The 144179-nt window shown below is 43.2% G+C and overlaps 2 protein-coding genes and 1 long non-coding RNA gene across 3 annotated transcripts; 1 reads left to right on the top strand and 2 right to left on the bottom strand.

The window, feature by feature from the left end:
- Positions 1-23146: 23146 nt before the first annotated feature.
- Positions 23147-142762, bottom strand: NDUFS4 (NADH:ubiquinone oxidoreductase subunit S4). The gene is made up of 5 exons (XM_083153738.1): positions 142606-142762; positions 114916-114994; positions 32474-32646; positions 25366-25439; positions 23147-23365 (listed from the first exon to the last, which is right to left on the bottom strand). The coding sequence occupies exons 1-5, from the start codon at positions 142683-142685 to the stop codon at positions 23262-23264; spliced, it is 510 nt and encodes a 169-aa protein (XP_083009864.1). The 5' UTR covers positions 142686-142762; the 3' UTR covers positions 23147-23261.
- Positions 82882-85372, top strand: LOC146020543 (uncharacterized). Its single transcript, XR_014450806.1, has 3 exons — positions 82882-84731; positions 84869-85006; positions 85087-85372. It is a non-coding gene; the product is annotated as an uncharacterized LOC146020543 (long non-coding RNA).
- LOC146020527 (uncharacterized) lies at positions 89365-92564 on the bottom strand. Its single transcript, XM_083153727.1, has 6 exons — positions 92312-92564; positions 91964-92128; positions 91220-91883; positions 90583-90837; positions 90336-90458; positions 89365-90242 (listed from the first exon to the last, which is right to left on the bottom strand). The coding sequence occupies exons 1-6, from the start codon at positions 92465-92467 to the stop codon at positions 89560-89562; spliced, it is 2046 nt and encodes a 681-aa protein (XP_083009853.1). The 5' UTR covers positions 92468-92564; the 3' UTR covers positions 89365-89559.
- Positions 142763-144179: the final 1417 nt, after the last annotated feature.

Below are 144179 nucleotides of genomic sequence, written 5' to 3'. Positions count from 1 at the left end.
TATACGGTATAGTAAATGGTACCATTAAAAAGTACAACTTGTCCCGCAAAAAAAAAAGCCCTCATGTGTCTATATAGCCGGAAAATTAAAAAAGTTACGCTTATTTGAACGCGAGGAGGAAAAAAAAAAAAAAAGTTAAGAAAAAACGCCCTGTCGGGAAGGGGTTAATCGAAAAATGCCCTTTACATATTATGCCACACACTATAATGCCCATGACACATTATGCCACATACCGCAATGCCCCAGACACAATATGCCACACACTGCAATGTCCAATATGCTGCATACATACCTCCCAACACTGGAGGCAGAGAAGGGACATCTGTATGTACCGAAGGCATGTGCCCGAAATAAGAGGGCACAATCTACTATTGTGGCACTCCTGCGAGGCCACATCACCCATTTTTCTGCTATAGGGCCATGGCTAGCGCTCTTAGAGCTGATGGCCATGCCCCCAGCCTCTCTGAATAGACGCTGTGCCATATATATAGATGCCACCAGCAGTGTCAGTTACACAATGCCCCCAATACCCACAGTAATGCCCCCCAGCACTGCCAGATAAACAATGCCTGCCCAATTGTGGTGCCATTCTAAATAAATACTCTGGCGGTACATGCCACATGGGGTGCAGCCAATAAAAATGGGGGTGTAATACACATATGCCTCAAATACTGCAGTGGCAGATACACATATGCCCCCAATAGTAACAGATACACATATGCCCCCAATATTGCCAGATACACATATACTCCCATGGTGCCAGGTATGCCCCTATAAGGCTGGGTATGCCCTCACAGTTCCAGTTACCCAGCATTAGCACACTCACCATTGTTGCTGCTGCCGGGGAGAGGACAGCCCGGTGTCACCCTGCAGTGCTGTGTCGCCACCGCTGCTTCCCTTCTCAGGGGCGGAGAGCACAGCACATCGTGCGTCTCTCCTTCCCCTCACTTCCTTGTGACTGGGCCTTCCGGCAATCAAACTCTGATTGGTGGATGGCCCAGTCACAGGGATGCACAGTGAGGGGTAGGAGAGACACACAATGCGCTCTCCACCCCTCAGAGGGAGAAGGGAAGCGGCGGGTATGACGGGCGGCTGCAGAGTGGTCGAGTCACCCGGATCGCTGCCGCAAGCTACCAGTAGCTCGTGAGCGTCGGGATGGCGACCATCCCAGTCTCCGTTTCCCCTCGCATGTGCCCGCAGCAGGAGAAATCATTCAATGGTTGGCATTCCCATTGGCTACACCCGAGGCCACCGCCACACGCCCCGCGCTGCTTTGTGCGAAAGGCCCGTCTGCATTGTATATCACTGTGGACATTTGCAGTCAGGGTTTGCGCCTGTGCAGAAATGTGCAAGTGACAACCCTGACCATCGGGGCACGGTATGAATTCGGTTCACTCTGAGTGAACCAGAATCATCCCCTAAGTCTTGTATCATTGTATCAAGCTTCCATCATTTTTCAAACACAGCCTGTGATGTGGCAGTTAAGACTAGTTATGTAGTACCGTATCTCTTTCCACTCTATCACTCTCCAAGGTACATCTCCCCAATAGCCTGTAACATGCAGGAGCTTATTGGCTGGTACTGTATCTCTCTCAAGACCTTTTTAGGGGACCCCAAGAAGGAGGCGGCACTCACTCGGCTGAGCTTTTATAGCATATTTATGGTGCAGATAAAAAACATCGGTGGAATATCGTCACAACATCGTCAACGTTTCAAGACTGCATTAGTCTTTTCATCAGGACGCATGAAGAAGGTGCAATGGTGCTGTGCAAAAGAAGAAAAACAGAGCTGTATGCTCTCCTACCTTATAACAAGCAGCCTGTGTCTGTGTCTCCCCCTCCAGGCGCTGGGACCGGCAGCCGGACTTTCGGGTTCAGTGCTACGCCCATGTGTCACATGGCGGTTGCCAGGATACTTGAGGGTAAGAAACAGTTGTTGCTCATAGACACTCACGCTGGTTGGTCCGAGGCTGATTAGTTACACAAGTAATTTCCACAAGAGAGATGATGACATTGATGTATTGGTGGAACTTAGCTACAATTAAAGAATTGCAAGCTATACCAGATTCAGGAGTGTCTTCTGTCTTTAATAGAAACTCACATCAATCAGAAAAACTTCCACCAGTAAGCACCATCATCATATCTGGCACAGTACCAAAACCCAAAGTTTCAGTAATTTGAGCAACTTACCCAACTTATTCATCTCCTTCCCTGTTACTAGACTTTGCCCTTATGCTATGTCATGTTCTAGAAGGGGAGTTTCAGATGTGTGTCCTGCATGAGCTCATGGGAGTCGGACTTCACAAGTGCTGTTGGAAGGGGCCATTGCTTATGTTAACTTGTAACTGTACCCAATATGAATTAACCGTGTTTTGTATTAATCCATTAACTGCCGCCCAGATGTTCAAGCACGATCCAATGGCTTTTTAAAATCTCATTTGCATACATGCTAATTATGTTTTGGCTTTGTGTACAGAATAATTGGGATAGTTTTCTATCGCTGATTTTCAATCAAGCATCTTACAATAAGGTAGGTGGTATGGAAAACCGGGCGCTTCCACTTTTTTTGGACAACAATCAAATAGAAATATTCTTCCCTTCGATTCTTTTTGTCCGGCTTTTTTCTAAGTATTTTAGTTTTTGATTTTTCTCACATGAAAAGGAAAAAAAATATAGGATGGCAATGTGCAGTATTGTCAGAAGAAGAATACACTGGAAAGAACAATGGAGGATGGTAGCGTACCAAACTCACACAATTAGATGTTTAAATAAGCATGACCCAAGGTATAGAACAGACAGATTCCCCTGTGAAGCGCTTAGTTACTCTTCAGTAACTAAAAAACTCGTATCTCCCAATTAAGCATGATTGCGATGCAAAAATCACACTGAGGCCATGAACTTCTGCAATTTACCTCCACAGAACAGCACAACCAAATTCTTTTTCTTTTTTTGTGGTGTGCAAATGGAATTAGATTTCTGAAATAGAATTTAAAATCAGGTCAAGGTGTAAGAACTGTTAGGTGAATATTTGAGAAGGTTATAAAACGATCGTTAAACATACATATGATCCAAGAAAATAAAAAATTGGATAGGGAACATGGAGGCTTATTACAGGAAGGTGATGTGGATATGTTAATGCCTCCTAGTGTAGTTGGGAGGCTTTAGTTAAGTAGTCCGGAAAAGCAGAGGCGAGAGGAGAAAAGATATTTCAGGTGCCAAAGATGTGTTGAAAAAAGCAAGTTGTCTTTCAGTGCCAGAAAAATCAGATTTATTCTGGTTCAGGGTGTACATTTAATTAAAGTCTGAACCTGAACCACACACATGGAATTATTGCCAAAGCCTGTAACCTGTAGCAACACTGAACAGACATGACACATCTCTTAAGGAGATATATTTCTTGTCTCGGAAAGGAAGGGAAAAATCTAGGAAATGGCATCTTTAATTTCAATGCAAGAGTATCATATGAATGTCCAAATCGCAATAGTTTGCTTCCTATATGTAATACTTACTGCGTGAACTATCAACAGTCTTGGACAAAGTGAAGCCATGAACTCTCAATGGTTTCTTCATGTTGGATCATATGCTGAAAGTCAACATTTAAAGTCAATTCTAGACCACCCTTGAGTTACAGTAACATTTTGAATGCAAACCCCTTGCTCTAACAAATGTAATACAGCAATTATCACGTGGTGCTGCGATTCATATGAAAGTTCTAGAATGGAGGTGTCGATGATGTATTTTCGGATGCCCCTTGTCCACACACATCTGAATCACTTCAACACTTTAGATTAAAAATTAAACAATATATTATAGGAAGTGTATGCTGATCTACTAACCTGGCTGGCACTGGCCAGCACTGCGGATTTATCTTTCTCCACTGGCTAAACTCTTGCCCCATCTGCTTCTTTGTACTGGGAGCTATTGGAGGCACATGCTCCCACTGCACATAATGGGGACATGGGGATATGTATATAAACAAAAATTGTAGCCCCAGTGTCAGTGGGACAGGGATGGGCTGCTGTCAGCGGGTACAGGCTGCTGTCAGCGAGGCGGGGATGGGCTGCTGTCAGCGAGGCGGGGATGGACTGCTGTCAGCGAGGGAGTATTGTGCTACTGTCAGGGTGGCAGGATTAGGCTACCGCCAGCAAGGTGGAGATGGGCTGCTGTCAGTGAGGGCTTGGTGAATCTGGATTATTATAAAAAAAATGGATATACATGTCACTGCCCTGACGTACACGCTATCAGAACCATATAACATGTCACTGCCCTGACGTACACGCTATCAGAACCATATAACATGTCACTGCCCTAACTTTCACGCTATCAGGTCCATATAACATGTCACTGCCCTGACGTACACGCTATCAGAACCATATAAACATGTCACTGCCCTGACATACACGCTATCAGAACCATATAAACATGTCACTGCCCTGACGTACACGCTATCAGAACCATATAACATGTCACTGCCCTGACGTACACGCTATCAGAACCATATAACATGTCACTGCCCTGACTTACACACGATCAGGTCCATATAACATGTCACTGCCCTGACGTACACACTATCAGAACCATATAACATGTCACTACCCTGACGTACACGCTATCAGAACCATATAACATGTCACTGCCCTGACTTACACGCTATCAGGTCCATATAACATGTCACTGCCCTGACGTACACGCTATCAGAACCATATAACATGTCACTACCCTGACTTACACGCTATCAGAACCATATAACATGTCACTGCCCTGACTTACACGCTATCAGGTCCATATAACATGTCACTGCCCTGACGTACACGCTATCAGAACCATATAACATGTCACTGCCCTGACTTACACGCTATCAGAACCATATAAACATGTCACTGCCCTGACTTACACGCTATCAGAACCATATAACATGTCACTGCCCTGACTTACACGCTATCAGAACCATATAACATGTCACTGCCCTGACTTACACGCTATCAGGTCCATATAACATGTCACTGCCCTGACGTACACGCTATCAGAACCATATAACATGTCACTGCCCTGACTTACACGCGATCAGGTCCATATAACATGTCACTGCCCTGACGTACACGCTATCAGAACCATATAACATGTCACTGCCCTGACTTACACGCTATCAGGTCCATATAACATGTCACTGCCCTGACGTACACGCTATCAGAACCATATAACATGTCACTGCCCTGACTTACACGCGATCAGGTCCATATAACATGTCACTGCCCTGACGTACACGCTATCAGAACCATATAACATGTCACTGCCCTGACTTACACGCTATCAGAACCATATAACATGTCACTGCCCTGACTTACACGCTATCAGAACCATATAACATGTCACTGCCCTGACTTCCACGCTATCAGAACCATATAGCATGTCACTGCCCTGACTTACACGCTATCAGAACCTTATAACATGTCACTGCCCTGACTTACACGCTATCAGAACCATATAACATGTCACTGCCCTGACTTACACGCTATCAGAACCATATAACATGTCACTGCCCTGACTTACACGCTATCAGAACCATATAACATGTCACTGCCCTGACTTACACGCTATCAGAACCATATAACATGTCACTGCCCTGACTTACACGCTATCAGGTCCATAAAACATGTCACTGCCCTGACGTACACACTATCAGAACCATATAACATGTCACTACCCTGACTTACACGCTATCAGAACCATATAACATGTCACTGCCCTGACTTAGACGCTATCAGGTCCATATAACATGTCACTGCCCTGACGTACACGCTATCAGAACCATATAACATGTCACTGCCCTGACTTACACGCTATCAGAACCATATAACATGTCACTACCCTGACTTACACGCTATCAGAACCATATAACATGTCACTGCCCTGACTTACATGCTATCAGAACCATACAACATGTCACTGCCCTGACTTACACGCTATCAGAACCATATAACATGTCACTGCCCTGACTTACACGCTATCAGAACCATATAACATGTCACTGCCCTGACTTACACGCTATCAGAACCATATAACATGTCACTGCCCTGACTTACACGCTATCAGAACCATATAACATGTCACTGCCCTGACTTACACGCTATCAGAACCATATAACATGTCACTGCCCTGACTTACACGCTATCAGGTCCATATAACATGTCACTGCCCTGACGTACACGCTATCAGGTCCATATAACATGTCACTGCCCTGACGTACATGCTATCAGAACCATATAACATGTCACTGCCCTGACTTACACGCTATCAGGTCCATATAACATGTCACTGCCCTGACGTACACGCTATCAGAACCATATAACATGTCACTACCCTGACGTACACGCTATCAGAACCATATAACATGTCAATGGCCTGACTTACACGCTATCAGAACCATATAACATGTCACTACCCTGACGTACATGCTATCAGAACCATATAAACATGACACTGCCCTGACGTACACGCTATCAGAACCATATAAACATGTCATGCCACGACTAACACGATATCAGAACCATATAAACATGACACTGCCCTGACTTACACGCTATCAGAACCATATAACATGTCACTGCCCTGACTTACACGCTATCAGAACCATATAAACATGACACTGCCCTGACATACACGCTATCAGAACCATATAAACGTGTCACGCCACGACTAACACGCTATCAGATCCATATAAACATGTTATGCCACGACTAAAATGCTATCAGATCCATATAAATGTGTCATGCCACGACTAGCACGCTATCAGATCCATATAAACGTGACATGCCACGACTAACACGCTATCAGATCCATATAAACGTGTCATGCCACGACTAACACGCTATCAGATCCATATAAACGTGACATGCCACGACTAACACGCTATCAGATCCATATAAACCTGTCATGCCATGACTAACATGCTATCAGATCCATATAAACGTGTCATGCCACGACTAACATGCTATCAGATCCATATAAACGTGTCATGCCACGACTAACATGCTATCAGATCCATATAAACGTAAAAAAATGGATATTTTTCCTACTAAGGGAGGACTCTTGCATCACATGTACATTGTTCCTGCTGAGAGGTGTTTGCAAATTATATTTTTATTTTTAGCATACAGTATGTATTATCAGCATTAGTGTGCGCATGTTGCATTTGTATTTAAGTAATCATTTTATGGGGGGGTCAAAGCATTAGCTCTCTTTTTGGTACTTATGTAATATCTGGACTCCCGTTTTTCTTATGAGACCGCGTCCCCTCGCGGGGCTCGCTGCGCTCACCACGCTTCGGGCACGGTGGCTCGCTGCGCTCGCCACACTATATAAAATCAACTCCATGCGTAGTTGGATAGTAGGGGTATGAAAAAATGGGGTGCATTTAACATGGGAGTCCAGATAATACATAAGTACCCTCTTTTTTAGTGAGCGAATGCAGTGCAGGTTTTCATATATCTTCATTTGCCTCTGCTGGTGTGCCGGACACTTCTCACTTCCGCTGTAGTAGGACATGAAGATATGAGGTTTGCACACATGCCCACACCTTTCCTGACTACATACAGTCCTTTTTTCTCCATTATTTAGCATTATCTTGAATCGGTTTATTGAACTTTGCCACTTGTATCTATACGGAATTGTACGTTCTGTCCTGTGGAGTTGATTCATTTCTAAAGAATTATGCAATAATTTCAAAATAAAGGAAGGTTACAAGTGGCTGCCTTTTCCTTCAAGGTGATTTTTCTGCCCGTGTCCTTAAAACATTTTCAACAAAAAAATAGTTTGCCTTTCAGTCAGCTATGTACCTGCATTAGCTGGGACATGTACAGCCTTTGTAGAACTTATTATTATGAGAGATGAGGCACTTTCCTTCAGCCTGAACGAAGGTTTTAAGTCAACATGTATTTTTGGCAAAAAATTTGTAGCGACATGAATCAATATTTGCTTTGCGTTTGCCAGACACAGCCTAATGATTTGTTAGCATAGGAAGTGCTGTGAACTGTCTGCACACATTATATTGTGCAATCCTGATAACGCTCTTTGAGGATCACCTTGCAAGGTGTATAGATTGTTCACGGTCTGAAAAGAGGTCAGCGGTAGTTTTAGGAGTCATTTCATCATGTGACATCACGTTCATTACACTTCCCATTATCAATACTATCACAAAGTTTCCTTTTGAATACAGCACAATCCACTTAATGAATATTAAGTCTGAATGAAGTCAGCTAAATTACCAATAGAACTAAAAACCCATCATTCTGTGCAACGGTCAACCTCCCATCTGTAAAAGGGGTCTTTGGAACATAGAAATAATTTGTCGGGTGCATTGTGTTAATGCGGTTAAGGATTGTTGTTTTTTTTTTTTTTTAAATAGAAGTTTAGGAATTGCACAAGTTAGCTAATTTTCACATTCTTGGCTAGCAACCCAAACACACCCCATTCGTTTTGGTGTATATTTCACTTCAGTCGCAATAATAGTCTATTTCATTAAATACAAGTTACTGTAGTATTAATGTTTAAGCCAGTTAAAACTTTCTGGGAAATGTTTGTTAGGATTCTATCAAGCAACCTTTTGGATAGGTGGAATGTACTCAGTAACAGTAGCGGAACACCGCTGTCAACTACTCTCCCCCTTGGTACATGTGCGACATTTTGTTGAATAGTTGAAACTCAATAAAACGTTGAAAAAGTTTTCACTATTTTATTTTAAAATTGGTGCAGATTGACAAAAAGTTTTCAAAGACGGATTCCAATTCAACATAACAAACCTAAAGTAACTATCCCCTCTCCAAATTGTGCCCCTTTAAAAAAAGGAAATGTAAGGGGTCACCCTGGACTTGCTAGTTTTAGTACCCAGCCCTATTGGGGCTGTGAACAAAGGTCTGCCAGTTTGGAGATCCCTTAAACTAGAAACAATTTGAATTTGCCCCTAATTGGCAAACTGATTGATCCCACACACACACAAAGGTAGCCTTCTTTCAAATGATGCAATACACGAGAAACACCAGAGATCACTCATGCACTTCAGAAATCTTTATAAAACCTGGGAAAGAGGGGGGTGGAGTTATTTCCTATCTTGACATCAATAACTGTGAGATCACCCTTATTTAAAAGAGTAGTAGTTGCTCTTTCAAATTATGTGGCCCGTTAAGGGGGGTATCCAATCCCTTCAGATATTTCCGAAAGTCTAAATATACTGTATCTGCAGTTTTTGTCTATAATAGACCGAATTCACATTGAAACTTTGCTATGTTTTTCTATTTTTTCCAACTTTCGGAAACATTACAAAATTTGGTCAAGACATGGATCTGCAAACCTACAAAGAGGTGGAACTGCAAATCCACATCTTTTTAGGTGGAAACGGAAAATCTGCTTTTCAAAGACCAGAAACTGCTGGGATTGAATATGGTATTTTTAACTATCAAAAATATTGGCCAGGATAAAATGCCACTCTAAGCGGTAACGTGCTGGTGTTCTAGACCATACCAATCTACCAATTTTGTTTAAAACTTGCAAACCGCACTTTCAACAATATTAGGGCAATGAATTTCTCCCCTTCGATATGTACAAAAAGCTACATTATTTTTCTTTAGAGAAAAAAAATATATAATCTTACATGAAGGACCATTCAAATTGTAGCAGGCAGAGCTCTCTCATCATATATATACACATATATATATATATATATATATATATATATATATATATATAGATAGATATATCTATATATATGGTACTTGTTTTCTAGCACCGCGCCCATCGCATCGCATACCATAAGCCATACGATGCGATGTTACGCGATGGCAGCCGATGTTATACAATTTTAAATCTTATACCATCGCATTGTATGCCATTGTATGCCATATACAATGGTATACGATTTAAAATTGTATAAGCACCCTAATGGGTGTTTTCAATGTTAAATGGGCCCCCTATAAGATGATTTATTGTATAAGCACCGTAATGGGTGCTTACAATGTTAAAAGCACCCCCACTATCAACGTCAACCCGAAGCGTGGCGAGCCCGCGAGGGGGGGGGGGGGGAGGCGCTACGCGTCCTCCGACCTTTTCATACCCCCACTATCCACGTCGGCGTGGAGTTGATTTTAGATAGTGTGGCGAGCGCAGCGAGCCCGAAGCGCGGCGAGCCCCGCGGAATACATGTAAAGCAATACGCGTGCGCTCGCCATGCTTCCTGCTCGCCACACTATATAGAATCAACTCCACGCCGACGTGGATAGTGGGGGTATGAAAAGGTCGGAAGACGCGTACCGCCACACCTCGCGGGCTTGCTGCGCACACCACGCTTCGGGTTGGCGTTGATAGTGGGGGTGGCGTGGGGGTGCATTTAACATTGTAAGCTCCCATTAGGGTGCTTGTACAATTAAAAATCATATAGGGGGCCATTTACCATTGAAAAAACACATTAGGGTGCTTATACAATTTAAAATCGCATCGCATGCGGGTATTTGACATGCGATGCGATACAATGCATAAGATGCCATACGACTGAATATTGTGGGCACCATGCTAGGAAACAAGTACCATATATATATATATATATAGGGACGTGCAGTCAGGGGAGGCAGGGGAGGCAGTGCCTCCCCTGTCATAAATGATAAAAAAAAAATTACAAAAATATTTATAACACATATACTGTGCTATAAATATCTTATTAATTCTTTTTATTATTTATGAGGTAGGACAATGTGAGAGTGTAGGAGGCAATGGGAGCTGTGCCTCCCGCTGACAATTGAAAAATGTCAGCAGCGGGGGGCGGGGCTAAGCCAAGGGGAGAAAAGCATCTGAAAAGCCCATTAAAAATCAATGTGAAAGCGGCATCTACACATCTGCCTCAGTGACAGGGATGCATGACCCTGTCACTGAGGCAGATGTGATAGGACAGCGGTTCAGGCTGTCATGCACTGACAGCCTATGTCCGCTGTCATGCTAAGCTGTGGTGGCTGCACTGTCACCCGAGACCCCACTAGAAGGCCTGGCTCCCGTTCCTCCTCCCGCCATTAGTGGAGCCCCGGCAGTGGCATTTCAGGGAGGCCTGACTCACCTCCTCCCGCTGCCGCGGACCTGCTGGGTGGCCTGGCTCCCCTTCCTCCTCCCACCGCTGCTGGGGCCCCGGCTTACGCATGTCAGACTCACCTTCATCCTCCGCTCCACCCGCTGTCCTGCGCCCAGCTCCCCTCCCTCCTCTTGCTGCTGCTGGAGCCCCGGCATTTCAGTATGGCCCGGCTCCCTTCCTCCTCCAACTGCAGCTCCGCCGGGTGACCTAGCTTTCCACTAAATCGCTGGTGCCCAGGCATCAGTGGGGACAGTGACAGCAGGCGACGGCTTATCCCCCACCCGGCTCTCCACTCTCCAAAACATGAGCGACAGCTTTCCACTAGGCCGCTGGTGCCCAGGCATCAGTGCGGATAGTGACAGCGGGCGACGGCTGTATCCCCCACCCGGCTCTCCACTCTCCAAAACATGAGCGACAGGACACAGGTACAGGGAACTGGGACTCTCTTTGATTATACTATATATATATATATATATATATATATATATATATATATATATATATATGTGTGTGCATTTGACACATGCCTACCCTATTTTTTTTTTTATGCCTCACCTGACACTAACCTCACCGCACGTCACTGATATATATATATATGTATATATACCTAGTGTACGTTTGTGTGTCTCCTAAACATTGCTATCTGTGGCAGCGAGTGAAACTACATCTTTCGCTCACTCACATGCACAAATACAGAGGCAATCACATGGTAGAAGGCGATATTTGGAAGCTTTTGCTGCGAGCGGGTTTACTAGTTTGTTTATAAAAAATCTCTACCAGATTTATATCTAAAATACCTGAATTTTATTATGCTCTCTCTCATTGTAGCAATTAAACATCGTATATATAATTTTCCTGATTAGTTTATTTCTATTTTATAAATGACCACAATAATTTTTACTCTTACAACTTTTCCCCCTTGGGTCTACTTGGGTGGCCAACCAATCAAATAATTTCATATAATTGTTAGAATATGTCCAAATGTGTAAATAACCTGTTTAAGTGTCTGATATTTTTATCTTCACTTTCGCAGCGAGTAATGATACAATACAGCACATTTTCACTGCTAGCACATGGCTTTTTGTTTTCCCGGGTTCACATTAGTGCTGGAAAACACCTGTTCAAGCCGGCCTTTTTTTAGTTTGCCTTACCAAAAGAAAAAACATATATTATACTGTACATACAATAATGTATTTAAGGCACGCGCCTGTTACTTTCCATAACGAGGGGGCTTTATACCCCTTGTTAAATCCTATTTATTAAGTAAACCAATGGATAATAAGTCAGTTGCACAGTTTGCGTAATGCTACACCAAACTGTTACCCTTTATTCCTAACTACGGGCGTAACTAAGCATAGCGCCGCGTAGCGTACCTTATCAGCGTCCATGATGCTCTCATTATATCCTTATGGTGGTATTTAGTTAACAGCAATTCACACACTCAAACCTTAATTAAATATATATATATATACAGATGGAGCGGGACTTACCTATCCAGGGGATGGCGACGCCAGCCGCCATCCCCTGCCCCGCTCCATCTGTATGCCGGAAGGGGACGCGCGCGTCCCCTTCCGACGGTGCTGCCGGCGGTCGTCCGGTGTCTACACCGGGTCCCCGCACCCCCCTAAAGCCCCTTGAAGCGGGAGGCGGACAGGATTGCGTCCGCCTCGCCACCCGGATACTGAGACGCGCGTGCGTGGGGGACGCACGCGCGTCTCAGTCAGATGGAGCGCCGTGTTGCTGGCGGATCGCCAGCAACATGCTGCTGGCGATTCGCCACCAACAATAAGACCCGCTCCATCTGTATATATATAAATGCAAACAGGTTTTTGGAAATGAAGCGCTGACACCTGCTTGTAGTTAGCCCTATTCAGGGCTTCCTGCTCTCCAGATAGCAGGTTCCTACACATAAGAACTTGTCCTCTCTTTTGGACCGCTGCTACCCACTGTCAGTTGGTGCCATATCCAAGGCACCCAGAGATTTCTACAAAAGAAGAGAGGGACAGGGGGGCGCCCAATAGTGCAATATCGTTTTTTTATTTTTTAAAAACTCATATAAAACAAGGACGCTCTATTTTTAGAACTCGTACCGAGTTAGTCATCTGGAGTGGACTGGGTACCACTAGATTCAAAACAATCCTCTCTGGCAATACAGCATACACAAGGTGTTTTTTGGTCACCGCTACAGTGTGGTTGAAAACTCATGGGACCTCTTCAGCTGGGCAGGACGGGAAGTGCCGGCGTCTCTCCGATCACTGCAGGTCAGGCTGTCAGCGTGTACTGGATGCCAGGAGCTTGAGACACGTTACGTTAGCCACGCCCCTACGCGTTTCGTCAGAGACTTCGTCAGTGGGGCCATATATATATATATATATATATATATATATATATATATATATATATGTATATATTTATTATCAGGGAGCATATCTCTTACAGTTCTGAGGGACAGATGGATAAGTTTAGATTAAGGGGGAAATTTACTAAAGGAAATTTGTAAAAAAATAGGTGTATTTGTATCCAGAAATACACTTATTTTTGACATTTACTATCCCGAAAATACGGCAATTCGTAGTCGTATTGATGTGCTATCAATACGAATAGCCGTATTTTCGGGATAGTAAATGTCAAAAATAAGTGTATTTCTGGATACAAATACACCTATTTTTTTTTACAAATTTCCTTTAGTAAATTTCCCCCTAAAGGTCCAAACCAATAATCATATGTATTCAGTCCAGGGGTAACAATGTAACACAATAGTAACACAGTATAAATCAAAGATACAATATTACAATAACAACTAACCGGTGAACACAAATGTAAGTACAATCAGTAATTATACAACTACTCCAATACAAATGTAACAGTTACCGTCTGCTAACGCAGCGCGTCCTGGACCAGGAGACTGTTGTCAGGATTGATCACAGCATAAGGAGCTCCTAGCCCAGTGAACAGAAATTTAAAAGGGAAAAACCAATAGGCTTCAGCAGGTTTTTCATTGGCCAGGGGGTCAGCTTTCACCTCTTCTGATTGGCTTTGTCCAGATACACAGTTGTGTCTTTGTTCCATGCTCGTCACCTTGCCCTAGGGGTCCCACCATGAAGATGGTTCAAACTGGCTATTGTTTGTCTCCTTTCCATGTGGCAGTACATTCATTGTTATTACTATGGTTCATAACCTGCGAATAATACATGCTATTTCCCTTCATGAGGCACTGATACCAAAACATGAGGAAAAAGGAATATGTTTTAACATTAAACTATGTGAGTGCATTTTTAAGCTAAATGACTATATTGTATTATTATGAGAGTATAAGACTATGTGTAACATTATAACTGCCATTAACAAGGGCATATTTTCTCGCTCTTAAGTGCGCAATTTGTGTAAATACACAAATGCAAATGGAGGCCATAAAGTGTGTGTAGATGCAATTTAACTTCGACACCCATTTACCGATGATATCTAAATCGTTACTGCACGTGAATGCACATCAGTCTGGGATTCTGCTCAGTGGAAAAGGGTCCACCCAGGTACAGTGGTTATCTGACCCGGGACACACTCACAGCATTGCCAGCACTGCACTCAAACGCCAGCACTGCACCGACCTAGGAATAACCAGGAGTGGTGCCATGGTGGTAAAGGGCCTGAACCCGTTTAGAATGATTAAATCCCAAAAGAGGTACTATTTGCACCTTTATAAAATGTCAACTAATAATGTTGGCTGTTCGTTTCTATTGTGAAAAGGGATGTAGTACGTCTTTGTTTATATTTTCAATGTTTCAGTTTTTTTACCTTGTGTACTTTCCTACTTTTCCTAACAGCATGTTTGAATTGTTCTACTATCTTAGCCTCTACCACCTCTGATGGGAGGGCATTCCACTTATCCACTACCCTTTCTGTGAAGTGATTTTTCCTCAAATTTCCCCTAATCCCCATCCTCAAACAGTCAAACGATGAAAGAAAACTTGTCAAACTTTGGTAGGTATTTGCTTCTGCAGAAAATGCTGACATATTATTAATGAAGTCCACCAATAAACCAAACTAAAAATGTATTGATAATAATTTAAACCGGTAAAGATTAATAAATGAAAAGCTATTAAATAATACATTAAAAAATTATATCATATCTTTTCAATCAGCTTTTATAGGGAATTATTTCTAAACATAGACCATAGATTAGTCCACATAATAGTTTTATAATGGGCTTTCCCCATAGTCATGCCCGTCATAGGTGTTTGGAAGACCATGCAGATCTTTTCCACTGCTTTTGGGCTTGCCCAAAAGTTAGGCCCTTTTGAATCAAAATATACAAATACTAGTCTTAAGACACATCTGACGGACAGGCAAAGTCTATGCTTATGCAATTCTCAAAAGTTTTTCATCTTTTTCATTTAATGGACCCTTATAGGCCTTTAACCCCTTCGGTGGTATGGCCGGACATTTTGCGGTCTGAGCCGAGCTGCAGGAGTGGGCTCTCCCAAGAAATATCCGTGAATGCCACTGTAAAGAAAGGGTGCGCCAGTGGTGACTCCAACTGTGGATCACCACCATCCCCTCCTGATGCTTACCCCACCCCCCTTCATGGATCCTCCCCGTTGCTGCTTGAGGAGATTCAGGACAGCTCGGGGAGGTTCGGCCGTCCAAACACAGGAACGCATGAACAGACGAGCGGCTGAGTGCCCGAACACCTGAGTTCTCCCAAGGTTCCCATTCAGTCCTGAACTTCTCCAAGCGGCCACAAACAGCTGAAGCCAGCAGCCCCAGCGGAGCAGGAGCTGCTGCAGAAGGCAGCGGCTGCCCCTTCTGTGGTGATATACTCAATTAAAGAGAGCACATGTACAGTACATCAACTTCATAAAAATTTATTAAAATTATCCTTTATATCAAATTAATAAAAAATCTTCAGTATATTCATACTTGCCTACTTTTGAAAAGTAGTTTCACGGAGATTGTAGAGGTCACCAGAATCTGTCACGCAAAGCACACCATTGAGTGGGCATGTCATGTCCTGGCTAATGGGCAGATCTATTTCCACTCAGGGGTGTGTGGTAGTGGCAGCTATAAATGGGAGGGGGGGATGTGGGCAATGCACCATGGCTCTCTCTAGCAATATCCTCCATCATCCTTCATGTACAGATGATGGAGACAGGCATCACTAACAACCCGCAGCAGCGTGCATCATTAAAGATATCATGCGTACACACTTGCTGATACTGGACGCAACAAGCGGTGGCAGAATGGAGCAGAGGCCATGCATGTAACTCGCTTGCAATATACTCCGATGTCCTGCATGTATAGACTAAGATGATGGAGGATGTCACCGATGAGACACGCATCATCAGTGACAGTGGGCATAATGCAGAAAGCAACTTAAGATGCTTGCTGCCTCTCTCCGCATGCACTACTGCGTCTATTAACTCCTTATACATGAAGAATTTGGCAAAGGGCGGCTCTTGTGTCCCGTGACATAATAGGACTTCTTGGTTTGGACCCGAACACACGATGCCCACATGAATAGCACCACTTACGCACACAATGTCCACAAGAGTAGCGCCGCTTATGCACTCAATGCCCACAGGGCAATCGCTGCCTACGCCCACAGGCAGTGGTGGAACTACCAAGGGTGCAGCTTCTATGGGGCCAGGCGCCTGGGGGGGCCCGTTGACAGCAAGCAGTCCCCTGCACCCACGGTAGTTTTTTTATTAAAAGCCGCCGCGCCCGCCTGCTTCAGCGGTTGGTGCTGTGCACTGCGTGCGGACGGAGCCGGAAGGGGGGTGGTGCCGTCACCATGTGAGAGAAGCCTGAACATGGAGAGTAGAAGGAGTGATTGTGCGCACTGAGCCTGCTGGTGCCCGCCCTGCATTCTGCTTGGCAGACTGGCCCGTGCTGCCAGCTCAGTGTGTGGCCGGGAGAGAAAGTACTGGAGACGTCCTGCTGGCTGCTGCTGGTGAGATGGGCTACTGCATGTTGCAGCAGCACCATTTTAAAATGTTTTACCTACTTTTTATTTTTAATGTGTTTATCTGCATTTATGTTTTTTTTTTTCTTAAAGAGGTTTATTAGGCTGTGACTATTGGCATAGTTTGTAATGGGCATTACAGTGTGCTGCATAATGTGTATAGGGCTTTGTAGTGTGTCGCATAATGTGTAAGGGTATTACAGTGTGTCACATATTGTGTAAGGGGCATTGCGTGTGTTGCATATTGTTTAATGGCTATTGCGGTGTGTTGCATAATGTGTAAGGGGCATTGCGGTGTGTTGTATATTGTGTAATGGCCCTTGCGGTGTGTTGCATAAGGTGTAAGGGTGTTACAATGCATTGCATATTGTGTAAGGGTATTGCGGTGTGTCACATTTTGTGTAAGGGGCATTGCGGTGTGTTGCTTAATGTGTATGGGGCCTTGCGTTGTGTTGCATTTTGTGTAAGGGTAGTATGGTGTGTAGCATATTCTGCAAGGGGCATTACAGTGTGTCGCATAATGTGTAATGGGCATTGCCGGGGGGCCCCCCCATTATAAATTTTGCTATGGAGCCAACAAAGTTCTAGCTATGCCTCTGCCCACAGGACTAGCGCCGCTTACGCACAGAATTCCCACAGAAGTAGCACTGCCTATGCACACAATGCCCACATGAATAGCACTGCTTGCGTCCACAGTGACCACATTAATAGCACCGCTTACGCACAGAATGCCCACAGGACTAGCGCTGCCTACGCACACAATGCCAACATGAATAGCACCGTTTGCGCACACAATGACTACATTAATAGCACCGCTTACGCACACAATGCCCACAGGACTAGCGACACCTATGCACACAATGCCCACGTGAATAGCCCCACTTACGCACACAATGCCCACAAGACTAGCGCCTCTACGCACACAATGTCCACAAGACTAGCGCTGCTTATGCACACAATGCTCACAGGACTGGCGCCGCCTACGCCCACAGGAAAAGCACCGCAATGCACATAATGCCCGCAGTACTAGTGCTGCTTACATACGCAATACCCACATGGATAGCGCCGCTGCGCACACATTGCCCACAGGACTAGCGCTGCTTAGATACACAATTCCTACATGGATAGCGCCACTGCGCACACAATGTCCACAGGACTAGCGCTGCTACATACACAGTGCCCATAGGACTAGCGCTGCTTAAGCACACAATGCACCGCTTACACCCGCAATGGCCACTAACATTCACAGTGCCCACAGGACTAGTGATGCTATGCACAATAGCACCGCTTACACCCGCAATGCCCACATGGGTAGCGCCACTAGTGATGCTATGCACAATGCCCACAAAAAATAGTATTACCTATTAAAACAAATAAATATTAGTGCACCTTGCACACATAATGCCCACTTTAGGAGAAAGGCACAGATAGGTACAAGGACTCGAGAAGGGGGAGATAAGATAAGCTTTTAATAAGAATGGGAAGCTTTCCTTAACTTACCCTGTGCTGTGGGGCCGAGGGCTGCTATAGGGGCGGGGCCTGTGGGAGGGGGCAGGGCCATGTCAAACAGATGGCTTCTTTAGCAGAACATCTCAGCACTGGGGATCCGCCAGTGTGGTCACTGTTACACTGCTACTGCCTGTCAGTGTGACAGGTAGTGCAGCAGCAGTGGACACTGAAGAAGTAGGGAGTCCGGCGGCTCCATGGGCTGCTATGCAGAGCAGGCTCAGTACATTATGCAGGCTCTGGATACCTCTCCCAGCCAGCACTTGTATTGCAGCAGAAGTGCAGAATGGCCACCGCAGCTCAAAACCCTGTGGTGGAAAAAAAAGGGTGTTGGGAAACACTATGGCGCTTCGCTTAAGGCAGCTGCCTCACTATACTATAGGTAGGATCCCAAACCCGTAATGTTGCCTTGATAGAGGGAACTTTGATTCCCGAAACGCGTTGGGTAGAGGGGACCACATTGGAAAAGAGAGGTTCTTCTTGTCATCACAGCATCCTGGAGGAAAAGGCAACACACTATTGGAAAACATTGGTACATTTCACGGCCGGACTGACCAGGTTTGTGGTTACCAGCCCCTCCCGGATAACTGATCTCTTGGATTTTTATGTAAAACTGCTTTTTACATAAAAAAAAACCTTTTAACAAAAACATCGGACTCTATTATCCACCTCAAAGATACCTTGATGTTAGGAGTCTAACATGAACAACAGTGAGTACTGGTACGCCCATATTTGAATCCATCTGTAAAGAAACCTTGATATGTCTGGAAACACCTAACCTGACGTGAGTTAGGTGCGCTACAGAAAAATTATATCACTAATCTTAGATCTTGTCGATATATCCTGCAACGTGTTCTTATCTCGTGTTTAAACTTATACACATTAAATCCCTTTTTTTCATAACCAATGCATTGGGAACGGGAGAACCGACGAGAAAGAAACTTTTAAGCTAAGTATCCCCCACAGATATATCTCGATGACATAGGCAAAGCGCCACTACACTATACACCCTTTTCTCTTAAAACCCTGCAGTGGCCGGCTTTGAAATAGAGTAACATCTCGCCCACCGAACCTCCAGGCTTGCGCATGTGCAGTCTGGATTACCGGATACCGAGCAAAAACTGGGAGGATAAGCTGGTTTAGTGGGACAGCGGGAGGCTGGGGTAAAAACTGGGAGCCTCCTGTTGAATGCGGGAGGGTCGGTAACTCTGAGTAGATTACATTTATTTCATACATATAAACGATATTTGTAAGCATAGTCTTTGTGCACCAAACTCTGTTGTTTAATTATACTCACAGGCAGCGTTTTTAACTTTCTTTTTCAGTTGAAACAATTTAAGTCTCTTTATATGGTATATTGATTCATTTGTGTCCAATTATGGTGGATGTAACACTTTATAAAATAAACTCCATCTCAAGTGTAGTAAACTTGCAGTCCAATAATAGGTATAAAGGGCATTAATGTACCTGTAATTCCACAACATTATTGTCCCTCTGCTGGCCTTTCAGATGCTATGTAGTGAATCGGAGCAGTTGTCAATGTAGTCTGCGGATCAGGTACACATACCTACACAGTCGATACCCGTGGGACTGTTACCAGCAAACACCGCTAACTGCCACATTTGACTTGCGGTGAGTCCCCTGTGTAGCGGCAATTATAGCTCCAGCCGCCCTGCAGATTACTATCTGGACGGTCATTGGCTATACTTGGGCCCTGCAGCTTTGACGGATACCCGCCATGCAATTTACGGCGGGCAGTGGAGCTGCATTATCCTATGTGGGAAACCACGGCGCATACAGCTGCGCTCCAGGAGTCTCCTAAATTGCCCAGCTGCCTTTAAGATCTGGCAGAAAGGAGTGTCATTGAAAGCCGCATCCCCATGCTTCTGGTGCCCCGTGGTGTTTAAACCCACCTAAAGGAACACCCATCTTTACCCCATGTGTGTGAGTAACAGCTGATTTATACCTATCCATCAAGTGGCCATTCGCACTCCAGTTTATGGAGTAAAACATATCTCCATGCGGAACTGCTTATAGTGAATTAGACCAATTGGCCTGCAGTTACCCTCGGGTGGTATATCAATTTTTGTCATCCAAATTTTTTAAACTATATATGCAGATAGATTATATCTTTTAATTCTAATAGTTGTTTTATGTATTGTCCTGTCATTTGTGATTTGTTCTTAATAACTTTTATTTTTTATTAAATTGTTTCCTCATATATGCACTAAGCGCCCAACGGTATTGTTCCTTTTCTTTACTATGTGAAGGGCGGCATCCCTCCACCGTAGTGGCTGCTGGTGTATATTACACACGGCAAGTATCCCATGCGCTCTAGAAACCTTGTTGATATTTAAAATCAGGAGTTCCTCCTCTTTTGCCCCCTTTCTTATTCACTTATTGTTAGATAGTCATTATTTTGTTAGGAAGTTTGTTTTTCCTAATTGTTTCTAATTTCACTCATACAGTCCATGATTTTGTTTATTTTCTTATTTATTTGTATACAATAAAAAACCTTTCTGATTTAAAAAAAATAAATAAAATGCATTAAGCCCATTTACCAACCTCAAAGGTGTAAGGACAACGGCACAAATGCTTGTGATGTCATGTGAGTTAATGTTATAGGAAATTATATGGATACGAGGGCATCTACGGGGGAAGGGAGGGGGAGTTGTCTATAAAGGGAAGTCGTAGGTGCATCAGGCATTATTTGCATATACAAATTAATCCTGACTAGTTGTGTACTTAAATGACATTTAATTTGTGCAATATTTTTCTCATATAACATCAGAAATATGGATGTATTTAAGAATTTAACTGTTTCTGTTTTAGGAAGGGGCACACAGATCCATAACTGGTAAGTTTAACTCTCCACCCCATGTAAATTTACAGAAATCCATTATTATCGAATAATAAAATCGGTAGAAGGTGCATTTTTAGTCAATGTTTGAAGCTTTTGACATTAGTGGAAAGCCTGACTTGGCAATGACGTTTCAGAAGAGGGGTTCAGAATGGGAGAGTTGGGGTGTACGCAGAAAATGTATTTATTTACTTAGTTTCTTATAAAGCGCCCACATATTCTGCAGCGCTTTTACAGAGAATATTTGAACATACATATCACCAGCGGAGCTTACAATCTATATTCCCTACCACATGTACACGCACACACAGACATTCTAGGGTTAATTTGTTGGGAGCCAATTAACCTACCAGTATATTTTTTGGATTGTGGGAGGAAACCAATACAAGTACGGGGAGAATATACAAACTCCGCACAGTTAGAGCCATGGTGGGGATAGAACCCATGACCTCAGTGCTGTGAGGCGGTGATGCTAACCATTACACCGTCGATACTTCACTTAGAGTGAAGTGGAGATATACAGATGGAGCCACGTCCAACTATACCTCTCTCGGCGCGCGATTCAGTGTGCCGCTGCGCACACGCTATTCGCAGCAGAAACGGCACACCGAGGTGGAAAGATATGGCCGACCAGCAGAATGAATGAAATGATCTCCAACTGTATTAAGATTTGGAGAGTGGCAAAGTGGAAAGATAAAGTTCCAGCTCCTAACTGACATGGTACAAGCGGTGTTTGACTGGCGTGGATTGGTTAGTAGCTTGTCAGGAAAAGTCAGAGTGGTAAACGCAACAATATCTTGGTTCTTGTTTAGTTTCACGGCGGCAGCATGGCCGGCCGCTACTTCTGGGTCCGGCGCTCGGAAAACTATCTAAAATAAAGTCTATGCCAACGTGAATGGTTCATACCCCCACTATCCACGTTGGCATGGAGTTGATTTTAGATAGCATGGCGAGCGTAGCGAGCCACCGATCCCGTAGCGTGGGACTAAAACGCTGCTGCCGTGAAACTAAACAAGTACCATATCTCCATAACTCCATTATCACTACCAAGGTGTGAAAAGAAAATTATTATACTGGTAACGCCCTCCATCTTCCCTCACCCCTGCATTTAAGTAACTTCAGCATGACAATCAACACCCAAAATGCACCTTGGGATATTACCAACAAGCATCTCTCTCCGAGTCCACCTTAGTTTCGACCTGCCCCCTTGCATAGCACCTCGCCAGAGAAACACTAAAACACACACAAAAATCTCTATAGTCAACTACTCCTACAGTATATTGCCAGCAAGGAGGGCATTATCTCATATATTGCCCAATGGAGTAGCCGATTTATAGGCATTCTTCATTGCTTTAAGTGATTTTGGAGTATACCATCACTTAAAAATGAACCTGGACCGAGGTGACAATGAAAACGATAAAAGCATATCGATATTGACTGTAAAGAGCGAGGAAGGAAACATAAGAGGACCCACTGCTGAGTACAGGAGGTAGAACAAAGCAAGAATGTCTCTTGATGGATTACTGGATGTCTATGAAAATACTGTCACATTACTGAATGCTGCAGCTGATTTGGACTCGATCTATTACCGGACTTGGCGTTCAACAGTTTCCTAGAGCTATGAACTCCCCTAAATCGCCTCTATATATAGATAAATTTATCAAAGGCTCAATTTGAAACATCAAAAACATTTTAAATAGACACCACAAGATGTGTTTGTAGTTTAAAGGTCATATTTATTAGGAGATTAAGAGTTGTATTATACTTGTTCTATAAATACAGGACAGCTGACTTCGCTCATAGTCAGACTTACGGACGGCCAATAACAATTCATTTTGTGGATACCCTCGTCCGCTTGTTCCAAGAAAAGTTTGCTCCATAAGACTTGGATTTTGGTTTTGGAATCCTCCTCTCGTCAAGCTCGTAACTCCATCCTATAAAAAAAAAAATAAAAAATTAAATATACTGTAGTTCGGGCATATGTAAACAGAGGGAGAGTATAAGCTAAACATAGAAAACGTTCGGTATGTTATATTTCTGTAAATTAGCTGCTAGTTACGTTCGTTCATGTGGATCTGCGGCTCAAAGGAACAATTTATATATAATGAATATGTAAACATTCCCGCTGCACGGAGAGAACTGCAGCATAAAAATAGTTTTATGATGATTTTAATTAGCGAAGGGTCACAACTACAGAGAAGCAGCACACATAGTGACGTATGAGAGGCCCATATATAAAACCATAAGAAAGGTTCGATGCTAAGGTGAACATTACATGTAACTTGCCAGCCTTCAGACCCTTCCTCCTCCCCATACAATACAATTACTTTGCATGATGTCATTCGATTAGGACCTTTCGGGCCGATAGATCGTTTGTAAAGTACCAAGTCGGATGTGTTTTCCATCCAATCCGATGTTCAGTGAGTGTTGGTTCGGAGCACCTAGATTGCTCATACTGGATCACTGATTTATCGGAATCGCATGGCGTTGGATGGAAAAAGGAGTGCTTTTTGTGCATGCAATATATCGCAGGAAGTTTAACTGGCATTTCCAATCCCCCTAATCCAGCCCTACAATTGTACCATATCTTATGGTACAATTGTAGAACAGAAGATATATCTCATGCTATTTAGCTGGGCTTGATCAATCACATGAGATATATCGGTACTTATGTAGTATCTGGGCGTCCGATTTAGAAATCGCATCGCATGCGACCAAATCGTATGCGATGCGATTGTCAAGATTTTTCCATAGGATTCAATGTTGAAATGGTCTGAGTCCATTTTAACATAGAATTCAATGGGAAAAAGGGGTCCTTTTCCTTTCCCCACTATCCAAGTGGGCATGGAGTTGGATATAAACCTGTGGCGAGCGTAGCGAGCCACCGAGCCCGAAGCGTGGCGAGCCCCGCGAGGGGACACAGAATACTTTTTAAGAAATATGCGTTCGCTCGCCACGCTTCGGGCTCGGTGGCTCGCCACACTATATAAAATCAACTCTATGCCCACTTGGATAGTGGGGAAATGAACAGGACCTTCTTAACATTGGATCCTATGCAAAATTGCATCGCATCTGATTGTACGCCTTAAGGTAAGGCATACAATCACAAAATCGGCAGCCCAGATACTACATAAGTACCGATATATCTTATGCAAAAATGACAACAAAGTACAAAATCGGAAGGAATCGTTCCCAGGAAGGTCCAGGGGGAGTTCAAGGGAAATTGTATCCAACTTCAGGGTCAGACATATCATTGTAGTGTACGGGGCCTGTAGTAGTTGTCTCAGATGCAGAAACTAGAAACTTAGCACATAATCCTCATTCTGCAAGGTTTCCAGGCTTATTACGTACACAACATAAGTGGATAATTCATGTTTCTTTCCTAACAAAATCTGGGCAACCAGGTCACTAACTAATGATAAACTTTGTCCCCCTCCCCCCCCCCCCCCCGCCCCCGCCCCCCAAAAAAAGCACTAATACAAAAATGATTGGATTACCGTTAAACATCTTCGGAAACTGCTTATTTAATGCAGAACCATTTCCATCATTTTATGGGCGTTAAATGAGAGTTACGTGTAGCGTCTGGAACTTTCTTTAATGCAAGAGTAGGGCCACTGCAGTCTGACAATCATTTAGAAGTTGTTTACTAACACTGCCAAATCTCCTTCAAAGACTATCCCACATTTCTAGTCAGGCCTGGCAGCTTTAGAATAAATTGCTGCCAAAAGGGGGAAACCAAGTAATGTAATGATGTAACAATGGTACTGTAGCTAATTCAAAATAAGTTTGGTAAAACTTTGTTACCTGTAATTTACGCTCTATGCCTGGTGCTACTCTTCTAACCACTGCTAAGCCAATAAGATATACTGTAGGCAGGAGCATAGACATAGCGAACGGACAGTGCCCCAAACTATAGCTCACTCACATCACTTACCATTTTTTGCAGCAAAGGCGACTGCATCTTCTTTAGAAGTGAAGCTCAGAACCATATTAGATAACGGATCGGCACTGCGGCAGACAAGATAAATCAATTAGGAAAAAAGTTTGTAAGAAACCTATGTTCTTACACAGTGTGGTGCACATGGGCAGACCCCGCACTCACCCTAATGTAGGGTAAACACCAAAACGATCATGAGCAGATCGTGAGACGATCATACGATGGTCGCACGATCGGTTGGAACACACAATCTGCTCACGATCTGCATACGATCTGATCACGATTTGTACCCAGTTGAAGGGATCGTTTTCAAATCCTGACTGCAGCAGGTAGGATCTGCAAAACGACCAGCGGGGATGATGCGTATTGGATCGGAATCAGATCTAAAAAACATGCCCAATTTACATACAATCTGTCAAGATTTTATTGAAATTGGGGGAATTACAATGGAGCACTCAGATCTGTTGCCAATATGTTGCATATTTAGGTGATAGCGCAGATGGTTAGGTTTGATTGGTAGTCAGGCTAAATGGGGTCAAATCGCTTAAGGGCAAAACTTAAAATGTTACTGCTTAAATGCGCTGCTATAATAGTCGTGTACAAGGGATGAAGGTAAACGCTAAATCCGATCGATATTTTCATATTGAAGTGGTGGAACTTCAATATGGTATTGATATAATAAAGGGGTTAAATCGTCCACCCAGGCATGTCTAGTTGCCCCTGCTCTGGGTGGATGTTGATGAGATCTAGACCGCTCAGACAGGCGGATCACAGATATTAGATGTTGATCACATATCAATAGTAACATCATAATATAATGGCAGAGCTAGTCTTCTCTAACACAGTTGTTTCACCAACAACATTTCCATATGCTGCAAATTTTGTTTCCGTATACACAACAGAATCTAAAAATAGGCAAATGCTTCCCAGAGAGGACTTCTAAGCCAGGTGTATGCTGTCCGTGCAAAGTAACATACTGATTACGCACAACACATATTCAGCCAAATTGGGTACAGATAAGACGCATAGGATGTGGTATGGATTAGGGGAATCATGTGCTAGACAGATACATACAAAGGCGAGTCGTTATGTTTCACTTAAAAAAAAACTATACCTCTATAGAAACTCCCACTAGATAAAACTATGAAAGGTTCCAGTTCTGGGATTTACTTGTCTTTTAATGTGAACCACTGCCGGTAAATGGCCCCAGACATTAGCTGCATATCTTCTGCATTATGCTAAACCATTTGTTCTAGCAAGCTTTGCTTTTGACTATTAATCATTTTGTATTTGTTTTGCCCTACTGTTGCTAATGAGAAGGTTGAGACCTGCACAGCAGCAATATAATAACGCAATAAGAAGGACGGCTCTGTGACCTGTAGCTAGGGAAATGCGCATTCACTTCTGTCAACAACAATCATTAAGTAACATTTTGGAAAATAGGATTTTAATACCTACCGGTAAATCCTTTTCTCTGAGTTCTTATGGGATACAGGGAATTCGTTCATAACGATTGGGGTAAAGAGGGTTTCCGTAGGAGACAGGCACCTATAAACTTTTACACTGGGTGTACTGGCTCCTCCCCTCTGCTCCCCTCCTTCTAGTTACTAGAAAACTGTGCCGAAGGAGAAGAACAATATCAGAGGAATATGTGTAATATTTAACGTGGTGAGATTCATCCAGCACACCCAGACATAACTTTCAACATACAGAGATCACTGTAGCGACCACAGAGCACGTGGAAGCCTCAGAGCCTTATGAATATGTCAACTATTGACAACATTTTGAAAACTTTTGTGTCCCAACTGGGACAGCTTGATAAGAAATGTCACCTAAATGACAACATACACTCGTGAACAATTGAGATACACGCGGTGAATGATAAAGGTTACCTTGGTAACCTCCACCCTTGTGACCACTAAGGAACACAGGGTAATGGAAGGACCCAGTAGTGGTCCACGGCTCACCAGAGTGAGTAAGGCAAAACTCCGCACAGAGGCGGGCGCCCTGTATCTCATAAGAACTCAGAGAAAAGGATTTACCGGTAGGTATTAAAATCCTATTTTCTCTTACATTCTTATGGGATACAGGGAATTCGTTCATAACGATTGGGATATACCAAAGACATCAGAACGGGCTGGATTGTGCGGAGATTGCCGCAGCACCGCTTTCCCCAACTGAGTATCTTCAGTGGCCAAAGCATCAATTTTTGTAAAACTTGACAAAGGTGTGTTGACCTGACCATGTAACGGTCCTACACAATTGTAAGGCCGACACTCCTCGGGCAGCCGCCCAGGAGGTCCCCACAGAACGAGTAGAGTGGGCTTTCATGCCAGCAGGCATAGGAAGCTTCGCCACCACATAAGCCTGTTTAATGGTTGCACAGATCCAGCGTGCAATAGACTGCTTAGAAGCAGGACGCCCGACTTTTTGGGCATCATATAAGACAAAAAGCCCTACAGTCTAACTAATTTTGCTGTTCTCCGGACATATACCCAGAGAACCCGAACCACACCCAAAGATGTCGGCACCTCAAACTGAGGGCCACTAGTAGGAACCACAATTGGCTGGTTCAAGTGGAATGCTGGCACCACCTTAGGAAGAAAATGCAGATTAGTGCGTAAATTCCGCCCTCTCTTCATAGAAGATCAAATAAGGGCTCTTGCAGGTTAACGCCCCTAGCTAAGAGACCCGCCTAGCCGAGGCTAAGGCTACTAAGACCACCGTCTTCCACGTAAGAGGTTTCAAATCTATTTCCTCCAGTGGTTCGAACCAGGAGGATCGCAGGAACGTCAGAACGACATCCCAGTCCCATGGTGGAGTAGGGGCTACAAAAGGATGTTGTATGTGCAAGATGCCTTGAAGAACTTCTGCACGTCAGGGATATTAGCCAGCTTCTTTTGTAAAAAGACAGACAGTGCAGATACATGCACCTTCAAAGAGCCTAAACGTAGGCCCAGATCCAAGCCAGATTGAAGAAATCTGAGGAATCTTTCAAGCTTGAACTCCGCTGGAGCAAACTTTCCTTGTTCACACCATCCTACATATCTCCTCCAGATATGATGGTAATGTGCTGCCGTCACCGGCTTCCTAGCACTTGATGACAGATGTGTGAAATACTTTCTCTGTTAGGATCTGCCGCTCAACCTCCAGGCCGTCAAACGAAGCTGCTCTAAGGCCTGGAAGACGCACGGACCTTGCATGAGCAGGTCTCTTTGCAGAGGGAGACGCCACGAGTCCCTTCAGAGACTTAGAAGATCTGGATACCATGTTCTTCTTGGCCAGTCTGGAGCCACTAGAATGACCTCGGCTCCGTCTCTCCTTATCTTCCTTAGTACCCGAGCCACAAGGGGGATCAGTGGGAAGATGTAAATCAGGCTGAACGTCCACGGTATTGAGAGGGCGTCCACCCCCTCCCCCTGTGGGTCTCTCACCCTGGAGAAGTATCTGGACACCTTCCAATTGTGTCTCGATGCCATCATGTCTACTAGTGGGGTCCCCCACCAAGCCACCAGAGCACTGAATACCTGGTGGTGTAGACTCCATTACCCGGGGTGAAGCTCGTGGCGACTGAGAAAGTCGGTTTCCCAGTTGTCTACCCCGGGTATGAAAATGGCAGACAGAGCCCGACAGTGACTTCCTGCCCAGGACAGGATCTTTGTTGCTTCCTGCATGCAGGACCTGTTGTTGGTTCCGCCCAGTGTTCCCTCTAAGCTGTGCGCGTGCACACAACTCGACAAGTGTGCGCACAGACATTACAACAGAGCGCGCAAAGCAGCAGTGATCCCTTTTTGCAGTTTTGGACTCAATTAATGTGTGTTTCACCCATTAACTACATTGTCTGCTGTGTTTTGAATGTTTAAATGTTTAATATCATTTTGAAGTGAAGTTAACACAAATTCTGAACGTCATTTTCCAGTTATATATAAGTGATGCACAAAAATTTAAATTTCCTTCCAAAGTTGCACAGCCAAAATCTTTTGCCGCACACAGCCTTCGTAAAATTAGAGGGAACATTGGTTCCGCCCTGTCTGTTCAGACACGCCACAGTAGTGGCATTGTCTGATTGGATGCGGACCGCATGCCTGCTGAGGAGAGGGGCCGCCTCCAGAAGTGCATAATACACAGCATGTAACTCCAAGTTGTTTATATGGAGACGTGTTTCCCAGAGGGTCCATTTGCCCTGAAAGGACTGACCCATGGTCACCGCACCCCATCCCAGGAGGCTTGCATCCGTGGTGACTAAGACCCAATTTTGGATGCCAATCCTTCGTCCTGCCAGAAAGTTGGGCGTGTGGAGCCACCACTGGAGTGACAGTCTCGTCCGAGACGACAACACAATCTTCCGATGCGTCTGAAGATGTGAACCGGACCACTTGCTCAGGAGATCGAGCAGGAAAATCCTGCTGTGAAACCTCCCGAATTGGAGGGCATCGAAGGAGGCCACCATCTTTCCTAAAAGAACAATGCACTGGTGCACTGACACCTGGGGGGTTTTCAACAAGTCTGTGACCAGCTGTTGAATGGCCACAATATTTTCTTTGGCAGGAACACTCTCATGAGAGCCGTGTCCAACACCATCCCCAGGAACTGGAGTCTCTGCGAAGGGATCAGAGAGGACTTTGCTAAATTCAGGAGCCAACCGTGACCCGACAGGGTCTGTATGGTAATCTGTAAGGCTGCCTGCAGCTCCTCCGACGACCGCGCCTTTACAAGCAGGTCGTCCAAGTATGGTATGACACAGATTCCTTGCTTCCTGAGAACCACCATCATCTCCGTCATCACCTTGGTGAATATGCGCGGGGCTGAGGACAGGCCGAACGGCAGTGCGCGGAACTGATAGTGATCGTTCAGCAGCGCAAACCTCAGATATTTTTGATGAGGTGGCCAAATTGGGATGTGAAGGTAGGCATCCTTCACATCCAAAGATGCCAAGAACTCCCCTTCCTCCAGTGCCGCTATCACGGCCCGCAAGGACTCCATCTTGAACTTGGTTACAGTCAAGAATGGGTTCAGGGATTTTAGGTTCAGTATTGGGCGAACCGACCCGTCCGGTTTTGGGACCACAAATAAATTTGAATAACCCTGCCCCCTTTCCAGGGGAGGGACCGGGGTTATTACTCTGGCCTGTACCAGTTTTTGGATTGCGTGCTGCAAAACCATTTGGTCCACTGGAAGGCCTGATTTGAAAAACCTGTGAGGTGGTTGTATTGCAAACTCCAGCTTGTAGCCGTGCAAAATAAGAGCCCGTACCCAAGAATTGAGCTTTTTTTTTTTACACAACATTTTTTATTTGAATTTATATAACAAATGTGAGCGACTGACAATTTTTGCAGATATTTTGCGCATCTCTCACAGAGATGTTGGCACTCAAAAAGTTAAGCAGTACAAGGTCAAAATACCGACATATAGAATGTACAGGTGAAACTGTCAACATGACTTTGGGTCGACAGGTCGACATGGGTTTGTTCACTGTTTTTTGACCCGAATGTTCGCAATGTTTCGGGCGCGGTGCCTCGCTGCGCTCGGCACACTATTTTATTCTCCCGCCACGCCCTAGTGGATGGTAGGGCATGAAATACCGCCTGTCAGCACATGTCAGGTCAAAAAACAGTGAAAATACCCATGTCGACCTCGCGACCTGTCAACACAGTCATGTTGACTGTTTCACCTGTACATTATATATGTCGGTATTTTGACCTTGTACTGCTTAACTTTTTGAGTGCCAACCTCTCTGTGAGAGATGCGCAAAATATCTGCAAAAATTGCCAGTCGCTCACATTTGTTATATAAATTCAAATAAAAAATGTTGTGTAAAAAAAAAAAAAGCTTATTTTCCAATATATGGTAAACATTACAGGTCATTATGATGAATTGAAATGTTTGCTGGGCCATTCTCACACTTATTTTGACAAACCCACCTGGCACTCAAGGGGATAAGCCAAGTAGACTGAATGTTGTGTTCCCTATCGGACTCATCATTGCTGGTGCAAAGAGGGGGCTCATTTTCTGTGTAGGAGAGGTGGCATTCAACAGCAGTGGGAAGGGGACTGGGGAGTATTCAATGCCTTATGCTGGTCACATTTCTCTTGCCCACATTGATTTGACGTTCAACTGTTCTCCTGAGACTTGCACGTTAATGTATCTTACAATTTATGGAATTGTTCCTTGCTACAGAACTTGTGGCGTATTATAAACAAGTTTTGATGATGAACCAAAAAGTACATTAGTGTTATTTCAGCATAGATAAATCCCCTATGTGTGGATATTGCAAAATTTAACGGTGGATTAACCTTAACGCATAATAAAGAAATTGTTAGACTGTGGTTGTTTTTGGGGTACTTGTGGATTATCACGGCTCCCATCGCATGCCATATATAGTGGCATGCGATGCGATTTTTACAGTTTTTTTTGCCAAAATCGCATGCGATCGCATACGATTTTTCACTGAAAAGCATCCAAATGCATTGGAATTAGTATGAAACATGTTCAATGGCCCCCAAATGGCATTTTTGAGGCTGTACCACCCCCACTATCAACGCGAACCTGAAGCGTGGCGAGCGCAGCGAACCCGCGAGGGGCAGCGGTACGCGTCCCACGACCTTTTCATACCCCCACTATCCACGTCGGCGTGGAGTTGAGAATAGAAAGTGTGGCGAGCGCAGCGAGCCACCGAGCCCGAAGCGTGGCGAGCGCAGCAACGGGACGCGGACACCTGTGAAGCCCGTGAGGGGACGCGTATACCTGTGAAGGTATCCGTGTCCCCTCGCGGGGCTCGCCACACTTTCTATTCTCAACTCCACGCCGACGTGGATAGTGGGGGTATGAAAAGGTCGTAGGACGCGTACCGCCGCCGCTCGCCACGCTTCGGGTTCGCGTTGATAGTGGGGGTGGTACAGCCTCAAAAATGCCATTTGGGGGCCATTGAACATGTTTCATACTAATTCCAATGCATTTGGATGCTTTTCAGTGAAAAATCGTATGCGATGCGATTTTTTCGCATACGATGGCCATCGTGGGAGCCGTGATAATCCACAAGTACCGTTTTTGGTGTGTAGTTTTATATCCTCATACAAATCTTAGGTGGTTTTGCCAAGACACTTACGTTGATGCCCAGCCCATTAGGGGATTTTCCCAGCGCTCCCGAGTATCAAAATCCAGTCTCCATTTCTTCGTGTTCTGGACTCCAGACTGCATGGTATTCCTGGCGGGGACGTAAATTCTGACTTTTCTAATTTTCAGTTGCTCCTCTGGAACTCCAGTTACTGTGCTAATATCCTGACAAAACACAAAAGCAAAACATTTATTAGCACAAGGTTTCTGCTCACTGCAGAAGGAAGCAATCCATTACCTATTTCTATAGAATTAAGCTTCGTCTCTCTCTCATACAGCGTGTCATCTGAAGAAGCAGGTGTAAAATGTAAAAATGAAGCGCCTTTAATTGATGATCTGAATGGCTTGTTTCAGTAGAGAAAGCACTTAGGAGTTTAATATTTAACTCTGGTGTCTCTAGATCCCAATTTAACAGTTGACACATTCCCAGCCCAATAGCTAACTTCAGAGGCAAGCTGATTATTCATCGGAAAAGTGAAAGTGATTAACATTACTAAACACTTTTGTCTCCGCTGTGCCTTAATTAACTAAAACCTGCCAGCACCCCACCCAGCGTCTACAGATTTTTTTTTCCTACGGGAAAAAAACATTTCTATAGGGCATACCTTATAGAAATGCAGATCGCAGGGACACAACCATCATAATCAATGCAATACTGTTCTCCTGTCCGTCAGGATGAAAAGAAGAATTGGAACTTATGCAGGCCGCTTTGGAAAAATGATCAAGTCTGTTCATTAAGCGGTTTGGAACAGTATATCCCCCCCATATAAACCGTATACATACATATATTTACTGCTGACTTACCCACACCAATATCACACCTAGAACATAAGTGCCGTAGTATCGCTTAAGATATAATGTAAGGAAGAACTTAAGGTTCCTCTGAATAAAATGTTTCACCTTTCAATTGCATTAGTCCAATGTGTGTGATTGTTTACGCATAGCTTTGCATAATTCAATCAATTTAAAGGTCTGCTGACAAAATCTTGCAAGAAACCCCCGGGGCCGTAAAGCTGCTAGTTTTTTGGTAAGAACTCCCAGAGAAAATGTAATGTCATATACGATATGAGGTGGAGAGAAGCTTGTCTGGAGAAACCTTATGTAACCCTGAGAAACCACAATACAGTTTTTCTGCACTTAATGCATACGTTTGTTTTATAAAAATGTGGTCTCTAGATTATTAGATCTCTTCGCTGTTCTCTTTAAGTGAAGAGAACTCTCTAAAGCATTGCTAACACCATTTTCCTGTGGTTTCAGACCAAACATCCTAACCCTGCATAAGCTAACGATTTCTTATTTTATTCTTTTATTTTAGACATATTGAACTTTTATGGACAAATATTTTTATTAGTGAGAGTCGTAAAAAAAATGCCAGGCCTTCTCTGCCTCCTAAAACACATTTTATTACCGATGCGGTGAGAACGCTGCGTCAGACAAGTCAATCTGTTCTGCAACGGTTTGTGCTGGCAGGGTCGAGATATTGCAAATACTTTAATATTGTAATTTCACAGAGCCCACAGCCATTTTTTTGGGGGTCTTTAAAAGTTCCAACGAGCAATTTGTTCAAATCATTTTCCTTCTTTAATAGTATTTCCTATTTTCATTAAATATTCACACGTAAATATATAGGCAATACGTTGTTAATTAAGGGCTCAGCAGGGCATTATAAGGTATTTTAATAGGTATGAAATCATTCATTCCATCCAGCCATTACTGTAATCATTGTAACATTTTTTACAATAGCACCAGTTGATCGAGTTGGTCTGTTTGAAAATAAAGACATCTGCTCCAGGTGCACGAAGATTTATTTTATTTTTACACTCTTAAATATATATATATATGTGAATTTGTTCAGTAACTTGGTCAGGCAGAACCGTGCAATGGATTCAAAAGGAGGACCAAAAAAAAAAAAGGCAAAAACAAACAAAAGTAAAAATAAAAAAACAATACAGACCGCAACAGCAATTACATGCGGGATCAGTAATAATAATCCATGCAACAGGACACAAACGCAAAAAATAAAAACTAATTGTGGATAAGTGGATTTATTTTGGTATATTTACGAACATATTAACCTTTTCTATCAAACTACCAATATGTTTAAATGTGTACAACAAGTAAACACTATATGTACAAGTCTTAAAATCATATGAAAATTGGACCTGAAGGTTTTCTCGTATGCAATTGAACAGCAAATACAATAAAAATAATAAAAAAAAAAAAAAAAAAATTTTTATATATATATATATATATATATATATATATATATATATATATATATATATATATATATATATATATATATATATATATATATATATATATATATATATATATATATATATATATATATATATATGTGTTTTGGAGATGGCACCACTATTAAAAATTAAGGACACCAGAGACATGGATAATTCCCAAGATTTCAAATTTGTCTTCTGCACCCTGATAAAGAAGCCACACCGGCTTTGAACCATTTGAGTGCCGCCGTGTATTTCCTGTTAGGTGGCATCCAATTTGGAGATGCCATGTGCATACAACAATTCCATGGGACAAGTATCAGCAGGACATTGAGCGTATAAACCGTTATACATGTGATGTGGCTGATACAGGCGCTACGGAATTGACTTTTCACTTAAGAACACTGGACAGTATTACAGGAGGTAAGAAACTAATTAAGAGTTTTCAGCACCAATGTCATTCTGGAACCCAATATGCACCACAGCGTTTCATGGTCTCAAAAAAATATGGCCTATATGTTATTTAACTCACTAATTTAGGATATAGGACAAAGACTTAAAAATAAGGCAAAGTTTAATATGCAATAAAAAAAAAAAGGCAATTTCTCATCTTTGTGGCTGCAGCTTATTTACACCAGTTACGTTAGCCACTTTCAAAATAGCATCGTTCAATCACCACTCTTCGCTTGCCACTACTAGAGGTAATAGATGGTGGGGTGGACACAGGAGGGTGGCATGGACACAGGGTGGTGCAAGTATACGCAAGTTCTGTAGTGTAAGCTGTGGCTGCAAAGATGAGGAAGTACCAAAAATAATTAATCAATTATGAAATGAAACTGGAATAAATAATTTTTAGTAAATAAAAAATACCGATCAATGCTCCATCTTTCTTTTATTCGCTAGTTCTGATATACTGTAGGCATAATGCATAGGTTCTCTTTCATGTCATATTTTAACCCCTTCCCGACATTTGACGTACATTTACGTCATGGTCGGGAAGTACTTCCCGACACATGGCGTAAATGTACGTCATGGCTTGTAACTGTCACCGCGTCTATAGACGCGGTGACAGTTTCAACATGTCTGCTGTCCCTGACAGCAGACATGTCCCTGCATGCCCAGGGGGGGCTGCGATGCCGCCCCCCCGTCGGCGATCGCTGTGATTGGCTGTTCAGTGTGAACAGCCATTCACAGCGTTTTCTGTGTCACCGGCGAATAACGTTCGCCGGTGACACGCGATCGGAGGTGATTGGTGCTGTAAAGTACAGCACCAATCACCGCGGGGTGTAAGGGTGACACTGGTGTCACCCCGCCCGCCCCCAAAGGCCGTGATTGGTTCGTCGGACCGACGGACCAATCACAGCCAAGGAGGGGGATTTAAACTAACGGTGATTGCACTGCAGACGCCATTCCGGTCTGGAATAGCGTGCAGTGCGGTCACCGTGCCCAGCTGCCGCCATTTACTGACCTGAACCGAGCAAAATACTTACCTGATCACTGCTTCATCACTGCTTGTAGTGTGCTGGATGCTTCCTGGATCCTGTTACTACTTGTGACTTCCTGTGTTGTGAACTTGTGCTGCTGCAGTGTATTAGCGTTAGGATAGAGAGATAGATAGATAGAGAGAGATAGAGAGATAGAGAGAGATAGTGTCAGAGAGTGCTATATTTTGTGCTGCTGCAGTGTGCTATAGTTATAGATAGAGAGATAGGGAGATAGAGAGAGAGATAGAGAGAGATAGAGAGATAGTGACAGATTGTGCTATATATTTTTTATATAACTGACTGCTGCCCCCCCTTTTGTGCTGATCAGTATAAATTAACTGATCAGCAACTTTTTGGGGGTGCAGGTTTTTTTTTATATATATATATATATATATATATACCTGCTGCAGTGTCATAGAGTGATAGATAGTGAGAGATAGAGAGATAGTGACAGAGAGTGATAGAGACTGCTATATTTTGTGTCTGCTGCCCCCCTTTTGTGCACCCCCAGCAACTTTTTGGGGGTGCAGGGGTTATTTTTCATATATATAACTGGCAGTGCTGCTGCTGCAGTGTCATAGAGTGATAGATAGTGAGAGATAGAGAGATAGAGAGAGATAGTGACAGAGTGATAGAGAGTGCTAAATTTTGTGTCTGCTGCCCCCGCCTTTTGTGCTGATCACTATATCTGAGGTGATCAGCAACTTTTTGGGGGTGCAGAGGTTTTTTTTTTTTTTATATATACCTGTCAGTTGCTGCCAGTTGCACCAAAGGTTGTGCACCTGCTGCCCCTCACTGGTAATCAGTGTCGCATCACTGATCACCTTTTTTTTTTTGTGGGTGCTGTGGGGTCTTTTTTAAATTTTTTTTTTTACACACACTGTGATTTTGTGGGTGTCCTGTGGCCACTGTGCGCTGATCAGTGACGTACATCACTGATCAGCTTTTTCGGCACAGGGTTGATCTATTTTTTTTTTTTTTTGATCAAATTCCTGTTGCCTTTGAGCGCTGTTCAGTGACGGACGATACTGACCAACATCTGTGCTCAATTTTTGGCGCAGGACCTTTTTTTTTTTTTTTTTTAACCCCTTCAATTTTTTTTTTTTTTAACCCCTTCAATTTTTTTTTTTTTTGTATAAAGTATTTTTTTTTTCTGCACTACATACACACTACACACTACATACCCCCCGGGTTGAAATAAAGTTTGTACCCCCCCTACACTATACACGTGTTGAAACATTTCACTACCAGTAACACAAAAATAAAAATGGCATCCCAAATGTCATCCCAGTCATCCAGAAGAATGTATTCAGCAGAGGAGGCATATGCCATGCTTGCTTCTGACTCTGACACAGCCAGTGATGCAAGCGGGGAATTTGAAGGATTCGCCTTAAGCTCCTCTTCCTCCTCTGGTGATGAGGGACCCCCTCAAAGACGCCCCCGTAGAGCAGCTGAGACCCCCCCCCAATAATTGATCTCGTATGGACCCCACCACCAGACAATTTTGAGCCCCAGGTTCCTGAGTTTTTGGCCATGCCAGGAATCCAATTTGATTCCACAGGTCTCAGAGAAATTGACTTTTTCAAATTATTTTTCTCTGATGATATTATAAATTTAATGGTGGACCAAACTAATTTATATGCCCAGCAGTTTATTGCTCAAAACCCCACGTCATCATTTGCTAGGTGGACCCCTGTAGATGCAGTAGAGATGATGACGTTTTGGGGTCTGGTGTTTCATATGGGCATAGTAAAAAAGCCAGAAATTAGGCAATATTGGAGTACAGATGTTCTGTACAGCACCCCATTTTACCGTATGGCCATGCCCCGGGCTCGATTTGAGACGATCCTTAAATTTTTGCATTACAACGATAATGCACAGTGCCCACCCAGAGATGATCCCACCTTTGACCGGCTATTTAAAGTCAGGCCGGTCATTGATCATTTCAGTGCCAAATTTGAAGAGATGTACATCCCAGATAAATTCATTTGCATAGACGAGTCCCTTATACATTTTAAAGGAAGGGTTAAATTCCGCCAGTACCTTCCCAGTAAGAGGGCAAGGTATGGCATAAAAATGTATAAGCTGTGTGAAAGCACCTCAGGGTACACCCACAGGTTTAGGGTATATGAAGGGAAGGATTCAAGAATTGAACCGCCAGAATGCCCCCCCTCCCTCGTAGGTGTTAGTGGAAAAATTGTCTGGGATTTAGTGCACCCCTTCCTGGATAAAGGTTATCACCTCTATGTGGATAACTTTTACACCAGCATCCCCCTGTTTAAGGCCCTTGGTTCAAGAGGTACAGCAGCTTGCGGTACTGTGCGCAAGAACCAAAGAGGCCTCCCAAAAACGCACATTGCCCAAGTAATGAGAAGGGGTGAAAGCAGGGGAATATGCACCGAAAATATGTTGTTGGTCAAATATAAGGACAAGAGGGATGTCCTTATACTGACAACAATTCACGGAGACAGTACCACCTCCGTCCCTGTACGAGGTACCAGTACCCACACCTCAAAACCTAATTGTATCCTGGATTACAATAGGTACATGGGCGGAGTGGATCTTTCAGATCAGGTACTGAAGCCGTACAGTGCCCTGCGGAAAACAAAAATCTGGTACAAGAAGCTGGCCGTGTATATCATCCAGATGGCACTGTATAACGCTTACGTGCTATTCCGTTCTACCGGCCAGAGGGGAACATTTATGCACTTTCAAGAGGAAGTCATAAAGGGCCTAATATTTGGGAACCAGCAGGCAGAGGGCCCCAGTACTTCTAGTACTGGCCCCCGTATTGTACCAGGGCAGCATTTTCCTGATGAAATCCCCTCCACTGGAAAAAAGGGCAGGACACAAAAAAGGTGCAAAGTTTGCTATAAAAAGGGAATAAGAAAGCAAACTATTTTCCAGTGTGACACTTGCCCCGACAAACCCGGCCTATGTATAAAGGAGTGTTTTAAATTATACCACACATCTATGGATTATTAGGTTCATAATTTCACCGTGCTTCGGGGGTCTTGCTAATGCCACATAGCACCCACCATTCATTCCACCAGAATCTGAGCCGCAAAATCCAAAAATCACTCCTTCCCTTCTGAGTCCTGCCATGCACCCAACTGGTATTTTTTGGTCACATGTGAGGCATTGCCGTACTCGGGAAAAATTGGGGCACAGATTTTGGGGTGCTTTTTCTCCTTCATACCTTCTGAAAATGAAAAATTTTGAGCCAGAACTGCATTTTTGTGTAAAAAAATGTAATTTTTCATTTTCACTGCCCAGTTGTTTCAAAATTGGTGAAACCCCTGGGGGTTTGAAATGTACACTATACCCCTAGATGAATTCCCTGAGGGGTGTAGTTTGCAAAATGGGGTCACTTGTGGGGGGGTTCCACTGTATTGGTGCTTTGGGGGTCTTGCTAATGCGACATAGCACCCACCAACATTCCACCAGAATTTGTGCTGCAAAATCCAAATATCACTCCTTCCCTTCTGAGTCCTGCCACTTTTTGGTCACACATGAGGCATTGCCGTACTCGGGAGAAATTGGGGCACAGATTTTGGGGTGCTTTTTCTCCTTCATACCTTCTGAAAATGAAAAATTTTGAGCCAGAACTGCATTTTTGTGTAAAAAAAATGTAATTTTTCATTTTCACTGCCCAGTTGTATCAAAATTGGTGAAACCCCTGGGGGTTTGAAATGTACACTATACCCCTAGATGAATTCCCTGAGGGGTGTAGTTTGCAAAATGGGGTCACTTGTGGGGGGGTTCCACTGTATTGGTGCTTTGGGGGTCTTGTTATTGCGACATAGCACCCACCAACATTCCACCACCAAAAATCACTTCTTCCCTTCTGAGTCCTGCCATGCACCCAACTGGTATTTTTTGGTCACATATGAGGCATTGCCATACTCGGGAGAAATTGGGGCACAGATTTTGGGGTGCTTTTTCTCCTTCATACCTTATGAAAATGAAAATTTTTGAGCCAGAACTGCATTTTTGTGTAAAAAAATGTAATTTTGCATTAGCACAGCCCAGTTGTATCAAAATTGGTGAAACCCCTGGGGGTTTGAAATGTACACTATACCCCTAGATGAATTCCCTGAGGGGTGTAGTTTGCAAAATGGGGTCACTTGTGGGGGGGTTCCACTGTATTGGTGCTTGGGGGGTCTTGGTAATGCGACATAGCACCCACCAAAATTCCACCAGAATCTGAGCTGCAAAATCCAAAAATCACTCCTTCCCTTCTGAGTCCTGAAATGCACCCAACTGGTATTTTTTGGTCACATGTGAGGCATTGCCGTACTCGGGAGAAATTGGGGCACAGATTTTGGGGTGCTTTATCTCCTTCATACCTTCTGAAAATGAAAAATTTTGAGCCAGAACTGCATTTTTGTGTAAAAAAAATGTAATTTTTAATTTTCACTGCCCAGTTGTATCAAAATTGGTGAAACCCCTGGGGGTTTGAAATGTACACTATACCCCTAGATGAATTCCCTGAGGGGTGTAGTTTGCAAAATGGGGTCACTTGTGGGGGGGTTCCACTGTATTGGTGCTTGGGGGGTCTTGGTAATGCGACATAGCACCCACCAAAATTCCACCAGAATCTGAGCTGCAAAATCCAAAAATCACTCCTTCCCTTCTGAGTCCTGCCATGCACCCAACTGGTATTTTTTGGTCACATGTTAGGCATTGCCGTACTTGGGAGAAATTGGGGCACAGATTTTGGGGTGCTTTTTCTCCTTCATTCCTTGTTAAAATGACACATTTTGAGCCAGAACTGCATTTTTGTGTAAAAAAATGTAATTTTTCATTTTCACTGCCCAGTTGTATCAAAATTGGTGAAACCCCTGGGGGTTTGAAATGTACACTATACCCCTAGATGAATTCCCTGAGGGGTGTAGTTTGCAAAATGGGGTCACTTGTGGGGGGGTTCCACTGTATTGGTGCTTTGGGGGTCTTGCTAATGCGACATAGCACCCACCAACATTCCACCACCAAAAATCACTTCTTCCCTTCTGAGTCCTGCCATGCACCCAACTGGTATTTTTTGGTCACATATGAGGCATTGCCATACTCGGGAGAAATTGGGGCACAGATTTTGGGGTGCTTTTTCTCCTTCATACCTTATGAAAATGAAAAATTTTGAGCCAGAACTGCATTTTTGTGTAAAAAAATGTAATTTTTCATTTTCACAGCCCAGTTGTATCAAAATTGGTGAAACCCCTGGGGGTTTGAAATGTACACTATACCCCTAGATGAATTCCCTGAGGGGTGTAGTTTGCAAAATGGGGTCACTTGTGGGGGGGTTCCACTGTATTGGTGCTTGGGGGGTCTTGGTAATGCGACATAGCACCCACCAAAATTCCACCAGAATCTGAGCTGCAAAATCCAAAAATCACTCCTTCCCTTCTGAGTCCTGCCATGCACCCAAATGGTATTTTTTGGTCACATGTGAGGCATTGCCGTACTCGGGAGAAATTGGGGCACAGATTTTGGGGTGCTTTTTCTCCTTCATACCTTCTGAAAATGAAAAATTTTGAGCCAGAACTGCATTTTTGTGTAAAAAAATTTAATTTTTCATTTTCACTGCCCAGTTGTATCAAAATTGGTGAAACCCCTGGGGGTTTGAAATGTACACTATACCCCTAGATGAATTCCCTGAGGGGTGTAGTTTGCAAAATGGGGTCACTTGTGGGGGGGTTCCACTGTATTGGTGCTTGGGGGGTCTTGGTAATGCGACATAGCACCCACCAAAATTCCACCAGAATCTGAGCTGCAAAATCCAAAAATCACTCCTTCCCTTCTGAGTCCTGCCATGCAACCTATTGGTATTTTTTGGTCACATGTGAGGCATTGCCGTACTCGGGAGAAATTGGGGCACAGATTTTGGGGTGCTTTTTCTCCTTCATACCTTCTGAAAATGAAAAATTTTGAGCCAGAACTGCATTTTTGTGTAAAAAATTTAATTTTTCATTTTCACTGCCCAGTTGTACCACAATTGGTGAAACCCCTGGGGGTTTGAAATGTACACTATACCCCTAGATGAATTCCCTGAGGGGTGTAGTTTGCAAAATGGGGTCACTTGTGGGGGGGTTCCTAACTTTTAGCATCTTATGGTGCCTAGAAACCTACATGGTGCCTAAAAAATAATCTCATAAAAAGGAGGCTCGAAAATCAAGTAGGTGCTCCTTCTATTATGAAGCCTGTGGTTTGGTCAACGTGCACACTAGGGCCACATATAGGATATTTATGAAAACAAAAGAATTGGGGGAATCAATTTTTAGTCACATTTCTCTAGTAAAATGTACTGTGTTCCTTAGAAAAATGTATTAAAATTGCAAATCTGCAAAAAAAATGAAATTTTGAAATTTCACCTACACTTTGTTTTAATTCCTGTGAAACACCTAAAGGGTTAACAAACTTCCAAAATGCTGTTTTGAATACTGTGAGGGGTGCAGTTTTTGAAATGGTATCATTTATGGGGGTGTCTCACATACAAGTCCCTCAAAGTCACATCAGAACTGAACTGGTCCCTAAAAAAATCAGTGTTTGAAATTTTCTTGAAAATTTGAGAATTTGCTATTCATATTGTAAGCCTCCTAGTGTCCAAAAAAATTAAAAGGAAGTTGAAATAATGATGGAAACATAAAGTAGACATATGGTCTATGTTAGTTATTAACTATTTTGAGTGGTATGATTATTTGTCTCACAAGCAGAAAATTTAACATTTTGCAAATTGCTAAATTTTCCATTTTTTTCCGACATTTTGGTATTTTTCACAAAAAAACACAGACTGTATCGACCCAAATTTACCACTAATTTGAAGTACAATGTGTCACGAAAAAACAATCTCAAAATCACTGGGATAAGTAAAAGCAAAAAAAAGTTATCCCCACTTAAGTGATACATGTCAGATTTGAAAAAAAGGGCTCTGTCAGGAACGCAAAAACTGGCTCTGTCAGGAAGGGGTTAAATATTTACACACTCCATGAGCAGATCAATCAATGACACCTGTCACATGAAATCTAATACGTCAAGCTCAAGTGAAAACATTTCTAAAATATGACGCAGTGACAACTTTCCATCGTACCAGTGAATATAAGTGCAGTCTATTGAGATAACTCAATAATAACGCACAAATGGAAGCAAATCGAGTGTAGTGTGTATAATGCAGAGAGGGATTCCACGGCCTGCTATGACCCACATTCTGCTCAAGTCCCCAGCAATAACGTCTAGACTGGCGTATTCAGATGACATTCGTGCTTTTGTATGGAAAAAAAAATGTCTACAAAACACCCTGCGGGCTGACAAAGCAAAGACGCTTGTTAACTAAGAACAGCTTGTTGGCTAAAGTGGATAGCAATAAATAAGCATGATTTTTAAGAACAGGTGCAACCAGGGCCTGCAAGAATGAATGCTGCAATGGTTCTAAATCCAGCAGTGTTTATGGCTGTCTACTGTGTGTCTGTATACATTAAACTGCATAATTAAAGTCGGATACGAGAAAATTTACCACTTGAACGAAACCACCCCCCCACCCCCCAAAATAACAGTTTATTGTCCATATATCCCCAAGAAATGTATCACGCTGTGGAGTCTGACTGCACACATCCAATCTGGGAGCACACATGTAGCCACGTTATTGCCTACAAAACACAGGTGTGGAGGTGTACAGTGGTAGCGTTACACGGGCGGGAAGTGTAGCACGGATTTGTCTGCAAACCCCTGTCCCTTTATTGCCACTTTAGGGGACCATTTTAAACATTATACAGATTTTTCCTTTCATTTATATGAAGGGGGAAAAAAAAATCTAGATGCAGTGGCAAATAAAATCACTGTACAGAAATGTCACAGGCCATACTGTGAGGCTGAGGAATTGGGATACAATGAACACAAACTACAGATGTGTCCTTATATAATCATTTCTGCAGTCGCGCCAAGCATGCAAGGCGACGTGAGACTCTGCTAGCGTCGGGCGTCTTTTCTCCCAGAAATACGTCTTACTTGCAATAAGATGTGACTAGGACGCACGAGGAAGATGCTAAAGTGACATACAGATCTGTCCACATACATCTATCCTCCATGCGATACAAGTAGGGAGGCCAATCCCGGGATCGGGATCGGCGGGATCCCGGGATTTGGGCCTAAAATTGGCGGGATTTGAATCCCGGGATTGAAGCTCCCAATCCCGGGATTTTCGGATTAGTACCCCGTGTAAAATTCACTTTTTTTTAAAAAAGCCGGGCAGCGCTGAGCACCTATATGGCTCAGATGCTGCCCGGCTGACTGCTACAGACCAGTTACCTGTGCCACCGGCAGTGCCGCTGTTCGGGACAGTGATCTGTGCCGACAAGCATGGCGGCGCCAAGCATGGCGGCGCCCAGACTGTGCAGCGTGACCCCTGACATCACGTCACGCTGCGCAGCCCGGCCGCCAGCATGCCTGTCAGCACAGATCACCACTGTGCCGATCCCGATTGCCCAGCCACAAGCCCGCTGCCTGTCCGCAGGAGGAGGACTACTGCTCCTGCATGTCCCCACCTCCGTAAGTGACTGCGGATTGTCGGGGGTGACTTATTAGGTATTTCTATTGAGATATGCGGGGCGGGAAGTTTTCGGGGGACGGGACACTTTTTCTTTTCATTATTAGAGAAGCCAATCCCGGGGATCCCGGGAATCCCGGGATTGAGCATTTTTCAATCCCGAATCCCGGGATTGAAAAAATGCCCCGGGATTGGCATCCCTAGATACAAGTTATGTTACAGAAAACGTGTGAGCTCCGTGTGATTCCGTAGCTCAGGTGTCTTTATTGCAACTTTTCCTATTAAATAGCATCTTCTTTGGAGCAAATATAACATTCCAGCAACTTCTGCTGATTAAAATATGTGGCGTGTCTAGATTCTGTTTGTGACTACCGCTGTTTCTGCATAAGAATGGAAAAAGCTGTCACAACGTGAAAGGCGGCTAGATGTACATGGGCATATCTCTGACACTTGTGCGGCTGAGATTCTGAATCGTCGCACAAAGTGCTATAATGTAGCAGGCCTAGATTTTTTCCAATACAAGTTCAATTGTGCTTCGTACACAGACTCAGTCGCACACAATATATAAAATGGCATTAGCACAGTCTCCTGATGTGTCCTACTCACATTGCATTGAGAATAAAGGTCCATACACACTGGGCGATGTATGGACAGCTATGACCGCTGTCATCGCTGGGGGGAAAGCCACTCCGTGCATACACACTGAGCCACTTCCCCCCTGCCCAGTGCTGTCAGCAGGGACAGATGGCTTTACATAGTGCAGTGCTATGCAAAGCCGTTCTCAAAGTTGCTCATCTGCTAGTAATACCAGCAGATGAGCAGCGTTCCCGGCAATGATGTGGGAGCGTGTATCACCGCTCACCGCTGGGCCGTACACACTGGGCGACTTAAAGCAGAAAGCCGCTCAAACTTGGTGTTTTGAGCAGCCTTTAGATGCATTTTGGCAAGCAGACACTGATGGTGTTGGAGTTGCATTGGACCTGTATTGAGGCTAGATGTAAGAGGACACATACTGCAATATTTCATTTTGCACAACAAATTTTGGTACTTATGTAGTATCTGGGCTGCCGATTTTTTGATTGTATGCCTTAAGTTAAGGCATACAATCAGATGCGATGCGATGCGATGCGATGCGATGACCCGATTTTTCCATAGGATTCAATGTTAAAATGGACTGAGTCCATTTTAACATGGAATTCAATGGGAAAAAGGGGTCCTTTTCATACCCCTACTATCCAAGTGGGCATGGAGTTGGATATAAACCTGTGGCGAGCGTAGCGAGCCACCAAGCCCGAAGCGTGGCGAGCGAAGCGAGCCCCGCGAGGGGACGGTATTCTGTGTCCCCTCGCGGGGCTCGCCACGCTTCGGGCTCGGTGGCTCGCTACGCTCGCCACAGGTTTATATCCAACTCCATGCCCACTTGGATAGTAGGGGTATGAAAAGGACCCCTTTTTCCCATTGAATTCCATGTTAAAATGGTCCATTTTAACATTGAATCCTATGGAAAAATCGGGTCCATCGCATCGCATCGCATCGCATCGCATGCGATTTGGTCGGGTGCGATGCGATGCGATGGACCCGATTTCAAAATCGGCAGCCCAGTTACTACATAAGTACCCAAATTTTTTACAAATCTTGCATTTTTTTTTTAAAATTCAAAGAATAGAACGCACATAAAAACAAAACTTTTGTGACACTGAGGGCTATTCAATTTAAAGAGATGGCAGCAAAGGGCCTTTGGAAGTCAGGCAGGCACCTGCACCGAGGTATACAGGAAGATTATCCGTTTTACAGCAACATAATAAACAACACATCATATTCAATTATAATGACCGTCATGCAACAGAATGAACATCACAACAATTGGTTTTATTTTAAATAAACTTTGGACTGTATCACGGGAAATGCATTTACTTGTTACTGTTATGTTCAACTCAAAACAAGCAAAACGGGATGAAGCCACGTTTAATGACTGATGAGCCACTCTGGCATATTTCAAAATGTAAAAATGTAAACCGCTTTGTGCCCCCAGTACAACTAATCAAAGAGACTGGATCAAAGTTCCAGTCTGACCAGCAGTTCTATGACATATTAACAGAAGCAGCAGGTTAATCCATAACAGAGAGCTCACCGTGAAATCAGGGGAGAAGCCTGCAGTCTGACACTAGTATCATTAGAAGACTTATCACTAGCCATGAGGTCAGTTTGCCATCTAAAAGAGCTTTAATATAAATACACATTTAGTGTACAGCCAATACTGGATTAGGACTCACAGAACTCCTCCTTGCAGAACTCAACCTCCCATCCCAAAAAAAACAAACAACAAAACACCAAAATTTGCAGAGGAATGATCAGGGCTGTCCTATAGGTCTAGAACAGCGGTTCCCAAACTGTGGGTCCGGACCTTCTCAGCATGGGGTCGCAACTTCATGTTGCTGACCATCAGGCTGATGACTTTTCTAATCTCAGTCAGTGATTCAAGAAGTCTGAAAAATCTGTTGAATTGTCTGTTATTTTAGACTCCTCCCATCATTTTGTGCCACCACAATGCTGCCGTGCATGTCAGTGGTGTAACTAGAAAAGTTAAACTACCCCAACTCTACCTTACCCCTGCGATTGCCGCTGCATCTGTTACCGCTGCCACCACCACCACCACCACCTTAAAAATGGTCTGCTGTAAGGTGGCATCAATGTTGTGAGGGAGATTTTTCATTTGCAGAAGCCAAGAGAAGTGCAGACAGGTTTATCTGCGGGTCCTGGCCACAGACGCAGCGAGAAGTGGAGGGTTAGGCAGGGCAGTGCAGCAATAGCCCCCGGAGACCCCCAGCACCCACATTTACTCGGCGCCTCCCCACCACTGCAAGGTATGCACAGCTGATGCATGTTATGACCTTCTGCAGGACCTCGCTGGGTTCCTGTAATTATTTTTATTGTCTGATGGGGTCCCAGAGCAAAATAGTTTGAGGACACCTGACCAAGAACATAAGGAATGTCAGGCAGAAACCTGAGGTGAAAGTAGTTTCCTGTTGCCATGTTGCTTCCGCTTACCCTAAATGACTGAAAAATGGCATGCATATAAAGCACACACCATGCAAATAATTTATTAACAGTTATTTATATAGCGCACACATATTCCGCAGCGCTTTGCAGAGAATCAGTCCCTGCCCCAGTGGAGATTACAATCTATATTTCCTACCACATGTACATTCTAAGGTTACTTTTGTTGGGAGCCAGCATATTTTTGTGGGAGGAAGCCTGAGTACCCGAAGGAAACCCAGGCAAGCACGGGGAGAATATACAAACTTCACACAGTTAGGGCCATGATGGGAAATGAACCCATGACCTCAGTGGTGTGAGGCAGTAATGCTAACCATTACACCATCCGTGATGCCCAATATAAAGCACATGTCATGCATATAGCACCCAGGAGTTGGTCCTACGTTCCAGACTAACGCCTGGCATTTACGCACATACTGCACTTCATGGAGACTCCCTCGAAGAGAGCTTAGCATAAATTAACAGATGACAAAGGAGCAGAACCTTAAGGTGCTACCCTAGATGTGAGTGAAGTGGTGGAGACATTTTGAGGTGTGAGGTACTAAAAATACAATCCCAGAGTTGTGATTTGCTTTCTGAAAATTGACTTTTTGTAGAAATTATAGTCTATGAATATATCTGGGACAAAGACCATCATCTCATTCTGCTGTGGTTGGGGGAGGAGGTTATATTCTGTCAGCTTGTCAAATTTGGATTGAAGGGAATATTTGGAAACTCAAGCTCCCCACTAGTGCTAGAGACAAGCACTTTGGACGTGGACCAAGGTAGAAAAGAATTTTTTTAAATCTTGAGGTGAACCTAAGACTACCTGAGCATTACGTGGCAGTAAGTAGCCCACTGGTTGCAATGAAGGGCTTAAGTGCTGAATATAAACCTGTGGTGACCACTGCACTTTTCTCTGGGTTTCCTTCCACAGTCCAGACGAGACACGTTGGTATGTTAATGAGCTGCCTGAAATTGCTGGTGTCAGTGGAGCAGCAGCAAGTGTGACTGAGAACATTCCTGGTCATACAATGCCACTTGTAATATGCTGGAGATATACATACACATTCACCACCAGGTAAACCAAAAGAAAAGCATGTGCTGGAAACAGAATTTCCACAGTAATGCCCTGAAAGGGAAGCTGCAGGTGTCTGCTGGCGTAGCGAGCCAGCAGAAGAGAAAGTCTTGCCGCCCGCTCTGGGAATCACTCCGTGGGCCAACAGATGGACAGTGCTGGGATACATCACTGCTAACTGGACATTTTATTACAGCGTCTGCGGCACGGAAGACATTTACTGACCAGGTCCAAAAATCTATGAAAACGGATTTCACAAACAAGCTATAAGAAAGTGGGATATATTATCACATTCCCAGCTTTATGGCCACATTACACAAAATCTGTGTATCTTTTACATTTTGGGAGTATTTGGAAAAGAAGTAAATGAAGAGAGAATCTGAAATCCATAATCCAGGTGGATCTGCGCTGTAATACATAAGCGGAGTCCAAAGTAAACGCCAAAACAAATACAAGAAGATCTGTGTCTGCAGACATTTGACCTAGACCTCTGATGCAACATAAGCTGAACAGCTTAATGTAATAATCAGAACGTTCTCAGTTCCCAATATAGAGAGCCGCCTGCTTTCACTACTTCATTGGAAACACAATTTGAATTGATAGTGATATGCAAATATTATTATTACTACCAGTTATTTATTTAGCGCACACATATTCTGCAGCTCTTTGCAGAGATTTGTTGAACAATCTATATACCAACAATCTATATTACCAACCACGTGTACACACGCACACACATACATGCAAGGTTAATTTTTGTTGGGAGCCAAATAACCTGCCAGCATATTTTTGGAATGTGGGAGGAAACTGGAGTACCCGCAGGAAATCCACGCAAGCACGGGGAGAACATGCAAACTCCGCACAGGGCCATATTGGGAAATGAAGTCCAAATAGTTTGGGAACCACTGATTTAGGGCATTTATTTTTCAGGAAAACACCTGCTTTAAAAAAAAAAATAAGCCAATTGAAACATTTTAAGAGCCCCAAGATTTTCTTACTGGCCCCTAAAAGACATCTATACTGTTAGGCAATATGTATTTGCAAGGGGTGCGGGATGATTGCCCGACAGTCGGGATTCTGACGGTCAGTACTCCGACATTGGAATCCCGACTGATAGGGGCTATTCTCCCTTGTGGGGGTCCACGACTCCATAGAGGGAGAACAGAACCTGTGGCGAGCGAAGCAAGACACCGAGCCGGCAGCGTGGTGAGTGCAGCGAGCCCGGAAGGAGGCTTCTTTGCAATCGGCTCCCCTGTCAGTCGGGCACTGGCAGACGGGATCTCGATTGTTGGACCGCCATACCACACCCATTTGCACGTTAGGGTGCAGACAGATTTACCTATTCTTCTATATAAATTAATATGACTATTAACAATTCTGAATGCCGGAACAATTTTTCCAACTGAATTGAAAAGGAACCTGGAGGACGCATAACCACACTCATTATCTGAATATGCCCCTGTTCCTGGTAAAGTCATATACTTATACGTCTAGCAACAGAAGTCTGGATTTTTTTTTTAAAAGAATAGATTTCTTCTCTTCTGCATTACTTCCTTGCCTCTGGGTTGTAACTGCACCACACTGAACTCCCAGTCACTAGAGCCAGCAATGCACCTCCAGCTTTCTGGGTTGTAACTGTACCCCGTAACTCTACCAGGCACTAGAATGACTGCTGCACCCCCAGGCACCAGAGTTTATCCAGACACCTAACTGAACGTAAGCAATCAAAGCAGGGTGACCGCTAGTTCTCTGGAGTGGAGATAGGTTTTTGCCAGTGTACCGGTGACAGGCATTACCATTCTATTAGTTGCAAGTGGAATGAACTGAGAGAAACAGCAAATGTAATCCATATTAAGCCGAGCTAGATCTAGATCTCATCGCTCAGAATTACAACGGACTGCCCTGCTACAGGTGAGCATGCTGTGTTCCTTATTCCTGGATTATAAATCAGGTCACGTAAGTACAAGTGGAGTAAATGCTGGATCAGGACACCAAGGGGAGGTCTTATGCTGGGAACACCGGGCGATATATTGTTATGGATAATATCATCAACCATATCTAGTGCAATTCGTTAAGTGTGTTCACTCCATGTCGTTAACTATGTGCGCTCCTGTGCTTTGTTAACAAACCCCCCCCCCCCCCTGTACATGAAGCTCAATCTTGACTATCTAGTCAACGACTGCATGTAGGAAGTGGGGGGCGGGTGACTTCACTGACTGATATCACCAACTATATTGGTCAGTGTGAATACACTATATAGTGACTCCCGCGACACCGTCGATATGGATAATAATATCGGAATCACCCAGTGTGTACCCAGATTTAGTGATCATTTTTTTGAAAATAGGCGTTTTTAGAAGGGAGAGATGTTGCCCATAGCAACCAGTGAGATCTGATCTGATTGGATGCTATGGGCCACCCTCTCTTCTAAAAATTCATACTTTAGTAAATTTAGCCCTTATAATCAATTTTTGTAGGCTTAAATACTGCCCATGTAATAACTAGACTAAAGGCCCATACACACTGGGCGACTTTGAGCTGAAAGTCGTTCAAAACTGCTGCGTGCTCCCGCATCATCGCCGGGAAAGCCGCTCATCTGCTGGTATTAATTCAACATTGATCGGAAGGGGACAAATTTGGCCCCGTTCTGATGGTGGGGGTCTGCACATGTGTGTATTTGTGCATGTGCAGGCCCCTTGTGCGAACGCGCTGCCGGTGAGTATCACAGTCATCGAGGCTTTCGCACGGGTATGGGAGGAAAGGGGGCCCCATGAAAACGTTGGGCCTTCCCCTGGGAACACAGCCATGGCATTCCCTGCTCAGGGGTGGGCGGCTAATGTCACATGACGTCAGCCACAGCCCCCTTTGGCAATTAGCGGCAAAAATAAAAGTCAGTTCAGACTGACTTATTTCTGAAGGAGAAAGAAATCATTTGATGGTCTCCTTACCTTTAGCCACATGCATTTGAAGACATGCGTTTGGCCACATGCGAGGGGATATGGGCAGCGCAGGTGGCAGAGTGGGGCAGCGCTTACTGGCTCGGTAGGGAATGAGTGTACGGTGCCTAGCGAGTGAACCTGAATCAGGCCCTAAGAGAGCATTGAAATGTAAAAACATTTTCCTTTTTATTAAATATATACTCTTTTTTTTTTTTAACTGAAAAGCAATCACAGAAATAGCATATAAATCACGAGTCACCTTCCCCCTGAAATAAGATAATTATACACCTTTAGTCACAGGCAAATGATCTCTTACTTAGGAGGAAAGCGTCCTAGCAAACACATAAGCAGCTGGCCAGATAAACAGACGTAATGAAAAGTAAATTGCTAAATAATCTATAAAAACTGTAACAAAATATTTAGCAACATTTTCAATCGGCAACAGAGACGTTGCAATAAATGTTTTACCCTGGCAAGGCCACTGGCCGGCTAAAGCTGGTCATATTTTATCATATCTAAATGAATTTGCAGACCCTCTTTCCTGCCTTCCTTCCAAAAGCAAATACCAGCGGAGTCAACCATAATAACCTTGTCTCTACACCTCCAGCCTGTCATCCCACCAGTGGCGACAGTAACCGCACTGGAAAGCAGACAAAATCTATGAAATGTTTTTGGTTTTACATGTCTCCAGTTTCAAACCGAACTTTCTTTTACTGCAAAACAAAGATCTTGATGTTGTCACTAGATCATCACCAACAGAAGTGAGACCGTTCTCGTTCTGTGTTCCTTTTCACCTCATAAACTGGGGAATGTTAAATCGATCATGAGTGAACTATGAGGAAACTGAACAGCAAGCTGGGTATATCCAAGTAGGAGAGAACAAGATAAGCACTAAGTGTAGTAATACAAAATGGCTGCTAGAACACGAAAATATAGAACCCTGAAATGGGGTGCGTTGTCCTTTATAATGTTTATTATAAATTGATAGCGTATAGTATTTTGCTAGGGAAAAACCATACTTTGAAAGATCTGGCAGTTTGGTCAACCAAATTGGCTTCAAACCTTCCTGGCTTGCAGTTTCAGAAGATGATGATGGAACCAGGAGTAGGCCACCAGGGATGGTTTGTAGACAGGTCATAATCTCAACATATCGCCCTGGTAAACATGATGAATTTGGACATGGCCACTGTTGACATGCTGAGAGAGCCGGCATGCTACATGTACAGTTTGACATGTCAACATTCTCATGTCAACCCGTCGATCGCACCCTGGTGTAAAAAGGATCAATAACTTATGGTGGAGATGGCCTTTTGGTGATGAGCTAACCAAAATGACCAAGTACACAGCATAACATAAAAAAAAAACGGTACTTGTGAGTTATCTGGGCGCCCGATTTTGGTACTAGATCGCATGCGATATCGCATGCGATATCGCATGCGATTTGCATGCGATTTAGCATGCGATTTGCATGCGATTTGCTATTCATTTCATTACCCCACTATCCCCAAAGTGTGTCTATCAACGTGAACCCGAAGCGTGGCGAGCGCAGCGAGCCCGCGAGGGGCGGCGGTACGCGTCCACCGACCTTTTCATGCCCTACTATCCACTAGGGCGTGGAGTGAGAATAGAATAGTGTGGCGAGCGCAACGAGCCACCGAGCCCGAAGCGTGGCGAGCGCAGCGAGCCCCGCGAGGGGACGCGGACACCTGTGAAGCCCGCAAGGGCACGCGGATACCTGTGAAGGTGTCCGCGTCCGCTCGCCACGCTTCGGGCTCGGTGGCTCGCTGCGCTCGCCACACTATTCTATTCTCACTCCACGCCCTAGTGGATAGTAGGGCATGAAAAGGTCGGAGGACGCGTACCGCCGCCCCTCGCGGGCTCGCTGCGCTCGCCACGCTTCGGGTTCACGTTGATTGCCACGCTTCACGCTAAGGGGATAGTGGGGTAATGATGAATAATGAAACGGATAGCAAATCGCATGCGATATCGCATGCAAATCGCAAGTACCCAAAATCGGGTGCCAAGATAACTCACAAGTACCAAAAAAAAAATCTCAGACATACCTCACAGGACGTGTGTAGAATCTGCCACTTGATGCAAAACGATACAAAAACTAAAAATCCAACCTTCACCCAGAAAAATAGGAAGAAATAAAATATGTGATCAGACCTTATTGCTACAACAGTCAGTATTGTGCTGCCCAGAGAATTTCCACACTAGTGTGCAAATCGGACATGACAGCGCTACACATACTTACTGAGCCAGACCGGACTGTAACATGGTATTACCTATTTACTGGACAGCCATGACGGTAACACCAGCACCAATCTGAGAGAGACAGGAGCTAATTAGCAGGTGCTCCAGAGCTGGGTTCCTATGCTATGGTTTCCGAAGAGTGCTAACCAGGGAGTTGCAAAAGAGCAGGGTTTGTACCATATACACCATTGCACTTGAGATCTAAATGGGCATTAATGTGTTGGGTTCAACAAGAACACTTTGCAGAGAGGCCCATACAATTGGATATTATGGGTGAAGAGCTGCTCATATACCTTGAATCACACAGCAGTATGCGGCTCAGCGCCAACGATGGTGTACAGAAACTGTACAGTGCAACAATGGTGGCGAGTATTATGGAGTAGTGTTCCCTCTAAGCTTCTTTTGCAGGGTGCCGCACCCTGCCCATTTTTAAAACCTCAAAATACACCCTGCCCCTTTTGTGTGTGGCACTTACGCTGCCCCCCACCACGCTGACATGCCGCTGAGAACTTTCGGTGTGTGCCATCATGTGTAATGGGTATTACGGTGTGTGCCATCATGTGTAATGGGCATTATGGTGTGTGGTATAATGTGAAAGAGGCATTACAGTCTGTGCCATAATGTGTAATTGTCATTACGACAGAATATGTAATGGGCATAGCAGAGAATGACAATGTTTAATGGACGTATTTTTTTGGTTTCTAATGTAAATGGAGTGATGACCATTTACACTTTTTAGAAGGGGCAGGGTGTATTTTGAGGTTTTCAAAATGGGCAGGGTGCGGCACCGTGCAAAAGAAGCTTAGAGGGAACACTACTCCATAATATTTGCCACCATTGTTGCACTGTACATGTTTAGTGATTGCCACATTACCTCTGAGCAGTACAGTGATGTTCTTGACAACTCTATGCTCCCTACATTGTGGCATTTCTATGGAAACAAATTTTTCAGAATGACAATTAATTGAAGCGCCTGGTGCATTCTAGGCCGACTCATCCTTCTTCAGTGTCACCGCTGGTCACTGTACTTAAGGCAGGATGGCAAAACATAGGGACTGCTGTTGTCCTGGAACTTATGGACAGTTTGCAGAGCAGGGTGTCCGCGGTAATCACTGCACGTGGTGGACCTACAAGCCACTGATATCAATAAAATCTCAATCTATTTTCTGCCAGGGCCCAATAACTTTTCCCTACATAGTGTAGTCAGATTATTTTGGTACAGAGTGGTTTTTCAAAAACCATTAGTGATTTGGATACGTTTCCACATACAAGTAGTGGTTTGGAGCTTAACGTGAAATATGTAAGTCAGCAGGAAACATGGCTGTGCCAAGAATACATATTCTAAATACTTAGTGCAGTGTACGGAAAACGTTGTGTCACCTGCTGAACTCTGAATAGTCAGAATAACGCCCAAACAAAAATACGATGGACTCGATGCTGAGCAAGACACTTCACGTTAGCGATGATAGACCCAGTTCCTGACTGTAAGGAGCTCTATACGCCGCTATTATACTACATGTTATGTCTGCGTAGCTGTTACATTATGACTGTGCAAACACAGCTAAACATTCTTAATGCAAAATGTGGTTTCCAGGATGTGTACATGTCACATCGAGATAAAACATGTCACAAGTGTCAATAAAGAATGTTGCAAAATGAGAGAAGGCGAAAGCTGGAAGTTTTACTCCGTGTATAATTGTACAAAGTCATCTAAGCGCTTCTCATTTCACTTCTGCAATTATACCCATCTAAACTGTGTAATAACATGTTATGCCAGCCGCTGTGGGGCAAATACAGACCCCAACAAATAGCCACTGGAGTATTAAAGATGTCCTCTCAACATTCTCAAAATAAAACCATTGTTCGCAAAGTTTGGGCTGGAACCGACATTAGGGGTTTAGAAGTCACATGGGCAACTAAACTCAAACACTTCCCAGCATGCAACATTTAGTCCCTAGTATGTGGTGATGGGAACAACTTAGCCCAGTGGTTAGCAACCTATTACACTTCATAGGCCAATTGAGGGCCCCAAACTTCAAATTGGATGCACATTACCTTTGCGATCAGTAATATTGTTGGACCATTGGAATAATCATAGAACGAGACACTTATCCTGTATAGTGATCATTCTAGCACCCACTACCTTTGAAAACCCATGCAGTTCCTATTCCTTGCCTGGGGTGTCGCTGTCTGCTGTAGTGCTTCTATCACTATGTGGTCTGTATATCAGCACTTATATGCAAACCAGACCTGTGCTAGAAACACCACAGCAGACAGCGACACCCCAGGCTGTGAACAGGAACTGCATGGGTTTTCAAAGATAGCGGGTGCTAGAATGATCACTACTGTAATAAGGTAGTAGAGTGGCACATTGTAAAACATATGTGATAACAATATGGAAAATAGCTGGGGGCCATGAGAGAAGACCCAGAGGGCCACAAGTGACCATGACCACCTGTTGCCTATCACTGCCTTAGGGGTTCAGATGTAAAAAGCCTTCGACAGAGAGATATCAGGAAGTAACAGGTTGAATGGTTGCTATGGGCAACTGCTTGCACAGAAGACTGGAACAACTCAGAAATTTCTGGATGCTCCTTTTAATATGTCTTTCATATGTTCATCTTTAATAAAACCCCTGGTTGTACGAATAATCCATGTTTTTCACACATTTTAAGGCTTTGAACATGTGAAGAGGATTTAGGGCTCCGATGTTTGTGTGTGACACAGAACAGCAGATTTTCTGCCCGGCGGACATGTGAGTAGGTACCATAGCATAGCTGACTTGCTGCCAAAGATATGGAATAAAGAGCTTGGCATCTATCGCACGCCAGACACGTAAAGGGCACACAAGCTCTGAAATTCTTGCCGATGCTTTCCGAGTCTAGACGCACTGATTTCTCACACTTTTATAATGCCTTACAGCACCCTTTTGTGATTGTTCCATCCACATGGCTTTTTGCTAGTGACAAGGAAACCTATCCTTTAAGTGACATTTCAATAGGTGAAAGCCTGGGCTCTACAATTCCATGAAAACAATATGAACTCTTGAAAAGAACTTGTACGGCACCAGCCTGAACTCTTCCATGTGGAGGTCATGTAAACGATCGTTGCACAGTGGCGTTGCAATATAGCTTTCAGCTGCAAAGTAAGGGGAAAATAATCCTGGTGTATGTTAATAGGTGGAGAACAAGTACCCGTAGGGAATGATCTACCATATAAACACTTTTAGTAGTACTCAAGGTTGTCCAACTGCTTATGGAGTCGGTAAAACTGGAAGCTGCTTTATCCCTCTATCTGAAGGGTTTCAGATCCATCATTTACATCCACCCATGATCCAGAATATCTAACTTTTTATTGCTATACTGGTACAGTATGTTATATGGTAAAAACGAAGGTCAATCGTCACAAATTTAAACTTCTAGAAAGGGGTTCACCACATCGAGATAGGTTTTGTTTATTGTCTCTGGATAGTCAACAATTTTTCGGGATAGAATGACATCCAAAAATCAAACCAGATGGTACAAATACACGATTTGAAAGCACAGAGTCCAGAACGAACCATTCATTTAATAATGACTGCAGAAGGACAAGAAAATAGCTTCAAGGAACCCTTAATAACATTTTAAACTCTGCTTATTTCTTGAAAACAGACTAGAAAATAAAATATACCAAATCTAGACATGCAAACACACGTTTTGGGATTTACAAAACAATAATTTATCTATTGTCTTAAGAACAACATATAGATTCTGCAGAGCCAGCAATCTGTTCTCCAGGCCGGAGATACTGTACAACATGGCTAATATCATCCATCTACGGAGGAAAGTCTTTGGCCTGATAAATTCATTGTATGAACCAATGCATGCTCGTCATCAGACACCCTAAGCTTGACAGAACGAACAATTATGAAAAAAAGAAGAAAAAGGTGGAGCGCTAGTATATTAACCTAATAAATCATGAATATAATTATTTGTATTTAAAAGATATGGAGTGATCAGTTGGGTATCACAATAAAATAACCATATTTATTATAAATAAAAATTTAGGTGAAAATCAATACATTGGATGGTGCAATAAATAAAATTAAAACATGTTATATGCATTAAATCCTATTAAGATATTAAGAACAATGGATGGTTGTGGGAGAAGCAATATATAGTGGAAATGCTTAATAAAATCCTGCTGTTTCCTATTATGCTCCCCTATTGGTTAACAGTGTACAGTGTCCATAGCAATATTACTGGGTTTTATGGGTATCCATATACCTGACAGGGTCCTTGATGTAAACTTGATGTTCCAGAGGCATATAAGATGAATCGCCAAGGGAATGGTCCCCAAAACTGAGCAGGTGGTGGTGTCCCAACGTGATTTGCTAGGGTATGTTGAAGTGTGTAATTGGGGAGCTGGTCCAAGGCAGGAGATAATAAATAAGTCCCACAATCCAAACCAGGCAGGCAGGGTGTCCTGACGCGTTTCATCGTCTGATGACAACTTTTTCGAAGGTTTTTTTTGGTACTTGTTTCCTATCTGGGCGCCCACGATTTTGATCGTGGGCATCGCAAGCAAAAGAAATCGCGTCGGTCGCGTCGCGTGCTGACAAAAAAATGCATGCGATGCGACCGACGCGATTACCGCGATTTTACATAGGGAACAATGTTAAATGGCCCACAGACCCCAAATACCCACCCTGAAGTGTGAAATGCCCCCCCCCCCCAATTGTTAACGCCACCCCACGATCAACGTCAACCTGAAGCGTGCCCACGAGGGGCAGCGGTACGCGTCCTCCGACCTTTTCATACCCCTACTATCCACTAGGGCGTGGAGTGAGAATAGAATAGTGTGGCGAGCGCAGCGCGCCACCGAGCCCGAAGCGTGGCGAGCCCCGCGAGGGGACGCGGACACCTGTGAAGCCCGCAAGGGGATGTGGATACCTGTGAAGGTATCCGCGTGCGCTCGCCACGCTTCGGGCTCGGTGGCTCGCTGCGCTCGCCACACTATTCTATTCTCACTCCACGCCCTAGTGGATAGTAGGGGTATGAAAAGGTCGGAGGACGCGTACCGCCGACGCTCGCCACGCTTCGGGTTGACGTTGATCGTGGAGTGGCGTTAACAATTGGGGGGGCCATTTAACATTGTTCCCTTTGTGAAATCGGGTCAATTGGGACATTTAACATTGTTCCCTATGTGAAATCGGGTCAATTGGGACATTTAACATTGTTCCCTATGTAAAATCGCGGTAATCGCGTCGGTCGCATCGCATGTCATTATAATGGCATGCGTTGTACACGTGATGCCCGCGATGGGCGCCCAGATAGGAAACAAGTACCTTTTTTTTATTTATAATAAATATTGTTATTTTATTGTGATACCCAACTGATCACTCCATATCTTTTAAATACAAATAATTATATTCACGATTTATTAGGTTAATATACTAGCGCTCCACCTTTTCTTCTTTTTTTCTCTATTGACAAGTGATTGGGATTTGACCCTCCCTTAGTGTGAGCAGCAGGTTTAACACCCCAATTGTAGGCGCCCACCTTCCCCGATTCTTTTAGGGGAAGATATGTTTTTCTCTCAGAACGAACAATTATATACACGGATAAACAGAGGTAATGTATAACAATGGCACATGTCTACATGGAAAGGGACACACTGGCACACAACTAGTTTTCATGTCGCCAAATCTACCCATCGCTTGAAGAGCGCACCAAAAATATGCTGCATACTTCTATAGTACATTATGGGATTTTTTTTACAGGTCTGTATTATAAATACACAGGGATTTTATTTTGCCCGCCTGCGATTACCGTTGCGTAAACACGATTGCGACTTCTGTGGGTCTTATGTGCTTTTGTGCGAAAAGGAGCAATTTTGTCCCAGAAATAATGGGCTATAATTATATAGCCCAATAAATCATCATCGGGTTAAAATCGTGGTGAAAGATAGTTTCTCCATACAAAATATTACCCAGGCTAATAGGAAACCTCCATGTTTATCAATTTACAGAGTTGCTAGGTAAAGCTGGGTACGCACTATGATATACTGTATATTATTCCATATTGCATCAGAATTATGTATCATACACACAGTATAGTGTGTATACCCAATCTGTTGTTTCCAGGTGTCTTTTATTGAATCGTTCCATAGGATATGCAGTACAGCCAATGGGACAATGCCACGACTGATGAGTTATAGTTATGTTGAGCATATAAAGATACATTGCATATTCGGACACGGCTGTGGAATGCATTGCTACACTGCATCAACAGAAGGTGTGTACCCAGATTTATATAGCTAAAGTCATCCTTTTGAGAAGAAAGGGTTACCCAGACTGTCTTTAAAACATCAATATAAGAATGGAAAAAGAGCAACACCAGATTTTAGATAATTTTCTACTATAGTACGGAGGGCGAAAGGCTCCACCCTGTGATACAGACACTCACCATCAGGTAAGTGTCCCTAGGGGTTAAATCTACACCGCAGTGGGCAACAGGACCCCTGCCGCAACAAAAACGTGACACGGCGCAACAGGGGGGGGAAGCAAAGTCCGAACATTGGAGCCCAAATATACCCTTGCCGACTCCATTTGCTCTCCATGATTCGGGCACAGTGGCTTGCCCTGCTTCACTCGCCACCTGGTTACTAATGGCAATAGATGGTGGCTTGGATAGTGACCACTAGACCACCAACCTTGTTCCTTCCTTTGGTGCCGCATGTTATGTAGTCCTTTAGCCCACTAGGATCTAGCAACAACCGTGCCTAGGACGTAAATAAAGTATCATCTTAATGGAAAGCAGCTGCAGCCAGCCACTCAGGTACCATATTAGTTTAATGTAGCACAAAGGTAACGGCACAGTTGGTCAATGGTGAAAAAGAACTTTGCAACTCTTTAGTTCACCATTCTTGTGATTTTCCAAACAGAGAGCACAGGCCACAATCTGTGCTGGAATTAGCATCCCAGCGCTGCACAGTACCTGCATCAATAGACATAGCCAGGACACATTATTCAGAGCGGGGCTCCAAACAACTACCTGGGGCCCATACATCACAGGGTCAGAAGGGCAGTACTTTGTAGTTGGATTAACAATCTAACCATCAATCACTTTCAGAAGGTTCCTGCCTGTCTCCATGTAGCCCACCCACTATCTCCTCTGTAATTCAACCACAAGCTTCTCCCTATTCATCCCTGCTTGTCAAAGCCTAATTCTGTCCCTCTGTGCGAGTCCAGTCAAAGAAATCAACTTTCAGAGCAAAAAAAAATGGAAGCAATGCAAAGTAACAGAGTATTAACATGCCCTATTATTATGGTGATCTTTGTTTAGTGCACACAATAAATGTTCTTTCACTGAAATAGTTCGGAGCATTTGTCGCTATATACAGGTTAGATTTGTGTTCGCCACCCAAAATATCACTGTTTTGTCAGTCACTGGCCATTATTCAGATCTGATCGCAGTACAAATTTGTTTTTAAAAATGGGCAAAACCATGTGCACTGCAGGTGGGGCAGATGTAACATTTGCAGAGAGAGTTAAATTTGGGTGGGGTGTGTTCAAAATGAAATCTAAATCACAGTGTAAAAATAATGCAGCCAGTATTTACCCTGCACAGAAACAAAATAACTCACCCAAATCTAACTCTCTCTGCACATGTTACATCTGCCCCACCTGCAGTGCACATGGTTTTGTCCATTTTGGGAACAAATTTGTATTGCGAACAGATCTGAATAAGGGCCACTATTCTCTTGTATGGGCAGATGGGCCATGCAAAAGAAATAGGGGGGTATTGGATGTGGATAATAATATATTGGGCATGATTACATATATTTATTACACACAAAGCATCTACATAGATTACAGATTTTGGTTACCGAAATAAGACGCTCAGGGCTGGGTGGCCACGTGAAATCGCACAGGCGGAAAGTCTTTGAAGTTGCAAAAGTATTTTAAATACATAGATTAGACCTAAGGGTAACGTGAGAAAAACAAGCTTCATATCTGCACTGAAAGAAAGAAAACAAGAGGAAGCAAAAAGGGATTGTAGGTGTAAGACAACCTCCCAGGCAGCTCCCAAGAGGCACCCAGGAAGCCGGACTTTGTCCTTCTTGCAGCGTTCTTCAACACTGATATACTCATAATGGACATCAAAGAGTCTACTTTTCAGCCTTGTCTGGAGTCTGCTGGACAAAGTGCATGCCGGGGTTCACCTGAGAAGAGATTACACTCTCCTGGCTATAATAATAAGTGGGGACTTGTGGCACCTCACTGGTAGACAGATGCACAACAGCTGCTCCCAGGGATTCTCCTTCTGTGGCAACAATTCTTTGAGTAAATTAATGTAATGCCAAAAACAACCCAACTGCCCAAAAATAAATAATTATTTGCACCATCTACTTAAGCTTAAGTTTACATTTGCAATTACCAAATATTAGGCATAAATTTCCAATTGGCTTTCACTTCAGAGATCAAAGTTTGATGGGTGTTCTATTACAGGAATTGAAAACGACGAAAATTATCGTTTATGATTTATAAATAAGCAACGCACGTGGCATAAAATAATTTTCTTATTAAGAAGGGCTTAGGGTTTTTTGGGAGATATATTGATTAATATTAAACATCAAAGAGCACATGACTGTAAATTTCACCAACAACACAGATCTGAAACTCTTCAGGTAATCCGATTGGAGGGATTTGGGGGTAATTTTGTGGTGCCAATTCCTATAACAACATTGGTTTAGCAAAATTGGCACATCCGAGGAACAAGAAAAAACTCGACAAAGCAAACAGTGGCTGAATATTCTAGAACAGTGGTAGCCAACCCTAGCCCTCGAGAGCTACCAACAGTTCACATTTTCCAGACAACCTAGCTGCTGCACAGCTGCACTCATTAATCACTGACACATTTTAAAAGATACACAGATGGAGCTAATTAGCTCACTTGTGATTCTGTGAGGAGACCTGCAAAACATGCACTGTTGGTAGCTCTCGAGGACTAGGGTTGGCTACCCCAGTTCTAGAATGATTGAGGAGTGTACACCTAGAGTGTTTGACGCCCCTTACATTCTAGAAGGGTATTATCCTTTATATATCTGGTGCCCCGAGGGATCCCCAGAACACTATTACAGAGTATGTAAACAAATAAGCAAAACAGGAAAACAGTGGCTTAAAGTTGAATACAATACAGAGGTGATGTTACCCATACCAACCAATCAAATACGGTCTATAATTTCTCTATTGTATTCTAGAATCTGATTGGTTGTTGAGGGCAACATCCCCATCTTTTCATTTCTAGAACCTTTCGCAAATTTACCCCTTAAAATGTAGGACAAGTACAACGTATATAAACATTGCTCCATCAGCGGCCATAAAATTAAAGAAGCATCATGGTGGCAGAAACAAAAGGTGGAGGAGACGATAGTCTAAGTACAGTAAGAGAAAGAAAAGCACAATGGGAGAGGGCCCTGCTCGTGAGAGCTAACATTCTACAGGAGAACTGTATAGTATGTACCCTGCTTAGGTGGGAACAGATGTCAGAATCCAATTATGAATTGGTCTGCTACACAGTTATATGAATGCACTGACATTATGTCACATTCGCTATTGATGCTTTCACATTTCCTAAACGTTTAAGACCCGGTATTTCGAAACGGTATTTAAAACGGGTCTGAGCCACTAAACCCCTTTCACATTGCAGTTGAAACCAGTTTTAAAATAGCATTTAAGTACCATTCACATTCAACCCTCAAAGAACATGCTTCAAGCCATAGAAATAGAGCCGTTCACAGTGCATAAAAAATAGCTCTGAAACGGATAGACCTCTGCTTTTTAGCCGTTTAAGAAATACCGGTATTTCTTAAACGGTTAAAGCACCCTGGAGCTTTCACACTGCAGCCCTACTTGTTTTAAAAGGCAAAACCCCCCAGCAATTTACCGTTTAAGAGCTGCAGTGTGAAAGGGGTATATGTTAGAGGGTCCCATCCATGAACCTGTCACACTGTGTGGTTACTACCACTGTGCACACATTCAATGAACCAGAAGTCAACAAACTTATCACGTCCGAGGAAGGCTCATGGTGTAATGGAGTCACACGCACACAAAAATCTATCTAAAAGATGGTGAAGCACGTGGAGCAGTAAGACAAGCACACAGATTAGCCTAACACATACGCCTATTGCTTTGCATCCTGGACCACTGCCCCTCTCATACAGCCCTGCATTCACCCGTGTACCAGTTTCAGTACAGATACAGCAGCTTGAGCCTTGCTGTTGCCCACAGCAGGTGACCTTCCCAGTGGCTGCACTACAAAAACCAACAATAAACACTAATCAGACACATAGGGTGAGATTTAATAGGATGAGAGATTCAGAAAGTGAGAGATTTGGGAAGAAATCTCCAGGGTTTTTTTAAAGTGGCAATCATTTACACTGCAAAACCAGTTTGATTTTGCAGTGTAAATGATTGCCGCTTTAAAAAACAACTGGAGGTTTCTTCCCAAATCTCTCACTTTCTGAATCTCTCATCATATTAAATCTCACCCATATAATGCATATATTTCAAGAAAGAAAACACATTTCAAATATATGTAGTGAATTACAAAACGATCCATAGATTCTAAATTCTCCTTTAAAGGTTTTCAGCAGTTAACCTGTGCTGAGCTGTATATGCTAAAATGAATGTTTTGTAAAGTGAAAAATGTTTTCCATTTAATGGACCGTTCTAGGCCCTTTAACCCCTTCGGTGGTATGGTCGGAAATTTCTTGGGGTGCGCTGCACGGCAGGAGCGGGATCTCCAGAGAAATTTCCGTGCAAGCCGCTGTAAAAGAAAGGGGGCGAAAGCAGTGCCTCCCGCAGTGAACCACTGGTGCACATCCATAACCCGTCACCGATGTTGCGTAAAAAAAAAAAAAGATTATATTTCCTATAGGAGGTAAACATGACAGGTCATTATCATGAATAAAAATGTTTGCTTGGCAATTTTCACACCAATTTTGCCAAATTCACTTGGCACTTGAAGGGTTAAAGTCATTTAAGGAGCATTTAAACAAGGGGTTAATATCAGCCTGCCATTTATTAAAAAAGGTATGGGGCCTGAACTTGTGGCAGCCCAAAAGATGTTCCCAGATAAAGGGGCTTCTTTATGACACATGCTGCACTATCCACTGAGCAATTGGGTCAATGCCTCTGGCCTGTTCTGCTGATGTTCTGCAGAACTGATAGTCCTCATCTGACTGCTGCAGATTAATTCCAGACGCTGACTGGGTCACTACAGTGTATTTAAGGTACAGATTTTTACTTTGTTTGTGCAAGTCCAGGTTTTGCTTAAACGAACAGCAGTGCTAACATCTGGATTAGGTTATACACAGAGAAGAATACCATAAACACATACATGCACGCAATAAAGACATGGCGCTGCTTAGTATGTTCTCGGAAAGCACTGGGGACCACTGCACGACTACAGACAGCAGCTATTTACAGTATTGTGCTACTACCCATATAAAATCTCTAGCATTTATCGCCACAGATATGTAGGATTATATATTGTGGTCCTAGGGCAGGGTCTGGATCATTGGGTCAACAGTGTCTGGGTCGACAACATGAAAAAGGTTGACATGCATTAAGTCGACGTGTAAAAGGGTTGACGTGTCACTTTGTGTCGACATTGCACCGCTGCGCTTACCACACTTTGGGCACAGTTCCTCGCTGCGCTCGGCACACTTATGTTCTACTGCTATGCCCACTGGGACGTTAAAGTACAAACAAGTCTGTTTAAAAAAAAAAAAAAAATCATGAAAAACTCATGTTCACATTTTTTCTCCAAGAAGTCACATAAGTGTATGGGGGCCTTAAATTGTATGTGCACTACCAAAATGAAACCTGGAAATCTAACTTTATAAAGAGCTTTAACTCCTTCAGTGGTGGGGTACGGGTCGCGCCGCTGAACTGTCAATCAGCGGCTGCCCGGACCTGCGCACCAACACCCTGTCCCCGGCAGCCGGCTTGTCATAAGCCGGCGCCAGGGACTTCAATAGAACACCTGGAGGGGAGTGCGGCGGAGGGGAGGGAGCCGGGCAGCGCCGAAGTTGCCTGGATTCAGTGATTGAACTCAGCAGCGCTGCCCGGCTCTAAACAGTGACAATCCCAAGACTTTTCCGGCCTTGCCAGACAGGACACGGAGGCACAGCCCGGAAAATTCTAGGGATTGCCAATGAAGGGTTTAATATGGAATAGAATGAAATTCTGGGTCAGGGTCTAGGTGCCTCTACAGGTGTCACAGAGCATGAAGTCACAAATGGCATGGAAGCCAGGGGCCCTCTAGTGGCTACTATCAAAGAATCTGGTAGATTGCATGATTATCTATTACAAGCAGAACGATTCTTCGACATATGTCCCTCTAAGTGGAAGTGGTGTTGGGGGGGGAGTTAGCGGGTTAATTGGATGCATACTTGACCATACCAATGAAACTCTGCAAGCATAAGCAGAACTGCTTCTATGACCTATGCTAGGCTTGGTATCGTGGCAGTATGCAAATACCAGGAGTGGGGCAAAAGCAGATTGGAGTGTAGCCACCGGGCTCCTAGACATTCAAATACATGTGGTTGGACAAGGGGTCATGTTGCTCATATATCTGGTTATTCACTCTGAATCTATACCTGTGATCACACGATGCAATTTTGCTTGCGATACGATTATGATCAAATCAGAATCAAATGGAACGGCAAGCAAAACAAATTAGATTTTAACTACATAGCACAGATCTGTACTGTGTAGTCTTGCCTTTACTGTCGATTTTTCTATTCGATTTCGGGGATCGGTATCAAACCGTTTCATGTCCATTGAATCTCGATTTGAGAATTGATTATTAATGTTGTCCATAGCAACCAATCAGATTCGACTTCTTATTTAGCACCTTCTAGATCAGGGGTGGCCGGACTTTTGTAACCCGGGATCTACTTTTTGTACACTTACTTACCGGTGATCTACCCATGTGCAAAAAATATTCCCTTCCCAGTGCAATACGCCCCTTACACATTATGCCACACAGAATAGGCCAAAATTCATATTAGGACACACGGTATGAGCCAACATTTACAGTCGGACACACGGTAGGAGCCAAAAATCACATTAGGACACAGGTTTTGAGTCAAAATTCACATTAGGACACAGGTTGTGAGCCAAAATTCATCTTAGGACATAGGTTTTGGGCCAAAATTCACATTATATCATAAGGAATGACGCAAAGTTCTGTTATGCGGGGGAGGGGGATCTCTTCAAAAGTATAAGTTCATCCCAGTTGCAGCCTGTGATGAAGTTTTTTTTTAATAAGGGTAAGGGTAGTGGGGGTTTGCCAAAGCATAGCAATATATAATATTTCCAAAATGAACAAACTTATAGAACTGGACTCAAAAAGAAAAAAATATATGTAAGTAGCCTAAAAATAAATGTTTATTACTCTTTGATAAAGAAAACCTCCACTCACCCAATCATATAAAAAAGTACTTGATTTATTAATATTGCGAAAGACAATTCAGCCCTTTAAATAGCTAAATAAACTCATGTTGCAGTCCGTTCAGTGTAAACAGGACTAAACAATGATGAAAATATTTTATTAGGGAATCAAATAAAAACACAATTATGTAAAGCGATGCGGCTTCACGGCGGGCAACAATGTTTCTAAAAATATCTACAGCAAGAACTAACTTGTAAGAAAATAATAAAACGACTCTTACCAAAATGGAAAAATTCCATACATTTAAAAACATCTGAAAAACAAAGTTTAAAAAAATAAAATAAAAATAAACGGCGACCTAGAGATGCAATGGTCGCATTCAAGTCGAATGCGCGCAAACGCTGGTGTTGCATAAAACCAATGAAATAAAAAACTAAATGTTATACTGTTAGACAATTCGTTTTCCTTATGAGCCTCTTCCTTAACAAATGTTGGAACCCGTCCTCTACATTCTCCCCCCATATATTAAATACGTAGGTCATAAATTAAATGTGGTGGAGCAGAGTGGCTTCTGGGAGTGGAACAAATGCCTGGAGTGACAGTTTTTGATTATTTATTCACAGCAACAGGTGCGCTTTTAGGTATTTGGAAGGTCACGTACAATACACAAGGTGAGAGGGGCTGATAGTCCTCTGTGGGGCCACTAGACGCCTAGTCTGCAGTTACTGTACTGACACATTGCAGCAGTGCAGGGAACATGCTGTAAATCAGCTGCTTCCGCTTACTGCAGACTCTCAGTACTAGTGGGTTATGAGGTTACATGAACTTGGCCTCTGGCCTTTAACGTCACAAATCCACTTGCTGCTTTTACATCTAGCACATGCCTTACAGAATAACTCTGATTTGAGGTCTACGAACAAATGAGATGAACAAATCTTCCCTAAAGGAGATGATGTTCTAGGCAAAAAATAATCTTTCCTATACAAATGTCCTACTGTAAACACATATTTAGATGTTTAATACACAGTAAGAACTGTATGTGTGTCTTCCATCCGGAAGAATCCACTTGTGTAATCCATCTACAAGGACGTCATGATGGTTAGTTCAACAAAAATCATTTGACATCATTTAGTAGCATCGTGCTCTGAATGGCGCGGAACGAAATGATATATCGTACAAATCATATCGCTTGTACCCCCAATCCGTCATTCAGTGAATTGTCCCAACGCATGCGCTGCACGTCTGACAGGACGATTCCACAGCAGATGCGGTGTTCTTAAATACAGATCGTAAGGATACATTTTGCCATCGTAATGCGAATTGTTCAGTGTCTATCGTGTCGTTTAAATATAAACTTGTAGCAATTTAGTCATTGGTTGAAAAACTCTATTCTGCACGTATGTGAAACTGTACAAACCGAAACGGTTCCACAACTGTGAAAATTTCAAACTGATAGTAGACTACACTGGAGCAAGTTGAAAGAGATACACACACACACACACAAGCCTTCACTGAGTTAGTCATTTGTTTTAATAATCATTTATAGATTTTGCGGAGTGAAAGACCTGTCAGAAAGCAGAATCTGAGCAGAGAAAGGAGTCCAGCCAGTGATTTCCCGCCGCCCTTGCAACGACCTCTGTCCTGACCTGTGGGGACCACCCTCTTCCCTCAGGTCATTATGTAAGCTGTGTGCTTGCAATATACAAAAGTCTACAAAGTTTAGGACAGCTCAAAGGACATGGTGCATTAATAATGTGTCACTGTGCTTCTGTCGGAGCAGACAACCACTTTCTCCATCACTACCTCCCACAAACCATCTAGTGTGCAGATCTGTGACTCATTGCCCTCTGGCTGGATCCAGATAACAAGTCAGGGGACGGGTAAGACGCGGCCGGCTTTCCACTCCGCTGGCAGCAGCAGAAGAGGGGGGACGATATTCTGCCATGAAGGACAACGTTTAAAAGAAAACCCTTAAGGGCTAATTCGCAGGAAGGTGGCAAGGGCTACGCAAATCGCCCAATAAACACAATCAATTTTTATCACGTTATCACCGCACAGTGTTCTGCTGTGTCAACCAAGGACGAACAGCCTTTATCTTAATATAACTTCCCAGCTTTCGATTCGGTTGAAAGATTGTAGTTCTATTAATATCTCAATGTGAGAGGCCCGCAATGACCTAAAATATAATTAACCGGAGATCACAAATGATGTTTAAAAGAAACACTTGGGGCCCCATTTAACATTGGTTCTCATTTCCAGTGCCATCATTTGTTTAGTATTGTAGTGGTAATAATGAAAATGCCATTGGTAACATTACTGTACCTGTCAGGTGCGTTTCAGCTATGTCCCCATCCTCTAATCTGGCAGGCCACTGGTGCCAGGGATGGGCTTCTGTGTCACGTGCATGCATAACGGTCAGTCTGCTGTTCATGACACTTTGGCACGGCAAGGACCTGGCATGAATGATATGATATGTCTGAATGATATGAAGTCAATTAATTGAAGTTTAGTAAAATTTTCCGCACCCCCCCCCCAACCCTGTGAGCGACGTTGCCATTTTTAGCGGATATTTTGCACATAAGCTAAGTGCTAAAGGGGGTTGTCTAGTTACCAAATGAGGCCCATAATACATATAGTGGAAGGAGGCAGAGCGTGGCCAGTCGGTTCACTATGGCTGCGTAAAAATTTGCAGGTTGTGTATGCTATATAACTTTGTTAGTAAATAGTAGCAGAAATTCTAATTCAAAGTAATTTAGAAATATATATATATATATATATATATATATATATATATATATATATATATATAAAAAAAAATAGGTAATACTTCTAAATCTCAGCTCATTATAAAAGAACTCTTAAAAAAAAGTCTTTTTGGCCTAAAACAACATTTGACCTAAAATAAAACTCACTAGAGCAAACAAATTACCAAATCTGTTCACCTGTAGTTAACCAGACCAAAGAATAAAACAACAACAACAAATAATACTACATTGAATTGCTGTTTGGTCACAAAGCTTAAAAATGTTAAATATATTTAAAAAATACATTAAAAGGGGGATAATATTTTATGTAGGTTTTAGTAGTCGCTGAATCTTGCTGGTAGTTTGAAAAAAACCTACGCTGTGGCCAATTGTGTAAATGTTAGGTTTGACCTAGTAGCGACTTGTAAGATTACCGATGTTTTAAATTAGGAGCGAAGTGTAAAGAGCAAACCCCACCTCACCGCAGGTGGCAATGTTAGGGAAGTTTCTACACTTTCCCGGCTTAAGAAAATAAAATAAAAGGTACTCAATTAACTGTCAGATTGGATAATGGCCGCATAATGGGATTCTACGCATTAAGGACACCACTCCATTTGCATTTTAAACTTTCACTCTGTTTATCCAATTAAAAGAGATCTGTTACCGGTCTCACTGTACGTCTTGATGAATAAACACATTAACTCTCACAAACACAGAGGCAGTAAAACAAAGGAGCGACACAAGGAACCGCGGGATGTACACATTGTAAATGACTGTAACTTGTCTCACGCATATTACACTGCTGAGCCGTTACTGCTGGAGACCAGTTCTTTCTGCGATGTCTCTTAAAACAAAACATAATAAAACTTTTACTCTTTGCAGAAAATGACATTTATTCTACCCCCTAACCATAAATGAGTAATATGTGATTTCAGCGATTGAGCTGGGCACTGATAACACTGGGGAATAGTGTTGCCTGGGATTTAAGAGTCGATTTTGATTTATTTTGTGCTCCTGATCATGAATATGCCATGCTTATTTTTCAATTGGCTCTAGTTTTTGACATAAGCATATGTCTTCTCCCAGCGTTCGTGAGGAGATATGAATGTGTTATGTGTCTCAAACTCGAGCAGAAAAGATAGTTTGCAAATAGAGTATTACATTTGGTATTTTCAACCAACAAGATGGATATGTAAGCATTGGCACAAGTCAACCACTTCTTTGCACTGGCACCAATTGCAAAGCTTTGTGTCTTATCTACTAGCCCTCGCGTATCAAAAAGGTAAAAAACTTTATTTGCTTCAGTTATTGCAAATATTAAAAGAACAACCACTGTATAAAACACATAAAAGCTTCATGACTGTGAAACAGAAACTTTCAATTTGGTCATTATATATATATATATATATATATATATATATATATATATATATATATATATATATATATATATATATAAAAATGAAGGTGATAAACTAAAATATACATATTTACATTTTGACTATTCTACTTATACTGCTTGCACGTTCAATTGCCGGGTTGGACCCGGCCTCTGCACTTTCACATTAAACCCTGGTCACCCTGGCGACCCGGGTTTAACCCTTCTTATATCCCTGGTCGAATCACCGGGTTATTCAACCCGGGTTATAAGCTATGGTGCTTTCACACCGAACCTCAAACCAACAATAACCTGGGTTTGAGGTGTGGAGTAAAAGGGGCATTATGGACTTGGTCTTGATCATGTACGATGTACTGTATATTATGTTCACAAAAATCTAAATAAAACCACAGCTCCAAAGATGACTTCTGTGCACATCTTCAACAAAACATGTGATTCTGAGTAGGATGGCCAATCCCATGCCATTTTTTCAAACCCGATTGAAAAACTGTCAGTCCCGGGATTCCCAGGATTGGCCTCCTGATGGGGGTGAGGGTGAACATTGTGTGTGGGGGACCAGCAAACAAGCGGGCAGCCCAGCCAGAGGCGGTCTCAACTTCTCAAGGCTGCAAGTGTTACTGCCGGGAAAATAGACTGCCGCCCAGCACACTAAGCAGACACTCCCCACCCAGCCTGCCCCGATCTCTCCCCGCACGGCCACTGCTTACCAGTGGTGATAGGCTGGTGTGGTCCCGACTCCCCAAGTCAAAACGCAGCAGCATGCTGGCTTGCCATGGACTGGCGGATGTAGCGGAGGGGGCGTGCAGGTGCGCAGCATCTGAGCTGAGCGCTACTAGGGCTCAGGGCTGCCCTGCAGTAAGGGATGAAATGTGCATGTGCATTTCAATTCCGAAATCCCGTGCAAAAATGTCCGAAATCCCACCGATCCCGAGCTTGGCATCCCTAATTCTGAGGTCTTGTGAGAAACCGCTATCAAGAAGAGGAAAGTGGCCCTTGGATGAGGCACGTTATACAGTGTATTGTGACACATAAAAAGAATAAGCTGTATGGGTGGAACACACGGATAGAGATTAAAATAAAAAGCCAAAAAAACAATGCACCCTTTGCAGCCCATATATGTAATAGGGCCTACACACAGAGTGATTTCAGGGTATTTTCTAAGCGTAGTGTTCCCGCTAGGCTGTTTTAGCGGGGCGCTGTGCCCTGCCCAATTTTTAAAGGGCAAAATGTGCCCTGCCCCGCTAGCACAGCCCCCCCGGCATCACGGCACCTTCGCCCCTGTAGTGCCGGCTGCACGGCACCTTCGGTGGGGCCGGGCCCGCCCCCTGTACTGACAGCAGTGGCCGGGCACGTCCCCTGTAGTGACGGCAGCAGCCGGGCCCGCCCCTTTTGTGATGTCGGCGGCCCAGGACCGCCCACAAGTGTGACGCCGGTGGGCCCGGACCGCCGCCCCCCCCCCCCCCCCGCCCGACCAAAAGCCTAGAGCGATCACTAAAGCGATTGCACTAGATCGCTCAGAAAATGCCCCAATACTCTGTGTGTAGGGGCAATAATGATGCACGGCCCTGCGAGTCAATATCGCATGGTGATTAATATCCAGCAGGCTGGATAAATCTATAATCGTCGGTGTCAGGGCCAGTGTCCTCACAGGAGAACACTGGCCCTTACAGATCCCTCAACACACAACGCTGACACACCAATGTGTGCTGAGCAATCTTACATCGCTCAGAACGCTCAGCTAATCTCTCCGTGTGTAGGCCCCAATAGTCTTAAGGTGACATTGAACATCTTTTATGAAACAAATATTTATATTCATGAAGACTATTTAAGATGGGTGCAAACAGTGCGTTAGAGAGTATAGTGTTAAAAATCGTACTTGATCAGATTCTCCAAGCTCAGGATTTGGGATGCAGTAGGCACACCGGCAACCACAATACTGGCAGTCAAAATTCCCAACCCCAGGATTCACAGCAGATTTGGGAATATATTGGATAATAATATGTAAAAAAAAAATTTATTCCATATAAAATTTATAGGAAATGTAAAAGAAGAAAATCTATATAATAAGTTGAAGAGTGTGTGTGCGTGTGCGTTGCATTGCGGGCACACCGTGGCACTCAGAGCTGCCAAATTTGGCAACAAGGTACCTCTGGACCTGGTGGTGTGCACCTCAAAGCCGTTTTTGGGAAATTTCACTTAGAAATTTAAAAAACACCAAGTTTTAATTTGCCTTCATTGATGATCTGGGGAAAAGATTGACGATCGGGGAAACCGTTGTCGAAGAAACAACTCCACACCTGGGCCCTTATTCTGATTGATGCGGACTTTACCGCGTTCTTACGGATCGCGTCTTTACGGCGTCTGCGCATGCGTGGAGAACGCAACGCGCATGTGCCACGCCTTGACACCGTACCTGTTCGGGCAAATCCCGTACAAAACTGTTCACCGCAATCAGTCGGGAAATAGGGGCGTATTATGGGCGTCATGCGGAATGACACATGGGCGTAGTTTCAAAGTGGGCAAAACGGGGCGGAAACATGGGCGGACACGGGGGAGTACACTTATGTTGGGGGGCGTACATTCGGAAACCACTCCGAATGCACGCGAGCAAAAAGGGCTGAAATGTGCGGTGTCCACAAGTGTACTATTGCTTTGCGGACACCACTCGTTCATGCGGTAGGCGAACGTACGCCTAATGACTACAACCATTAACACCTGAACCCAATACAATCTACTCCTTTACTCATTACTCACTAATAGGACGCTTGTCAGTGCTTTAATTGAAACCATTGCTGCTTCAAGGAAACCTTAGTAATCCCCCACATATGCTGTACTTGTCCCACACTGTGAATATGACTGTTATGTCTTCTGCAGAGTAAAGTGTATAGGCCACAAAAATACAGTATGTAGTAAATAACTTAGCATGTATGTATATATGTGTCATATCTATTTATCTATGTGTGTCTCTATCTCTCTACATCATGGGTCCTCAAAGTGCGGCCCTCCAGATGTTGTGAAACTACAAATCCCGCCATGCCTTGCCACAGTTTTAACACTTCCTTATAGCCAAACTGTGGCAAGGCATGCTGGGATTTGTAGTTTCCCAACATCTGGAGGGCCGCAGTTTGAGGACCCATGCTCTACATAGATATATATATATATATATATACACACATGTCACCTAGCATTTGTGCAATTTATGTCGCAGTATGTGAAATGTATGCAAGAATAACATGACTAATTGTTGCCCCTTTGACATGCCCACAGATGACACCACACCGGCAGATGAGGGTGTGCATGGGGCCCTCCGGCGACTTGAGCACCATCTGCGGCTGGCGCAAGCCGACCTGCAGGACCTCAAGGACCAGCTTCTTTAATTTTGATTTTTATATTTTTTAAATTATGTTAATTGTGGCATTAATAAAATTGTTTATGCAAGTTCACAGTTGTTGGTTTTATTTGCACTTTAAATAGTATATGTGTAGATTGATTATAATCTTTTACACAGGGTGTAATACAAAGCATTGCACTTACATTGCTGTAAGGGTTAATGTGTGCTATGCATGTGTTAGGCATGCTTGTAAGGATATATTGGAATCTAATTGATTCCAATTCCAAATAAGCAGTTTTTTATGAGGATAGGTAATTGAATAAGTGGGTCATGTGATGTCTTGCAGAAGATACTTCATAGTGGGTTGTTTGGCGTAAATCCTCCGCTTACGTGCGGTAGCACCGCTTGGCTCCCGTTCGGATGCGGTATTCCCGAGCATACTCTGTAATACTCTGTAATACCGTGCCGAATCGGAGTGTTTCTCCCGCACACGCATGGTTTGTATGTCGTCCGTAAACACGCCCTGTTCTTAAAGAGTGAGTCCGTCCGAATGCGGAGGACACGTGGGCGTTTCTACGGACGATGGCCGCATGCGGCAAAACACCGTGGCGTGCGGACCGCTCCGTAAGAATGCGGGAATATCCGCACAGATCAGAATAAGGGCCCTGATATCATTGCTGTCATTGAGTATGAATGACATATTCTAACATTATGGTGAAGGCTTTAAACAATTAGGAATAACTGAGGATATACATAGACCACACATCACACACACGTACATATTGTACACGTACACACACACACACACACACACACACAGTACACCACATATGCACACAACACACACACACATATATATATATATATATATATGTAGCGCACCTCACACACTTACACATTGGACAGATACACACAACAAAACACACACATAAAACACCACATGCAGTACAACACAAACCCATATACACTACAACACACACCAAAAAACAGTACAACAAACACACAGAACACACACACACTTAAGCATTGTCATGATACGCACAGCACACTACACGCACATATATATGTAGCGCACCATACAGTCAGCAGATACACATCACATAACACAACACAACACAACACACACACACACACATAACACACCACTCACGGATCAACATACACCCACATTCACTACAACACGCACCCAAAAACAGTACACAATACAATACAAAGAACACACAAACATTGCACAGATACACACAGCACACCACACACACACACACACACACACATTTATACGTAGCACACCTTACGCACTTACACATTGGGCAGATACACACAACACACGCACACATAACATACCTCTAACAGCGCAACACACACCCACATTCACCACACACACCCAAAAAACAGTACAACACACAAAACACATACTTAAACACTGCACAGATACACAAAGGCACAACATACACATACACATACTGTATATACATAGCACACCTCACACAATTACGCATTGGACAGATACATACAACACAACACACACAACCACATACACTACAACACACACAAACACATAAAAAAATAATTTGCCGTTTATTTAACAGTCTGTACCGGCTAATAAAAACTGTACCTAATGTACCGGATTTTCTTTTTTCCCATATCCATCTCTGCGCACCCCGGCCAGTTGCACTGAGAAATCTTTGTCCTGGCCAATGCACCCGTTGATCAATACAAAGTGGGTACACTGCACTCACCCTGTTAGTCAGTTGGATGTTAGGCACTGCTCTGCCTTAAGGGTTTCCCAGACTCTTTTGGTTCATAGATAATGTTTGGTCGATGGGCATGAGCGCTGCATGCATTTGTTTGATTGTTATGAGTGTAAGAAGTTGAAGAATAAGACGGAGATGAAGATTTGTCACGTTATAGTGTACAATTTACTCAATAAATCATGAAATAAATATGTGTACATAGAAGTACAATCAAGAAATGAAAGTAGGATTAAAAAATAAATCCTGATTCAAACTGATAATTGTTTGGATAGGGATGGGTTGCGAAACAAATCTATAGGTGGAGGGGGTATGGATATTGTGGGCAGAGATTTGTGGTAAGCAATTCTGCTTAAGCAAAAAAAGGCAGGGTAGTGGATCAGAATGAGAGATTGCGATCAGTATCTCTCATTCTGTACAGACAGAGAGATTTGCAATCTGACTAGATTTTGACTGCATGCTCTGATTTAGCAAGAGATATTTAATCTCTTAAAACATACATACGGAGAGATCTGTGCTTACTTTCTAAGCAATCTAGTCAGATTACTTAAGAAATAGCACAAATTTGCTCTGTGTGTATGCTCCTTAGATGATTGCCGCTTTAAAAAATCTGGAGATCTCTTACCAAATCTCTCATCCTATAAAATTTCAGCCTTTATCCTTTTTTTTTTGTGATGCATTACAAGCCTTTGTTTTGAATGGGAATAGTTCCCTCTTTAATTTCAGGGAATCAGGGCTATTTATTAAGATAAGCTATTACAGTTATAACCAATTAACTCATCGTGTTGTATTTTACTTATGTGCGTGAAATAAATGTTTTACTTTTAGAAGCTATTTTAGCTAAAAATACAAAGCAATTTCTGCCTTCTAAATGACATTTCTCAGGGAGTAATGCATTCTTACAGTGCCAAATGTCTGACTTGCCCAATTATATGGCCATTAAACAATTTCCTTCTTTATTTTAATTTCAGCGAGCGCTGTAGTCTGTCTGCATTCAGCGTATTCAGCTTTCAAGTCAGACAAGTGATTGCAAGTAAAAAAATTATTTTTCGGCAGGAGGAAATGCCATATTTCCACGGCTTATTATTACACTGTACGGCATTGCAGCCTGCCCTCGGTGATGGCAAATTCTTTGATGTGCAGAGTAAAATGCTGCCCAGTCACTAAAACATAAAAAAACCCTCCTGTCTGCTCTTCAAAGACAGATATTCTTTGACCCAGTGCTCTAGACTGCAGCCTTGAAACTTTTTTTTTTCTTTTTGCAAAAGAATGCTGCGTGAGGGGAACCCAGACAAAACAGACACTTGAGATGCTGGGGGGAGTGGCACGTCCTTAATCTCACACCACTCCTTCCCAAAAAAAAAAAAAAAAACTTAACGCTGATAGTCCCAACGCCATCACCATTAACACAAAATCTCACAAAAAAAGGTTGTATTTTTCATTTAAAAAAATGTACTGGTTGCAGCGATGACTTGTTTTACGGCCTAATTTAAAAGAAAAAAAATTCTGCATATTAAAACAAGACTATAGAACAGGCCTAAATAGAACGATATCAAAATGTGGTCATCTGGAGGCAGATGTCATTAAAGCAAGGGTGCCGCCATAAATTACACTGCTGGTAGCCAGGACCGCTTGCAAGGAAAGCACGATCTTTACAAGGTCTATAAAAGGTTTACAAGTGATAATAGATCTAGTGGTTTGTACACTCGTTCTGTCAACATAGTTAGAAGGGCTCCCACCTCGGTGGCTGCTGGATTACTCTGTGCCTGCAGACATTCAGGATTGTTCTGTATCCCAGGTCCTGCCATCCTGCTCAACCCACAGCACGCTTAATCAAATGGTACGGTAATTACGGGCAAAGAGCAAGTTGCGGCAAACACTGGAGGCAGAGGGATGCATTACTGCAGCAAAGCGGATTAATACCTTCCGCGAGAATTGTGCCACTTGCAACCAAACTTGTAGAGGGCATATCATAGGGAAGATCAGCACAAATGGAAAACAAATACTCAAAGTAAGTTACCAATAACCTTTGAGTAAGGAGTATCAAATAAAAAAATGAAAAACCTTTGGTGGAAGCTAATAGGCCATTCGTCAGTGGTAAAGGAGAGGCATGGGACAGGCATTATAGTAAGTTAATAAGGGAGATGCCACAAGAACCTATAAAGAGCAATGTCAATTTAAGTCTTGGTACCCCTAGCAAGTTCAAAAAGCCAGTGAAACTGTACAACAAATGCTAACATCTGACATGAGGTCAACTTGCTGTTTCAACTTTGTCCCAGATGGACACTCCATGGAACGCAGTAAGTTTGAATCTGCAAGCCGGGCAACTAATGAATGACTGCAAATACATACAGCTGACTGAGGCCATCCTGCGATAAAATCCCATGCCTTTTTTTAAACTGCTTGTCGATTGATAGATTGGGGGATGTCACCCGGCCGTTTCCTGGGAGTGTCAGGGAAAATGCAGACGTGCCCACGATTTTGCAAGGAGGGCCTGTGACGTCAGCTGCCAAGTCCTGGGCTATGCGCCGACTGTACACACTGGAAAAATCATTCGATGGTGCGCGGCTTGTGAATAGATTTGCGGCGAATCACGGGATACGATAATTTTGTAGGGTTTTTGCAGGCTTGATTTCTCTCTGGCTGGGCAGCCACTATCTGATCACAGATCTCTGCAAATTAGCAGTCCAGCGATCAGCTCTGAATAACCCTATATGTTGGTTATCTGGGAAGGAACAGCTCAGATCCAATAGGAGGATGACCAAAAGACAGCAAGGGTTTTCTCTGGGAGTAATTGGACAGGTGGCTGATGGAACCTTTGTAATAAGTGAATCTGCCGCATTGAGTGGCCGCAATCAGAATCCCAGCACTGCTGCAGGGATCTCGGAACTGCATTACAAGGATTGCCAACAAAGGATTGTATGAATAACCCTATATGTTGGTTATCTGGGAAGGAACAGCTCAGATCCAATAGGAGGATGACCAAAAGACAGCAAGGGTTTTCTCTGGGAGTAATTGGACAGGTGGCTGATGGAACCTTTGTAATAAGTGAATCTGCCGCATTGAGTGGCCGCAATCAGAATCCCAGCACTGCTGCAGGGATCTCGGAACTGCATTACAAGGATTGCCAACAAAGGATTGTATTGCAGCCTTCATTTCACGCAGTGTACTAACCGCAAAAATGGTGCCCACTGACACTGGGCAAATAAGTGTTAGCATATGTAATTCACATATGAAACGCAGGTGGCAATGGAAAACTAAGGTAAGGATACGGGCAGGCGGAATAAGGCGGTTACATTGCTTTGCTAGATTGCAGGTGGGTTGTGAACAGTTAAAAACTGAAAAAAGAAAGAAATGCGATAAAAAGTGTCTAAATACACAATAGGGAGAGAGAAGTGACAGAATGCATGAGAAAGCTGCAGATAAGCACTCGTGCTAATAAGGACAGTACTGTAATAAGCCCTCGTGCTAATAAGTACAGTACTGTAATAAGCCCTCGTGCTAATAAGGACAGTACTGTAATAAGCCCTCGTGCTAATAAAGACAGTACTGTAATAAGCCCTTGTGCTAATAAGGACAGTACTGTAATAAGCCCTCGTGCTAATAAGGACAGTACTGTAATAAGCCCTCGTGCTAATAAGGACAGTACTGTAATAAGCACTCGAGCTAAGTACAGTACTGTAATAAGCACTCGTGCTAATAAGTACAGTACTGTAATAAGCACTCGTGCTAATAAGTACAGTACTGTAATAAGCACTCGTGCTAATAAGTACAGTACTGTAATAAGCACTCGTGCTAATAAGTACAGTACTGTAATAAGCACTCATGCTAATAAGTACAGTACTGTAGTAAAAGGCTGCAAATATCAGTTTTGTTATCTAAATGATAATGCCGACACAGTGTCAGAAGTGTGGAAATAACAGAGCCGACACAGCATCAGAAGTGCTGATATAACAGAGCCTGCACAACACAGTACACAGGAAAGGTTGTAGAGAGCTGGCTGCTTTGGCTAGAGCACTCGCTTGTAAAGGATGCAGCTGCCAGCTGACTTCAGATCATCACTACGGCCGTGCAATTTTCAGGGCACGTTAAGTGATTTACAAAGCCGAATGCCAGGCTTTGTGTAAGCTCTTAGGACAATATATGTTCTAGTTATTTAAAACTTTAAAAAGTATTGACTGACTGAGGAAAGACTGGAATAACCGCATTCAGATTTCCTGCACTTTACTATTATTTCCTTGTTAACATTATATAACTTTTATTGATCCAAAGTTTACATATATGGTGATTATGTGATCTTGTACAACACTGCACAGTGCTGGTTTCATTCTGAAAAAAAAAAAAAAACCTTCACTGCAATGTGTCTTGTTCGCTGATCCAGATTAAGATCTGAACAGGAACATTCAGGTGTCAACCAAGACAGCTGTTAATTTGGCTAGACAATAGACAAATTGGATGGTGCACGCAGACTGAGCTCATGCTTTGGGAGCCAGCTGCAGCGGGTGGGGTGGACAACTGCAGACGGGGGTGCAGTGCCTGCTGGGAGGTAGGTCAGGGTTTAGATAGCAGGACATTGGCTTCATAAGTACAGCATTACTATTGTGTTAGTAAGATGGGGCGCCGGTACCATCCACCTGCTTCAAATGTTGCGGTGTCAGGCTTCTGCGGGTGTCATGCAATGGGGTCCTTCTGGAAGCTGTCAGGTTCGGAGGGGCCTTCTGCCACCTCTGTACCCTTCGATCCTCCCATATTGTGTGCCGTCGGGGTAATGTAAATTAGGCAGCACTCCACCTTCCCCCCTGTATACACTGCATCAGCAGAGATGAGCACTTGCCAGAGTACTAATCATCATCAATAATCTACTATAGTAGATTATATATAGTATAGTACTTGATATCATTATAATCATTAATTTTAATTATAGATTTTATGTGCAGGACGTTCAGTCTCTAGGGTCAAACACATGCGATTTGGTCTGATTCATCGTCCCAATCCATCAGACTCAGGTCAAATCGGACTAAATCGCAGTAGTGTATGGGCACCTTTACAGTTGAATACAAAAGAGGACAAGTACAGGGTACACAACCATAGCTGCATCAGCAGGGGACACTGGAATAAGTATCAAGGGGGCAGAAAACCGCAGGATTTGGTGCCATCCAAGATGGTTTAAGTAAGAAAAGGAAAAGCACATGAGGGAAGAGGGCCCTGCTCGTTAGAGCTTACATTCTAAAGGGGATGAGCAGACAGGAAGGGGTGATACAGATGGGGTAGAAATGAGCAAGTAACAGTGAGTTAGGATGAGAGTTGGCTGGGCTTGGTGAAGAACAATCATCAGTAGTGCTTGGCACCTGCCGTATAGCAGGTGCAAAAAAATGCATTTTCAGGAACACTTATGCTGGCAGAAGTGGCATTCATATGAATGTGCCCTCCCTGAACGCTGCATATGTGAATACACCCCATCAACTTCCGGTTCTACCTCTTCGGGTGCAAGTGTAGATGTGCTGGAAACTGCATATGGCTGCACTCTGTGCGCTTATTGCTGCCACAAGCTCAGCGCAAACTGATGAAAATATGTTCTGCACACACAGGCGTGCCAGCGCAGCTCTGCCCCAACCACTGAGTATTTAACCAATCATCAAACCTGGAACCTGCCAAAATGTAGTAATTAAATCTGTTTTGAAGGAGTGGATGCGGTTGGAATCCCAGCGGTTAAAATACCGACGCTGGAATCCCGACCGCCGCAATGCCGGCATTTTGTCCCTCTATGGGTGTCCACGACACCCATAGAGGGAGAATAAAATAGTGTGGCGAGCGCAGCGAGTTCGCAAAGGGGGGGGGGCGGTTGGTATTTCGACCGTCGGGATTCCAACTGCTGGGATTTCATACTGATCCCCTAAAAGCGACTGTACTGCATAACAAAAGTATCAAAAACAATATAAAATCAATTATAATAAGAAAATAAGAAAAAGGTAGCAATCACAGACCTGAAACCACAAATCTAACACACAAACACAGAGAAGTGCCCTAGGGTGGCACTGAAATGAGGATTAATTGAGTTACACACAAACCAACATAAAATCTGCTGCGCGTAAATATTTATTTAAACCAAGTTCAGCGCGGTGATCCGCTCTGCACATGTCAGAAGACTAAGGGCCGTATTCAATCCCTTGCGAAATCCATTTTTTCTCTAAAAAATTTCGTTTTTTCGCGACGAAAAGACTTCGTGTATTCAATGTTGTGATTTTTCACGCATGCGAAAGTTTTAAGTTTCGCTTGCGTTTCGCTTATTTCGCTTGGTCAAACCCTTACATTTCGTGGTTTTTTTTATAGATTTTTTCGCTTTTTCGCACAAATGTATTCAATCGTGAGATGACGAAATTGTTATCTGCACATGTTTGATCCGTTTCTCCATTTTCATTTCGACGCCCAATGGGTCACGAATACAAATTTTTATTGAGTGATGCCTCCTTTTAACCTCCGGAACCTAAACATTCTTGTTGGAGAAATGTTTGCCTCTTTAGTTGCTGTTTTCCTAAGAAGGGGCATATATAAATTGTTATTAATACACTTGATTTCCCATCATGCATTGGTAAAGCACATGTTATTTTTTCCCAAGATGCTGTTCACCCCTCACAGTGCCTCACTCCTACGTTTGGGACTTCAGGGAGTAGCAGCTTATTGCAGTCAGCTGTATTTGGAAGCGTTTTTTTAGGGCAATTTGCGTTTTTGGAGAAGAAATAATTATTTTTCAATCACTGCCTACAATAATGGAGTATTTTGCTGACTTGATTGTGATGTTCATGGTCCTATCGACATACATGCTGCGATGCAAACGTCGTCGCCTGGCACGTGGATATCAGCATCATGGTCAGGGGCGTGGATATCAGCATCGTGGTCAGCATCTGTCTACATTTGGTGAGTCAGTGCGTGTTTCAATTCCACGTCCACGCCAGTATCGTACTAGGCGTGTACTGGACGGTCTCTCTGAGGCGGAAGTGATAGGTACCTTTCGCTTATCGTCTCAGGATATCTATTCGCTGTATGATCTGTTGGAAGCTGACCTGGAACCTCGGGTACGGTCAAATCATGCAGTCAGTGGTTTCCAGAAACTACTGGCTGCATTGCAATTTTTTGCGTCAGGCACCTTCCAGCCTACTTTGTCCCAGACATGCGGTTTTTCTCAGCCAACAATGTCACGCTGTTTGTCCCAGGTCATAAAAGCTTTCCGTAAATTAACGACCCAGGTTATAAAATTCCCAGACACTGACAGCGAATGGAATGAGATCAAATTTGGTTTCTTTCAAAAATGGAAATTCCCCAATGTGTTGGGCGCGATAGACTGCACCCATGTGCGACTCACACCTCCGAGGGAATCGGAAGAATGTTATCGGAATCGAAAACACTTCCATTCCCTCAATGTACAGATGGTGTGTGATTCCACAATGAGATTATTGGACATTTGTGTGGGTTTCCCTGGGTCGACCCACGACTCCTTCGTTTTAAGCCAGTCATCTCTATTCCTGGACTTTGAGGAAGGTCGAATGCCAGATGGCTGGCTGTTGGGTATGTAAGTTTTCATTATTTTTTTTAAGTTGCTACTGTAATTAAAAAAGTCTAATACCTTTTCAATTATCCCTTTTAGGTGATGCGGGTTATCCGAATAAACCTTGGCTGTTGACCCCATTACCTGATCCTGTAGGTGATGCCGAAAGAAGATACCAGGAGGTTCACATTGCATCGAGGGGTGTAATTGAAAGGACCTTCGGTGTACTTAAGAGCCGGTTCAGGTGTTTAGATATCTCCGGCGGGACCCTCTTATATTCACCGGGAAAAGTTTGCGGCATTATTAATGCCTGTTGCATTCTGCATAACATCTGTGTCGCAAGACGTTTGCCGGTGAATATTCATGCTGGTGTTAGCCAGGATGGGGATCTTTCTTCGGTATTATCTGTGGGTATGGACGAAGGAGCAGAGACCAGAAGGCATCTTATTGACACCTTCTTCTCATGTGAGTATATACAAAACATCTGTACACAAACACACACACATATATATCTATATATCTATATATATATATATATATATATATATATATATAAATATATCATTTATCTACATAAATGTTATTTACCTTTTATTTTACAGAGTTTGTTCTTGATGGAGTTCATTACAGTTCATTGAGTTTGTTTGCCCAGTTGCTGTTATTACTGTTTCGTGTTTGGAAGTTTTATTTAAAAGTCCTCTAAAGTGATAATAAATTTCAAAAGATTGTTCATTATGCAGGTGAGATGTGATCTATTTACATTTTTGTTGATTGAAAATTCATATGTCCTGTTTTACATTTTCACATACTTTCCATACAGGTTGTTGGTGGTTATCCCTTTCTATTGTCTGCTTTTAAGGATGTTTCTGTGGAAGCCTGGTTACCTTGGATGAGTGATCTCATCTCCGTCTAATCTGGTGAGTTAGCCATATTCCAAAACTGTGTAGGGGAATCCGGTGTCAAGACTCCTACCCATCCAAACAGTCAATAACCTGTGCCCCCCGTCTGTTTTCCCTTGCAGGATGTGCTGTGTGGCTGCCGGACCTGCTCAGTTATGACCCTTCTGCCTGCTCACCTTTACGGATGGATCTGTTGACGGTGGGATTATCTGCTCCTCTGCTGATGAAATTGGTGAGTATGCTAATCTGAACCACTGCCCCCCTGTAAAGTGTGTGCGCTCAGTGCGCATGGGAATCCGGTGTCAAGACTCCTACCCATCCAAACAGTCAATAACCTGTGCCCCCCGTCTGTTTTCCCTTGCAGGATGTGCTGTGTGGCTGCCGGACCTGCTCAGTTATGACCCTTCTGCCTGCTCACCTTTACGGATGGATCTGTTGACGGTGGGATTATCTGCTCCTCTGCTGATGAAATTGGTGAGTATGCTAATCTGAACCACTGCCCCCCTGTAAAGTGTGTGCGCTCAGTGCGCATGGGAATCCGGTGTCAAGACTCCTACCCATCCAAACAGTCAATAACCTGTGCCCCCCGTCTGTTTTCCCTTGCAGGATGTGCTGTGTGGCTGCCGGACCTGCTCAGTTATGACCCTTCTGCCTGCTCACCTTTACGGATGGATCTGTTGACGGTGGGATTATCTGCTCCTCTGCTGATGAAATTGGTGAGTATGCTAATCTGAACCACTGCCCCCCTGTAAAGTGTGTGCGCTCAGTGCGCATGGGAATCCGGTGTCAAGACTCCTACCCATCCAAACAGTCAATAACCTGTGCCCCCCGTCTGTTTTCCCTTGCAGGATGTGCTGTGTGGCTGCCGGACCTGCTCAGTTATGACCCTTCTGCCTGCTCACCTTTACGGATGGATCTGTTGACGGTGGGATTATCTGCTCCTCTGCTGATGAAATTGGTGAGTATGCTAATCTGAACCACTGCCCCCCTGTAAAGTGTGTGCGCTCAGTGCGCATGGGAATCCGGTGTCAAGACTCCTACCCATCCAAACAGTCAATAACCTGTGCCCCCCGTCTGTTTTCCCTTGCAGGATGTGCTGTGTGGCTGCCGGACCTGCTCAGTTATGACCCTTCTGCCTGCTCACCTTTACGGATGGATCTGTTGACGGTGGGATTATCTGCTCCTCTGCTGATGAAATTGGTGAGTATGCTAATCTGAACCACTGCCCCCCTGTAAAGTGTGTGCGCTCAGTGCGCATGGGAATCCGGTGTCAAGACTCCTACCCATCCAAACAGTCAATAACCTGTGCCCCCCGTCTGTTTTCCCTTGCAGGATGTGCTGTGTGGCTGCCGGACCTGCTCAGTTATGACCCTTCTGCCTGCTCACCTTTACGGATGGATCTGTTGACGGTGGGATTATCTGCTCCTCTGCTGATGAAATTGGTGAGTATGCTAATCTGAACCACTGCCCCCCTGTAAAGTGTGTGCGCTCAGTGCGCATGGGAATCCGGTGTCAAGACTCCTACCCATCCAAACAGTCAATAACCTGTGCCCCCCGTCTGTTTTCCCTTGCAGGATGTGCTGTGTGGCTGCCGGACCTGCTCAGTTATGACCCTTCTGCCTGCTCACCTTTACGGATGGATCTGTTGACGGTGGGATTATCTGCTCCTCTGCTGATGAAATTGGTGAGTATGCTAATCTGAACCACTGCCCCCCTGTAAAGTGTGTGCGCTCAGTGCGCATGGGAATCCGGTGTCAAGACTCCTACCCATCCAAACAGTCAATAACCTGTGCCCCCCGTCTGTTTTCCCTTGCAGGATGTGCTGTGTGGCTGCCGGACCTGCTCAGTTATGACCCTTCTGCCTGCTCACCTTTACGGATGGATCTGTTGACGGTGGGATTATCTGCTCCTCTGCTGATGAAATTGGTGAGTATGCTAATCTGAACCACTGCCCCCCTGTAAAGTGTGTGCGCTCAGTGCGCATGGGAATCCGGTGTCAAGACTCCTACCCATCCAAACAGTCAATAACCTGTGCCCCCCGTCTGTTTTCCCTTGCAGGATGTGCTGTGTGGCTGCCGGACCTGCTCAGTTATGACCCTTCTGCCTGCTCACCTTTACGGATGGATCTGTTGACGGTGGGATTATCTGCTCCTCTGCTGATGAAATTGGTGAGTATGCTAATCTGAACCACTGCCCCCCTGTAAAGTGTGTGCGCTTCCGTTCTTAAAAAATGTCAGGAAACAGAGGTTAATATTCTTCCTTACCATATAACTTGATTTACGGATGACATTTTGGCAAAACGTGATTCATTTATCTATATTTTATTCTTGAAATTAAACTTTGTCCAAAGGGGTGGCCTGGAAAATCTTCTGAAAATGTAGGCTGCTGTTATTTAAATTAGATTTGTAACCTCTAGTTCCAGGCAAGGTAATCTGGAAATGTCCACAAACCCACACTCCCATAGATATTACCTTTCTCTGTTGTTAGCACATGCCCAATTAAAGTATGGGTCTCTGATATGTAGCTATGTAGGTAGTACAATATTTACAAATACACATCTGCAGACATGTGATCTTGTGGCAACCTTTGCATTTTATTATGCACTGGTTAAAGCATTGCGCATGCTGGGGGCATAATCAAGGATAACCTAGTTACACTGCACACTAATTTTCCTGTGCGACCTAAACATCTGTATTATTATTTATCCATCTTATCTGCTCCAAGTATATTCTGTCATTCACCAACACTCATTGCAAATGTAGCAATCGTTCTTTTCGCACATCTGAACAAAACCAAACCATATTTCCTGATTTTTTTTTTATTAAAACAAAAAAACTTGTACGCTGGTGGCTGTAAAGATATTTCCAATAGTGCAAGTTGGTCATCCTGAGTAACTGATGATGCTGAACAAGCTTTTTTTTATTCTGTCACTCTAAAATGAGGTATCACCTATAAGCGATATCACATGCACATTACTATTGTAGCCAGACATTAAACTTTTCAAGCGTACTCATATTTCTGCTTGTTGACAGAAAATTTAACATTATTACGATTATTTTTTATAAATGCTGTTATTTCGTAAAAAATTCTAACATTTGCGAACTTCTTCTGTCTTTAAAGGGTGTTGTCTTCAGAATATTGAAATGAACCTCAACATTGTACTGCAGTTCAAAGCGGACCATCGAACCCAAATTTTGAAAAAGTCAAAGAGATTTTAAAACAAATTTTGTTCCAGAAAAAAATAAAATTAAAACTGGTTAAACTTTGAAAGAAATTCTTGTTTTCTTCACAATTCCTCAAATGGACATCTGAAATGATATTGATAAAGCGTTAAACAAATTGCTGTTGTGTGGGTAAAAAGTGAGTACAAGCAGATACAGCTGAAAAGGCCATTAACACATCCCAACATGGCAGTACCCTGTACTTCTTCTCACCTACATTCCATTATGGGATGTGGGTGAGAACTCGCACGAAGGGCACTGCCGTGATGGAATGGGAAGTGTGGGTACAAGCAGATACAGCTGAAAAGGCCATTAACACATCCCAACATTGCAGTACCCTGTACTTCTTCTCACCTACATTCCATTATGGGATGTGGGTGAGAACTCGCACGAAGGGCACTGCCGTGATGGAATGGGAAGTGTGGGTACAAGCAGATACAGCTGAAAAGGCCATTAACACATCCCAACATTGCAGTACCCTGTACTTCTTCTCACCTACATTCCATTATGGGATGTGGGTGAGAACTCGCACGAAGGGCACTGCCGTGATGGAATGGGAAGTGTGGGTACAAGCAGATACAGCTGAAAAGGCCATTAACACATCCCAACATTGCAGTACCCTGTACTTCTTCTCACCTACATTCCATTATGGGATGTGGGTGAGAACTCGCACGAAGGGCACTGCCGTGATGGAATGGGAAGTGTGGGTACAAGCAGATACAGCTGAAAAGGCCATTAACACATCCCAACATTGCAGTACCCTGTACTTCTTCTCACCTACATTCCATTATGGGATGTGGGTGAGAACTCGCACGAAGGGCACTGCCGTGATGGAATGGGAAGTGTGGGTACAAGCAGATACAGCTGAAAAGGCCATTAACACATCCCAACATTGCAGTACCCTGTACTTCTTCTCACCTACATTCCATTATGGGATGTGGGTGAGAACTCGCACGAAGGGCACTGCCGTGATGGAATGGGAAGTGTGGGTACAAGCAGATACAGCTGAAAAGGCCATTAACACATCCCAACATTGCAGTACCCTGTACTTCTTCTCACCTACATTCCATTATGGGATGTGGGTGAGAACTCGCACGAAGGGCACTGCCGTGATGGAATGGGAAGTGCTCAAAAGGATATTTTTATAAAAATTAGATGGACAAAAATGTTACCCTATTCTGGTGGTGTAATACACTCCTCTTCATTTTCAGCGATCTTTGAAGCCAGCTTCTCAGTCGTGGAAGGTGATTGTATTGGTTGCCCAGATACTGTTGCTGTTGGAGGATAACGGCCCGGTGGCAACATTCCTGGAAACCCCGTATACATTTGTGAATATGAATAGGTTGCTGAACCTGCTGTAAGGGCAGTGGTCTTTCGTTCTAACTGTTGATGACTTGTTTGAGCATGGTGTGAATCCGATCTACGTTGAGCTTTATTGGCCATGTTCTCAACAATCAATTTTAAAGATGTGGCAATCAATTCCGAACTTGATGCTGTCTGACGTTGGCATTCTGCCATCACATTCAAATATGTTGCAGAATGTTGATTTGCCTCTGAAATTAGCATTAGACTACTTGCTTGACATGATGTGTTTTCTACTAATTTGTTAAGCGCAGTCGCCATGATTATCATAATATCCTGAGATGCTTTGTTGTCTTTTTGACGGTTAACTTCATTCTCTTGCACTGTGGTAATTAATTCTGTTAATGAAGTTTCCAGGCTACCCATACTTTGCTGTAAAAGAGTGTGGAATGATTTGTGTCGATCCTGCATTTGATCAGAGAGAGCAAGGATGTGCTGATATTCTGCATCTGGAATCTCTTTGCTAGTTGTTACTTGCACCCTTGGCTGTCTTGCTGTGAATAAAGTTAAACAAATTACAGTTATATGGTTTAATAAGTAATTTAAGAGTTTTTTAGATGAATGTTATTTATCAAAACACTAATTACCAATTGGTGTAGAAGCTGCTTGATGCTCATCATTCTCTTCATTGGAATTATTTCCGATCAAATCTGGACTAAAACATGGATCAATACAGGAGGACATTCCTGCAATGTTCATTGGATTGTCATCTATAAATAAAATTATAAATTGAGTTGTTTCAATATATATATATATATATATATATATATATATATATATATATATATATATGTACACCATGGACATTCAACTGTGGAAAAATAAATATTGTACCTTCAGTCGGTGTTGGTGCATTTTCTACTGAATCAACACTGTTTCCTCGTGATTTAGTTTGATGCAAATCTCTTGATGATGTTTGTTTTTCAGGTAAACTTGCTTCAAAACCCTGGAAAGTAGTCTCCGCTGAACTTAAAAAACAACTTGGTATGCTTAGCATTTCTTGGGTTCTACTGGGTGTAAAGGCGTTCTTTTGAAGTGCTGTTACAGCTGTTTCATTACAAATGCTTTGACCAATAACTGGACGATCATCTGCAAATATAATTTAAAAAATCCTTATCATTTAATTGAAATACTTATGAAATTATTATGTAACAATATCAGGTCAATAAGCACTGATTTTTTTTGCTAGTAGTTCAAAACACCACCCATTAACAAAGTATAGTGTGTCGACAGCGTTGCATAGCCGAGCACTTTGTAACGCCATCATAAATGCTGTTCATCTGCGAAAATAACCTGCAGACGAATAGCTTTCCAGGTGACATTGACGCAGTATATCGTGTGGCAGCACACAATGGGCAGCCATACATACTTGAGAATTTGGCTTAAACCTCAGTTTCGATCAAGTTTCATCTCAGACCAGAGTGTTTGGGTCATACCTGAAACTTGAAGTGTAAAATAAAATTGTATTTACCTATTTGCCTTCTTTTATTGTTTCTGTCTTTCATTACAGATCCTCTTTTCCTTCTGGAAGGCTCCTCTTCGTGCACAAAATCTCCCTGACGTCTGGAGTCAATTCTGCCTGCTACGCCTGTAACCATGATTGGGTTTAATCTTTTTTTTATAACTTCCTCCCATGAAAGCCAATTCACTTTCAGTTCCGGCCCTCCACCGGTCCCCATTTCGTGCCTTCGTTGAATTCCTAATTTTTTTTTAGTTTGACGACGGCAGTCGTTATATCTCTTCATGCAATGCTTTGCATCCCTGCGTATTCCAGAAATCGATGTTACTTTCTCAGCAATTGTGTTCCATATTTTTCTTTTTTGTCTAGGAGCAGTAGTTTGTGCCCTTGGCCCGAATAGCATGTCGTAGTAACGATCAACTAAATCAACTAAGGCAAAGCTTTCTGACTCATTGAAACGGATTCCTCTCTGCATCTTCTTGCAGTTTTCTTCTGCAGATCCATCTCCGGGAGAATTATGTGATCCACCTGCATCTGAATTTCCATCATTATCACGATTGCCTGTATGCCTTGGAGCTTGTGGTTCTGTACAACGTATTTCATGTTGGTGACCATCTTCTTGACGCCTGTGTCGAACAGTTGTATCATGCCTACGAGAATGGGTTTCTTCATTTTGCTAATAAAAAAGATACAAAGCCAAAATATTAGCATCATTCTTTTGAAATAAAAACAAGAAGTATACAGTATTTAACTTACTTTGGTTTGAGAATTTGCAGAAGTATTTTCCTTTCGGCGAGATGATGATATTTTTGATCGCCACAATCTAAATTCTTCACTGTCCTCCCAAGCATTATCAAATCTTCCTAGCGATTCCTCAGATGTCGAATTTTCATAAAGATTAGGGCTTCTCATTCTTGAAGTCTGCGTAAATAATGTACACATGCAGCCATTGAAACAATAAATATAAAATCAATGTAAAATAACAGGTAAAGTCGGACAACAATTGTGACATGCCTATAAGAAAATGAAAATTAATTAAATACATTTAATGGACAGTGCATGTGAATGCAATAGTGGGGTGGTACAAATTGAGGAGAACATTACCTTTCTTTTGGACTTCCTTAATTTGTTGCATTCTTTTGTGCTTGGACCGGGCACATTGTTTTCCTCTGTGTCTTGCCCTGACTCATTGGATAACCTCCGGGAATCATCCGAATGTGCTTCCTGCTCATTGAAATGTCTTTGAGAGTTCCTCAACATTTCTATGAATGAAAGTGAAATATGTTCAATCTCAACTTATCACACTAATGTTTGTTGGAAAAAAAACAGGGACAATGCCAATATTGACCCCACATGGTACCCCAAAGACATCATTCAGCAGCCCTGCAGCCCCCAAACAAACCTTACAAGCAGAGTACAGTAGGTTAAGAGCCACACCCTGATGTGTGGTGGCAAAAAAACAGGGACAATGCCAATATTGACCCCACATGGTACCCCTAAGACATCATTCAGCAGCCCTGCAGCCCCCAAACAAACCTTACAAGCAGAGTACAGTAGGTTAAGAGCCACACCCTGATGTGTGGTGGCAAAAAAACAGGGACAATGCCAATATTGACCCCACAAGGTACCCCTAAGACATCATTCAGCAGCCCTGCAGCCCCCAAACAAACCTTACTACAAGTGTACAGTAGGTTAAGAGCCACACCCTGATGTGTGGTGGCAAAAAAACAGGGACAATGCCAATATTGACCCCACATGGTACCCCTAAGACATCATTCAGCAGCCCTGCAGCCCCCAAACAAACCTTACTACAAGTGTACAGTAGGTTAAGAGCCACACCCTGATGTGTGGTGGATAAAAAACAGGGACAATGCCAATATTGACCCCACATGGTACCCCAAAGACATCATTCAGCAGCCCTGCAGCCCCCAAACAAACCTTACTAGCAGTGTAGCCACACCCTGATCTTTGGCGCAAAAAAAAGGACACCCCAAACCTGCACAATAAAACAGCAAACCGCAATTTCACAAAAAACATACATTCTAAAATTGCATTTTAGAATTGTCAAATCTATCAAACCGGCCACCCCAAAACTGGAATTCATCCCTGCACACTTGTCATCATAAAAAACATATGCAAACAAAATAAAACAATTACATTACACTCAGTTTTAAAAAAAAGGTTAACCTCAAGACCGCGAGTGATTCCAGTGCTCTGCCTTCGTTTGGATATGCTTTTCCAGCACACAGTCCACGATACAAATCAGCGCTCCGCAGTGTTCCAAAATGGAGGGTAAACTACGCAGTACACTACGCAGTACTCTTCCTTATATAGTAAACGGGCGAGGCTGGGTAGCGAAAACGAAACGCCCAGTTTTCACTTCATTGGTTAGTTTACGCATTTAGGCGTTCCACGAAAACGAAACTTTGAATACACGAAAAATCGAAATTAGTAATCGCGTCAGTGTACCGAAAGAAGAGAAAGGTGCGAAAAATCGTAAACATAACCATTTTCGCACAACATTGAATACGGCCCTAAGTGTTAATGGGAGGAACACAGCTCTGGGTAAGCTGGATCCATAGCATGACCCAGACATACTTTGCATCAGTAAAATGACATGATGCTCTAATCCTCTGCATTATATGCCAGTCAGCAATTTACAAGCAATGAATTTGTCATCCTCTATGCACTACATACATCAAATGGGGGCATGATGTATAGCGGGCCCGGAAAGGCAGACATGTCATTCAGCAGCATATCATAAATACAGTGCGTCTGGACCTCAGACTTTGATGTCCCTCTCGTGGCAGCTTAGCTACATTGCTGGGTGGTGTTGAATGACTGCCAAAGATGTGGTGTGCTTTACAGAGACATGGAAGTCATGAAAACATAGATCTGATCAGCGAATGGTATTCTGCTTTGTTACAGTGCACATTTCTAGCTCAATTCACCAAGTTCTCTAATTATAGATTCTTATATTTAAATTAAACATGAATAAGCAAAACACGTTGGCTTAAGTTCGCACAAATGTAATCTGCACGTTTGATCTTCCTCCAAAGCATAATAAAGTCTCTGTTATATGTTTTTATTCATTTATATGGCGGGGGATGCAAAAAAAAAAAAGGAGTTCATAAAAGTTCATGGAAATATAATAGATAATAAGCCATAATGCACCGCTTTAAAGGAATGTCTTATAAACTCCGTTCTTAAATAAGCTGAATTTACTGTAACACTTGGCTGTCACATGACGCAGCAGTTATTTTAGAATCGTCGACTGATCCAGACAGATGTCAAATGTATTTATTTAAATTCTAAAAAGCACGTGGTTCCATCTCTCTTTTTTTTTTTTTTTATATACGTCGGTTGTCGGACATAAAATATTACATTTGGTTGTCGGACGTAAAAAAAAAAAGGTTTAGATCACAGGGATGGGGAACCTTCGGTGCTCCAGCTGTTGTTGAACTACACATTCTAGCATGCTCTGCTACAGGTTTATCATTTGGCCGTGCTAAAACTGTTACAGGACATGCTGGGATGTGTAGTTCAACAAACAGCTGGAGGACCGAAGGTTCCCTATCCCTGGTTTAGAAAAAAATGTAAACAGTTATCCAAACTGAAAGCAAATATAATATGTTCTAGTCTATATTGATGCATAATCAACGCAACCAAGTAAAAATCGATCTAGACAAACAGCAATGTAATTAGAGAGTATACATGAAAGAGAAGCTATGTTCTACACATTGCATTAGCTGCTGTGTAAGATTAATTTGCGTCACTTGTGTTCTTTATGTGCCAAACATCCCCTCCTATTCCAATTTATTATTATACCGTAACATTCTCAAGCTCCACGTATGTAATGTTTACAGGCCTAGTGCAAATGTTCTATTGAGGGATTATTCATACGTGTGCCGATTGGCTGAGGTGAGACTGGTAGAGAAAGGATGTGCATCCCGGGATATTCTTTCAAGACCCTTTCACACTGAGCTAAATCCCGGGTCGATGTGCGTTCATGTGCAAAAACCCGGGATATTTTTGCAAGTGTGAAAGGGGTATAAATAAGTCAGCCAAGTAAGTTTCAAAGCAGCAAATAAGGAGGAGATGTTGGGCAGGATCCTGTGTTTATCCCACGGCGAATTGTCGGGTGCCAGATGACCTCCCAACAGTCGAGATTCTGACAGTCAGTAGACCGACATCAGAATCCCGACTGTTAAAATCCAGACTCAAAAGGGGCTATTCACCCTCATGGAGGTCCACGACCCCCATAAAGGGAGAAAAGAGCCTGTGGCGAGCGCAGTGAGCATGCAAGGGGCTTTGTAGCGCGTGTCCCTCTGTCAGGAATCCCGACTATAGGGAGATCATACCACATCCATATTGTCAGCCCTAATCTATTCAATTAAGGATTTCTACCTTGATTATCTAAACCAAAAAGACTACTTGCGATGGTCTCCTAGTCTTCGTCTGCTGTCTCACCTCACTGATCTAGGTATCCATATACTGTACAATATGAGCCCACCCAAGGTCAGATGGCTGACTGATGGCTGGAGCAAACTGACAGAACCACCCCAGGGTCACCAGTCTGTTCTGTAATGATCATCACAGATGTTTGTGCTGTCTTGATTAACAAATGCAGATCTGGTCAGCTACTAAATCAGTAGTCTCTGGGAAGCGAAGAGACCTAATGTGACCTTTCAGCAATTTGATTCAAACTTAAGAAGCACATTAGTGTCTGACTTTTTTGTTTTGTTGCATCTAACCCCTTGCAATATTTATTTAGTTTCTTATATAGCGCAGCATATTCCGTTGCCCTTTACAATTGAAATATAGATACTTAACGGCACATCAGCTAAGAAGCAATAATTAAAAATTGTCAATAGTTTCCACACAATGTAATAAGAGCTGACAACGCTGACTGACTACGCTAACTGCGTAACGCTGACTGACTACGCTAACTGCGTAACGCTGACTGACTACACTAACTGCGTAACGCTGACTGACTACACTAACTGCGTAACGCTGACTGACTACGCAAACTGCGTAAGCTCTGGCTAGCTGCGAACATACTGACTACTCTGGCTGCGGAAACAAGACGCTGATACTGACAGGGATGCCAACTACACTTGTCGCGAGAACACTACGCTGATTCTGACAGGGACACTACGATGACTACGTAACTGGCGCCGTGATAATACACAAGTACCATGTTTTTTTTCCAGCAACTTTGTCAGTCAACACTGAAAAGTCAAAATCACCAGCGACCATTAAGGGGCTGGCAGCGGTAGTGCGCTCTAGCAATTTATCGACCTATACACAAAAACCCCCCATGGCGATATGATCGTTCATTTAGACAGTGATACTGGCTAATATCGCCCCGTGTGCACAGGGCTTACGGGACAGGCATTGATATTCTTCAGTGTAATAGTAAGCATAGGTTGGAAAGAAATGACCACGTACATTTTTACTGATTATTCCAATCGTTGCATTTAGCGCCGTAATAATACCCGCTGGCTTTATTGACAATTACATGTCAAGAGCATGTTTCTAGTAAGGAGTCGCTCATGGAAAAAGAGGTGCTATTTAAAGGTGTTTTATAGTTTGACCAGACTCGAATAGAAAGCGCTGATGTCAATGCATTTCATGGACAATAAAGATATACAAGAGAGGCTACAGTAAGCTTCCAGGAGAAAGCTATGCAAACGAGGGAAAGACAGCATGGACATTACCTTTCCTATTGGCTAGTACAAACAACTTAATTACGCATTACAATCAGAATACAAAGGGGAAGCTTGCACACATTACAAAATGGACATTAAAAAATATTTTTCTTTGTTGTAACAATATTGCAGTTACAAAACTGTTAACTTTAAGAAGCAAAGTTTTCAAAGCTTGGATAGAGATACAATTGTGAGAGATAAAAGTGCCAACCAATTAGCTTCTGTTATTTTGTAAAATGTAATGGTATCAATATATTAACGCGACTTCTGGCAGTAGTGTATGGCCAGCTGATCCCCCTTGGGACCTTCCCAAGCGGCAGGATCGCATGCAGTCTTTTTGTGTGATATATCGCATGCGACCCAGTTCCCCGCTGTCGAGAGGGGGTCCGGGTCAGGTGTCCGATGCGCATGGAAACGCGCATCCACTTGGATGTCAAACACATCTGATTTGGACACTTTTCACCCGATTTCACGACCCGATCCATCGGAATCGAGTGAAAAGTGGCCAAATTGGACTAGCGTATGACCAGCTTTAGGCAAATGCGGTTTGGCTGGTACTTTTCTCTCACAAGCTTTGATAAACACTCCCCTAAATATGCCACATGCAAAGACGCAATATAATCAGAAGATCATCCAAAGGTACGATGGTCTGAGTTTGAAGGCCAGGGAAATTAAATCTATTGTACTGTGTGTAAACGAAATAATCACAAAAGGGTCAATGACAAATTCACATGTACTATTGAAATTCTTAAAATCCGTGTGTATCGCTAAAGCGGGCCATACATAAATACGATTTTGATGGATCATGCATTCGATTGTGTGCACATCGTGAGGTTTTTCCGGTACGATCACGATGCGTCGTTAGGTGGATCCTACGATCTTATGTAGGGTCTGAGGATGCTACCGATGACCAATATTCTAAAGTTGCAGATCCTACGATAGATCTTATGTGAAATGACACAAGATTTATCGTGAGTCCGGGGAGTTCATGGGAAAAAGTATACGATCCGGATCACAAGCTGGTCGTTCTGATGTACAGTATGGCCAGCTTACGATGCAAATAAAAAGGTTTTCACCCATAGAAAACTAAAAAGTTTAGAGGAAAGCGTTTCAAAAATGTCCTCCTCCAATGTATTTGTTGCGCAGTAAATATGTGTGCAGACATATTTTATTTTTATATCTGAACATTGCCTGGAAATGAGGGAAGCAAAACAAAGGGTGTCCCGGCAGAAACTAGAAGTTTATATTTAGCTTTCAATAATTAGCAACGACCTGCTGGGGACAGTAACAGGAATAGGCATTAAGGCATATGACGTTAAACCGGGGAACACTATTTATAATGTGGAGGGCTTGGCTGCTCTGAGACCTCTCTTTCCCAATACTTTGCCATCCACAGCTCTCTCTGTGTGACAGATACATACACACGCACACAGAGGCTGGTGAAAATACTCATCAAATCACGTGACGTGTATCCAAATTCCTTGTGAGACTTAAGTCAGACATTTCCCAGTCTTCTGATCAAAGCAAACATGTACAAATATGTGCAATATCTTCATCAATACCTGCTCTTTCTTTGCAGCGATGCAGGACATGCCTCGCCTGAAACATGAGACGTGTCAACCTGATCAAGGTCAGACTTCCTCCAATCTATTTCCTTATCTGTCAGCATGTTTCTAATTTGTAGATTTCCTTTCCCTAAATTGAGAAATATTCCTCCCCTCAGCCAGTGGCGAAGGTTCATGTAAAAACATTATTGTAGTTCAAATGAAGTTTTAAGAGCACAGGATCGGCACCTAGCAGAGTATCACAGATCACACATGGACCTCTACTGAACTGTGGGGGTTAGTTGAAACTTACATTTGTCCAAAAGAAATACAGTCTGCAAATTTAGGGGAATGTATATAGTATTGAAATCTCCATAAAAGTAAAAAAAAAAAAAAAACATATAAACCTCATATGGAAACCCAACTGCAATTTGGGATGCTCCTTGTACACCAGTGTTACGGACAAGGATTGCAATCATTGCGGTTCTTATCAAACCATCCATTAAGAACCGGGCCAAACAACCCATAATACAAAATCGCAACACAAGAAGAGATGCAATAAATGAAGAACATTTTATTTTTAAATTGGGTTTAAAAAAAGAACAATCAAGTGTTTCTCTGCCTCCACAACAGCCATTAAGATAAGCAATGGCTGCAATCCAATCATCCTCATTGCAGTCAATTTCAATTACTCAAATGTATTTTACGACGACCATTCAATTTTAAACGTGACACGCGGTAGAGAGGAAAAACAACAGGAGCTACGGCACTTTTGGACATGAGTCGTACCTCTGTGATTCCTTTAGGGCTGATAAAATGAAAGTATTCCTCCTTCAGCCACTGTCGAGTGAGATCTTGGGGTGTGTATCAACCCCAAGGAACCCATCCAGGGCTGACCAGCCAAAGGATCGTGTGTAAAAAAGTGACGCCTGGATGTGGCATGACACCGCTGGCTATTGGAGCCCAGTGCTGGTCTCAAAATAGAGGGGGACCCCCAGATTTTTTTGTCCCCTGTATTTTTGGAACCAGGACCACATGACCCCCCCCTCGTATACACCAGGATAGGATCAAGGACTGGTTATGCTGTGTGTGTGTGGGGGGGATGGGGGACTCCACATCATTTAAAAGAAAAGTAAATGTTAACTTTACTTTTTTTTTTTTTGTGACCAGGTCCAGCAGTCAAGCTCTCCAGACTGCTGGACCTGGTCTATTATATTACATTTGCGATGTTGATGATGTCTATGAGAAAACATCTGTATGCGATTCTGTATGTGCGATTTTGTTTAGCCAGGTTAAAACATGCAAATTTTACGGCAATTCGCACGTTATAACATTGTCCAAAAAAAATTGCACCCTATTACATCGATGACTGTGTTTGGGGAAAAAAAAAAATCTGCAAACAGAATTAAATATATTCAGATTAGATAATTAACCAAATTTTACTAATGATTTAAGTTAATAAAATGTGCCATGGCAGACATTACAAAGCATGGCGTCCCTTCTAGGTTAGAGAGACCATTTAAACACCCCAAACTGTATGTAATAGAGCGGCTCTTCTCAGCCTTTTTATTTGCAGCAGTGCGATCAGGTCTGAATTAGGCCTAGTAGAGGTTAAATACAAAGGCGTCCTTTCTTCGGTATTCCAGCCTCAATGGTTTTACAGCTTTTATATTGTCTATAGCAGCGTTTCCCAACCTCTGTCCCCAAGTATCCCCAACAGTTTACGTTTCCCAGGTCACCTGTTGTGTTGGTGATACAGAGTGCAGTGGCTGGATGACTTGTAAAACCTGAACTGTGGGGAACCACTTGTCTATATAGTGTGGGGCGGCACTTTCGAATGGCCTGATTCAGACCTGTTCGCTAGGCTGCTTATGTTCGTGGGTGAACCGCCTGCCCCAATACACGTCTGCAGGGGTACACCCAGCGTTTTTATAGGCACGCCTGCTTCCTACCACTATGGAGCAAACGGCTTGGCTTGCGCGAACCCCCAACCATCGTTGACAGGCCCGAATTTGGCCCGTATCCAACAGGTCTGAATCGGACCCATGGATACTCATCTACAGAAAAAAAAATTGCATAAGAAGATAACATTTGTAAAACGGACTCTGGAAAAATATTTCCAATAATAAAACATAACAAATAAAAGACAGCATAGAAGTTCCTTTTAAACAAAAGATCAATCAGAGCGACGATTTATGCCGAGAGCTGGCCATTAACACGTTAAGAATGGAGAATAAATTCCTTCTCTGTAAATGAAGTTACAAGCTATGTCCCAAAACAGTTTGTCCTCGATGTAATCACAGTTGGCTTTAAAACACACGTAATCAAAGGAACAGGGGGTTATTTTTAGTAATATAATGACTTTAGATGATAATCACCAGTAACGATATTCAGAATTAGAATGGACATAACCCTGTCTGATTATTATATAATGTACTTGCCTTGTAATAAGTATTCTAGCATATATAGATGCATCCTCATACAACTAGCCTCAGTACACTATGTACTGCTCTATTAAACACTGCAGTGGTATGCCCGGAAAACTTCCGGACATACCATCAATATGAAGGTGTGGAACAGTGGTGCATGCAGCTTTGCATCACTGGCGCATCAACTCTCCGAGCACCCCCCCCGCCCCAAGGTGGTAGCTCCCCCCTCACCCCCCTTCCGTTGCCCCGCCGCCATTAGTTGCAGAGAGCAGGCGGCAGGCTTGGGGATGTTCAGCATGGCTGAGTGCAGAGTCCTCCTGAGCATGCCACCTGACCTGGTCCCGGTTATCTGTGAATGGCAGCTGGGGCAGCGGTAGGGAGATGGGGGGGGGGGGGATGGGGAGGAACCTACATTCTGTGGTAGGTTTTGCTGGGGTAGGACAAACCTGCCCTGGTAGGTTTGTCCTTCCCCAGCAAAACCCACCATTTAAGGGGTTAACACCAGCCGTCCCCGCCCCCCTCCAAAAAAAAATTGCTTCTAAATCACAAAATGATGCAACGAGGAGAGGGGTTAATCTGATATGTGACACTGTATTGTGTGTGAACGAGACGCTGTACAGATAGTAAGAAATTGTATAGGAAACCGGTGACAGAAGCTACGCTGTAGCACGACGTGTACAGACTCTGACTCAGACGCACTCAATATACAAGTGTCATATCACCGCAATCATTGCAATCTCACGCAACCTGACCTGCGCAGAGTAGCTGCTTGGCGTCATTGCATCAAATATGTATAAGAACACATCTGTACGCTGACAAAAGGGGGGAATTACAATATAAACACATAATAGGAGGGCCTGATTCAGACCAGATCGCTGCTGTGCTAATTTACATAGGTCTGCAATCAGCTAGCCATCTGACTGTACAGAATGAAATCCTGTCCCGCCAAGTCTGTAAATGACATCCAATCCATACGCAAATCACTCACCATGGAATGATTTCCCCGGTCTGTGCAAGTGTGCATAATGCAGCCCATACACGGTCCGTTTAACGGATCCGTTTGGGACTTAATTAGCACACATCGGATCGGATCCCTTGTGCATGCAGTGTGCATGCACTGCGATCCGATCCGATGTGTACCTAGTACAAAAAGTATGTGCAGCACATACTTTTTGTACCGGACTATGTGATGCGCGGGAGCGCGCATCGCATAGTACAGAACGGAGCCATACACAACGGACCGTGTATGGGCTCCTTAACTCTGTCCCTTCCACAGCTCTGTGACAGAGACAAGCGGATTGAGACCTGAGTTTTCTTCTGACTCTCCCGGAACATGACAGGTTACCACCCACAAACAGTGACTTCCTGTGAGTCAAATAGCGAGGGGATCCCAAACAAACGAAATCACTGATTGTTGTAGCGGTTTGGCTTGAACATGCCTGCTACGACCTGTATGCATGCGCAGTTGTTCGGTAATTGATTAGCTTGTGAATTGGCACAATAGTAAATCAGGTCTAAATAAACCCCCAGAGGTCTAATCAAAACAAAACAATTGCATAGAATAAACCACGGGTACTGTAGCTGTGTTTTATGCCAAGTGGTAGCGATTTCTAATGTCTGAAAATACAATTTTAACTACCAGCATCCCTATCGTTGGCAAGCTGAAAGCGTTCTGACAGTTTGGGTGGATCTGGGATTATCACGATAGTATCATGATTTAATAATCCTTTTAGATGGTACAGCTGAGGGCTGATAAAGCTTTAAGCCAGGCATGTCCAAACTGTGGCCCTCCAGCTGTTGTGAAACTACGCATCCCAGCATGCCTTGCCATAGTGTTACCATTTCCTAATAGCAAAACTGCGGCAAGGCATGATGGGAATGTAGTTTCATAACAGCTGGAGGGCCATAGTTTGGACATGCCTGCTTTAAGCGAAATGGGACACTTAAGATAATGAGGTAGCGCCGAGGAGCAGATGATAAAATGTGTTGCGCTTATTAGAACGTGTACTGACTCAGGGGCTGCAAAAGATGATTGGGAAAAAATTATGAAAGTTAGGTTCGGTGGGAGTGTAACAAGACCGAATGAATTTTGGACAGGTGAAAGTTATCAAAGCCAACTGATTTGCTGCAAGTTAGAAATTAGGCAATGGTCCAATCACCCGCATGTTTGTTGGTTCTGGATAAGGACAGGAATTATTAGGTCACAATTTTGCTGAAATATAGACAGGGCACATAAAGATGGTTTTCAGCAACAAAACCATGCGTTCCTTTGACATGTGATGTATCGTACGTGACCCCCATTCACCTCTGCCGGGAGGGGGTCCAAGTCCGAGGGCGGACATACAGTAACCGACCCGGATCGGTTGTCAAACACGTTTGATTTGGCCACGTTTCATACAATTTCTTGGCCCAATCCATCGGAATCGGATGAGAAGTGGCCAAATTGGACTAGTGTGTGGCCAGCTTTAGTATAATTACTGTGCTGTGACAAATCCAGCAAAGCCACTAGAAGTTTCTTTATGAAGGGTATGTGGATAATGTATGTACAGATGGAGTATTCCTTATCCAAATATCTGTTATACAAATTATTCCGAAAACCATAGTCTCCAAAATTAACTTTTTTCTTTTAAATAATATTAAAAACCTACTGGGACATCTGTAACTGGCACTACTGGGGACAAGTATATGTAACTGGCACTACTGAGGACATCTGTAACTGGCACTACTGAGGACATCTGTAACTGGCACTATTGAGGACAAGTATATGTAAGTGGCACTACTGAGGACATCTGTAACTGGCACTACTGAGGACATCTGTAACTGGCACTACTGGGAACATCTGTAACTGGCACTACTGGGGACAAGTATATGTAACTGGCACTACTGGGGACAACTGTAACTGGCACTACTGGGGACATCTGTAACTGGCACTACTGGGGACATCTGTAACTGGCACTACTGGGAACATCTGTAACTGGCACTACTGGGAACATCTGTAACTGGCACTACTGGGGACAATTATATGTAACTGGCACTACTGAGGACATCTGTAACTGGCACTACTGAGGACATCTGTAAATGGCACTACTGGGGACAAGTATAGGTAACTGGCACTACTGAGGACATCTGTAAATGGCACTACTGGGGACAAGTATATGTAACTGGCACTACTGGGGACATCTGTAACTGGCACTACTGGGGACAAGTATATGTAACTGGCACTACTGAGGACATCTGTAACTGGCACTACTGGGGACAAGTATATGTAACTGGCACTACTGAGGACATCTGTAACTGGCACTACTGGGAACATCTGTAACTGGCACTACTGGGGACAAGTATATGTAACTGGCACTACTGGGGACATCTGTAACTGGCACTACTGGGGACATCTGTAACTGGCACTACTGGGGACATCTGTAACTGGCACTACTGGGGACATCTGTAACTGGCACTACTGGGGACATCTGTAACTGGCACTACTGGGGACATCTGTAAATGGCACTACTGGGGACAAGTATATGTAACTGGCACTACTGAGGACATCTGTAACTGGCACTACTGAGGACATCTGTAAATGGCACTACTGGGGACAAGTATATGTAACTGGCACTACTGAGGACATCTGTAAATGGCACTACTGGGGACAAGTATATGTAACTGCCACTACTGAGGACATCTGTAAATGGCACTACTGGGGACAAGTATATGTAACTGGCACTACTGGGGACATCTGTAAATGGCACTACTGGGGACAAGTATATGTAACTGGCACTACTGAGGACATCTGCAACTGGCACTACTGGGGACAAGTATATGTAACTGGCACTACTGAGGACATCTGTAACTGGCACTACTGGGGACAAGTATATGTAACTGGCACTACTGAGGACATCTGTAACTGGCACTACTGAGGACATCTGTAAATGGCACTACTGGGGACAAGCATATGCAACTGGCACTACTGAGGACATCTGTAACTGGCACAAATGACATTTAATGTAACTGGCACTAAATATGTGCAAGAAAATTGTTGCTTAGCATTCAAAGTCAGTACATGAGATCGTAGACCAACTCTGATTTATGATTTATAACCTTGTTTCATGCACAGATAAAATTTGTGTGTGTGTGTATTTCATGTGTTTATACAACAGAAATGAATTTTGTGTACACACATGGGTCACGTCCTCAAGATACCTAATTGAAAACACAAAAAATATTATGAAATACGGAATAATCCGCTATTGAAAATGCTTCTGGTCTCAAGCATTTTGGATTACAGATACTCAACCTGTACTATTAAAAACTAAAAAAAAAATCACACTGATATCTCAGCTTGCAATTGGTTGTGGTTGATCGATCTACAGTGACAAGCAATAGGACGACATGAGTTTTTCCCAATTTATTTACATTTTTGGTAACTTTATCCTCTACCATGAACGTGGACTACAACTGAGAATGATAAAGTGTGCTGATTGTATATTGAGGGACCAGGCCAGAAGCATGGTGAGTATGTGTTACACTAATGGGGTCCATGCGAATGCCCAAAATATGTGAAAACCTCATTCTGTGGAAAAATTTCGACCTTTTGAATACACACACATGTACAGTACATTCATACTGTACATACATGAAACTAGGTGTTTTGTGCGCCGGTGGCCACTAGATGGCAGTTGACGTAGAAGGTAAATTGTTGCTCTGTCTGGGCGCGCACAGCCACCAGCGCTGCCATTTTGTTCTGACGTTTTGATGGGCCAGTAAATGGCCCATCAAAATGTAAATGTAAATGCAAATGTACAATGCTAATTTTTGGTCACTTGGAACAATACAAATTGGCGAATTGAACATAAAAAGGTAATTTACAAATTGGATTGGTTGAAGTGGAATGACTCATAAGAGAATAGTTAGTTATTTAGTGTGTGATCGGGTGCCAGGTGACCTCCCGACAGTCAAGATTCTGACAGTTTTTACACAGACATTGGAATCCTGATTGTTAAAACCCCGACAGTCATGATCCGAACTGACAGGGGCTATTCTCCCTCATGGGGGAGAATAGAATAGGTGGCGAGTGCTCACCCTGCTGTCGGGACTCCTGACTGGGATATCCGGATAATGGCTACCCAGCCTGTACTCTCTTTTATAATTTGATTGTTATTGTCCTAATTTCCATAGATAAATATTTGCAATTATATTTTAATTATATGCACTAATAAATACCTTGAAATATATGCATTGTTATAATTTATGTTGATTTACCACAAATCTGTCGCTCCAATGCGCAGCCTTTTTTTCCATAACTTAGCTCTCCCCGATGCCTCTCCTGCAGACTCTGGACGGCTTGCAAATGTAATACTGTGGGCATGCGCCAGTGTCAGATCCCAGTAAAGCTTCTCCAATCTGCCGGGAACTAAATTGCCAGGACATGGGTTATCGCTACCGCTGTTCCTTTGACTTTCAGATAGCGGTGATATTTTGATCCAAACTGTAAATATCCATCACAATACCGGCTGTTACTAATTGTGGCAGTGCCTCGATGACAAATACATAGGCCCCTAACTTGTCAAAGTCACAACAAATAACCTTACCCGATGCTTACGGCTTCCAAGCTCAATGACAAAACAAGCATTTTCTATGACCCATTAGCAAGAAAGCTGGAAGACGCAGCAAATTCTGTGCTTGGAATAAAACAAGCATAAATATCAGGTTGCATATGAAGTAACAGACCACACATAGCAGAGTGCTGGTGGGAGAAACCTGCCAAAATTCTAAGCTGCTACTAATTACAAAAGGAATGCCATCTATTCCGTTCTAATTGTATTCCAACTGTCACAATCAGAAAGGTTGCGTTGAATTGAAGAACCGGAAGTATTGTTTTATTTTACAGACTTCACACCTCAAAAGAAATGGGTGCGTGAATTTCAGAAACTTTGTACCGACCCAAGTGTTAACAAATGTTTTCTCGACTCTTAAGTGCCAGATCTGTCCTTCAGTCAGCAACTGCTGAGGAAAGAAGCTTGTAAGCAAGGCTGAAGTCACGGGCAGAAATGGTTATATGATTGGAACGATTGTCCAAACAAAGCTGTTTACCATTAGTCTATTTATACTCTGGGTGCGCCTTCATTAGGGGCACCTATTATTTTCATGCTTCATGGTCACGCACAGACTGTCAGAGGGTGTCAGAGAAATAGAGTGGTAACAGCAGCACATAGTGTTTCAGGAACAAATTGTTTTTCTTATGGAAGGCGATAACCTATCCACCTGTGTGATTTAAGGGAGGAAAAGGCTGTGTGTGACAAAGAATGTCATGCTGTGGGGAGCGTAAAAAAAAGCATCTTGGTGCCACAGCGTAAGTGGGAACCGGGTCACCTAGGAGCTTAAATGCAAAACTAAATGAAAGAAACTGCTCAATCAACAGTAGGATGGTAAAAGTGTACACAGCAAAAAAAATAAAGAGATATATATATATATATATATATATATATATACAAATACAGGGACTCAACACTCTCCATAATGAACTAACTCAGTTAGTTCATTATGGAGAGTGTTGAGTCCCTGTATTTGTATTTATTAGAGCATGTGGTCACAGGCCACTTTCACCCCAACCTGGGAATGGCGAGTGCTGTTTGCACCCCATTCGCAGGGATGGTGAGTGTTGTGGTACTCTGTATGTGTGTATATATATATATATATATATATATATATATATATATATATATATATATATATATATATATATATATATATATATATATATATATATATATATATATATATATATATATATTAGGCCCTTCATCAGGCAGCAATAGACATATAACAAACATAATGCTCACCTTATATACACACACATGCAGAGACAGTGACATCAGTGCCGTCCGGCGTACGGGTCAACAGAGACTTCCAGGTTTAGCCTTCCCAGAATGATCTCCGCGGCAAAAGCACCTTTATCTCCAGTGTTTACAACTAATGCCTAAAGTTATAAAGTATATTGAATGATGTCACGATTAAACCGATTTGAGATCGCTATGCCGTGTCGGACTCTGGATTTTAATTCCAGGGATCGACCCCACCCTTTCACATTAAATCGATGTTGCCCATTATACTCATGGCGACCCGGGTTGAACCCTTCTTATAACCAAAGTTGGCCCACCCAGGTTATTCGGTTTGGTGCTTTCGAACCGCACCTCAACACGGCAATAACCTGGATTATAACTGCAATCTGAAAGTGATATAATAGTACTATACCAGGGGCTCTCAATTCCGATCCCCAAATACCCCAAATAACACATTATGTATTCACAGTGAGTTAATCTGTTTTGCTGGGTCAGCAATTATCCCATCAACTTACACAGATAGAAATAACTGAACCGAACAGTCACTAAAACAACCGAGGTGTAAAAGCAAAAACAATGAGAGATAAAAGAGGGGGGGGGGGTCAAAAAGCAGATGTGTTGTGGCAGTTTTGGGGTTGTGTCTCACCTACGACAACAATCCCGTACAAAGAAAACGTGGCCTTAGTGTTCCAATTACAGCAACAATTTTGGATGACCAAAGGTTTGGGTTACTCAAGGATTTGATTACGAAAGGATGCAAGCGCCATCTGTGGGCATCTCAATGGAAATTCCAGGAGTCTGCATATTTTGACATATCGGCTGCATGGGATCATAACTGCAAATGCATTATCTGTGAATCAGGCCTTATGTTCACAAATGGGTCTTGTTATAGAATGCAGGAAGCAGTGGTCTCAAATGAAATCCAAGTTGTTGAATTAGCTATTTAGAATGGATCTGCAAAAATAATCTTTAGAGTGTTCCCTGGTAAGCTGTTCTAGCAGCCTGGCAGTTTTGTAACTGTAAAAATATGCCCTGTCCTTTTCCGCCATGCTGAAAGGGGACTTGTCCACAAGATCACATGACGTGTCCAAGAGTTCGAGAGTCTCTCACTGCATTAACAACTTGCTGCTTGACCGCCAGTTCATGATTGATAATCATGTTTTCTACATTCTGTTGGCCAACCAGACCTCTACAAGGATCCACCTACCTGGACTGCAACACTCTCCTCAGGCCAGAAGTCACATACATTGCTATGAGCCTGATCGAGAAACAATTGTTGATCTTATGGAAGGGATTGTGCCGCTCTCTGCATTAACATACTGTATTACTGCTATTGCTGCTGTTCACATGTAAGCAAAAACAATGCCAAACACATGTAAATCAATCAGTCCCCAGAGGAAATCCAGACAAGAAGAAGGAGAATATACAACCTCTGCACAGTCAGGACCATGCTGGTATTTAAACCCAATAACTTATTGCTGTGAGGTAGTTTTTCTAACTATTACACCGTCTGCACTCTATTACTTTAGTCACCCAGTCAAAAATAGTCAATAAGGTTTGATTGACAAGATCTCCCCTGAGTAAATCCACCCTATTTGAGATCCTGTTAATTGTTAGATTTGAGATCTCTTTCTTTTTTGTGTGTTTCCATAAATTTCCCTACTACTGACGTGAGGCTCAGTGGTCGGTAGTTGTTTGCATCTTCCTTGCTTCCACTTATGTGCAGTGGTACAACGTAGCAGCAACCCTTAAAGCTCTTTTAATATCCTTGGATGTATCCCATCTGACCCCATTGATTTATCCACTTTTCATTTAAGAGTTCTGTTAGGACCTTCTCCTTTGTAAATTCACAAGTTTTTCTGAATATCCCTGCAACTTAACTGTGGCTTATACTTCTTTCTTTCAGTAGTGAATACTGAGCAACAATAATTAAGATGATCTGCTATTACATTGTGTCTCTCTACAGGACTTCAAATCTGTCTTCAGTTTTATTACTCTGCCTTTTATTTTCTCCTTTCACTTATAAAGCTAAAAAACCCACTGAACTGCGCCATTTTCCCCTCAGATTGTTCCTTTGCACATCTGATTACCATCTTAAGCCTCGTACACACGGGATGACGCGGCCGCTCTTGCTGAACAACGTCCTTAATGTTAAAGTCGAGTTGCACACACGCCATTTTAGGATAGTATGGCCGCCATTTTGGTTCGCAGAGTTGCGCAAATAAAGTATAAATACCCGAGTCTGTGTAACAAAGTGGATCATAAGCGCAGCCATACTAATACACATACATTCATAATACCATACTTACACCAAATAAAATATAGTTAATTAAAGGTTTAGAGCACTACACAGTTTAATCAGCAATACACACTATGTCTGTATAATGTTTAGTATCGTTATGTTCCGTTTCTTATGCGCAGCACTCCAGTCGTTGCGAAAACTTCGCAACTCATATGGTCCGATAATTACGGACAAAATCCATATTTCAAGGACTATGTCTGCTAAACTGTGTGAGACAATGGAATCCAGTTATAACCAGTTCTTGTTGCTGTTTACAACTCCCGACGACGATGCCAACACACAAAGGACACCAAAGTACACTCCCCCTTCACCAATCCAAATCAAGTGTAATTCTTTGCCCCAATCACTGAGGACTGGACATTCGAATCCTTGACCAATTACAACGGCCTTTGACCCCCCTTCTTGGACCCTATAAAATAGCTATCCCTGAACTGGCTTGGTCTCTTTGGCACTGCATCTCTCCCTACATCTTGACCGGGCTAAGTTCAGTTTGAACGTAGCGAGCTCCGACCGGACTGCGCTGCGATATTCTCTTTACGGTAACATTTGTATTCCTGTTTGTTCAAGGTTCAATATTATGTATCTGTTTCTGTTCCCTTGTTAGTTTAAAGCAGGCATGTCCAACGTTGGCCCTCCAGATGTTTTGAAACTACACATCCCAGCATGCTTTGCCACAGTTTTGCTAATAGAGAATGCTAAAACTATTGCAAAGCATGCTGGGATGTGTAGTTTCAAAACATCTGGAGGGCCAACGTTGGACATGCCTGGTTTAAAGTATATTTATTATTGTTAGTTTAACTGTATCAAGTGTAACACTGTGTTCTTACTTTCTGTAATCCCCTGTTGTCCGCTAGGGACTAAATACACCATTTGGAGAATCTATCTCCTCACTTTGTTATATCTTTGTCTCGTCTATTATTCGCATCTAGCGATAAGGTATATTACGGACATTGTCCATAAAAGGTATTCGCAGTTTAAGTACTAAGTACTGCGAAGGGATTTCTTATTACTGGAACTGATCCAGCGTGTACAATACACGAAAAAGGTCCGCAATGCTTTGTTCGCACGTAGCTAGAGAATCTAGCAGGATAGACAGTGCCCAGGGCACGGAGCGATCAGTGCTTCATTTTTAAGCAATCTCGTCAGATCGCTAAAAAAATGGGGTGAAAATCACCCCATGTGTATGCCTCTTTAGTCTCTTTGTGTTTAACAAGATACATCTCATTATCTATCTTTTTTTTGCATCCGCTTAGATTTCCTAAAAGTTCGGTTGCTTTTAGTATTGAACTTTTTAATTTTTTTTCCCACTTCTGCACTTCCTCCACTCTGCCAAAGAATCCCTTACACATTTTCCTATCATTACAAAATCACCCTTCCTAAAATCTAGCACCTTTGTTTTTGTATGGGATGAGTTAGTCTCTGTCTTTATTCTAAACTATACTGCTTGATGATCACTGGATCCCAGGTTTCCTCCTACTTTGATATTTTGTGTTCACTTGTAAGTATTAGGTCCAATATTGCATCTTTGCTAGTGGGTTCCCTCACCAATTGCTGGAGGGATGCTCCCTGCAAGGAATTCAAAATATTTCTACATCTAGTGGAAGGAAGATCCCATGGAGTGGAAGCATCTCCCATGCTTATTACATATACTTTTAATGCAATTTTGGCAATATCCTCCAGTTGGTTCTTGTCCAGTTCCTCTTCCTGACCTGGTGGTCTACAGGTCAACCCAATCTGAAGAATGGCCTTGTCCCATGTTTGTATGGTCACCCAAAAGGACCTCTGTTTTGTCTTCAATACATTGGGGTGTATTCAATGACTTTTGCTCGCTGTGGCAGCGAGCAGTGCTGAATGCTCGCTGTCACAGCGAGCAGGGACAGTATTCAACTGACCCTCCTGCATGCCATTTCCACCTCGCTAGATTTATGAATCTAGCTAAAACAGTGAGCCTCGCTGTTTGGTGGAATCCTCGCTGTCCTCTGACAGCGAGGGTTCCCCCGGAACATTGAATATGGTGAGCAGCCGGTGCAGGGGTTAAAAGGCGTGGGTCGCTTGTTTTCGACGATCCCCACCATTTAACCCCCTCTTCGGTCACATTGAATAAGGCCAATTGGGTAATCTTTACCTAGCACGGCGCCCATCGCGGTCATCGCGGGCATTGAATGCACTAAAAAATCGGGTGCGACGCGACCGACGCGATGCCCGCTATTTCCCATAGGGACCAATGTTAAATTTCTCAATTGACCCGATTTTTCTGTTCAATGCCTCAATTAACACGATTTTTCCATAGGAATCAATGTTAAATGGCCCACAGAGGCCAAATAGCCACCCTGAAGTGTGAAATGGCCCCCACAATTGTTAACGCCACCCCACGATCAACGTGAACCCGAAGCGTGGCGAGCGCAGCGAGCCCGCGAGGGGCGGCGGTACACGTCCTACGACCTTTTCATACCCCCACTATCCACGTTGGCGTGGAGTTGAGAATAGAATAGTGTGGCGAGCGCAGCGAGCCACCGAGCCCGAAGCGTGGCGAGCGCAGCGAGCCCCGCGAGGGGACGAGGATACCTGTGAAGCCCGCGAAGGGACGCGTTTACCTGTGAAGGTATCCGCGTGCGCTCGCCACGCTTCGGGCTCGGTGGCTCGCTGCGCTCGCCACACTATTCTATTCTCAACTCCACGCCGACGTGGATAGTGGGGGTATGAAAAGGTCGTAGGACGCGTACCGCCGCCCCTCGCGGGCTCGCTGCGCTCGCCACGCTTCGGGTTGACGTTGATCGTGGGGTGGCGTTAACAATTGTGGGGGCCATTTCACACTTCAGGGTGCCTATTTGGCCTCTGTGGGCCATTTAACATTGTTTCCTATGAAAAAATCGTGTCAATTGAGGCATTGAACAGTAAAATCGGGTCAATTGAGAAATTTATCATTGATCCCTATAGGAAATCGCGGGCATCGCGTCGGTCGCGTCGCACCCGATTTTTAGTGCATTCAATGCCCGCAATTTTTTTACCTGCGATGCCCACGATCAAAATCGTGGGCGCCGTGCTAGGTAAAGAGTACCGCCAATTGTATTAAGGTAGCAATTTTGTTTATTTTTTACGTACATTGCTACCCCTCCTATGATTCATCTCATTCTGTCCTTCAGGGGAAAAAAAAAAAAAAGTGCATCGCTGTATAACGAATGTCTCAGTCATGATTTTCATTGCACCATGACTCTGTAAAAGCCACAATATCTAGATCCTCCCTTGTCATTTTCGTAATTAGTTCTGGGATTTTATTTCCTAAGCACCTAGCATTTGCCCACATAGCCCTTAAGAGTTTTGTTTATGCTTTTTCTGTTCCTATATAACACCTGATATAGTGTAGTGTCTCCTTCCACAAGGCATGATTATCAATAGTAGTCCACATGGATGGAAAAGTATGAAAAAGTTGAAAATAATCAAAAAATTCCCTAAAAACTCTTGTCGACCAATTGACCATGTTGATCTATTGACTTTTGAACTATTATTCGTATACCTTTCTTTAGTATCACACGTGAATGAGAAACATCCTGAAATATATCAAGTTGAATGAATTATTATGAAAGAGTGTAAAGGGGCATACACACAGGCACCCAACATTTGTGCTGAGCGACATGCTGCGTTCGTGTTGAAAGGGGCTTTGCCTATTTTTATATTAGGCAAAGCCCCTGTGATCTGGAGAAAGCCAGTGCAAGCACTGGCTGACCCAGCCGGTGATACCGACGCGCGGGACCTTTTCTAAGTGATCAAATCAGATTGCTTAGAAAAGGGGCTGAAATCGCCCCGTGTGTATGCCCCTTAAAATAAATTGATATCTTAACATTTATTTACCAAAAAAAAAAAAAATGTTGTTTAAATCACAATTCCCTTGGTCTTTTTGATACTTATATTTAGAATAGGGAATTGACCAAAATACTAAAACAGGTATCTTTGGGCATCTGAATCCTATACAGTGCAAACAGATATATAAGATGGCTTTGCCTACCACGGACTGCTAAGATATGAGACGACTTGTAGCAACTGAAGCACTATAGCTGTGTACACACAGGGGAGATATATTGCTCAGCAATATATTGCTCAGTGTCCCCTGTTCATCAGCGACCAGAGATGGTCTCTGATGAATTGGAGACTCTGCCGGGGGAAGAGGCAGGGAAACAGCTGAGACCAGCGACCATCAGGGGCTGCACACGGGACCGCGCACCTGGCGATTTATCGCCGACAGCACAAACAAATCACTGGCAATATGTGCTGAAACTGAGTTAGGCCAAACTTCTCAATCGCCCACATTTTAATGGGACAGTCCCTACGTTCACATCAAGAGCCTGAAGTGAGAGGGAAGGGGGGTTTCGGGGACTTCGGCAAAAATTGGCAAGCGTCTTGCCAGATCAGTGTGTGGTGGGGTGGCTTTTTTTTTTTTAATGTTCATGTGTAGGGATGTATGTGGTTAACAAAACAGTCCCCTTTTCAGTTTGGCTACGGAAACCCTTAACAGATGACTTTAAAAAAAATAAGAATATGGTTTAATCATGAAAAATAAATAACAACAGAAGATTAAAGTCATATTTGTCCAATTCAATGCAAAATCTGTTACAGTTGGGTGACCGCGGCGTATACAGAATTAGCATGCCAGCATTTTTGGTGCTCCTCATTGCTTAGGCACTCGATGACAGATCATTCCTTCCCCCCCCCCCTTTTTTTTTTTAATTGTTCTTAGACTTAACTCTTTACAAACTATTGAATGTATTTTCCCAATGTCCCAGAACTTTTTTCTTTTGTCCACCGCAGTTACTTATACTTCCATTTCCTAGAAGCATATGTATTACCTAGTGGGTTCCCCTCCAGGAGTCGCTGGGAAAAAGAAGACTTACCAATTTTTCATTCACGGTGATGAGTTGCGTGTCTTGGGTTTGGTTCTGTGCCAGCCTCCATGTGGAAGTGTTCAGAGACCTGCAGCGAGAAAAAAAAAAACGAAAAAAAAAAAAATGATTCATACAATGAGAAAATAAAGTCAGACAAATCTTACGTAAACAAGTTACTTTAACAATATCTGTCTAGTTAAGAGAAAAAAAATGGGAGAGCGCGAGGGAGAGAGAGAGACGGGCACAGAAATCTTTTTTTTTCTCTCCCCAATTACAGTAGTTCTGTCTGCTGAGCTTTTGGCAGGCTCCCCACTTAGCAGTTCACAACAGGCTGCACTTTATGTCTGCTACAGTCACAGAGACTGCCGGTGGCAAAAACTGCTCTATATGAATGTACAGTAGCGGTTTTGTCACGAACAGACAGAGGAACACAAAGCTGCAATAAGCAGCTTGTAACTCTGAACCCAAAATCGATGGCATCAGAGGTGAAGAAGAATAAAAAGGCGACAGCCGTATTTGTTCAATTGTATTAGCTGCATGGCTTGAGACAGTGACGGCGGAACAGGGCTCCGTTTTATTGGAAAATAAGCTGAAGTGGAATTTGGGAAGGTGTGGTTATTTTTTTTTTAATAAGAAACAAAATTATTACGCTGTTCGAGTGAACACTAAATGGATGAATCACTGGGCATCGGCGCATTTTCCCGAGGCTTATAATAAACCCAGTGTACGGGAAAAAGTTTCCAACCCAATGCAGAGAGACGTCATCTGAGGTCTCACATCCGGATTACAATAAGTGTATTTAAAAACCAAAACAAATGAAGACCTTGCATTAGCCAAACTAGAAAATAAAACCAAATGAAAAGTTTAAAAACTGGACATTTCTTATCCAATCTTAACTACGACAGGCTTAGGAGAGCAGTCATTTTCCAACAGCGATGCTACAAGTTCCTGAGTGGCAGGTCAAGCTGGGTCTTGCAGTTCATCCACAACTGGAGAGCCAATTGTACCCTACCTCCACAGTATGTCTAGTGTGTTCTTATTTATTATTGCAATAGGAAACAAATCAACAGACAAATAAATAAAGGTGGAAAAAAAATGAAATGAATAAAAGTTCTATAATTGTGAATCCAATTAATATCTGCTGTTTATGTAAACCCTATACACACACACACACACACACACACAGAGGATATTGTGAACAATATAGCTCAGAAAGGGTCTTCTGAGCGATAGCGTATAGTGTGTATACTCAATATTGTTAACAATCGGCGCTGCCACGATCCGTTAACGATGACTGATGTCTTCTGAGCATGCAGGTCAATTTGGCTATATAGCTAAATGACCTGACTTTTCAGCAGGTCCCGGTGACGCCACCGAAAGATATTGAAGGTTGATATCGTTCACTGTGTAGGTGCAATAGGGGACCTGTGGTTTTTATTGTTTATTATATCAGCCGCTGACCGCAGTCGTTTAGTGTGTATGGCAGGCTTTCCCAACCACGGTCCTCAAGGCACACCAACAGTGCAGGTTTTAGTGATATCCAGGCTTGAGCACAGGTGACTTAATTAGTACCTGAGTGATTCTGATTAAACCATCTGTGCTGAAGCCTTGATATCACTAAAACCTGCACTGTTGGTGTGCCTTGAGGACCGTGGTTGCGAATGCCTGGTGTATGGGGTTCAACATTTAATGATGGAAGTTCTGCTGCTTCACAATAATGAAAGAGCCTGAAACATTTAATAGCATAAAACCACTACTAACATTTACAAATAAAAACAGTAAAAAAAAATTGTCAAATCTACACGTGAAGGTTTTGGCCATAGGGAAAAATTACATGTATACAAATCAGACATCCTGTTTATTACTGAAGAGTTAGAAAGGAGACTATAGGAGCCTCAAACCACTAATACAGGAGGAAAAGCATGCTAAAACAACCGAGTCAGTCCGTCCCCGCTGCTGGCTTCCCACGTAGGCACGCCCCCAACATAGACTTCGGCCCGCCCACACTGGTGACATTGGCAGGCTAGCCCGCCCACAATTAACGTCATGGGCAGGCTATCCCACATTTGTGCCATCAGAGGGCCCACCCCACCGCATTCAAAGTGCCCCTTGTCCTCCAGCACCCTGCCCTCCTACGATGCGGGAGGGAACACTACATTTCATAATGTTACTATAAAGGGGGCATCTACATAACTCAAGTTAAACATCGGGATTGAAAAGCATCCATTCCATTGTTTTTAACTGGGCTATCTGAATAATTCTTCCAATAAAAGACCCAATTCGCTGCGAAAACGATGTATGAAGCAGTGATAAGGGAGAAGTGATAAAGTGCCTGGTACTTTATCAACGGCCAATCAGCTCCTGACTGTTCCTTTTGAAACCCAGCCTGTTACTTAACAGTCTGGAGCTCAGTGACCGGTAACAAACTACCAGGCACTTTATCACTTCTTCAGACATCTACCCCACAGTGAGGTAGGCAATCCAAAACGGTGATAAGCTGCAACACGTGCCAGCTTATTGCGGCTCATTAGAAAGTGCCCGGCGATCAGCGACTGTGGGTACAAGTATGAAAACAATATTATGGGGGATATCCTATGTCTAACTGGTTGTAAGCATCCTAGGAGTAAGATAAAAAGTCTTCTTGCTAGTATCCATAGGGCCCATTCATATGCTATAAACTCTATTGCATTTGGAAGTGACTGAGCCCCCCCTCCAATCATCCTTTTTCATGCTTTATCACTGAAGTAGTTGATGACTTCCTTTGGATCTAGCTGCACCCTCCTTGAAGAGTGAGTTTCTTAACGCCATTATTCTATAGTCAGAGGGATCAACTCATCGCTCTCTGCTAAGGACTGGACTGGCATTTGAAGTAAAGATAACGGAGTACATAAAGGATGTGAAAGTGATTGCAGCAAAGAACCCAGCTGAGAAATGTATGGCCACCTGCGGGATACAGAAAACGGCACAGCTGTTTCGTATGTTAAATTTGACCTATCCAACTGATGGAAATTTTCAAACGGTCGGAAAACCTGAGGATCGGCGAAGAGGTCTGCAGATTTGACAATTTAGTGCCCATTTTGACAATGCAGATTTCACTTTTAAAAAAGTTGAATCTGTACGGCAGCATTGACTAGGTATGAGCTAATATTTCCGACTGTGAGCCATAGGCAAGAGATGAAGGCTGGGCAAGGATTATTAGACAACATTATTTAAACTTGGGAAGGGAGATTAAAAGATAGCAGAAACAAGGTGGGAGGGCCTTCTGGGGAAAGACCTACAGACAGACATCTAAACAGGGTTGCTATTGGACATAAAGCATGGTGTACAGTATGGCAGTTCACTGCTGTCTACCAAGTGGATATGCAACCACTTGTGTTATCACAACTGGAATTCAACCCTGTTTCGCCTACATTTCTGTGAATGGCCAAGGTCATTTCCTGGCCTCTTTGGCCAATCATACTTATATGACGCTGTATCCTCTAGCTTGCACGTGTGATCCTCACCCTTGGATGCAGCGGTGGATCACAAGCTCATGCAGGAGGCACCTACTTACAGTAGACGCCTTCCATGCATTACCATACGTTCTGCGTGCAGGACCCAGCAGTTATACTAACAGCCACCACATTGGAATCAGCCCATAGCCGTGACCCCTGTGTTTTTATTTAACTTTTTAGTATCCCATATATAGAACAGTACGTGTCAACCTGTGATAACATATGCTTGGATATCCACGTCAAAGCTGTACAAAAGGAAAATTGGTCCAAGATATTTACAAAACCAGAACAGCTTTGAAAGCTGGAATAGGCTCGCAGTAATGCAATAAACATTAACATTATCCAAATGATCTGCTGGAGGGCACAAGGTGGCCATTTATTTCGCACTATTGGTAAACAAGAAAAATTGCACTTTTTTGTTTTTTAAAGTCCGGCGGCCAGTAATGACTGTTGAGACATCTGGACTTAATGGGCTCAGGAATATGGTCGTGTTTCGTAATAACGATAACATTGTATCTCCTTCTCAGAAAAAAAAAAAGGCTCTGAGCATTTATCAAACAAAAATGTAAGAAGCAGACCTAATCCTGAAGCATGTTAATCTGACATCTGTTTACTGTGATGCACAAAAGTTCATTATAAGTGGAAACAACTGCTCAAGAGTAAATGTAAATGGTTGAATGAAAAGAAAAAAAAAAAGTTACATGCAAGTACAATATTGTGCAACATCCACTCGTATAACTATATGTATATCATTCATAATTCCCTCACTACTCACAAGAAATGGAGGAGGCCTGCTCTGGATGCATACCAGTCTCAGGCCAAGCCATTCTCCATTACTGTATAGTTAATTATAACTTCAGTCTTATACGGACCTGTACAGAATATATTTAAACCGCTCACTTCTGTCCATACCCCCATGCTGAGGAATTCAATTGCGGGCAGGAAATTTGCACAGTGCAAGGTTTTTCCTGCTGCCACACGGTTTTGCTATTCAATTGCAGGACTGAAACCGAAGATGCAGGGATCTCACACACCTCCAGAGAAAGTCCATTTTTTCTTTTCTTTTTCTTCATAAAATCATTAATATTAGGAAAAATGTGTGGGACTATGGCTTCCCGATGGGAGAAGAATGACAGTGGCGGGCATGGCCCTCTTTAACGATCCACTCTGTAGTAAAGATAGACTGTGCCCACACAGTCTATTGTACTTGTGATACCGGCCTAGCATCAGTATCACAAGCCTCTTAATGCGGTGTGATTTTGGACAATTTTCCTTATGATTTTAACTTTATATTGTTTACCATTATTCATCCACCCGCGGTACCGGTAGCCTAGTGTGTGAGGGGGCTATAGACTCTGCCCTGGGTAGTCACTGACCAGCCGACATAGCAGTAGAGCTGTACATTGTCCAATTATCTCCATATAATCAGTGGATCGGCCATACAATTGTTGGTCTGCTGCCAAAATGGTCCAGCATCCCTGAAAGATTTTATAATTTGTGAGTTGCGAATAGGCGGTTATCAGCGAAATGCATGTGCTGCCCCTCGCTGACTGCCTGACATTTCCCATGTTCAGTCACACAAGAAGAAATCAAATATTGTGTGGCCATACACTGTATAAAACCTTGGAAAGGAGATAAAAGAGAAGAGCCAGTCACCTTCTACGGTTGGGTACACACCTAGAAGATATACTCGCCATACACTTCCCATCCAGTCGCTCGATACATCAGTCCAGACATCACAGCTGGGGGGAGGGGATTTGAGATGCCTGCCCTGTTGTGACCTGTAAGCGGTTTACTGGTGTACTGGTGAACTACAGGACACCCGTACACACAGTCAGACATGTCTATATATATCTGCAGGTAGTAATGGCAATGTCTGTACTGCAGGAGTGGAGCGATACGTCTGCAAATTACCTTGTTCCCAGATATATCAGGTGCACACCTTTACGGTCCTGCTACGTATATATTACACGGACAATATATTGACAAGTGTGAAGCCAGCTTAACTATCAATACTCAAACAAGAGGCCAAGAGTTTTCCCATGTTTTTTAAAGCAGCAATCAATTACATGGCAAAATCAACCTGGTTTTGCCATGTAATTGATTGCTGTTTTAAAAAACATGGGAAAACTCTCCCAAAATCTCTCACTTTCTGAAACTCTCACCCTATTACATTTGGCCCCAGATGTGCAAAGCTTGGAAACTATCATAAATGATGTAAGAAAAGCATTAGTATGTAGTGGTGAGATCCAACAATGCTACATTGGAACATCAGCTCAATATTGAGCTGGGCATCTTACATCTTATTAGGACATTTAAGGTTTTGTGTTATTGGCCCTTAAACACCATGAACCATGTGTTTAAGCATCCAACAGAAATCAGCAGAAACAGAAAAGTAAAATAAAAATGACCATTTTGATACTGAAACAGAATTAGACCAATATCCAATTAGCAGTAGTGATACGAATAGGTCGCCGCAGGACTATCCTATTAGCCCTGATGCCAGTATCCCTCCTTCCAATGTTATCGAGGATTATGCTTGGCACTCAACTGGGATTGGGGGATTTATCCCCGATTCTGTGTGTTTTCACCCGATTGCGGGTCCATTGACGTCCGATAACAACAGCCGCTAATTGGATGGCGGGATAATGAGCATGGGTCATTAATCACGATATCTCGCTGCTGTTATCGGCTGTTTCTGGTATAATAGGGTATCCCCCTCAGGGTCTATTATGCTGCTTTCACACTGCAAAACCTGCTTAGACCCTGTATTTAAAAAGTTTCTTAAAACGGGTCAGAGCAAGTTAAACCCCTTTCACATCGCATTTTGTAAACGGTATATTACCATTTAGTTACCGTTTTTTTGTACCTTTCACATTGAACCCGTTTTACCCATAGAAAACAGTTGTGGTTGTGAGCAGTGACATCATGCAGGGATCCAGCCTATCACCTTCTGTGCGCAGTGCATATTTAATGAGCGGGTTCACGCCCCCTGCATATGTAATGAGCGGGTCCCACTCTGTGCAGCGCAGTGCATATTTAACGAGCAAGTCCCCACCCCCTGCATATGTAATGAGCAGGTCACGTTCTGTGCAGCGCATATTTAATGAGCGGGTCCCCGCCCCCTGCATATGTAATGAGCGGGACCTGCTCATTACATATGCACGGGGTGGGGACCCGCTCATTAAATATGCACTGCGCTTGGGTCCCTGCTCATTAGATATGCACGGAGCAGGACCAGCTCGGTGCTCACTGCTGTCTGGGTACAAAATACCGGTTCAGACCCATTCATACTGTACTACACAAAAATAACGGGTCTGAACGTGTAGGATCTTTCTTTTATACCGTTTTCAAATACCGGTTCTCTGGAACCGGTAAGTTCACTAGGATGCTGTCACATCGCAGCTATTACCATTTTAAAATCAGCAAAATATCGGTTTTAGCTGCGATGTCAAAGGAGTATTATAGTAACTTATTGTGAAGAAAAATATAGCATTAATAGAGATTGCTAGAACAAGAGGAAACTCATTGACACTTCGCATCCCTAATGAATGGTAGAAGTCATTTGGTTGTCATTTAAAAGTAAAAAAAAAAAAAAAAAAAAAACACACAACACACACACACATATAAAAACAAAAACAACATCAACATTCGCCCTGTGAACAATTTGCTAACACATTACAGAAACGGCTCACATCACCGCAATGCTTGTTGGCCGGAGAACAGAAAATGTATACATCACAAGTGGCTCGCACAGAGCCAGCATCCTTCCACAGAGGATACGGAGAATTCTCTGGTGCTTTCAGTGCTCCTAATTGCTCCATGCATGTTAGCAGCAATCTGTTATGAATAAGTTACAAGCAATGTTTGACCACACAAACAGTAATGTGCCTAAAGCAGTCCGATGCCGTATTATTCTCCTTGTCCCTACAGTGATAGAAATCAGAAGACAGAAGAAGCTACTTAACACAATGGCTTCCATTACACTATGTTCCCACACCAGATGTCACCTTAAAATACCTTTACAGAGGGAACAGCTACTTCCAAAGCACCATTGTTATTCTGAAAAAAAAATGTACATTTCACTGTAATTCGTGGTTATAACAACCAAGAAATAAAATGTTATATGAACCAATGTATAGTTCTACATTTCACACTGAAATGAAAGTGAAAATCTGTATTTATAGGTGTTCTAGATTACATCTTCTACAAACGTTCAGTAATATACTACAGAGGTCAATCCAACGCAACGGCAATAATACACTGCTCCAAAACGGCACGTGGCAAGCGTCGCCTTGCACCCCCTTATGCAGCCTGCCAGTAACTGAATTGTTCTTTAAAGATTTATTACTGTTCATTTTTAATACACTAGACAAATTACATGTAATTTGGGCACCATAGGAAGAGAGCCCAAACTGCATGTGAATGAGAGCAGGTCTAACTTGATGTAGTGTTCATTCTAGCACCCGCCATATTTGAAAACCCCTGCAGTTCCTCTTCCCTGCCTGGGGTGTCGCTGTCTACTGTAGTGCTTCTAGCTCAGTGTGGTCTGTATATCAGCACTGATATGCAAACCAGACCTGTACTAGAAACATCACAGCAGACAGCGACACCCCAGGCAGGGAACAGGAACTGCATGGGATTTAAGAGTTGGCGAGTGCTAGAGTGAACACTATTGATGGTGTGCATTGAAGCGAAGCCTGCGCGTCGCACTGGCTGGACACAAGCTTCCATGCCAGGCAAGCTTGGCTGGGATCGCATACGGTATACTGCATGCAAACAGAACGCATGTGATCCTTCCCAGGCAGCTCAACGGGGTATTAAGCGCGAGTTCTCAGAGGGTAGAAGTCGCCATAGCGTATGGCCAGCTTTAAATGGACAGAAAATGCACCCATCAACTGCCTGTGTTAAGTATTCGCCACAATTCAACTGACCAATGCTCACCCAAGTTCACTTCTTTTTGCCTCTAGGCCATGGCAGGAGACTGTGTAAACCAGGGATGGGGAACCTTCGGCCCTCCAGCTGTTTTTGAACTACACATCCCAGCATGCCCAGCAAAAGCTTTTGCATGGTCAATGAGGAAAACTGTAGCAGGGCATGCTGGGATGTGTAGTTTAACAACAGCTGGAGGGCCAAAGGTTCCCCCATCCCTGGTGTAAACTATTCAGTGGAAATATCTATTCAATGTGGCTGTTTCTGACTGCATTGAAGACATTCAGAGTTGACTTTTTAAAAAGTGGAACCTGCGTGGTCGAAAATTACTGCTGGATTGTGGAATCTGCAGGCATTTTGAAATCCACGGCCGTTCCAACAACTTGATTATTTCCGACAGTCGTAAGATTGAATTCCGACTGTCGAACTGATGAAGAAATGGGCCAATAATCAAGTTGGCGATATTCCGACTGTCGGAAACGTTCCGATAGACGGAATCATGACTGAATACCCTCCTTAGACTTAATTGTTGTCAGCACCGGTAGGGTAAGAATGCCAGCACGGGGACAGCCAAAGGCAGTGAATCTCTAATAACCACGGTGATCAGTTTACGACGGCTTTCTTGGCATCATCAATATGGAAGAACAATGGTTGAGGGTCTTCGGTATAGTATGGAGGGGTGAACATTACAACAGAGGTCACCATAGCTTGGGCTGTCACCTCTTCACTACATGGTGCAAACCCATTATCTGCTATTTTTGCAGATCACAAATGCAATTATATAAACTAGCAAGTTAGGGGGAAACTCAGGGAAATTGTGTTTCTTTTACAGTATCAGAGGCCTACAGGGATCATAATGGATAATTCTAATGTCTACAGAAAGGAGGATATACATATACTTTGTAAGAACTAATATCTTACAGATACCGCATTAATAATGAAAACAAGCTGCGGTGGGGGTACAGATTTAGAAGGAAGAATACTCTGTTTTCTACCTCAGCCAAACTATCCTGTCCAGTACATGGTCTGCGTAGTCTCAATACTCATTACATGGATTTATAGAGAAAAATAAATAAATCTGTAACACGGACGGCAATATACCATATAGCACATCATTTAGAGAGGGCAATTACGATTTATAGATGTCTGTAGTACATAAGCCAGCATATGTAGCAATTAGACGTTCCTGAAGGGGAGAGGAGGTGGTAATTATGATGCGGAAAGTGATGTTCTCTCAACGTAGAACCAGAGGATTACGTGCCTGATTGTTTGAGGTCATACTACCCAGACAGATGGGAATGTTTATCACATATCCACCCCACCAGATTGACTCAACATCTGAGCTTTTCAAGTAAGGAGCTGAAAGAAGTGACAATATGTACAGATGATGCACATCCAGGCTCAGACCCTACACACTAGCAGAGGCCCTCCAACATCGATATCGGTGGCAGCGGGCCGGCATCAGCAAGTGCACATTTGCCGATGCCAGGGGATAAGGGAATGACAGCGGGCGGAGCGGCAGAAAGCCCTTTTCTCAAAACAGGTCTCTTTTACTGTGAAATAATGCAAAGTGCAGAATAACGGGATCCCAGATACGGGACAGGTGTGTGTGTGTGTGTGTGTGTGTGTGTGTGTGTGTATGTATGTATGTGTGTGTGTGTGGGGGGGGGGGGATGGGTGCATGAAAGGGAAAGGTGTTTTTAGGCTTGCGGGTGGGAGTTGCAGATTTTTTTTTATATCATTTAGTCCCCTAAAATGACACACCCCTAATTTAATGAGAGAACAGAAAAACACTTGCTTTCTATAATTTACCTCGTTTTAGAATAATGCATATAATGTAACAGCCATTTCACATTTTAAGAACCCAAAATACTTTTTATGGCCAATAACATGCTTCTATTCTGTTGTCCTATATTAGTTTGACTTTTTTGGGGGTACAAGTAAAGTAGATTTCTTCAGTATCAGTTGAGGTGGCCATACACAGATGTAACTTGTCTGATTCACACGTTGGACCTGTTTTCCTTTGAACTCCACGAGCAGCTCCCCGGTAGGGATAACATCTGACTCAGCACTTGATGTGAAATTTTTTACATGCGGGAACCTGCATTGGATCCGGTCTGATGTCAAACACCTCTGATTTGGGCTGATTTCACCCGATAAATTGTCCCGATCAGTCGGGTGAAATCGGACCTTTGTATGGGCACCTTTAAACTTAACACCAGTGAGTATTACCAGGCCAATGTCACTATTTTCTACATTCTACAGATAAGTAAAGTTAGCATGCAATATGTGCATTTATTTAACACCTTATTGCGACTTACTGAATTCCCTTCCCCTCAGTCGCACATAGTATACAAGTATCACAGATCAAATCAGCACCGTTTCCTGGTGCAGCCTAGTCACAGTGCGATACAACGAAGACATTTTCGGCAAAAACCGAAAAGCAAAGTTGCAAAGGACCTAGCGTGGCTCACTCACGCCAGACATCTCACACTGCATGCTGTATGAAGAAGTAGGAGAACACAACTATGTTCGAGCAGAGGTACAACTACCTTGGGCTGGCAGAATGGAGACTCTAAGGGCCGGATTTGGAGTAGCCAATGTCTTGGAGTTGAGCAACTTTCTGCTACTAGGAGAGCACTCAATAAAACCTCAAAAGCTCTTACGTAGCATACGTTACACGGTTTACAAACAGAGTTTAGTACCTCTGTCTCCTATCAGGAAGACAACTTATATTAGTGAATTAGGTAAACAATAGCAATTAAAAGCAATATTGCATAAACTTTATTCCAATACCAAGACAATGACGATAATGGCTATTTTGGATCAGCACAGAGAACATGCCCAGCGTATCAAAATATTGCAGAATGAGAATATTGCAGACGTTTGCTATGCTGTATATTTACCTGTAGGTGTACAATGACACAAATACATACAGATCCCCTGTGTGATACAATATTGCACTATGTCGTTACGGCCAACAGGGGTTTTGGGGGGGGGGGGTGCTTCCCAGTGAAAAATGAATGACTCACACTGTGGTGCAACATTGGCAAAGCCTTTGGGCATCAGAAGGGTTAAGGGAAAATAAACTCGGAAGTATCATGCCAAACCTGTATCCGTGCTCCAGACAAAAAATCTAATCAGGCAACATAATTAAATCATATATTAACAATGTGCACTTCCTTGAGTAATTGCTGCAACTTGCAGAAGAGACGAATACCAGACTTGGCACAATCTGGAGAGAACACCTGATCGCAGCAGTGTAGTTACACACGGTAGTAATCTTATGTTCGGCAGGCACAGACAAGCTGGCACACTCCTAGAACGCGTCCCTTTGCAGCATCCAGTCGTCAGATATCCTCAGCTAAAGGAGCTCCAATACAACTGCAAAGCTTAACGTTCTGAGGCAGAAAGGAGTTCACTGTAAACCTGCTTCCCCTCTTATACTACCTTCACATAGAATAGCTCCTAAATCCCAGCTTCTACAAGGCATGTGTAGTGTTCTCCATAAGCTTCTTTTGCAGGGTGCCGCATCTTGCCCATTTTTAAAACCTCAAAATGCACCCTGCCCTTTTTGTGTGTGGCACATTGTGCCCTTATGCTGCCCCCCGCAGCGCTGACATGCCGCTGAGAACTTTCGGTGTGTGCGCCATCATGTGTAATGGGTATTACGGTGTATGCCATCATGGGTAATGGGTATTACGGTGTATGCCATTATAGATTGTAAGCTCCACTGGGGCAGGGACGGATGTGAATGTTCAACTATACTCTGTACAGCGCTGTGGAATCTGTGTGCGCTATAGAAGAAACTGTTAATAAATAAATAATGCCATCATGTGTAATGGGCATTATGGTGTGTGGTATAATGTGTAAGAGGCATTACAGTCTGTGCCATAATGTGTAATTGTCATTACGACAGAATATGTAATGGGCATAGCAGGGTATGACAATGTTTAATAAGTATATATATATATATATATATATATTTTCTAATGTAAGTTTCTAATATAAAATGTGCCCACCTGATTGAAAAAATGCCCTGCCCAGTGGTCAGCACCGTGCCCTCAAAAATCCTAGAGTCAACACTAAGGCTGGTTTCACACACTCCGGCTCCTGCCGGACGGTGAAATCCCGCACGGCCAGGGAGCCGTGCCGCACACATTAGTTGTGAATGGACACTATTGTGTCCATTCACACGGGACGGCCACTACCCGGCCGCACGGTTGCAGCCGGATCCCGCCACTGGAAGGGACGGCTGCCGGGCTGTGGCCATCCCTTCCATTATAAACTAGTGTGTGCGGCATGGCTCCCTGGCCGTACGGGTTTTCACCGTCCGGCAGGAGCCGGAGTGTGTGAAACCAGCCTTAATGTGTGTTTTGCAGGTCCCAGCCTGACCCCACTTCACACAGAAAACCAAATTTTCGGGTCAAGCATTTATACCCGGTAATTTGCGGATTAACACGGGTATTTCTTCTGTGTGAAAGGGTGAAGCCAGATAGAAAATTCCCAGGTCATGGACCCTTTCACATAGGCAAGGGACCCGTGTTGAACGGAAAATTACCGGGTAGGAATGTTTGGCACGGTCATTTGGTTTTCAGTGTGAAGGGGTATGATTTAGTGATAATGTGGAGCTCTTAGCCTTACATACCCTTGGTTGTATGGGGCGCGTTCCCACTCTAAACACAGTGAACCAGGAGACACCAGCACCCTTCACTAGGGTCTAACTATGATGAGCCCCATATGTGTTGTTCCTCTCTCATCACTGACAGGACTCACTGCTCTGTAGCTAGCTAGCATCGGGTGAGCATAGCAAGGGAAACATACGATGTGCATTAGGTTAAACATGGTCAAAAGTTCGTCATGGAAAAAGGTTGACAAGGTTTTTCATGATTTTTTTTGTGGTCTTTGTCAATACCTTATTAGTGTTTAACTGCGCTCACCATGCTCACTATCATACTCTCCCTCTATGCCCACTGAGACGATAAAGTATGAACAAAAATAGGTTTTGTTTTTTAAATCTTGAAATACTCATGTTCACCTTTTGACCATGTCAAAGTAACATAGTAATTAACGCTGAAAAAAGACGTTAGTCCATCGAGTTCAACCTATCGAACTTGTAACTACTAACGTGAGTAAGTCATATCTATAGGATTCCCTTAGTGGCCAAATGTATCCAGTTTTGATTTAAATTCATTACAGTAGTTGCTGTAATCACCCCACCGGCAATGAGTTCCAGAATTTTACTGCGCTAATGGTGAAGAATCCTCTTCTTAATTCAGTACGGAATTTATTTTCCTCGAGCCTCAGTACATGCCCGCGTGTCCTAAGTATAGCCCTGTTAGTGAACAAATCATCCCCCAGTTCCATAGGATTCCCAATCCTGTATTTGAGCATACTAATCATATCACCTCTCAACCTCCGTTTCTCCAGTGAAAATATATTCAGCCTGGTTAACATATCTTTGTATTCTAGGGATTGCAGATTTTTTACTAGCGAATACCGCTTTTATACCAAAACGCCGGGACAAACCCAGGTTTTTGGACCCAGCTTCAAGCCGGGTGCGACCCAGCGTTTGGTCCCTTTTACACAGGCGCCAGGACATCACCTCCAAGCTCCGATCGCCGAAGCAGGGACCCGGACCGCTGCGCTGGGGGCAAGACCAGCACTAAGGTAATCTGCTGGGCTACCCCATCCCCCATGCATCCCCCAGCCCTTGTCCGGGCTCCTCCGCTGCCGTCTGTAGAGTATAGCAGACAGCAGTGCAGGCTGTGTGCACCCCCCCGTCCAACCTGCGGACACTGCGGTCTGCAGGTTGTACATTCCCCATTGATGTAAATGGGAGCCAGGTCGGATGACCCGGCATGGTCAGGACCTGGGTAGAAGTTCCCTTTTAAAGGGACACGGCGTGTACCATTTACACCGCTGCTGACCCGCCAAAGAGCCGGGGTTTTGCGACGGTGTAAAAGGGGTATTAGTCACCCTTCTCTCTACCTGTTCTTCCAATTCATTTATGTCCTTTTTAAAGGTGCAATGCCCAGAACTGAACACAATATTCCAAGTGTGGTTTTACCAATGCATTGTAAAGAGGCAGGATCACATTGGCATCCCTTGAATCCATACCCACTGGTTTGCTTTTGCTGCTGCACTTGAGCAGTATGCACTATTATCCAATTATTTATCTATGATGACCCCCAAGTCCTTCTCTACAGCAGAATTCCCTATAACTCCATTTAGCCTACAAGCAGCTTGTTCATTTTTGTTCCTATAATTATTTTACATGTATCAATGTTAAACTGTATTTTCCACCTTTTCGCCCACCTTTCCAGTTTATTTAAGTCACTTTGTAGTGTTTCCATACCCCTCTATTGAGTTAATTTCCTTACTCAATTTCACGATATCCGCAAATGTTGCAATTTAACTCACTGTCACTTCCAATATCATTAATGAATATAGTAAACAAGGTGGGTCCCAATATTGAATCAATTACAAATTTTATCTCCTAACCCTAAATTACCTAGTGTCATTAATAACCTTTTATGGAGGCACATATCAAAAGCTTTAGCAAAATCAAGCAGTATTACATCAACAGATTTCCCCAAGTCCAGCCCCCTGACTTCCTCATAGAAGCCAATCCAATTAGTCTAACATAATGTTGAGCTAATGAATGTCAACCTTTTTTGGGTGTTGACCAGTAGTGATCGAGCTAATGACTACTAGCACCACCCCACATCTCAGACAGGACAAACTCAAGAGTCCCAGAGCTGTATCCCTCCGCAACTCAGTCAGCGACCAATTAAAGCAAAGTTGAATCACTCTGCCTGCAATCATGAAATAGTCCTACAATGCTCATGGGGCGCTACATTTTTATATAGTGAACAACACTAAAGATAGATATGTGCCGACACGACATATACATATTTAGCATTTATTCCCACTCAGAATAAAAACAGTTCAATTGTGAAGAATAAACCAAACACACATTGATAGAATAGGGAAAAAAAAAGTATGAGGACAACTGAAGTCTGCAAGTGTCTAGATTATATGATGAATGTGGAGAACACTGTGTGACTGCCTTTTATCTTTCCTAACACAGCACCTCCGGAATGTGTTGGCAGAGTGTAAATCGTAAAAATACGGAGAAACCCAGAGTACTATCCATGCTGTCAATCATTATAAAGAAACAACACATCAATGTGTGACGAAGATGCTCCGGACACAAGATGTACCCACAAATTACAGATAGAAATGATACACATTACTGATGTAACAGTGTGTTCTCGCATAACTTGGTTATTTTGTTTAGTTCATGGTGCTCTGGAGTCATTAAAGCGCAATTAGAACAGTTTATAGCTAAAGGCTGACATTTACATCTTCAAACAAATGACAACAAAGTTAGGATTAGCGCATAGTTAATAAAGTGCAATTTAGCGGCAATTACAAATGATAGTAGAAGGCAGCAAGGTACCCTGTGTACATATATGGTGGTACTCGAAACGTCTCTGAACACAATTTTTTTAAATTTCTTAATAAATGGGACCTTAACCCTTTAAGTGCCAACATCTATGTTGGAGATGCGCAAAATAGCCACTAAAAATGCCGGCGTCGTGCACATTTGTTATATAAATAAAAATAAAAAATATTTTGTAAAAAATATTTATTTTTCTACGATCCCATGGCAGCCTTCACATTGGGATTTCATCCCCTCTCCTCGTAGTTAGACAGGTTACTTTTTTCCCCCAGGGACCTCCCCTTCCGGTATAAATCCCTGCTCCTCACATTCCTTGGTGTCATTTTTTCCTGTTTCCTTGTTTAGTTAGAGGCAGGGAGGTTACTTTTATTTTTGGGCTCACTTCTTAGTTACAGGGTTCACTTTGGGTGGAAGCAGCATGGAAGCGTGGCCCTTTTAGGGTGTCTGTCCATGTGGTCCACATACGATACTGGGAGCCTGTTTATCTGTAAGCCCCCAGAAAAAGATTGGTATTATGTGCCTGTAATTTCTGTGCCTGCGTGCTCCTCCGTGTGCGGGCTGTGAGCTTGGGGCAGAGGAGTCCAGCGCTGTATCATTCTCGCTCTCTCCCCTCCACCCCCCTTCTGTCCCCCTCTCTCCACTCCCCTCACTTCCTCTCTCTCTCTCCCTGTCATCACTAACCACCCCGTTGCCTTATAATGGTACCTCCCCCTGTCTTTTTCTGGATCCGCCCCTGCCTGGCATTAAGTAAGAAACCCATAGCAATGAGCATGTTGGTAAGAAGCACTTATGCAGCATAATATATAATAGGCAATTTGTCGAGCCATTTTAATGACGTATTATAAAACAAACTGCACAATAATTGACGCAAACATTTATCAATTAAGAAGCACTCGGGCAGCACTCTCCGTGCGAGCTTTACAAATGCTTCCCAGGCTAAGTCACATTACTCCATAAGAGGCCAGGCAATGTGATGCAGTTAACATACCAGCGACCAGGATGCTAGCGCTGAAATCCCAACACTGGTGAGATGACCGGTGCTGGTATCCCAACTCTCAGCATCCCGAAAGTAAGTATGCCGGGTAAGGTTAGGCTTAGTCACTAAGAAGGGAGGGTTAAAGTTAGGCACTAACGGGGTATGGTTATGACCAAGCTGCGTGGGGATAGGGTTATAGTTAGGCTCAAGGTAGGGTTAGAGCGTAAGGATCCACATGGTGAATGCACCAGCCAGATCGGCAGGCAAGTAAAACAGTACAGATATAGGACACTATGGGGGTGACACATAAATATTTGGCTAGCTGCACATATCCTAGGCAGCCAGTACAGGGTACACAGAACAAGACATAACAGCAACAGAACAACAAAAACAGAGCACAATTGACATTACAATTCTTAGTACACAATATAGCTTAGATGTAAGGAGGTGAGTGAGAAGAGATGCAGGTATAGATGGTAGGTGAGTAAGAGAGCTGTAATTGAAATGCAAGAACAGTGTTGTGAGAACAGGAGAGAAGAGGGCCCTGCTCCAAGGAGCTTCCAGTCGAGAGATCAACATATTTAACTGAATCCAAGTGTTTGAAAGTGAGATTGTTCTATATGGCCGCACTGAGAGAAGCAGCTAAAGTCACAATCTACCGACAGCCAAATTGTGTATGTTTGTTGCCCAGACATACGATACAAACATGCTCTTTGGACACCATTATATCTGATGCAAATCGCATAGAGAAGCTGTGTAGCATTCAGGAGCAACGTCGATGTACAAATCTTCCCGATGCTTCCGAAACAACGGATATAAAAAAATGCATTTATCAAACGTTGCACGAGTTTATGTAACAAGGTGATAAATATAAACTAAGGGTATAAAGACCAATTAATGATGATTCTTCTGACTTCAAACGGTTTAAACAATTGCTAAAAGTAAAACGCTTATATACAGCAGTCAGTGTAAACAAGCCATTAACGTATAACACATAAGAGATCGAGAAAATGATAAACAGACCATTACTACTGACAGACATCCAGATATGGGACGGCTGAGGTAATACGTAAACAAGCCAGATCTCGGTCTGCTTTACTCAAACACTACAAATAAAATTGACACAAAAATATTGTAAACACAGGACTGATGCCTGTAATTTGGCCCATATACGTATAATGAGAGTAATCTAAGTGGGAGGTACGGTGAGTGACAGTTTTATTATGCAGCCACATCATCAGACCTCCATTACCCCTTGACCGAGTTCAACCATTCTTACACAACTGTGCAGAGGGAACCGGCATCGTGTGGGGGAATAAATATTGATTTTTGTATTTGTACATTTCAAATCTTGGAAAGGTCACAACACAACAACAATGAAGCTGCAAAACAAAACATTTTTCTCCACATAATCATGAAAATACAATTCTTACACAAGGCTATTAACAATTGAAATTTCATTCCTCGTTCTTAAATGACAAACACCGTCATCAAGTCGAATTTCCGGACTTCCGATGGATAAAATGTGATAGCTAAATTCAAGGGTCTAAGGCAGGGGCAACCAACTTCAGTCCTCGAGAGCTACCAACAGTTCACGTTTTCCAGCTCACCTCACAGGGGGGGCCGGACGGCTCCCCAACAGTCGGGATTCCAACAGTCATACCTCCGACGTCGGAATCCCGACTGCTCCCTTGTGGGGGTCCACGACCCCCATAGAGGGAGAATAAAATAGGTGGCGAGCGCAGCTCGCCACCGTGCCCGCAGCGTGGCAAGTGCAGCGAGCCCGCAAGGGGCTTCATTGCGCTCTCCACGCTGTGCAGTTGGGATTCCGACGTCTGACTAATGACTGTCAGAATCCCGACTGTCGGGCTAATATACCACACCCCTCACAGGTACACAGCTGCACTCATTACTGACTGACACATTTTAAAAGATCCACAGGTGGAGCGAATTACTTCACTTGTGATTCTGTGAGGAGACCTGGAAAACATTAACTGTTGGTAGCTCTCAAGGACTGGAGTTGGCTACCCCTGGTCTAGGGAAGTAGGTGGTTCCCAGAGGTGCTGAGCACCCAGAAATTTTGCCATTGCAGTAAAACCTCAGAAGAGCTTACCAAGATGAATTCTGCAATAAATTACTGTGACTAGGCTAAATCATAGCAATCTTTGGGACTTGAAGGTCCCGTACATAGGCCCTTATTCAGATCTGATTGCAGTACAAATTTGTTCTCAAAATGGGCAAAACCATGTGCACTGCAGGTGGGGCAGATGTAACATGTGCAGAGAGTGTTAAATTTGGGTGGGGTGTGTTGAAACTGAAATCTAAATTGCATTGTAAAAATAATGCAGCCAGTATTTACCCTGCACAGAATGAAAATAACTCTCACAAATTGAACTCTCGCTATACATGTTACATCTGCCCCACCTGCAGTGCACATGGTTTTGCCCATTTTGAGAACAAATTTTTACTGTTATCAGAACTTAATACGGGCCATAATGTATTAAATTAAACGTTTTTGAAAAAAAAAAAATTGGAATAGCTACATTAGTAGCTAAGGGTATTGCAGGATGTTACAATCACCTTCTCCAAGCTTTTGTCCCACCTACTGTAGCATGTACTATGAATGCTGACACAATAGGAACAGTTAAGGTGCCCATACACGGTACAATAATTGTATACAATATCGCATTACATAGGTTTTGCAATGCGATCTAGTACAAGTGCAGCACATACTTTTTGAGCTGTGCGATGACATGTGTGATGGGAACACGCATCTAATCACACCTAATAATGGGTACCTTAATACAGGGGGGGGGGGGGGGGGGGGGGCAGAAAAAGAAATGACTGTCCAGTGTATCTCATCCACTTCAAACTTTCGGCAACAAGCTCATCTAGAAGTAGGATTAGACAAGCTTCTAATGTCTACGCAAAAGGAGCAGTTTCTGTAACGGCAGTGTCCGAAAGTCCGCTACCAAACCAGCAGTACAGAATTTTGACTCGAGTATCCCAGCAAACAGCTTAGCTCGATATTACAATTAGCCAATCTAGAAGAAAAACAACTTTTTATTGCTCTACACTTGACTTTGCCTTCATCAAAATTATTCCCAACAATGAAAAATAGCTGGTAATAGAACAGAAAACCTTCCACGGACAACATAACTATCAGCAACAACAACACTGGGGATGCAATTTGCGCAAAGTATTAAACTGAGCCTAATCATGTGCAACTGCAATTACTCACGGATTTGTGAGAAGTATTGAAATATGCATTTGCTCATTTAAGCAGTGCTTCCATGCAGCAGGCAGAGGGTATTACCCCCTCATGTTTGCCTGAAGATGGCATGAAACTTTGGGGAATTTCTATGGTCCTGCTCCAGTAGGACAACAGATATCTTCTAACTATACTCCCTAAAAATTGTCTATAACTAGAATGCATCAATTCAACTTAAAGATTTCTCCAAGGACCGTCTGCATACTGCCAACATAAATTCATTAAAAGGGACTGCTAAAAAGGACAAAGGTGGTGCTATTTTCACCAGTAAGCACATAGCCTATCCCGATCCTTTCCTTACAAAGAGAAGCCCTCACACTGGGTTTGGCATGACTTAACCCTACTCCGCGTCAGTAATGACTTTGTAAAGTCAGTTTTTTTCAGCTAGTCAGGAAAGAAAATGGAATTTAATATTCAACTGCAGCGTTTTTTTTGGCTGGGTTTTAGTCAATTTTCACTAATGTAGTTTTACCTTTTTAAAGTGAAAACTGCGTTGGCGAAACAAGACTTAAAAAAAACTGTCAAAGACGTTCGCAATTTTGACAAATTTGCGGATCCAAATGTTTTTCGAATGGAAAATAATCCTAAAAATGGCTTCATTGAATACCCCACTTTACGTCTAACTACCAAAGCCAAGAGCCACAAGTTCATTATTTATTCAGAACTCCCATTTCCTTATATACTGCACCAATCATTGCTTATTCCCTTTACCGCACACTTGAAAACTCTTATTTACAATCCCAATAATTAAAAAAAAAAAAAGTTTACTGTGCTGTGTAAAACTATGCACAAAAATAGGAATTCTAACAATAGTTCAGCAAAATACCACAAAATTCTTGTCACATTTCCAAGATTGGTGTTATGACACAAAATCCCAAATTTCGAGTGTCCCAATTCACTTGGCAGAAATCCCAAATTATAAACAATTATTTTCTAAGTGGTCCTAAATGACCCTGCCCCAAATCCCAACACAAGACTATCTCTATGTGAACCCTATTACGCCATTCAAATAACATCCTCTATTTCTGCTGCGTTCAAAAAAGAAAAAAAATATGTTTTTTAATGGAAATGTTTACAATTATGAAAAGCATTTCTAAGAAATCTCCTTGGAGGGTCATTTCTTCAGCTACCTCACTCACAAAAACTGTTGAACTAGGGAATCGGTGCATTTCTTAATCCCAGGATTGGGAGCATTATGGCGCAAATTCACTATTCAACCACTCATCCCTTTATTGACTGACTGCAAACAAACAGTTGGAGACCATTGGGGCTGGAGGCGGTGAATGCTACAATGGTTATCCATGTAGCCACTCTCAGGCCAATAAGCTTTTGCACTTTTTGGCTTTCACTTAAGTCACTCAGCAGGTGACTGAGTCACAGAGAATTCTCTTAAGAGGCTTGTTCCTGCCAATCAAATACTGCATCTCTGATAGATAATACAATTGTGAAGGATTAACATTTCAAAACAAATACTTACATTTCTTAAAAGGTCGTCTAAGCAGTACTTCTGTGTTATACTGGATGCAGTTTTCATTGTGCTTTGTTATAGGTTTTAGTCAAACCCAACTTTAAAGTAGAATCTAAATAAAATAAGCCGTGTTACGCCACCGCTGTCCTCAAGGCACACTAAAGGACCCCATACACTAAAGAGATCACATGCTGTCCCGTATGCGATTCCACGGCAACTGCCCACCAGCAGCTGAACCACATATGGTACAACCTAAGCGGGGAGGCATTAGGTACTTCAGCACTTGAAAAGGATCTAGGAGTCCATATAGATAATAAGCTGGGGTGCAGTGTTCAATGTCACATTGCAACAAAAAAGGCCAACAGAATTCTAGCATGTATTAAAAGGGGCATGGAAACTAGGGACTCAAAAGTAATTATGCCACTGTACAAGGCATTGGTTAGACCACACCTTGAATACGGAGTACAGTTCTGGGCCCCACACTATAAAAAGGACATCATGGAATTGGAAAAAAACCCAAAGAAGAGCAACAAAGCTTATTAGGGGAATGGAGAATTTAAGCTATGAGGAGAGATTAAGCAAGCTAGGACTATTTACACTAGAGAAGAGACGTTTAAGGGGGGACATGCTCAACATGTACAAATATATCAGGGGCCAATATAAGGAACTCTCAAGCACTCTTTTTACTGCAAGAAAGGAAACTAGGACACGAGGGCATGAATTTAGATTAGAGGAAAGAAAATTTCGTTCCCTCAAAAGAAAAAATGTCTTTACGGTCAGAGCAGTCAAACTTTGGAACTCTCTTCCTGGAGAGGTGGTGTTGGCAGATACAATAAATACGTTCAAAATAAGGTTGGACAAGCATTTATTGGATAAAAATATCCAGGGGTACTAATAAGAACCATATTCTGTCTTTTACAAGGGATAAGCTATTAAAACGTAGGTTGAACTAGATGGACGCAAGTCTTTATTCAGCCTTATCTACTATGTAACTATGTAACATCGTACGCAGTCCTTTAGCATATGATGTATCGTATGCAACCCCTCAGCAAGTGCTGCTGGGCATATCATGTGCAGTACTTGCGATCTCCAGATACGATGCGCATCATGGGATCGTGTAGAAGGTTGGGCACTTTTTACCCGATTTCTCTGCCTGATCCTTCGGAAATTAAGTGAAAACGGCCCAAATTGTCTAGATTTATGGCCACCCATTAGAAAACTATTTTTTGCATGAAACAGTAAGTTAACCCAGATCCTGTTTTTGTCTAAAAGGGTCTCACTTGGGTTTACAGTCTTGGCTCTGTGAGCAGTGCACCAGCTGAATGGTGTGACGCGGCTTTTTAGACCTGGGTTGCAGCCAATCAGAGGACACTGTGGTGAGAGAGAGGGCCATGTGCCAGCAGCACTCCACCTTTCCAGCACTCTCTCACAGGGTCTGCTCCTTAAAGATAATTGCTGATTGTCATTTGCTCCCATCCAGTACCAGATTTTCAGTCTAACTAGTTGGATGAAAGTTGGTCTAGTGCAGGCATGTCCAACCTGCGGCCCTCCAGCTGTTGTGAAACTACACATTCCAGCATGCCTTGCCATAGTTTTAGCATTCCCTAATATCAAAACTGTGGCAAGGCCTTCTGAGATGTGTAGTTTCACAACAGCTGGAGGGCCGCAGGTTGGATATGCCTGGTCTAGTGTATGGCCTGCATTAGTCTGCCTTGAGAACCCCCTGATTTCTGAACCCTTTGTTTTGGTTGGGGGAGTTTTATCCACAATTCTCAATTTTTCTTAAAAGGCAAATGCCACGTAATTGTAAAATGCATGCATATATTGGACATTGCAGCTAGTTGAATGATGAGCGATAGCCTCTACATTGGTAGATGGAAGAACCTGTGTAGTTGTAGGGAGAGATTCTTCTTAGATCTCATCTGTCTTTAAAAACTGGACAGTTTGTTATATTAGTTCAATGATGTCGGCTTGATGTTGACTTTCCAGCAAGTCTATCCATGACACCAAGCCTAATGCTCATATTAACATTTCATATGTCAACATTTTGTCAATGATGTCATTTACCAAGTGTCTATATTTATGGTATTGTCATTTTAGCAAAGTAGTCATAATGAATGTGAACTTTCTAGTGTTAAAATTATGAATTTTGGCAATGTCATCTATCTGACCACGTGCTATACTGAATACCAGTGTGCCTAGTTTTGGGGCACAATGTGATAAAATGTAATTTTGTGGTACAAAGCGGCTGAGAAACCACAGTAATAGCAGCGCGCCATGCCTGCAGAGCTCTCAGCCATCTCAATCCGCAATAATACTGTGTTTTCTCCAGCCCATAGCTGCTGAGGAACAGAGCCTCGTTCTATACTTTTAATGGGATATGTGTTGTATACGCCAGTTGCACTAAGGCGGACAATTGCTCGGGGTTTATTTACCAAGATGGAAGTTCTATTAAAAAGGGAATGTTGCTTATAGTAACCAATCAGATTCTACTTCTTTTTTGTTTAGCACCTTCTAGAATCTAGAAGATCTGATTGGTTACCCATGGCAACATTCCATCTTGTTTATACACAGTAAATGAACCCCACTGTGTATAAACAAAAAAACAAACCAATTCAAATACACAATCAGGGCGGTCTTGTTTGCATCAGATGCAATCAAGACCGCCCTGACAACCCCTTAAGGACTCTACAGCGATTTGGGACGATTTCACCTGTTTCCATCTAATCGGGCCGAGAATTTCGCCCAAAATCAGATGTGTATGACATGCCATTGGGTCCGATGAGCAGTCCCATAAACATTGGACCCCCTCCCAGCGGTGGGGAACAGGGGTTACATGCGATACATCCCGGGACGCACGTGGGGGATTGGATAGACATACACTGCTGTGATACATCGCAGTAGTGTATGGCCAGCTTAACTCTCATTAATAATTTAGAAAATGAAACTTAACTCAATGGTTCCCAAACTGTGTACCGTGGCTCCCTGGGGTGCCTCGGGACTCTTGCAGGGGGGACACGGGTTGGTGGTCCAGGACCAATTCAAATTATTTATGGACAAAACCAGTGCTGGTGGCTGCCAATCATAAAATATATACAAACAGAAGAAAATCCTGCCCTTTACCACATAACTGAACAGATGAATCACATATAAACACAATCTACTTAATTTTATATTTAAATTCTACTCCTATGGGTGCCATGGTTAAATTCTGATACTCTAGGGCAGTGGTTCCCAACCCTGGTCCTCAAGTACCCCCAACAGTGCCTCGGGACTCTTGCAGGGGTGACTCGGGTTGGTGGTCCAGGACCAATTCAAATTATTTATGGACAAAACCAGTGCTGGTGGCTGCCAATCATAAAATATATACAAACAGAAGAAAATCCTGCCCTTTACCACATAACTGAACAGATGAATCACATATAAACACAATCTACTTAATTTTATATTTACATTCTACACCTATGGGTGCCATGGTTAAATTCTGATACTCTAGGGCAGTGGTTCCCAGCCCTGGTCCTCAAGTACCCCCAACAGTGCACATTTTCCAGGTCTCCACACAGAATCACAAGTGACATAATTAGCTCCACCTGTGGATCTTTTAAAATGTGTCTGAATAATGAGTGCACCTGTTGGGTGACCTGGAAAACGTGCACTGTTGGGGGTACTTGAGGACCAGGGTTGGGAACCACTGCCGTTGGGTGCAGTGATTCAAAAAAGATTGGGAACTGAACAGTATGTTACAAGAACTATTAAAGTCTAATTTAAAGAAAAGGATGGTTCTAAAATGGTGAGTTCCAGAGCAACTCGTAAATCAGGCTTAAGTGGAGGCTTCCAATATTAGAATGTAGTCTATATGCTCAAAAACAGAATTTTCCCCATCACTCTTAGGGGGAGAATCAATTCCTTTTGCATTTGCACCACCCCAATTTTTTGGATGGGTTGATATTCAGTTGATGATGCCAATAGATACAAGTGACTGGGTGCACATTGAAATTTGGCTTGTTCACGCACTACATAGACTGGATTTATCTGCATAAATGTGTTTAACCCATCTTCATTTTTTAGTGCGACTGGGGGAAAAAAAAGGAAAGCCTTTAACTACATCTTTGCTCATTCCCTCAGGGTATCCGCAGTATACATCTCTGAATCCTGCCTGCAGCAATAAAACCGCTCCATCAGGCGCAGGGCAAACAGGAGGAAAAAAAACTTGCTAAGAATGCCTTAGGAAAGTTTACTCACCCTAACCTTCTGTTTATGCTCACTACTACCCCCTCTGTGTCACTCCTGTGCTCACAAGCAGGGCCCTCTCTCCTCATGTGCTTTTCTTATATTATGATATTAATTCATATTATCCCCCCCCCCCCACCGCACCTGAACATCTACATCAGCACCCAGCGCGCCGCAACTCCTTTAAATGGTGAGGTATATGTACTCCTAGTCCCAATGCTGCTCTTGTATTGCATTCGTATTTTGAATATGCACTTTATTTGCACAATAAATGTCTATCTGGGAAACTTACTACTACAATATTACATTGTTTTTTTGGGGGCCCAGATTTCACATCTTGATCAATTAGTGCCTATTCACCTTGGTTTATCCATTCTGTCAAATTTACTAAAACTATTGGGTTTATGCATTTGATCCAGTGTCGAGCGCTGCTTATTCACAAACTTTTGGGGAACATGCAATATCCGTAACAATTAAAAAATTTTTAGAGCCGAATATTCTTTGCGATCATAAGAAATGTATTGTAAAAACACACACATGAGAAGGCACACTGTGTCTGACATGAACCCGTCCCTGAAAGCTCAAAAAGCAAATGGAACTCTTATATGCTCACTTTACTTCCAGGCCTCTAAACGGCATTATTACAGTATGTGAATCGGACTGTAAACATACATGCAAGTTAATGGAGCAGCAATGTTCTGCTTCCTCATAGGCTAAAGATGGCTCCTGATATTAGAGCCAAGTCTCCAACAGAGTTATGGAGACGTTAAGCAACCCTGCAGTTGGGATGACAGTGTTCACTATACCGAAGCTGGTATCCCTACTACTGCCAGGAGACCAGTGCAGGAATCCCAACATCCATTGGAGTGCTTGTGCCAGAATCCCATCTGCCGAGATGCCGAACGGTGAGTAACTGGGGAAGGTTAGCATTACACAGGGATGGTGGGGCTTAGGTTTAGGCACGGGGGGGGGGGGGGGTAGGTTGCATGGGGTTAATCATTAGCAGGGAAGGCTAGGCACTATCGGGGAGGATTAGGGTGAAGCTGCTAGAAGGGTGGGGGGTTAGAGGATGGGTATACTTACCTGACCTCTGTCAGGATTCGCTCCGTCAGGATGCCGATGTCAGCATTCTGACTGCCGGTTATACGTAAAGGCCCATACACACTGGGCGATTTTGAGCTGAAAGCCATTCAAACTTGGTCTTTGAGTGGCTTTCAGCTCAAAGCTGCCCAGGGTGTACAACCTGGCGATGAGCAGTGATGCGTGCTCCCGCATCATCGCCAGCAAAGCCGTTCATCTGCTGGTATTACCAGCAGATGAGCGGCTTTGTGGACGCCTTTTCATAGCGCTGCACTATGCAAAGCCGTCCGCTCCCATGCTGACAGTGCCGGGCAGGGGAAAAGCCACTCAGTGTGTATGCAGTCATCGCTGTCCATACACCTTAAGTATACCAGAGTACCCCCTCCTTCTGCAGCTGATGTCATGAAACACCTCTGTGGTCTCTAGAGGTATAAATATTTACCTAAGGTGTGAGTTAATTGAAGTGGAGGTGTTGCATATAGCACCCAATAAGATTATCTAGCACCTGCTAGAAGATAATAGCTAGAATCCTATTGGTTGCTATGGGCAACATTTCCCCTTCTAAAAAACCCTCTCATTTTCACTGACACGCCCTTAAATGGTCTGTGCAGTGGCCACTAATTAATAATAATTATAATACGGATAATGATAATAGTAATGGTGGGGGTGTGACATGCTTGCTGGGGACACTGAGGCAGAACGACATGCACTCCCCACACCCAGCCCGGGGAACACACACGGCAGGACCCTAGAACAAGCCCCAGCTCGCCGCAGGTTTACCTGGTCGGGATGAGCACGGTCACCGCCGCTTGCCTCGCCCGCATCACCTGCCTGAGCACCGGTGACATTGAGGACGCCATCTTCCGTGTCAGAAGCGGCGCTACTACGGTAACAAGCGAAGGACAAAAAGGAGACAGCGAAGGCGCAGGCCGTGACGTCAGCAGGAGCCTTGCGTTGGTGTTTGTCTGCGCCGGACTGGAAAGTGCAACGCTACAGCTGCTGTGGCTGGCATGGTTGGGATTCGGAACAGGCTCAGCAACTGCGCTGAACAAAACTGATGGTCATTAGCAGCTATAATACTGAGCACTAGTGACCTCAGGGTGTTATCTGTATGGTGACATTTACTTATAAGGGTGTTGCTGTCAAGGCAGCCAGGCCAAGTGTAAGCACCATAGTGTGGTAGATTACAGTGCTGGTGGTGCAGGGCCCTAGTTGGGATGGCATCACTATAGCATACCTACCAACATGACCCTCTCCAGGAGGGACACAATGCTCTGTATCTCGACTCTCTTAAGGCATGATTACATGATCTGTGTTGAACAGGTTAATTAATAAGATTAAGGTACTTTAACAGAGGTGATGGCAATCATACATTTAGACAGAAGTTCAGAAGCAGAGCAATGTGTCCCTCCTGGAGAGGGTCATGTTGGGAGGTATGCTATAGGGATGTTGTGACTGTTATGGTTGTCACTATTGCATGCATGTTTCTGAGCTGGTGCAGGTACCAATAATTGCAAAACTGGGAGAGCATGATGTAGTTTCTCAACAGTAAAAGACGCAGTTCCACAAGGCCTGGTATGAGCATTATATCTCAGGTGATTTCTGCGTGTATAGGTGAGTACAGTCTGTGGGCCGTATTCAATGGAGCCGGTACCGGCTGCTCACCCTACATTCCAGGGGAATCCTCACTGTCTGTTGACGGCCAGGATTCCCCCACAGCGAGGCTCGCGGCAAATGCAGGGAGCCCACTGCATTTAGTCTCGAGCCTCGCTGTTTTAGCGGCCGTACACACCGCTTCCCCATCGTTACAAAAACCTAGCGCGTTGGAAACGGCCTGTGCAGTAGGTTGGCTAAATACTGACCCTGCAACCTAGTGACCGCTCGCTGCCACAGCTCGCAAAAATCATTTTGAAGTGCGGCTTGGGCAGCCCTGGGGCCGTATGCACTGAACACCCTGCCACCCACATTGTTACAGTACATGTAATTTGTCATGAGCAATTTTTCTAGTGTGCTTATGGGGTACCCCACTACTGGATTTAGGGCCTGATTTAGAATAGAACTCAAATGCAATGAGAGAGTTATTTTGTTTCTATGCAGGGTAAATACTGTCTGCATTATTCTTACACTGCAATTTAGATTTCAGTTAGAACACACCTCAACAGCTCACCAAAATGTAAAGCTGGTACACACCTAAAGATTTATCTGTCCATTCTATACTAATGTATGGGAGAATATGAGAATCAAACATTTGCTCCCAAACACTGGTAAACAGACAATGGTCATTCAGAAAAATTTACCTGAACAATCATTTGTGTCTATTTTCCAGTGTTTGGAACGAATGTTTGTTTCTCATA

This window comes from Crinia signifera, chromosome 1 (genome assembly GCF_055691185.1).
Source record: "Crinia signifera chromosome 1, ASM5569118v1, whole genome shotgun sequence".
NCBI lineage: Eukaryota > Metazoa > Chordata > Amphibia > Anura > Myobatrachidae > Crinia > Crinia signifera.
This window is presented reverse-complemented; position numbering and strand designations above follow the sequence as displayed.

Coding starts and splice junctions, on each gene's coding strand:
- LOC146020527 (XM_083153727.1), bottom strand. CDS start 92,467: ATGTTGAGGAACTCTCAAAGACATTTCAATGAGCAGGAAGCACATTCG. Junction 91,884..91,963: donor CTGCAAATTCTCAAACCAAA/GTAAGTTAAATA, acceptor CTTTTTTATTAG/CAAAATGAAGAAACCCATTC. Junction 90,459..90,582: donor TGCACCAACACCGACTGAAG/GTACAATATTTA, acceptor TTTTATTTATAG/ATGACAATCCAATGAACATT.
- NDUFS4 (XM_083153738.1), bottom strand. CDS start 142,685: ATGGCGTCCTCAATGTCACCGGTGCTCAGGCAGGTGATGCGGGCGAGG. Junction 32,647..114,915: donor TCACCGTGAATGAAAAATTG/GTAAGTCTTCTT, acceptor GTGTTTTGTCAG/GATATTAGCACAGTAACTGG. Junction 23,366..25,365: donor CGCCTTTGCTGCAAAAAATG/GTAAGTGATGTG, acceptor TTTTTTTTATAG/GATGGAGTTACGAGCTTGAC.